The 128,986-nt window shown below is 45.2% G+C and overlaps 3 protein-coding genes and 1 long non-coding RNA gene across 4 annotated transcripts; 1 reads left to right on the top strand and 3 right to left on the bottom strand.

The window, feature by feature from the left end:
- Positions 1-488: 488 nt before the first annotated feature.
- STAR (steroidogenic acute regulatory protein) lies at positions 489-13,997 on the bottom strand. The gene is made up of 7 exons (XM_072149234.1): positions 13,668-13,997; positions 10,683-10,796; positions 10,455-10,582; positions 9,551-9,709; positions 5,441-5,625; positions 5,013-5,106; positions 489-4,437 (listed from the first exon to the last, which is right to left on the bottom strand). The coding sequence occupies exons 1-7, from the start codon at positions 13,729-13,731 to the stop codon at positions 4,324-4,326; spliced, it is 858 nt and encodes a 285-aa protein (XP_072005335.1). The 5' UTR covers positions 13,732-13,997; the 3' UTR covers positions 489-4,323.
- Positions 13,998-44,513: 30,516 nt separating this feature from the next.
- LOC140127961 (uncharacterized) lies at positions 44,514-50,284 on the top strand. The gene is made up of 2 exons (XR_011855089.1): positions 44,514-45,021; positions 47,927-50,284. It is a non-coding gene; the product is annotated as an uncharacterized lncRNA (long non-coding RNA).
- Positions 50,285-57,924: 7,640 nt separating this feature from the next.
- LOC140127960 (G protein-coupled receptor kinase 5-like) lies at positions 57,925-109,860 on the bottom strand. The gene is made up of 16 exons (XM_072149233.1): positions 109,268-109,860; positions 80,408-80,503; positions 73,980-74,092; positions 73,271-73,348; positions 71,169-71,269; positions 69,191-69,283; positions 68,425-68,488; positions 67,614-67,754; positions 66,913-67,103; positions 65,877-65,914; positions 64,392-64,481; positions 64,108-64,316; positions 62,126-62,263; positions 61,784-61,921; positions 60,725-60,856; positions 57,925-58,708 (listed from the first exon to the last, which is right to left on the bottom strand). The coding sequence occupies exons 1-16, from the start codon at positions 109,317-109,319 to the stop codon at positions 58,604-58,606; spliced, it is 1,779 nt and encodes a 592-aa protein (XP_072005334.1). The 5' UTR covers positions 109,320-109,860; the 3' UTR covers positions 57,925-58,603.
- A 15,135-nt stretch (positions 109,861-124,995) lies between these two features.
- LOC140128518 (uncharacterized) lies at positions 124,996-127,945 on the bottom strand. The gene is made up of 4 exons (XM_072150215.1): positions 127,901-127,945; positions 127,180-127,818; positions 125,714-127,117; positions 124,996-125,635 (listed from the first exon to the last, which is right to left on the bottom strand). Exons 1-4 carry the CDS (start codon positions 127,943-127,945, stop codon positions 125,339-125,341), a joined length of 2,385 nt encoding a protein of 794 aa, XP_072006316.1. The 3' UTR covers positions 124,996-125,338.
- Positions 127,946-128,986: the final 1,041 nt, after the last annotated feature.

Genomic DNA, 128,986 nt, shown 5'->3' with positions numbered 1-128,986 from the left:
AGGGCCTAACTTGTTATCACCAGACAACCCCTCTGTTTTGTAAAAAAAAAATCCTTTATTTATATGGCGCACACAGATTACGCAGCGCTGCACAGAGCTCGTCACATCAGTCCCTGTCCCCATGGGGCTCACAATCTAATCAACCTACCAGTATGTTTTGGAGTGTGGGAGGAAACCGGAGGACACCCACGCAAACATGGAGAGAACATACAAACTCTGCAGATGTTGACCCTGGAACCCTGAACCCCCGATCCCCAGCGCTGCAAGACTGTAATGCTAACCACTAACACACCGTGCTGCCCCACCGTGAGTTCCATCAATTGTAATATGTGATGGACATATTTTGACTTCCTTCATTGAATTATGGATCCGCTTATGTCCATCCATATGGGGACGTTATCCTGTCATTGGAGGTAATCTGCAGGTCCCGACAATTTTTTTTATTTTTTTACACTGTTTTGTGAGGTGATTGATGAGTAGATCCCTCATATTGGTGAATATATTTTGGAAACTTTCTTATTTATGTGAACACACGACATAAGAAGCAGGTGGATACGTTTATGCACTTTTATTTTAGAACAATGGTTGTACAGAATCTTATATCAGCCATTTTTAGCCAAGTCTGGGTACAGTGCAGAACATTATTACTATGGTCTCAATATCCGGACAAATCAGACATGTATTATGTTATAGCTGCTGACTCTGCATAATCCTTTCATTTATTAAATAAATATTGTATAGGCAGTCATTTTGGTATTGGTTTGAATTTAAAAAATGGAGTCCTTGCTTGGTCCAAATTTTGGGTTTCATTCTTCTAGGTACTTTATTATAACATTGCATTTTATCGAAGTTCCGCTTGGTTAATAAACAAATGAAAGCTCAACGGTAAAATTAAATATATAAATACTGCTTCATAAATATTAAATAAAATATAATATTAATGGGTAGCAATAAATAACAAATATATAAAAATAAAATGAGGGAGAAAAACAGTGTGCACAGTTTTTGCCTAATATTTGGCGGGACAGCATCCTCTACAAGAGCCACCTGTTCTAATAGAGTTATATGGGGATTGAGGGGTCGTCGGCGAATACGCACTTTTGTCTGTCTATTGTAGATCCGTAATTATACTCCAGTTGTAAACTTTCAACTTCTCATAGACTTAGGCCCGTTCCACACTTGTGAGTGTGATACGATGAACTCCCATCATACTCGCAGCCTGTGCTGCTGGGATCTCCCGGCCCGAATGCTGCAAATCGGGCCTGAACTGACATTCTGAGTTCAGTTCCGGTTTGCAGCATTCGGCAGCATGCACTGCGAGTGTGACGCGTGTTCATCGCATCACACTCGCAACTGTCGATCGGGCCTAAGTCAGCTGTGGTTTAGCTGAGGCCTATGCAATGCTCTGTCACATGGATGTATTCGTGACTGGAAATTTTGTGAATTGGTTTAAATTTTTGTAGGAATCTAAGTTTTTCTTCAAAAAAAATCTTGCTTTTACCTCAAAATTTGATCTGAAGGGTTATAAGGACTCAAAATTAAGGTTTAGGCTCATTTGCATAGTACTTTTATAGCTGTAATGTAATAGTGGTGCCATCGAGGTGCATGAGCCCTACATATGGGGCTTCTGCATACATTTATGTTATGCTCCACCTTTTGATATATACAGGGAGTTAGTCTTCTCTTGAAGCGTCTAGGATAGAGTATCTCTATATATATATATGCCCTACATAAACTGAAGGGCAGTGCGCAAGTGTTTGGTATGAAGAGAAATGGGCCTGTAAAGGTCCAAATATGGACTACAGCCTTCAAAATTTGTCTTTGTTGCCCAGATCAACCAATTGCTATAGGCAACATTATCAAAGTTTTAACTTTAGATTTTAACAGGGGACAAATCTATAAAATAAAAACTCTTGACATTACACTGATTACTGGCAGCAGTGACAATTGTACTGCACTGCTAAATAGCTTTACATATACACACCTCAAAATTGGCTTTGCTTCACATAATAACCAATCAGAGCACAGCTTTCTATATTCCAGAGCAAGTTAGGAAATGAAAGCTGGATGGTGATTGGTTGGTTAGGGCAAAGACACTTTTTATAAACCAGGCCCCTGTAATAAGCAGAAAAGTTACAAAAGCTTTCGGCAGACTTAAATAATTTTTTTTTTTTTTACTTATTGTGAGGTAAATGTCTTTGTGTTAGGGATATCAAAGGTTGCTAGAATACTTCTCTAGAAATATTGGTCCGGAATACAAAATGATGACCATCTTTGTTTCTTGAAACTGAGATATGGTTCTCTATTACATTAATGACCGTAGTGTCTGAAGTACACCCTTTACATCTCATATTATTTAATGGTTGTAGAAAACAAATTAAAAAGCACAATTGGAGAATACAACATAAAATACCCAAAGTTACAATACAATTCTACCAAACTATTGTACAAATATCTAAAAGGGATTTTTCTGTGTAAACCACCACTAGACAAGCAATCACAATAAAACACTTCATATTCGACATAACACATATTTTTATGTGGAACTTCACATGGCTCATAGGGTAACAAGTGGTTTCCCCTGTAGTTATGCAATGATATTTGTATTATTTTGAATGATTCACTTAATAGGAACTGATCTAGAAGCCATATTGCTTGTCACCCATCTTTAATAATAAGAATACAGGATGGTTTATGACAAAGGTGAATATAACATTGAGGTAAAACATCTGGCTCCTAGGGGGTGGAGCCAGCTCCTGCTGATCACATCTTCGCTCCTATTGGTTAGTAGGAAGTTAAGAAAGTTCTCCTCATTTTAGCAAATAAAGGGTAATGCTTCCCTTCTGTGCTATAGAGTGAAACATGTTGAAGACCAAACAAGGCGAGGGAACTGTATAAATCAAAAGGCGTAAACCTATATTACGTATATATTTTTTTGCACTGGATGAATGGTTTTTGAAAAGGCAGAATCAGCAGCTATACATTTTCCATTATGAAACTTCAAGCCCTTCATATACCACTGAAATATAGGGTACTAAAAACAAATTGTAAAAAATATACATTAAAATTTTACATTCATAATAATTATAACCACATTAAAACAGCAGTGAAAGCTTGTTCTTATATAGGTGTAGGGTCCTTTCCAGGGTATCAGAGTTCTTTATAGAACAGGACCTGCACTGTCATTACTAAAACTTGTCGTATAGATATCAGGTACATTCAGTGTAGTGCATTTTCAAAATGGCTGCCTCCACTGTTTATATTACATAAGAACATGACAAAATGGCCGCAAGAACCCTTTCCATTTAGTGGACGTTCTGTACCCAGTGTAGATAACTTCTAACCTTTATAGCTGAAGAAAAATGTTGTCAATATAGAAGAAAACATTACAGAGGACTCCTAAAAGGCAGCCATTTTGTATGAAAAGTATGACCAGTATTTTGTGACTATTAATTAGTCCATCAAATTATTAGGATTGTCCAAGATTAACAACGTGACTTTTTCCTGTCAAATACAGGGCAACGCTTGTCTGTAGGTTATGTGGGGTATTAAAGCCTAGTGCATTCAAAAGAGCTAAGCTCCACAGACAGGCCAGGGGTGACACTGTTTTTAGAATAAAGTCACTAGCTGTTTATTTCTGAACTTTTTTGGTCAGATATTATCAATAGATCCAAATTGATTCATTAGGATCTATCCACAATTTAGTATGTATGGGAGACATGAGAAAACAAGGTTCAACTTAAGCTATTGTTCTTCTGGAGATGAATGGTACCAGATGTGTCCTTTGCTCACAAGATGTAAGAGTTCTATCATATATCTCATGTTAAGAAGTGTGACTTATCTTCATAAAAATGTTTCCCACAAAATGGCTTCCTCCATAGTTTTTTTGAGGGACAGGATCTCTTTTAAGAGAGATTCTACATTAAGCTATATACTGTCATGTCATAAGGATTGATTAGAAGGTAACAATGATGGTGATCCCTGTGATGGGGTCTCCCTCTGATAAAGGAGACAACTCATGATAAAGGGACAATTTAGCAGAGGTCAGAAACTTCTGTACCCTCCTAAAATGGTTCTGCATTGAAGAATCACAATTTTTGGTACTTGAAGTTACACAAGTCTCTGACCAACAGAGGTTTAGATGTTCTTCAAAACGCTCAGGACTTCTGTCTAAAGATAACAGATCTGTCCTTCAAACACGGTGGAGGTTGAGGTCTTAAGGCCTGATATGTATCTATCATTACACTCAAAATACCATGGTGGCGTATAATACTTCATACATTGGCCACAATGTCAGCGATCAGGAGGAATAATGGTGAAGCATTAGCAGAGTGACAGGCTGCCAGAGGACATGGTCACTCTGTTGCGTAGATGTTTGGCAAAATCCACTTGCGTCTGGGACAAAACCTGGTTGATGATAGATTTTGGCAGCCATCCCTGGGAAGAAGATAGGAGAAAGTCGATTAGGAAATGAAACTGGAAAGTCTTCTGACTACTACGGCATGCTGCTGCTTTTTCCTCAAGTGATGATTGCTAGGCAGGAATGTTTGCTAGGTAGTATTTCTTGAAGTGTTGACCAAGGAATCAGGTGATCGGTTCTACAGATCAGTTATTTAAAGATATTTTAGCATTTGTCAAACAATGCAACTTTATCACTGTTTACCAAGCACAGCACCATACATTGTATAGTGGCTGTGTTTGGCATTACAGCCTGATTATTTACTTAAATGGGACTGCTCAGTCGTGGGACTGATGAAAATGACATTGTATACCAGTTGAAGAACCACTGCCATATAATACAGCCGATCAATGACGGTTCTGGGTGTTGAACCTCCACCATTGAAGGTTCAACCACACAATATTTGAGTCCAGGAAAATCCTTTTTAGTGAATCATTTATTGGAAAAGCTAATATCCTAATTCCTAAGGGTCGTGACAGTGTAAACTCAGGTTCTTGATATCAGACCCAGCACAAGAATGAACGTTTCTTACATTATCTACACAAATACATACCTTTAGGTCAATGCTGAGAAGCCAGGTTAATTTGGTTTTTGAGGGGTCTTCAAGCACCGGGTGCAGAACCATACATGTTGGGCCGTTCTCTGCCCTGAAAGAAGAACATGCACAAGTACTTTATATTCCTGTAACTGTATATGTAGGTGTGTAGTAGGTGAGGATTACCCCTATAATGTTCCCATGTTTATTCATCATAATGATAAAACTGGCGCTTTTGCATAATTATATATAACTCCACAGTCTACTACATGCTATGGCATAAGGAGCTCTGAAGTCAGCCATTTTGAATCTGCTATTACAATAAAGTACATATAAAGACACTCAGGTATAGACCCCTTTCACATGGCATTAAGTATGGCACAGCTTTTAGTTGCTATCTCTGTTACCAATCCCCCTCCCGCTGCAGCAGGTCTATAGTACAATACCTTACGTATCCTTTCTGTTCCGGCATTGCATTATAACGTGTTGACATTCCGGCCAAAATACAGGTGGATCCCCTCCGCTTGCTACATCGTACACTCACAAAATCCCGAGGTCCTACAATGTTACCGGGGGTTTCTGCCGCTTTTTCATGTGTTATCACTGTGTCCTTTCCAATCTTCTCTAGAATCTGCATTAAAGAGAGAAATTTTATGTAGATATCGAGCATTTTCTCCTCTATAGAATGAGTATAATTGTTTAGATCAGCCCATTCAGCAGGCTTTGCTTTCTAAGGGCTATGCCTGTTTAAGCTTTTCCTACGTTGCAATGAAGAGATCCAACCATGTTTAAACAACACTATCTACAGTAGGGAATCTGTTCCTTCTGAATTAGATATACTGTTTTGGCTTTAATCCCACATCATGTGAATAGGCTTCTTGAGCATCATGCTCTCAAGGGGGCTGCCTTACAAGGTAGCAAAAAGAGACATTGTTTTCCTTGTCCCATTCTTAAAAAGTGTATGTGCATATTTCTGAAAATGTCCTAGTAGAGCATAAATGGCTGTAAGTCTCAACACGCCTGCAAGGCAGACTTAATTGGCAAAGTCTCTGTAAGGAGAACTCTTACTTCCTGCCCCTCGCATTTCAACCACACTCGTTTGCAGGTTTTTACACAAAACTATGCCAGAACCACCCTTTTCCCAACGGCGCGGCCATCCAATGGGTACATCAAGAGGCCTCTGCCTCTTGATGTATCCTCCCTTATGGGGGGCATAGCCATTATCACATCCCATCACACATATTCTGATATCTCTCTGCGAGTGTATGTCTGTCTTGATAGCACGATGGTATTAAAGAAATTTCAGAGTGAGGCCTCATGCACACAACAGTATTTGGGGGCCATGAGCTAGCCACACAAATTGTGTCTTGCAAACAGCACACGGTCATGTGTATGGGGACTGAAAACACGATTAGAAGGAAAGAAAGGAGAATAATGAGAGACAAAGTGGAGAAGGAAGAAGGACTGTCCTCTGAAAAGATAGATGGCAATATTCTGATTTAGTGACCATTTAATGGGGTTGGTAACCTTAAGCAAAGTTGAACATGGTACGTGGGTGATCCTTATTAGAATTAACTCCCCTCCATCATAACAATTCCCCTATGACTGGTTGTAGGACATCCAAACGCCCCTTAAACAATTCATAGGGGTTATTATGGAGGGGGGGGGGGGCTTCCTGAATGCACAGCCCTAACAGGAAGGCCCTTCTTTCCTAGCCAGAGCCTCCCAACAACTCCCAAGAAGGGGTTAGCACTTAGTAATAGATAGGTGAGTTTTAGTTGTAGTTTGGGCACCATCACTAACCTATGCCGAGCTAATTTTAAAATACATTTGTCAGCATTCTAAAATCATTTTAGTACTATATATAAGCTTCATTTCAGAATGCTGCCAAAGACATTTTTAAAATAGGCATTGCATAGGCTATTGTAACCTGTCAGCAGCTAAAAATTACATTCCTGGTGACAGGTTCTCTTTGAATGGGTTTTTCCCTGAAACAAGTTAGGCCCTATCCCTCGGCAATTTCCGTAGACGCCATAGAGATGAACGAAGAAGTCCAAACATGCATGACCAGGTGCTCCGGACATCTCAGGGAGCGACCGAGGGGTCCGACTGGAGTACATAGTACCCGATCAGACCCCTGTTCTCGTGATCTCATGACTCCATTGTTTAGCAATCTATCCTATGTATAACTTGTTTGGTGAGAAAACCCCTTTAAGCCTTTCAACCCCTTTAATTTTTTGGGGTACAGATATTAATAAACAGCAAAAAAAATGTAAAATCTTGATACAAACACGGCTGGCTGAATACTCTTACATGGTTAGTTATATAGGACACCAACAAAATTCAGCAATGAAGCGCTGCACCCATACAAGTGGAAGGGGAGAGATAGCAGACAGCAGGAATGTGTTTTCACTGAGCACAGGGCAGACACAAGGCCAGTGTGATAACGGACCAAGGAAATGCATGATAGCGGACCTCTCCTTGATAATAACCAGCAACACTAATTTAAATAGATGGGGAGGTGGTAACACTCTGTAAGGCTTCATTTGCATAGGAAATCTACCACCAAGCAGAAGCAGGTGTGTGCTCTTCTGGCAGGATCTTATCTTCTGTTAGCACCTTGTGCCCTTGTTTTAAATAAAAAGCCCTAGGGGCTCCAGGCTCCGTCATCTGGTAATGATGAACACCTCCGAGCAGGCTTACTGTCCCCTCCTCAATCCTCTACACAACCAAAGAGCCGGTGATGTGGGAAGGGGTGCAAGGAGGAGGGTAGTAAACCCGATCGGAGCTGTGTATTATCAACAGATGTCAGAACCCAGAGCCCCTCAGGCTTATTTGCATAATTTAAAAAGCCTTTTTTGTAAATACAACGGCACAGGGAGCTAACAGAAGAGCAGATCCTGCCAGGGGGGGGGGGGGGCACACACCTTTATGTAAATGTACTTGATTTAAAATCCTTCATCCTAGTGGTTGATTTCCCTTAAAAAGTCCATGTAGACTTTTTGGGATGGATACAATTTACAATCTACTTCCATGTCTTATAGTTTTAACTAATAATTATATAACTGAATTTTCATGGGAGGTAGTAAAAAAGGGTCTATTATTTCTAGAAGTAGCACATGGGTTGGGTTTGGTACTGTCAGGGGCAGATTAAGACTGCCATGGGCCCTTGGAATCACTTCCTACATTGAAAGCAGGAACAGATGTATGAGGACCTTCTCAGTATAACATTTGGTGGGTGGTTTGGGTGGCCCTGGGCCCCCTAGAAGACTTGGGCCCCAGGCTACCTCCAAAATTGCATATATTATAATCCACTACTGGGTACTGTACATATTCACTTGCATATGGATTACAACAATTACAAGTACAACCGATGTACTCCTGAGATGTAGCAGGCCCAGCTACAACTTCCTTAGCTCCTCAGGTCATGGCTTTGCCTAGTCATCATATTACAAGCATTCCTGGGTTATGTGCAGGATAGGTTTGTCCTTAAGTTGAATTTCTTAAGTCATATCAGGTATATTTTTATAACTGTAGCTCTGGACAAAATTTTTTTGTCCCAGGAATATTAGATTTTTAACATTTTGTGCTGTCCTGGGAACAAGAATTATCAATAAAACTTCATTACAGACACCTTACAGCTGATTATTGCAGCCTGGGACTAAAGTAAAGCCTTCTGCGGTCAGAGAGGTCTGTCTGTTACTAGGGGTCGTCTGTAAGTCTAACTTGTTGTGAATGTCTTAGCCCACACTTCAGCTGCCAAGTTGCGAGAAGTGGCTGAAATAAGTATTTTTTCAAGTACAGGCAGTCCCCGGGTTACATACAAGATAGGGTCTGTAGGTTTGTTCTTAAGTTGAATTTGTATGTAAGTCGGAACTGTATATTTTATCATTGTAATCCCAGCCAGAACTGTTTTGGTCTCTGTGACAATTGGATTTTAAAAATGTTGGGTTGTCATAAGAATCAGGATTAACACTAAAGCTTCATTAGAGACACCTGTGATAACTGTTATAACTGATCAATGTAGCCTAGGACTAAAGCACAGTAAATTACCAATATCCAGTGGTCCGTTTGTAACTAGGGGTCGTATGTAAGTCGAGTGTTCTTAAGTAGGGGACCGCCTGTACATACAACCAAGGAGCTTGGGCTTCTGCAGGGACATCTGAAGGAGGTAGAAAGGAGAAAGAATGGGCAATAACCCCCAATTCCACCAACTTTAAATGAGCCTTATTGCTGTGGCTGTGTCACTGTAAACAAGAGGGACCTTTAAAACAATGATAAAAAATTAGGGTGGATACCAGTATGGGCCCTGTCCGTAATGGTGGTCCTGGTCTTAATGGTCTCCTTTAGTAGGAAGAACTGGGGTCACATCCTAGAACCTATTCCCAGCCTAAAGCAAGGTTCATTATTTCTAGTGGTCTGTTCCACTAAAGAAGCAAGCCAACAAAAATGAGTGCTGAGTCTATATGGTGTACACCAATGGTGGCCCGATGAAACTCAGCTATAGACAATAGTAAAAAAGTCCTCAATACACAGTAATAGAGGAATTTTCCTACCTTAATTTCTTTGACATTGGGGTTCCACTCCCCCATCTTCTCCATATTGTCCACCAGTTCTCCATAGACACTATCCAGCGGCCTCTCTACTACTGCTTCCAGCTTGAAGACCTTTCCGATATCTGGGAGGACTTTACTGAGAACTTTATCTCCATTTGCCTTTAAAGTGATAAAAATAAAAAAAGTCATTTTAGAATTTACTTCTTCAGTGTGACACTATATTGATACCTTAAAACTTGATTATATTTGAGAATCCTCCGAAAAATGACCCAACAGAGATTAGTTGGGGGATCGTGCCAAAGTTGGGACAAAGTTTCTTACTTCACCATCTAAATACATAAAAAGTGGTTTGTTGGATCAACCTTTCCCATCAACCAGAACTCAGGGCACATGCTCTGAATGATAGCTAATATGTCTTTACAACCATTGGTGGTCCAACCATAGTCTTAGCAATGTGTTAAGCCTTTACTGGTTCCAAATCTATTAGGGCCCTTGTGATATAGAGTCACAGTGACAAAGCATAAAACATAAATTGGAGTTCACAGGTCCACTCAGATTTTAAGCACACAAAGGTTTTTCTTGTTTATTCTCAAGATAGCCCATGTGGACCTGACGGAACCTTGCATGAAATGTATCTACCTTGTCTAAATTGTGTATAAAGCTTGAAAGAGAAAAAAGTGCACCAGGCTTTGGTTGGCTTCTATAAGTAACAGAATAAGGGGACCAGATGAGGCTTTATGTCCCACAAAAAAGGGGACCACATGAGGACCTATGTTCTACAAAAACCAAACAATGTTAGGATCGATGTTCCACGTGTCCAAAATATTTAGTATAGATTATAAATGTAAAATTCACTTGTAGGACAAGACCTCTAAAAAATCCAAAGGGTATAAGAAGATCTTACCGCCACAATTTCAACTTTCCATCCATCTTGTTCTTCCAAGATACTCATTGACTTCTTCAGGGCTTCTTCTCCCTGCTTGATATAAGACAGCTCAACTTCATTGTAGGGTTTCTCATCAAGCCTGGAACCTAAGGTCGAAGATTTGTGAATGAGAAACATTTATCATTCTTGAATTTGCCCATTGGATTGGGGTAGGACATTTGCCATGGCATCAAAGTGGTGACTTACTCAGTAGAGAGCTCCTTCTTCTAACTTGATTTATCCATCGGCTGGGTCCCGGCCCAACTAAAGCCAACTTTTCCAGTTCATGTGAAAGAGCTACTGCAGCCGTTCTCCTGAGACCTGTAAAATAAGTAGATATTCGTTATTGAATGTAAGCAATATGATCACTAAGAAGTGGATCAGCACAATGGAACTAAGACATGAAGAGGATGGAGGCCTATACCAACTGGTGGACGCAAAATTCTTTTGGAAGCCACAATGAAAGCTTATAAGTGTTTTGCCACTTCTAGTAAGAGTCTTTCTAGGAGTAGCATGGTCTGCTTCTATAGGGGGTACACCAATAGACACCACAGCATACAACTGCACAATGTGAATAAAGCCTTGACTCCTTAACACTGAATGCCCTACATTTAGAGCCATATATGGCTTCATGGAATTTTAGCGATATCCTATATAACTTGACAGCCAAATCCAAATTGTGATCAGGGATAACACAAATTAGCTGTTTAACACCCTAGATGCTGTTGTCAATATAGGGTTTGTACCCCTCTCTGCAGTGCCATCGAGGTCATCTTGGTCCACTTGTTCGGCTAGATGAACAGCCTTACAGGTTACCCCTGTCATGCTGATATTATAGCCTGCAATGCATACATATTATATGTAATAATGAGGTATCAATAAGCTATATGTACCATATAAAGATGCAAATTTAAAAAAACTTGGACTTTTTTGTACTATTTTTCAGCAAATTCTGAAGGTTTCATAGGCATACTGCAAAAAAACAAAAAAAATTATCTGTTTTTCATCGGAAACTAGTTGTAATGAGCACTAAGATGTTTTCAGCTGGGGATCTAGTAGAAAACCAATACATTTTTTTCATGTAAGATTCTGCATCTCAAAGCGAACCTGTCGCCAGGAAAGTCATTTTTAGCTAGTGTCAGGTTCCTATACCTATGCGATGCTGATTTTAAAAATGCCACTGTCAGTATTCTGAATCATTTCAGTACTTTATAAAACTTTATTTCACATTACCTGGCACCAAATGTGTGTCGAGTCCCAGGGGAAGGTGCATCTGCAGCAGCCTGTCTCCTCTCCACACTCCAGCTCCCTTCCTACTTCCTGTCATGTGCATTGAGCAGGCAGGAGCGAGAGGGGGAGTAGAGGTAGAATGCACAAGGAGATTGAGACTCAGACAGACACAGGCTGCAGCTGCTTCCCCCCTCCCCCGGGACTCACGACACACTGCTGGCAGGGAGATGGCAAGTAATGTGAAATAAAGTTTTATAAACTACTGAAATGATTCAGAATGCATTTTTAAAATCAGCACTGCATAGGCTATAAAAAACCTGTCACCAGCTAATATTGACATACCTGGTGACAAATTTACTTTAAAGTGCCATATGGCTCCTGCACCTGGTTATGACCATATCCTCTACACTCCCTTAGAGAGATATCCTCATCTGGACATTGACATTAAATTGGATTCCTCTGCCATGTATAAACATTAATTCAATGGCATGTTATTAAAAATGTACCTGTGTGCATTTAATTTCATATAAATGTCAAGATATCCCTTAGAAATTATATTGTTGTCCTTGGATACGACCATCTCTGCTGGAGTAATTGAACAAAGAAACAAATAGTTTTTCCATATGAAATATCTGGGAGTTAAGCTACATTCACACGAACATATGGCGGATTTATATACGGCCGACATATATACAGCGTATATACGTCCCCCATACACTTCTATGGCCTCTAGGCGCCAAACTGTTCCATAGCCAGTAGAAAGATAGGACATGTTGTGCCAGCAGCGCTCATTCCCTGCTCCTCTCCCCGGCGCCGATGTATGCCCGCCGTACTAGGTTTCGGCGGGCATACATTGTGTGAATGAGTATGTTCCACAGTGATCCTTAGGTATAATTTGCTGAATCAAGGTGATTGAGCTGTATCCAACGACTGCTTTTTGTTTTGTTTTTTTGCTCGGTGCACCATGCGTGCGACCGTGCGTGCATCTGAATAGGAAGTGGTAGCGCGGACCCCGGTGCGGGAAAGCCAGTAAGGATATAAACATTAATAAACTGTTAAAACACTTTAAAACTGTTTAAAAACATAACGGAGATAAGCGCCGGCACCAGCTCACCCTGAGCTGGTGCACGGCATGTCCAGCTTATAAGCCCTATCCCAAGTGGTAGGTTTCCTTTAAGTAATGCCCTGGGGGGGGGGGGGGGGTCGGCTGATATAGGGAGTCATCAAAATTAAGAGTGTGAACTGAGAGAAAAGTAAAAAAAATATTAAAAAATAATAAAACTTTGCAGAAAGGAGGATACAAGTGGACACCTGACTCTTGACCTTACAAAGTAAGTAAGTGTTTTAAGAAACATACATTCAGTATACAGAGTAGCAGTTTCATAATACGACGTGACTGGGTTTATATGGTGTCCCTCGTATAAACGGCGCATAGTCAATTTTGTTGGGCTCTGGAACTTCATAAAAAATATAATTGTTTATGTTCATCCTAAGGTCCTTCAATATTGAGACAGGAACAGTAGAATTTGTAAAACTATTATATAATGAGGATGATCACATGAGCAATCAAAGCTTTTCAGAAGACCAACACTTTATCAAGACCAGATTTTCATATATATCCATTTGATCTGTTTATGAGAGGACCAACCTTTAGAAGATAATCAAATTTTGAGTGTTTTTCTAGAAGAAGTTTCACGAGTCCATTGTCAACGAGTCTACTTTCAATGGGAATCTAAGGCTGAGATCTAGACCTATTTATCAAGGGTGACCTCTAAACCTACCTCACAGAACTAACTAACCACAAACAACACCATAAACCAGCAAAGACACTATAGTTGGCACCACCAAAAATCCATGTACAAAGCAATATTATTCACCACAATTAACGTACATGAAGAGAACCTCTTAAAACCATCTATAAAACCCAACAATGCCATCTTGTAGATTCCCATGATAGCTCACCTGTCATGTTACGAAGATGTCTGTAGGAAATCCCCGCGCAGAGTTTGAACGTGGCAGGTAACATGGCTGAGATAACAATTTGGTTACTTGCAGGTCAATATAGGTGCAGTGATTCTGTATTCCTTAAGATATGAAGCAGATGAGGTCTTCCGAGCTTGATATGGTCCGTTGATGGTCAAGATTTCCAAAGTCCAACTCTGTACGTAGGTTATTGGTGGTCAGGTTCTCTGTGTTACCAGTGATAAGTTAGGTGGACTGGATATGTTAGCTTGGGGTATATTAGATACGTATTGCTGGGCATAATCCAGAACTCTGTTTAAATCCTCTCGTCTGAAGGATGCGGTGCTGTAATGACTCAGATAAGAAGAAGATCATTTACTGGAGGCCAGCAGGAGCAAGGACGAGAGCTGACAAGTATGTCAGCGATGATTAAGCCCTGATACCACACATCAAGGCAAGGATGAAGAAATTACCGCTGGGCCATTAACCCCATGTGCTTGTTCGTCAAGAAACCCCCCTCAGATGACCACCCAAAAAGTTTTCCTGTAGCGTAGTGATCTTTTCAGATCTTTTCAGGGAAGATAGCAAAACATTTTGAAAAACCACTAATCTATCGATTTTGGCTCATCGTTTTTAGCCTGTTGAAATCTGGTAGCCCTTTGGGAGGACTTTCTAGCAGTAGATATTGAACCCTTTGGTAACAAAAACACTGTGGGCGCTAAGAACATGATCTGGGCCACCTAGAAGTTTAAGTTGGTCCGGATTAATGGAAAGGATCTTTTGTGGAGGTCTCATTTTATTGGGTTAAGTATGTTGCAAGATCTGTAGGCACTAAGAACCTTCTCTTGGCAAAATACAAAAACCCTTGAAGGGTCTGGTCCAATATTTCCTATCCTACTGGTCGGGACACAGGTCTCTTATGCATTCTGCTGCTCTTTTCATTCTCTATGGTACAAAAATAGGCAAGAGCTGTCCTTGGCTATTTTCAGCAACCCCATAGAAAGTAAATGGAAGAGCGGAGCACATGGTTATCTTACCATGGTTGACATCCACCAAACAGCTTGTTATCTCCATTCTTGAACATTTAATCTAGAATTGAATATAAATTCATATTTGGGTGTTACTCATACGTCAATAGGTCCTTTTGCATGGATCAGCTCTGTCAGGGATTTCTGGGCCCAATATAGCCAAATATTGTGCCACCCCATGCCACCGTACACATTACAGTTTACCATCCTGAACCATAGGACATCAATGTTGTGCACACTAGAAGCTTCAGTGACAACAAATATAATCAGGCACAGCATGTACAACTGTCATGGTGACTTCTCCTGACTTATCGCTTCTATATTTGCCCCTAAATCTCTTCAGCTCAGTGAAGCACCTGTCACCTGGATAACAACTGGTCACATACTATAAGTAGTATGTATGTAATATATAACCCCCCACACCACAACTGACCACATTGTTCCTCCCAGGTATATCATAAATAAATAAATCATAAAAAAAGCATGCGCACTTAACCAAAATCCAGCCACACACTAGTACCAATAAGAATTAGGGGGAGGTACACAACAGGAGGCAACGATTGGAGGAGCGATACACACGCACAGGGTGACGTCACAAATAAACCTCTTAAAAGGCGCACAGATGGCAACCGGGACTGCTATTGCCCCAAAACCCCTGAAGACGCCACATTAGGTGGCGAAACATGTCGGGGGGGCGACGTTAGGTTTTAATCCAGGGCACGAGACCAGCAGAGAGATAGATTAGAGTCATAGAGGATCGGGAAACCGACTCTAAAGCGAAAAGCAAGGGGGAAAAAAAGGTAGACTGGCGGAATGAATGCATGTATGATGTGAACTACCCTACCCCAATCCTAAAATTGTGCTGATTGTGTGTCTGAACGCTATCCAAGGCGATAGAGGACAATACAAACTAAAAAAGATAGCCTTATAGGAACTTGACCGGAGAAAGGGATATCCATAAATAGGCTGATCTCGAACCCCTGATAATTTTAAAACAACACAGTACTGAGTCACATTTTTTCGTTATTTTATTAACAGATAAGGAATTAAAAGTTAAATTTTAACAGGCACTTAAGGGTTAAAAATGGCCTAACTTTCATGCAACACAGATCGGGGCGTGTGGCCGTCGGACAACCCGACTGATTCGGATTCGGGATTTTAAAAAAAATTTGTGTTGCAAGAATAGCACTCACATACACCGGGACGAAGATGGTGAACTCCGGCGGACGTCAGCGCAGCAGCGACACCTAGTGGACATCGGGAGCACGACCTTAGTGAATCCCGGCAGAACCCGAATCAACGTTGGACAACGTGCCGCAGGATCGCAACTGGACCCGGTAAGTAAATGTGCCCCAATGGGTTTTCAGATGATGAAGGGAATTAGCACCAGGTGCCAGTTTAGCACCAATAACTTGCAGGTATCTAAAAGTGTTCTCTAATTTTGCTCAATGTATTTTACTATAATCTTATTTAAAACAAATTGTGTGTTCTCTAGTTTTGATCTCCAGTGTATACATACATATATATATATACAAACTTCTATAATATAGTACAGAGCAATTGAACAGTTTCTTGGAGGTTTTTGAAGGTCTCCTTTGTGGTTCATCTTGCAGCCTCAATGTATCCTCCTGGGTTTTGTGTTATTGTATTGTTCACTCTCTTGTGGGGTGTAATACGTTTTCCTGTTTGCTTTATGTCTCTAATTGTCTTAATGATTCATTTTCACGTTTCTTATTACCTTGTGGCTTTTATTGAAACTGAAAGAACTTGGATTTTTAGATAATTTTCAGAGCTTCATGTCTCCTGCGTCTGACACGTTTTTTTTCCTGTCTAATGTCAATTTCCAAAGCATCAGTAATAATGTATTTAATCAGAGAGTTCACGTGTTCTTCTCAATGACAGTACACAGTGGCTTGTATAACATGGGGGACACTCCACCCAAACCGCTCAGCCTAACCAAATCCATACTGTGGTTCTGACCAATAATGGCGCTTATTTACTAAGGGCACTTTCGTCGGGTTTCACAAATTTTTCAGTTTTGCGCCGAATTCTGCCGGGATTTTGACGCACGCGGTCGGATTTCGATGCCAGCTTTCACGTGAAGGGGGCGTGGCCATCGGACAACCCGACAGATTCGGAAAAAACGAAAAGTGTCAGAAGATCAATTACTCACATGCACTGGGAAGAAGCAGGTGAAATCCGGCGGACCTCGGTGCAGCAGCGACACCTGGTGGATATCGGGCGCACAACCTTAGTGAATCCCGACAGAACCCGAATCCTCGTCTGAGAACGCGCCGCTGGATCGTGACTGGACCGGGTAAGTAAATGAGCCCCAATGTGTTTCACCCAGGAGGCAGATAGCCGTAGGTCAGTATATAGCCTAGTGAGGCTATAGAGAAATATGCAGCTGAGAGGGTCTCAGTATTCTCCTTTACTCCATTCTCACTACATTCAGAAATATGCATATACAAGGAAACATTCAGAGAAGGAGGAGGTCATTGGATTTGACTGGAGTATGTTGTGTACAGCTAATATCTAATACATGTTATTGAGATCTACCATGCATAGTGTAGATCTCATGCATGAGTTGAGCTGCTGTATCTAAGCTGTTTTTAAACACCTTACATAGATCAGCTATGTAATCAGCTGTATCTAAGATGCTACTGTATAGACATCTAAGTGTTAGAGCGACATTTATGGATCATCCCTCCCACCAGGCACAATCCATGGCTCTACACGCTCCCCAAAGACCACTGTCTTAGAGTCATCTTTGACTCTGCCTTATCTTTTAAGCATCACATACAGGTCCTTACTACAACCTGCCGCCTCCATCTTAAGAATATTATAATAATCTTTATTCATATAGCGCCATAATATTCTGTTGAGTACACACAGTCATATGGAACAATAGGAGTGATGGCCCTGATCACAAGAGCTTACAGTCTATGAGGATGAGGGGGTGACACAAGAGCTTACAGTCTATGAGGATGAGGGGGTGACATAAGAGCTTACAGTCTATGACAGTGATGGCTAACCTATGGCACTGGTGCCAGAGGTGGCACTCGGAGCCCTTTCTGTGGGCACTCAGGGCATCACCAGAGATGACTCCAGGTATCTTCCTGCAGTCCCAGACAGCCCAGGACTTGCTGTGCACAGAGCTATTTTAAAGTGACAGCTCTACCTGGGACTATTTTCTGCTTTATTGGTGTCCTCAGAGTGCTGGTATCAATGAAAGATGTGACAGAGAATCACAAATTAAATTTCTGTGTTGGCACTTTGTGATAAATAAAAGTGGGTCTTTGTTGTAGTTTGGGCACTCGGTCTCTAAAAGGTTCGCCATCACTGGTCTATGAGGATGAGGGGGAGACACAAGAGCTTACAGTCTATGAGGATGAGGGGGTGACACAAGAGCTTACAGTCTATGAGGATGACGGGTCGGCACAAGAGCTTACAGTCTATGAGGATGGGAGGTCACACAAGAGCTTACAGTCTATGAGGATGAGGGGGCGACACAAGAGCTTATAGTCTATGAGAATGAGGGGGTGACACAAGAGCTTACAGTCTATGAGGATGAGGGGGTGACACAAGAGCTTACAGTCTATGAGGATGAGGGGGTGACACAAGAGCTTACAGTCTATGAGGATGAGGGGGTGACACAAGAGCTTACAGTCTATGAGGATGACGGGTCGGCACAAGAGCTTACAGTCTATGAGGATGGGAGGTCACACAAGAGCTTACAGTCTATGAGGATGAGGGGGCGACACAAGAGCTTATAGTCTATGAGAATGAGAGGGTGACACAGGAGCTTACAGTCTATGAGGATGAGGGGGCGACACAAGAACTTACAGTCTATGAGGAGGGGGTGACACAAGAGCTTACAGTCTATGGGGATGAGGGGGCGACACAAGAACTTACAGTCTATGAGGAGGGGGTGACACAAGAACTTACAGTCTATGAGGAGGGGGTGACACAAGAGCTTGTGTCTTGTGTAATATTCTGCAATACTTATCTATTGCAGGGTATAAGCTGTGTCAGCCTATGCACTTGCATAGGGTGGCACTCTGCCTTTAAGATGACGTCACAAACGGCATCTTGCAGGCAGTTCCTGCAGGTAACACTGGGGTCCAGATCGGACCCCAGTGATGCCATAGCAATGATCGGTGCCCCCCGAAAACTATTCAGGGGGGCGATCGTGGAGGAAAGACCCCCCCCCCCCCCGAGGCTTGTTAGATGCCGCGGTCGCGCTGACCACGGCATTTAACGGGTTAAGCTCCAATCGTGGGTGTTACACTGGGGTGCCGGCTATCAGTCACAGCCGGCACCCCTTGTTTCTCGATGCCGGTTCGGCTCAAATCTTGAGCTGAACCGGCATCGGCTCAGCGTCCGATATATCGGACGCTGAGTGCTAAGTGACTGAGCTCAGCGTCCGATATATCGGACGCTGAGCGTTAACAGGTTAAAATACTAACCATGATTTACAAAGTTATCCACAACCTGTCCCATCCATATATCTCCAAACTAATCAGCCAATACCGTCTCAAGATACATGGGCCCATCCATCCTCCCTTCAATACGGTGCAGACATCCTGTCCCCATTGTGGAAAAGCACCACTAAAGTATGATGTTTGCACCCGTATTCTTCACAGTTGGGGCGGTGTTCTTGGGGTTGTACTCATCCTTCTTCCTCCTCCAAGAAGTCCTATTTTGAACATACCTACATATATATATATAGGGGTACCAACAATTTTGTCTTTCTTCCGTCGATGGTGCTGTATGATGACACACATGTGTACTCGCCATACCGCGCATTGCACTTCTATGGCGGCTGGATTCCAGCTGCTGTTTGTAGGGCTAGCATATACCCGCCATATATGTTATGTGCATAAGACCGAAAACAGAGTCGTGAAAAAATAACAGTGAGGGCCCTGCTCACAAAAGTGTCTATGAGATAATCAATGAGATAATTTTGTCCCTGGTGTCCTTAGAAAACTCTTTGGTCTTGGTGATGAGATTGGAGTGTGTGGACAGGTGTCTTTTATATACCTAACAAGTTTAAAGAGGTCCAATTATACAGATAATGGGGCAGATTTACTTACCCGGTCCGTTCGCTATCCAGCGGCGCGTTCTCTGCGGTGGATTCGGGTCATGCCGGGATTCACTAAGGTAGTTCCTCCGCCGTCCACCAGGTGGCGCTTCTGCGCTGAAGTTCCTGGCGCTGGAATGCCCTGAAATTCACCGGACAATACCTAGTGAAGGTAAGTGTAATTTTCGCTACACATTTTTTGTTTTAAATGCAGAGGTTTTTCCAAATCCGTCGGGTTTTAGTTCGGCCACGCCCCCCGATTTCCGTCGAGTGCAGAGTAGGTGGAGCTACAGGTAATGAGTCCAGAGTAGGAGGAGCCACTGGTAATATGTGGAAAAATAGGAGGGGTTAAAGGTAATTAGTGCAGAGTAGGAGGAGCTTCTTAAAGAAAAACTAAAGTCTGAGAGAGACAGAATTTGGGCTGGTTGGTAAGTGATTAAATAAAATGCTAATTCATTTTTTCATAACCATGCAATGTTATTTTTAGGATTTATTTCAGATTCCGTCTCTCACAATTGAAGTGACTTACCATAAAAATGACAGACTTCCCTGTTCTTTGTAGTTGTGAAAACCTACACAATTGGCATTGTATCCGAAAATTATTATCAGCAGTTTCCTCTCTCCTTACCACATTTTAGAAGGCCACCATAAATGTAAAAGGCCGTTGCGTATATACCAAACTAGTATAGATGGATTCTTACATCAGGCAGATATGCCATACAGCAGGCACAATATTATACTCCCCCATTGTGGTATTAGAGATACAACTGATAGTAGTCGTCCTAGATATCAGAACTAAGTGACCTGTGCTACCATAGGATCAGATACCAAGCTAAAAGGAAGGGGAACCTTTTTGGATTTGATGGTTTTTATATATCAGGACATAATATTAAAAGAAACTCTGGTCCTGATGGGTCTTTAAATAAGTTAAATCCAAACTCAGATGAAGACCACCCAACAAATAACTACCTGTCATAATAGTAAAGCCATGTGTGGAAAACTAAGCGTTCTCCCATGGCTCCATTGCTTGTAGGACCAATTTTTCAGCAATGACTTGAAATGTATTTTATCAGTCTCTTACATTGTTCTGGAGGATTCTGGTCCATTCTTTCCAATTTTGCATTAGGCAAATGTGAAATCATCAGGAAGTGAAAATCTGTCTCCATGATAGACTTGGGTCTTACAAAGATATATATGTTTTCTGGCCATTTGTTACAATGTGCCAGTGCACAGTGGTCAGTAAAATCCACCTATACTATAGTATGGGATGAACAAGTCAGTTTGTCCCTCAAAAAATGACACCTTACAAAGCTCCGGACACCATAGAATGAAAATGTTACCAAAGTCAGAACACGGTGATGCAAATACTTTGTTGTTTGTAAGAATTTTAGTTATAAAAGGTATCTAGGCATAGGAAAACTGAATAGATTTGGTGTCACTATGCTGACATAAAGGGGCATATTTACTAAGGATCCGCGGACCGCATTTCCATCGGGTTTCCCGACTATTTCTGTTTTGCACCGCATTTAACAGGGGGTTTTGCCGCATGCGCCGACTTTCATGCGACACAAATAGGAGGGCGGGCCATCGGACAACCCAACTGATTCGGACTGAGCGCGGGATTTAAGATTCAAATTGTGTCGCAGGACAATGCACTTACATGCACCAGGAAGAAGAAGGTGAACTCCGGCGGACCTGAGCGGGGAAGCGACACATACAGGATATCGGGCACACGATCTTGTTGAAATGCGACAGACTTCATGCTCGTTAGACAACGCACCTCGGGGATCGCGCAGGGACAGGGTAAGTAAATGTGCCCCAAAGTGTTTAGGAGATTAGTCTTTTAATCCTGATCCACAATTAAACCAAATTCACAATTCTAGGTCCCTGCATTCCCCACAGAGTAAACCATATATAAAGAATAAGAGTAGTAGTACTGTGATGTGCTCATATATACAGTATAGGAGTAGTGCTGTGTCCACAGGGCCGGCCCCAGGATTCAGTGGGCCCCTGGGCGACAGAGCCTCAGTGGGCCCCTTAGCAGTAAACTCATGTGGCGGCATTGAAAAAATATAGAATTTAATGAATTAACCTCTTAGCGTTTTACACTGTACATGTACACATTGTAACGAATCCTATGTAAAAATGCCATATACTGCAATATAGTAGTATTGCAGTATATGGTAGGAGCGATCAGGCCCTCTAGGGTTAAATTACCCTAGGGGGTCTAAAAAACCTAAATTCAATAAGATTCATCCCTCTTTCCCTACAACTGATATACAACTAAATAAACAGTAAAAATCACAAAAACAGGCATCACAGCTTCTCAAACTGCCTGATCAAAATATAAAACTGGTTATTCCTGACGGTGAACCCCATAATGGAAGATAGCGCCTAATTAGCCAAAACGCCACCTTTACACCATTTTACATCACATAAAATTTTTTATAAAAAGTGATCAAAAAGTTGCAGTCCTCAAAATGGTAGCAATGAAAACGACAGCTCATATCACAAAAAATTATACCACACACAGCTCCATACACCATACTATGAAAAAATTTTCATTTTCGAAAATGTATTAAAATGCAATAAAACCTATATGGAAAAAACTGAGCCCACAATAAAGTGACACAAATGCTTTTTTTTTTCGCCAATCTTCCCACATTTGGAATGTTTTCCAGCTTCCCAGTACACGGCATGGAATAATAAATAGCGTCACTGAGAAGTAAAGTTTGTTATGCAGAATAAAGCCGTCACACAGCTCTGAACACGGGTAAATAGAAACACTATAGATTTTAGAAGGTGTGAAGCGAAAAAATGAATGTAAAAACACTGCGTCCTTAATGGGTTAATATACAGCACCTCAAATTAATATACAGCTCCTTTTACCTGTAACAGCCAGTCTCCATTAGTTAGGCACCATATAGTGGGCAGTAGAAAAATAATAAACGTTAACTCACCTTATGCAGGTCCAGGGCTCCATCCCGCGCTCCTCTTCACCTCTTCTGGGGCCACAATCTTCAGCACAGCGTCTTCTGTGCGGCAGCAGGAACGCTGGTGGCGTGAGGTCATGACGTCGCCGGCCAGCGTCCTGCACAGAGACGCTCTGCCTGTCACTTGCAGAGTCCTCGGAGGGTCCCGCTTGTGCCGCCGCACAAGGAAGCCGATGTAATTGAGTTTTAAGATCGGGCCAGCATGTGCCGTGGGCCCCTCTGGGAGCTCTGGGGCCCCGGCACTTGCCCGGGTAAGCCGGGTGCTGGCGCCAGCCATGTGTCCATATATACAGTTTAGGAGTAGTAGTACTGTGCTGTGCTCATATATACAGTATAGGAGTAGTAGTAATGTGCTGTGTCCATATATACAGGATAGGAGTAGTAGTACTGTGCTGTGCTCATATGTACAGTATAGGAGTAGTAGTACTGTGCTGTGCAAACATATACAGGATAGGAGTAGTAGTACTGTGCTGTGCTCATATATAAAGGATAGGAGTAGTAGTACTGTGCTGTGTCCATACATACAGGATAGGAGTAGTAGTACTGTGCTGCGCCCATATATACAGGATAGGAGTACTAGTATTGTGCTGTGCCCATATATGCAGGATAGGAGTAGTAGTACTGTTCTGTGCTCATATATACAGGATAGGAGTAGTAGTGCTGTGCTGTTCCCATATATACAGGATAGGAGTAGTAGTACTGTGCTGTGCCCATATACCATATATACAGTATAGGAGTAGTAGTACTGTTCTGTGCTCATATATACAGTATAGGAGTAGTAGTACTGTGCTGTGCCCATATATATAGGATAGGAGTAGTAGTACTGTGCTGTGCCCATATATACAGGATAGGAGTAGTAGTACTGTGCCCATATATACAGTATAGGAGGAGTAGTACTGTGCTGTGCTCATATATACAGGATAGGAGTAGTAGTACTGTGCCCATATATATAGGATAGGAGTAGTAGTACTGTGCTGTGCCCATATATACAGTATAGGAGTAGTAGTACTGTTCTGTGCTCATATATACAGGATAGGAGTAGTAGTACTGTGCTGTGCCCATATATACTGTATAGGAGTAGTAGTACTGTTCTGTGCTCATATATACAGGATAGGAGTAGTAGTACTGTGCTGTGCCCATATATATAGGATAGGAGTAGTAGTACTGAGCTGTGCCCATATATACAGGATAAGAGTAGTAGTTCTGTGCTGTGCCCATATATACAGGATAGGAGCAGTAGTACTGTGTTTTGCCCATATATACAGGATAGGAGTAGTAGTACTGTGCTGTGCCCATATATACAGGATAGGAGTAGTAGTACTGTGCTGTGCTCATATATACGGGATAGGAGCAGTAGTACTGTGCCCATATACAGGCAGTCCCCGGGTTACATACAAGATAGGGTCTGTAGGTTTGTTCTTAAGTTGAGTTTGTATGTAAGTCGGAACTGTATATTTTATCATTGTAATCCCAGCCAGAACTTTTTTGGTCTCTGTGACAATTGGATTTTAAAAATGTTGGGTTGTCATAAGAATCAATATTAACACTAAAGCTTCATTACAGACACCTGTGATAACTGTTATAGCTGATCATTGTAGCCTAGGACTAAAGTACAATAAATTACCAATATCCAGAGGTCCGTTTGTAACTAGGGGTCGTATGTAAGTCGAGTGTTCTTAAGTAGGGGACTGCCTGTATACAGGATAAAAGTAATAGTAACATGCTGGTGGATTTATACACCAGTCTTAATGAATTCCTGCCAGTGTCTATCCAGGCTGAAATAAATTCTGTAATATTAGCTAAAAATAATTTGGCTGATAACAAAAAAATTTACAAAAACAAATAGTTTTGTGCTGAAGGTCGACATATCAGCCTATATTTCTCCCATGGCTCGCAGTCATGCAGTTTTATATTTTCCTGGAAATATCGGTGGACACCTTCTCAGAAATATTCAGTGGTGTGATGTTCTGGCCCGAATAGTCCAGAGGGCATGGAAATATGTAGACATTGGCCTGGATATAGCAGAGAAGCAAAAGCCAGGCATATGAAAGACACGGATACATATACAAGACTACACCTACAAAATACTCCATAGACAAATGCTTTATGTGTAAGTCACAGGAAAACTATAAGGGTCTGCGGGGCTCTGGGTTCAATAGGTATAATTTTTAAAGCCTTTTATTCTTAAAAATAAGTGCATAAGAAGCTTATAAAAAGTGGATCCTGACAGAGGGGGCACACACCAGTATGTCAGTGTGCTTGGTTTACAATCCTTTATCCTGGTGGTAAATGTCCTATAAGGAATCCCCTAAAGGAAATAGAGGAGATAATTTTTTCATTTTTAACTAAAGCCTGAATTTTATTTCAGCCCACCCAGTGCATTGCACAGCATATTCAAAGGTGCTATTAGACTGTACAATGTCGCGATCCACAAAGTGCGTTGTCCGGAGCGATTCACTAATTTCGTGAGCCCGATATCCTGCATGTGACGCTTCCCCGCTGAGGTTCACTATCTTCTTCCCGGTGTATGTAAGTGCATGTCTTGTAACACAATTTGAATTGTAAATCCTGTGCTTAGTCTGAATCAGTCGGGTTGTCCGACGGCCACGGGCCCCGATTTGTGTGGCATGAAAGTCGCCAAAATCTGATCACGTGCGCCAAAAACCCCTATTAAATGCGACGCAAATCGGAAATATTCGGGAAACCCAATGGAAATGCGGTGTCCGGACCCTTAGTAAATGTGCCCCAACGTGTCCCACAAAAAATAAGTTCTCATGTGACAAATGGAAAAGCAGGTATTAAGTAGAAATACAGTATAGGAGAAGAAAAGAACGAAAACACAAAAGCGGAAGAAAGCTGGAGGGGGGGGGGGGGAATGTAAAGAAGTTAATAAGACGTATAAATGAATTGCAGTGTGAGGCTTCATTTCCTATAGACATTGCTAAATCCCCAAGTGAGGAAAGACAAACAGCACAAGTAACATTGTGTCACGGGATTCAAGGATAGAATAATATTTGTGCGATGAGTTATAGCTCACAGCGCACACGTACATCACCATCTATCTCCATGACGTCAGCGCTTACTCCGGCCTTAACTCCTCTCCGCTAGACTGGACAACGTCAATGCTCAGACAGCAAATTGGTTGTAGAATTCACTTTTATGACGCTGCATGTCATATTGGATGAATACACCCAACAGACAACCTGACTAATGACCCTTTTGCCTTGTGCCCCCGATCTTTTGTAAGTGGTAACACTGGAGGGCAACACAACACCTTATGTAAACCACCTGTAAGGGCACTTTAATAAATTACCCGTAACACAAATATCAGTAAACTTTAACCTGTAAAAGTAACTTCCAAAATATGACAGACACTTCTTGCTGGGTGCAAAATTAGGTCACACTTGTTATACTTAAAAATCAGGGGCTTGGGATAGAATCACACATGAGGTCTGGAAGATTTATGCTGAAGCTGGACTCCCAGCTGGCAAGTCAGCCAACCGAGCAACCACCATCTCAAATCTTCCACCATTCTGCATGCTGTGACTTGAAATACAAGCACAACATTACAAAAAAACATAACATCTCAATAAAATTGGGAGGGAGGGACAGCTTGAGTGTCGCCTGAAAAAAGGAGATAACATTGAGTCATTAGCCATTTAAACCCCCACGTCCTGTAGGAGGGGAGGGGGTCATGAGGTAAGCAACAGGGGTGGAGTGAGAACACATCTTGAAGGCACAGATCTCCGACCCTATTGAAAGTGCAATAGGGCCTAAAATTTTAACCCTTTTGCATATAACAACATCAGCCCCCAGTCTAGGGATACCTTCCTTAAACAGTCAGGTGTACCCCACAGAAATGCTGTTCTATGGAAGAGACAGAGTGTCACTATCAGCTATAGAAAAAAACACAGTTATGCACACAAAGACATTGGCAAACCAGTGCAGATGTAGCAGGCCAGAAGAACCCCATCCCAGATTATACCCAGGTATAGTTTGGCCTAGGTCATGGTAGGCTAGGCCAGAGTGGACAAAGTGGACAATATTAACCCCTTAAGGACCAGGCCCTTTTTCGTTTTTGCGTCTTTATTTTTCACACCCCACCTTCAAAAATCTATAACTTTTTTATTTTTCCATGTAGAGAGCTGTGTGATGGCTTGTTTTCTGCGTAACAAATTGCACTTCATAGTGATGGCATTTAATTGTCTATGCCATATACTGGGAAGCTGGAAAAAAATTCTGAATGCAGTGAAAATGGTGAAAAAACGCATTTGCGCCGTTTTCTTGCGGGCGTAGATGTTACGTCTTTCACTGTGCGCTCCAAATGACATGTCTAATTTATTCATTGGGTCAATACGATCACATGGATACCAAATTTGTATAGGTTGTATAATGTTTTCATACATTTACAAAAATTAAAACCTCCTGTACAAAAAAAAAATTCTTCATTTTGCCGTCTTCTTGCGCTAATAACTTTTTCATACTTTGGTGTATGGAGCTGTGGGTGGTGTCATTTTTTGCGACTTTTGATGACGTTTTTAATGCTTTTATTTTTAGAATTGTACGACCTTTTGATCACTTTTTATTGATTTTTTTATATTTTTCAAAATGGCAAAAAAATTTCATTTGCGACTTTGGGCACTATTTTCCGTTACGGGGTTAAACGCAGTAAAAAAACATTCTTATATTTTGATAGATCGGGCATTTTCGGACACGCTGATACCTAATGTGTTTATGATTTTTACTGTTTACTTATATTTATATCAGTTCTAGGGAAAGGGGGGTGATTTGAATTTTTAGGTTTTTTTAATATAATTTTTTATTTTTAATTTTTTTTTATAAAAATTTTTTACTATTTTTCAGACTCCCTAGGGTACTTTAACCCTAGGTTGTCTGATTGATCCTACCATATACTGCCATACTACAGTATGGCAGTATATAGGGATTTTGCACACCATCTATTACAATGTGCAGATCGCACATTGTAATAGATGGCCTAAAACATGATAGCCTCGGATCACACAGTGATCCGAGGCTGTCATGGCAACGGATCGCCGCTCCCCGGTGACGTCACGGGGAGCGGCGATCGGAGCCAAGATGGCGGCGCCCACGCGCCGCCGGCTCGTTAATGCCGCCCGCAGCTTTGCCGGCGGCAATGAAAGGGTTAACACCCGCGATCGGTACAAGCACCGATCGCGGGTGTTAGCGACGGGTGCTTGCTTCATTGTGAAGCAAGCACCCGGCGTGTATGAAGAGGGCTCAGCCCGTGAACCCTCTTCATACTACCCCATGCGCAATAAAACGTACAGGTACGTCTTATTGCGCTATGGGGTTAATGAGCAGAAGCCCAAGACACATTGGGGCTTATTTACTAAGGGTCTGAACGGCGCACTTTCGTCGAGTTTCCCGAATATTTCCGATTTGTGCCGAATTGCCCCGGGATTTTGTTGCACACGATCGGATTGAGTCGCATCGGCGCCGGCTTTCACGCCACAGTAATCAGGGGTGTGGCCGTTGGACAACCCAAACGCGGAATTTAAAAAAGAATTTGTGTCACAAGATCAGCACTTACATGCACCGGGACGAAGAAGGTGAACTCCGGCGGACCTTGGGGCAGCAGCAACACCTGCTGGATATCGGGCGCATGACCCTAGTGAATCTCGGCAGACCCAAATCAGCGTCGGACAACGCGCCGCGGGATCACGATTGGACCGGGCAAGTAAATGTGCCCCATTATTCCCAAAATGAAGCACTCGTATTATGTGGTGCGGAGGGGATCATCTCATATTGGGCACATATATATGTGGTAGGAGCACACTGTAAATATTTCCTGACCCTTATGCGGGTGCAGGGAGGCTATTAATGGGATAGAAGAAGGTGCAGAAATATCATACTACTGTCTGCAGGCACTATAAATGTAATGTGAGGTAAAAAGTAGACGGAAACAGACCAGGGGACATATGCAGAGCTTGGGTGCTGGACTAGTAAGGAGAAATATCAGCAGATAACACATATTTATTTGCATCATTTTATAAATATCTTAGGGTAGTTTTACCAAAAAAACTCTTTTTAAGGAATGTGTCTACATTCAGCAGCTGTGTCCTCCCCAGGCCGGAACCAGGATGTAGCACACAGCCGGAAGGAAGGAGGAGGGGTGAGTATATAGGGCATGAAGGGGTGCATCAGCCATGAAGCGAACTGAGCCTCTTGCCTCAGGCTGTGCCACCTACAGCAAGATGGGAAGCAGCATAAGGGACACGGTTATCTGCTATAGGATCTGCCACTTAAAAATAGAGTCTATGCACATCGGATGTCAGCATGGGTGTGAGACACTGCATGGAGAACCCACCGACTAAACAAATAACCTGATACATTACCATACCTCCCAACCGTCCCGTTTTGGGCGGGACAGTCCCGTTTTTTAACCCTTGTCCCGCCTGCACGGACCGTTAAGTGAAAGTCCCGGTTTTTTTGCGGTTTCACGGATTTTTCCGTTTTGTCCCGCCCCCGAGTCCCGCCCCCCCCCGCCCCCGAGTCCCGCCCCCGAGTCCCGCCCCCGTCCTGCTCAGGATACAGAGAAGCCAGGGGGCGGGGTACAGCGTCCTCCTCCTCTCCAGCTCCCGGGCTGTCTGCTGCAGAGCCGGCACCTCCCCCATCCCCTCCCCTGGGAGGCAGAGCCCTCCCTGTCCTCAGGCTGCCACTTGCAGGCACATGGATGGATGGATGGATGGAGCAGTGCAGAGTGTCATATTCTCTGCACTGCCCCTGCACAGCAGCCCCAGGGGATCATCCTCCGTGCAGGCAGGAACTCTCCAGCACTGCTACATCAATGGCTCCCTGCCCCCACCTCCTCCTGCTCCTCACTGAAGTTCGTCTGATGAAGCAGAGCCGAGTGTGTGCAGCTGCTGCAGTGTGATAACAGGTACTCTACAGTGACTGCAGGCAGCAGCTAAAGGGTTAAACACCTTCCTCCATAGACCCCCTGCCCCCATCCCTAACCCCCCCAGTGCCCTTCTATTCTGCTTTTATTGTACCATATACTTAATCCCTTAACCCCTTAAGGACGCAGGGTTTTTCTCTCATTTCTCGCTCTCCAACTTCAAAAATCCATAACTTTTTCATTTTTCCGTGTACAGAGCTGTGTGAGGGCTTATTTTGTGCGTAACAAATTTTACTTTCCCGTAATGTTATTTATTTTAACATGCCGTGTACTGCGAAGCTGCAAAAAATTCCAAATGTGGAAAAAATTTTTTAAAAAACCGCACATGTCACGTTCTTGTGGGCTCAGTTTTTTCGACTTTGACTGTGCACTCAAAATAACACCTCAGCTTTATTCTTTGGTTTGGTGCGATCGCGGTGATACCGGATTTATAGGTTTTATTGTGTTTTAATACATTTTCAAAAATTAAACGCATGTGTGCAAAAAAAAAAAAAATTTTTGCCATCTTCTGACGCTAATAACTTTTTCATATTTCGGTGCACGGAGCTGGGGGTGGGGTCATTTTTGGCGAAATGAGGCGACGTTTTCATTGCTACCATTTTGAGGTCTGTGCGACATTTTGATCATTTTTAATTTCATTTTTTATGTGATGTAAAAAGGTGTAAAAGTCGCATTTCGGACATTTGGGCGCCATTTCCCGCCTCGGAGGTCACCGCCGCCCGTAACCGTTTTTATATTTTGATAGATCGGGCATTTTGGGACGCGGCGATACCTAATATGTCTGTGATCTTTACTGTTTATTATGTTTTATATCCGTTCTAGGGAAAGGGAGGTGATTAGAATTTTTAATATTTTATAAATTTTTTTTATTTTTAAAACCTGTTTTTTCTTTTTTTTCCACTATTTCTTAGACTCTCTACGGTACATTAACCCTAGATGGTCAGATCGCTCCTACCATATACTGCAATACTTCTGGCTCATTGTAACGAACCTGCAGAAGCCATGTAGCCTCGTGTCAAAAGAAGACCCGAGGCTACCACGGCAAACGATCGCCGCCCCCCGATGACGTTCGGGGGCACAGCGATCGTAAAAAAGACTTTGCCGGCGACAATGACCGACTGCGGTTATTAGCGGTGGGGGTTTTCTGCAACATGCAAAACCCCCCACCTTGTATGAAGAAGACTCAGCCCGTGAGCCCTCTTCATACACTCCTTATACTCTCTGCGTCGTAGAGCTACGGCGCAGAGCGTTAAGGGGTTAAAGGGGTTTTCCCACAAATACAAGTTAGGCCCTATCCATAGGACAGGGCTTAACCTGCTGATGTGTGGGGGTTTCAGTGATGTGACCCCCATAGATCATGAAAACAAGGGGTCTGTTGGGGTCCACATAAGGTCCATGTCATCGCTCTGTGACAGTAATGGAGCAGAATGGTCATACACGGCCGCCTGCTCCATTACTCTGACGGAACAATTTTTGCGTTTCCATATTTCACTCCCCACTTTCAAAAATCAATAACTTTTTTATTTTTCCACGTACAGAGCTGTGTGCGGCCTGTTTCTGCGTAACAAATTATACTTCCTAGTGACAGTATTAAATATTCCAGGCCCTGTACTGGGAAGCGGGAAGGAAAATATCAAATGTGTTTTTTATGGCTTTCACTGCGCGCTCAATAGGACTCCTCCCCTTTACTGCGCTCCATAGGACCCCTCCCCTTTACTGCGCTCCATAGGACCCCTCCCCTTTACTGCGCTCCATAGGACCCCTCCCCTTTACTGCGCTCCATAGGACCCCTCCCCTTTACTGCGCTCCATAGGACCCCTCCCCTTTACTGCGCTCCATAGGACCCCTCCCCTTTACTGCGCTCCATAGGACCCCTCCCCTTTACTGCGACAACGAGCATGTCCCCCCCCTAGACAACGAGGATTTCCCCCCCTAGACAACGAGCATTTCCCCCTGCTAGACAACGAGCATGTCTCCCCCTGACCCCTAGACAACGAGCATGTCCCCCCCCAAGACAACGAGCATGCCCCCCCCCTAGACAACGAGCATGTCCCCCCCCCCCAGACAACGAGCATTCCCCCCCCTAGACAACGAGCATGTCTCCCCCCGACTCCTAGACAACGAGCATGTCCCCCCCCTAGACAACTAGCATTTCCCCCCCCCCTAGACAACGAGCATGTCTACCCCTGACCCCTAGACAACGAGCATGTCCTCCCCTGTGGCTGCGTGCCCTTTTTTGTGTGTTTGTGTTATTTTTGTCTTCCAGGACCGTGCCTGCTGTGGACTGCTTCGGATTCGAAGGATTACGTCTATGACCGACATTTCTAACAAATAAAATGGTCAACGAGGGTGTGTCTGCGTCTTTTGTTCAATAAAATTTTCTGAAAACGGTGTGATTATTTATTTTTTTGCGACACTCTTCATAGTTTGCCGTAGTAGTGGTGCCGGCTAGGTGACGGTGCTCATTACTAAGGGCTGGCCTTAGTGTTTGCCTTAATTTTTTTGGCAAATTTACACTAACGCCCATACCATTACCCCGGTACCCACCGCCACCAGGGGTGCCAGGAAGAGCCGGGTACAAACCAGTACCTGACCGTCTATAGATGGTCAGGTAGTGGGGCGGCTGCAGGCTGTTATTGTTGCGCTGGAATAGCCCCCTAACAGTGGCCTATCCCAGCGCAGTAATAGCAGGCTGCTGCTGCTTTTTTGTATCTGGCTGATTTGAACAATAGGGGGCACCCCATGCCGTTTTTCCCCCCCATTTTTTTGTAAAAATGGGGGAAACAGCCTGGGAGCCCCCTTTAAAGGGGGGACCCCACGCATATTTTTGTCAAAAATTTGAAGAAAAAACGGCATGGGGTGCCCCTATTTTTCAAATCAGCCTGATACAAAAAAGCAGCAGCAGCCTGCCATTACTGAGCTGGGATAGGTCACTGTTAGGGGGCTATTCCAGCGCAACAATAACAGCCTGCAGCCGCCCCACTACCTGACCATCTATAGACGGTCAGGTACTGGTTTGTACCCGGCTCTTCCCGGCACCCCTGGTGGCGGTGGGTACCGGGGTAATGGTATGGGCGTTAGTGTGAATTTGCCAAAAAAATTAAGGCAAACACTAAGGCCAGCCCTTAGTAATGAGCACCGTCACCTAGCCGGCACCACTACTACGGCAAACTATGAAGAGTGTCGCAAAAAAATAAATAATCACACCGTTTTCAGAAAATTTTATTGAACAAAAAACGCAGACACACCCTCGTTGACCATTTTATTTGTTAGAACTGTCGGTCATCGATGTAATCCTTCGAATCGGAAGCAGTCCACAGCATGCACGGTCCTGGAAGACAAAAATAACACAAACACACAAAAAAGGGCACGCAGCCACAGGGGGGGACAGGCTCGTTGTCTAGGTGGGGGACATGCTCGTTGTCTAGGGGGGGGGGACATGCTCGTTGTCTAGGGGGGGACATGGTCGTTGTCTAGGTGGGGGTACATTCTCGTTGTCTAGGTGGGGGTACATGCTCGTTGTCTAGGGGGGGGTACATGCTCGTTGTCTAGGGGGGGGCATGCTCGTTGTCTAGGGGACATGCTCGTTGTCTAGGGGGGGCATGCTTGTTGTCTAGGGGGGGCATGCTCGTTGTCTGGGGGGGACATGCTCGTTGTCTAGGGGGGGGCATGCTCGTTGTCTGGGGGCGGATATGCCCGTTGTCTGGGGGGGACATGCTCGTTGTCTGGGGGGGACATGCTCATTGTCTAGGGGGGGGCATGCTCGTTGTCTGGGGGCGGACATGCCCGTTGTCTGGGGGGGACATGCTCATTGTCTAGGGGGGGACATGCTCGTTGTCTAGGGGAGGACATGCTCGTTGTCTGGGGGGGGCATGCTCGTTGTCTAGGGGAGGACATGCTCGTTGTCTAGGAGGGCATGCTCGTTGTCTAGGGGGAGTGGAATATGCCCCCCAATTATATACATAAATATACATTGGTGCCAGTGGATGCGTTGAAGGTATGAGCAGTGGCGTGGCCAGGGGGTGTGGTTAGGGGGCGTGGCTAGGGTGTGGCTTCTGTGGGTAAAAAAATCGCCGCGGCGCGCTTCGCGCGCCGCCATTTTGTCCCTCTTTCTCCTCCACAAAAGTTGGGAGGTATGCATTACTACTGGATGGAGCACCATCCTATAGCTCGCCTCAGGCAGCAGAGAGTTTAGGTTCACCCCTGAGAGCATGTCCTATATCTTGTGGTGCGGCAGCCAGACTTGGTTGCGGTGCTCACTGCATGGTGACTGGGTGCCATAGGCCTCAATGGTGTCCATGTGATAGCACGGCTCTCGTTACAGTCATGTGAAGAACAATTTTTGTGAATGTATTCAACATAATAAAATATAAGCTGCGGCCACAGACTTTCTTCTTCACATTGACGACCGGCCGCGCTGCATTAACAGCAGCTATGGCCACGCCAGGCTTACACACAGTGCCGAATCGCGGAGAGCCGGCAGAGATTACACAATACATGTGATGCTGCCGGCTTCTCCTACAGGTCCCCGCAGACAGGGCCATGCTGGTTCTGTTTCATCTGCAGCACAATTTATCAGTGTCTCTTGTTCTCTGAATTTAATAACTGGAGACCCACAGGAATAAAGTCGAGAAATAATTTGTCTATATCTAGGTCTCAGGTTCTGGAAATTTCAAGGCAGCTAGCCAATAAACAGCCTGTAGCATCACCAGGTGATAAATATAAAACATTTACCATTTAGGAACAGAAGACATATTGCACACAATGCACAGACCTGCTGCTACCACTAGGTGGTGGTATTGTTAGACAGTGCAGCCTATCAGAAGGTATTTCTAGGGCAGTGATGGCGAACCTTTTAGAGGCCGAGTGCCCAATCTGCAATCCAAAATCCTGCTTATTTATCGCGAGGTGCCAACCAAAAATTAAAGCAGTAACTTATTGCTCCCTCTTCAACAACTTTCAATCATAATGGATGGAAAATTTTCATCATTTTAGCTTCTTTCCAGTTTCCCTCTGTACACAGAGAAACGTGGGGCCAACAGGAGGTCCTCCAAAAATAATTTGACCCAGTCTATTCATTCTCCCTCTTCCTACAGTCCCAAGTAGCGAAGTAAGTATCAAAATATGACTGGAAGCAGCATCTTTTAAGTTGCTTGGAACTGCAGGAAGATTTTTTGAGTCTTGTCTGGTGTGCTGGGGTGATGCCCCGGGTGCCCACAGAAAGGGCTCTGAGTGCCGTGCCATAGGTTCGCCACCACTGTTCTAGGGGAAGGAGCTTGAAAAAAACGGGTTACACTCCTAATAAGTTGGATCTCTGACTTACATAGCCCAGTAGGGTCCACAACAGCAAGAATGTCCGACTATTTGTAAAGCACAGTGGAAAATTGATTCATACAGCACTGATCTCACAATATAAATAAAAATATATTATTATCATAGTTTTGTAATGACCCAACTCCAGGACATTACATGTTGGTGTCATATTAAAGATAAGAATCTCATCTTTCAGATGGAATCAGACTTGTGATTTTCTGAACTACATCTCTGGATACTCTGGCTAATCTCAGACAAGACTCTTCTCTTGCATATGACTTTGGAAGTAATTTTTCTATAGGTAAAGGGGCGTGACTTAATATTAAAGAGATTTCTAGAAAGGACATTTCATACCCCACCTTAGGGTATTTGTAGTTTAGTGAGGGTAGAATCTGGTGAGAGGTTTAATCTGTTATAGTAAGTCATTAAAGGACATCAGCAGGTTGTTGGATTTTGTCCCATAGGTTTAAATAGAACGTATAGTCTGCGGGTCATTGAGTGGTCAATTTTTAGACAGTTCAGTAATAGAATAAATCCTGAAAATAAATTATGAGTTGGGTCCTGGGCAGGTGGTCCTCAGTGGTACCAGTTTCCATTGCCTCAGGTGGTGAGAGTCTTCTCGGTGCTCTCCACACATTTCCACCTGGCTGTAGGTGGCCATTACATGTATTTCTGAGCCTGGCACAGCTGCCCAGCAGGGAGCGGCTGCTATATGCCGCTGCCTCTATATTTGACCACCTGTCTATTAGGACCACATGGACATCCTACGACTACTTCATACAACAGCTGAGATGGAGCTAAGTTCTATCCAAACATTTTGGTTTCACTACAGGTTGGGTCATAGATACTTCCTGGTCTAAAATTAAGGTGTCAGTAGTGTAGTATTTTTAGAATACATTCTTCTTGTGGGAAATGAATTCCTTACTTACACATATGGATAGAAAGTTATACATACAATATAAATTACTAATTTCGATTTTAGATCCCCAAGAAAAGTTCCATCAAAATTGCACAACCTGAGAATTTACAATATCCAAGCTGAAGTAGTGTGCAGTTAGGAGTAGCACTGTGACCCCAATGTTAGCAATTACTGGGGGTCCATGGCTCATGAGAGAGATCTAGTACTGCTAGTACTATATGGAGGATACAACATGATGAGCCCTAGGCCTCAAGAATACAAACTCTGAGTAGCTGGTGGCACATTGTAAGAGAATATCAGTAAATTCACTATATACTGCAATATAGCTGTATACACCCTTTATCCTCATAAACTGTAAGCTCTTGTGTCACTCCCTCATCCTCATAGACTGTAAGCTCTTGTGTCCCCACTCATCCTCATAGATTGTAAGCTCTTGTGTCACCCCCTCATCCTCATAGACTGTAAGCTCTTGTGTCACCCCCTCATCCTCATAGACTGTAAGCTCTTGTGTCACCCCCTCATCCTCATAGACTGTAAGCTCTTGTGTCACCCCCTCATCCTCATAGACTGTAAGCTCTTGTGTCACCCCCTCATCCTCATAGACTGTAAGCTCTTGTGTCACCCTCTCTTCCTCATAGACTGTAAGCTCTTGTGTTACCCCCTCATCCTCATAGATTGTAAGCTCTTGTGTCACCTCCTCATCCTCATAGACTGTAAGCTCTTGTGTCACCCCCTCATCCTCATAGACTGTAAGCTCCTGTGTCACCCCCTCATCCTCATAGACTGTAAGCTCTTGTGTCACCCCCTCATCCTCATAGATTGTAAGCTCTTGTGTCACCTCCTCATCCTCAGACTGTAAGCTCTTGTGTCACCCCCTCATCCTCATAGACTGTAAGCTCTTGTGTCACCCCCTCATCCTCATAGACTGTAAGCTCTTGTGTCACCTCCTCATCCTCATAGACTGTAAGCTCTTGTGTCACCCCCTCATCCTCATAGACTGTAAGCTCTTGTGTCGCCCCCTCATCCTCATAGACTGTAAGCTCTTGTGTCACCCCCTCATCCTCATAGACTGTAAGCTCTTGTGTCACCCCCTCATCCTCATAGACTGTAAGCTCTTGTGTCACCCCCTCATCCTCATAGACTGTAAGCTCTTGTGTCGCCCCCTCATCCTCATAGACTGTAAGCTCTTGTGTCACCTCCTCATCCTCATAGACTGTAAGCTCTTGTGTCACCCCCTCATCCTCATAGACTGTAAGCTCTTGTGTCACCCCCTCATCCTCATAGACTGTAAGCTCTTGTGTCACCCTCTCATCCTCATAGACTGTAAGCTCTTGTGTCACCCCCTCATCCTCATAGACTGTAAGCTCTTGTGTCACCCCCTCATCCTCATAGACTGCAAGCTCTTGTGTCACCCCCTCATCCTCATAGACTGTAAGTTCTTGTGTCACCCCCTCATCCTCATAGACTGTAAGCTCTTGTGATCAGGGCCCTCGCTCCTACTGTTCCATATTACTATTTGTACTCTGCAATGTAATATTATATTTGTACAGGCGCTCCCCTACTTAAGGACACCCGACTTACAGACAACCCATAGTTACAGACAGACCCCTCTGCCCACTGTGACCTCTGGTGAAGCTCTCTGGATGCTTTACTATAGTCCCAGACTGCAATGATCAGCTGTAAGGTGTCTGTAATGAAGCATTGTTGATAATTCTTGGTCCAATTACACCAAAAATTTTGAAACTCCAATTGTCACTGGGGCAAAAGAAAAAAAATTGTCTAGAACTTCCATTATAAAATATACAGTTTCGACTTACATACAAATTCAACTTAAGAACAAACCTCCAGACCCTATCTTGTATGTAACCCGGGGACTGCCTCCTATGATTTGTAAAGCAATGCGGAATTTGATGGCGCTATCAATATAAAGATTACTATTATTATTATGGTAGAAACAATCAGACCCCCTATGGTTAAAGAACCCTAGGGGTCTACAAATAGAGTAAAAAAAAAGGAAAATAAAATGTCAAAAACCTAAAAATTCTTATCACCTCCTAGAACTAATATAAAAATAAAATCTTAAATATGTTAGATATCACCGCATCCTAAGAGTCCCGACCTAACAAAATATAAAAGTGGTTATTCCTGATGGTTAACCCTGTACTGGAAAATAGTGTCCAAATGTCCTAAACGCCAATTTTTTCCAACTTTGGAACACATAAAAGAATCTGCAAAGCGCCACGGAATATGATGGCGCTATATAAATAAAGATTATTATTATTACTATTATTATTACATAAAATTTGAAATTAAAAGCAACCAAAAGGTCATACAGCCTCAAAATGGTATGAAAGCGTAATCACGTCCCAAAAAAAATGACATCTAACATGACTCTTTATACAGAAGTTTGCAGAAGTCAGAATATAGCGAAAATATACATATTTTTTTGGACCAAAGGTTTTAATTTTTAAAAATTTATTAAAACATAATGGGGGTCATTTACTAAGGGCCCGATTCGCGTTTTCCCGACGTGTTACCCGAATATTTCCGATTTGCGCCGATTGTACCTGAATTGCCCCGGGATTTTGGCGCACGCGATCGGATTGTGGCGCATCGGCGCTGGCATGCACACGACGGAAAACGGGGGGCGTGGCCGAACGAAAACCCGACGGATTCGGAAAAACCACCGCATTTAAGACAAAAAATGTGTCGCGAAAATTACACTTACCTTCACCAGGTATAGGCCGGTGAATTTCAGGGCATTCCATCGCGCCTCCGGGGAACTTCAGCGCAGCAGCGCCACCTGGTGGACGGCGGAGGAACTACCTTAGTGAATCCCGGCCGGACCCGAATCCACCGCAGAGAATGCGCCGCTGGATCGTGAACGGACCGGGTAAGTAAATTTGCCCCAATAAATGTGGTGTCCTCATTATTGGACCAATGGAATGAATAAGGTATTAAAGCGTAAATAGAATGCAATAAAAACAGAGCCCACAAGAAAACGACGCAAATTTATTTATTCATCAATTTCACTGCATTTGTTATTTATTTCCAGCTTCCCAGTACGCGGCATGGAATATTAAATACCGTCACTGGGAAGTACAATTTGATATGCAGAAAACAAGCCCTCATATAGCTCAGCACATGAAAAAATAAAAAGTTATACATTTTTGAAGGTTGGATTAAGGGGTTAAAGGTCTCCAGACATGAGGATTAGAGCAGGAGGCGCTGTTAGGATGTGGATTGAGACTATTCAGACATGTGTTGTGACTCCAGGCCTGAGGCCTGGGCTTTGTTATTGTAGTCGGTTCATGTAGCAGTCAATCCACATTGTGCAGTTCTGTGAGGTCACAGTAGTGATAGCAGCCGGGACCCCCTCATCTGATCATCACATGAACATTGCATTATAATAATAATTCCTTTATTTATATAGCGCACACAGATTACGCAGCGCTGCACAGAGCTTGCCAGATCAGTCCCTGTCCCCAATGGTATGTTTTGGAGTGTGGGAGGAAACCAGAGGAAACCCACGCAAATACAGAGAGGACATACAAACACTTTGCAGATATTGACATGGATGGAACTTGAACCCAGGACCCCAGTGCTGCAAGGCTGTAGTGCTAACCACTGAGCCACCGTACTGCCCACTATATACTGTTCTGTGTGATGTACTGGTTATAGGTGCAGATCATAGATGTACATTCCGTAGGATTTCAAAAACACAGAGTGGAACATAGTTACCATAGTATCTATCATTAAAAGCCTGAAGAAGGTGTCACTGCAATGTGGAAACGTATTGTTCTTGTCACATGATTAGCAGTGATTGTCCTTCGCAATTGGAACAGCAAACTTTTTCCAGATTGTTCTACTAATTATATTAGTAAACTATTACTTTTAGGTAAGGGCAGCTAGATTCCATACATCTCTTCACTCATACACATATTTATACACACATAGGCACACATATTGGGGCACATTTACTTACCCGGTCCTGTCGCGATCCCCGCTGTGCGTTGTCCGACTATAATCGACTCGGGCGCGATTCACTAAGATCGTGTGCCCGATTTCCTGCATGTGTCGCTTCCCCGCCGGAAGGTGCGCCAGAGTTCACCTTCTTCTTCCCGGTGCATGTAAGTGCATGTCTTGGAACACAATTTAAAAGTTAAATCCCGCGCTCAGTCCGAATCCGTCGGATTGTCCAATGGCCCACCCACCACTTTAAGTCACATGGAAGCTGGTGCAATTATGCCAAAATCTGATTACGTGCGCTACCATAAGCATAATATGTATATAATTGTGCACATCCTCTATTCTTTTGTGTCAGGTTAGATGATGGTGCCCCCTGACACTGCGGGCCCCATATCAGCTGCTACCACTGTAGATACGCCCCTGCTGCTCCATCTCAAACCTCTGACTCCACACCACGCGATCATTATTTAGGTGGGTCATTCCATAGGAATTACTCTAGGAGCAAAACACAACCAACTTGACTGCAAGCTGTATCAGGAGTGCGCCAAGGACGCGGATGGAGGTGGCACAGCAGAAGCTGCCACCAAAGCAAAGGCAAAGTGCAAACAGGATATACACATAGTAAGGCTGGGTATATACACAGGAAGGCTCCCAGGATATACACTGAGCGTATACACCACTCCAACTCTACTTTCCATTCCGCTCCTGTTTTGGAAATCAAAAACTGCATCTGAAAACCTGACCGTGTGGATTCACCCTTAGGCTTTTGTGATCCTGTAGAGACCTCTAGTGGACAACTACCAGCAAATGGCTGATCACTACTGAATAAATGGCAGATGATACTCTCCCTATGGAAAGTATCATCCCCATTTAGAAGAAAATGAGACTGATTGGCTGATATTATTAAATTACTTTATTCTTTTTATGTGGTGTGGTAGTTTTTTACCTGCTGAATATAGGAGAGAGATCCAGGAAATTGCCAATATAGGGTTTAAAGACGTAATATAAAAGCTGCGTGTAAACATGACCTTACAGGGGTTGTAGGGGAGTAAAATATAATATACAGCTGGGGACTGTAAAAATAATAGTTTTCTTATATCCAATTCCGCTGGTGCTCAAATTCAACTGTAGCGGCAATGCCAGAGGCCAAGAGTGACATCACAACCACAGCCACGCGCCTCCTACAGCCTGCAACTCCTGATGTAGCATTTAGACCTAAACATATACCTGTTAGGGGAGGAGTTGTTTCTGGAACAATTGAATTGTGTTTCACTAAGGCCTCATGCACACAACTGTATGCTCAATACCACATGCCTACCCCAGTATATAGGCAGGCTTGGCTAGCACATGCTTCCCCTAATATATTGGTAGCCCAGGCCTGCACATGCCTACCCCAATAAAGAGGTAGCCCAGGCTAGCACATGCCTTCTCAGTATATAGGTAGCCCAGGCTACCACATGCCATCCTCGGTATATAGGTAGCTCAGGCTACCACATGCCTCTAGCACATGCCTCCCCCGGTATGTAGGTAGCCCAGGCTAGTACATGCCTCCCCCAATACATAGGTAGCCCTGGCCAGCATATGCCTCCCCCAGTACATAGGTAACCCAGGCTAGCACATTCCTTTACAGTGTATTTACTCTCATTGTGACTGTAACTTATTCAATCTGTGTCTATACATCATCAGTTTATTTTGTAAAAAATAATAAAATTGAAATTTGGGGGGGGGGATCAAGATTTTACTTTTTGAGGTAAAATTTCCCATTTCTTTGTTATTGTACATTATATATTATATCTTTCACAATCCCTATCTCTGTTATATCCATTCCCCTAGAGTCCAGGATGAGACAATTTGGGGCCCTCAATAGACAAGCAAAATTGTGCCCAGTACAGCACATGCCCCAAGTATATAGATAGGCCAGCACATGCCCCCTAGTATATAGGTAGGCACATGCCTCCCCCAGTATATAGGTAGCCCAGGCTAAGACATGCCTCCACCAGTATATAGGTAGCCAAGGTTAGCACATGCAACCCCCCAGTTTATATAGAAGGCCTGGCCAGCATGTGACTCCCCAGTACACAGGTAGCCCAGGCTACCACATGCCTTTAAAGTGTATTTACTCTCACAGCGACCGTAAATCATTCAATCTGTGTTCATACATCATCAGTTTATTTTTTTAGGTAAAATTTCCTATTTCTCTATTGTACATTATGTATTATATCTTTCACTATCCCTATCTCCTTTATATCCGGGATGAAATTGCGCTCAGGCCAGCACATGCATGTGCTGGTCTATCAATATACTAGGGGGCATATGGTGGCCTGGGCTATCTATATATGGGGGTCATGTGCTGGACTGGGCTACTTATATACTGGGAGGTATATAAGTAGCCCAGGCCACCACATGCCCCCTAGTAATTAGATAGACCAGCACATACCCCCTAGTATATAGGTAGGCTAGGCTGGCACATGCCTCCCCCAGTATATAGGTAGCCCAGGCTAGCACATGCCTCTAGCACATGCCTCCCCCAGTATATAGGTAGCCCAGGCTAGCACATGCCTCTAGCACATGCCTCCCCCAGTATAAAGGTAGCCCAGGCTGCCAAGCAGCTGTAAGGTGTCTGTGATGAAGTTTTATTGATCATCTTTGTTCTCAGGACAGCACAAAATTTTGTAAATCGAATCACTGGGACAAAAAAAACGGAAGACAGAAAGCAACAGCACGCGAGACATCGAAGGAATCTGCCAGTAAGTCAAGTGACCCAGAGAAATTTTATCACGGTGGGTATAATATGTGTGACCCTATTAGGGTCTTATAGGGTCTCTGATATAGTTTTGTATTAGTAGTTAACCCCTTTAATGGTCCTGTCCATACACATTATTATACATACATCATCCCACTGATAAAGAAACAGATTTATCTGTGATTAGAGATGAACTAAAATTCCAAGTTTTACTTGGGATATGATTCCGAATGTTTAATCCTTTAGATTTCACTGTCAATAGGGACTGCGGCGTCTAAGCGGCCAGGGGGTTGGGGGGGTCTTGACATCCGTACACAGATATCACAGAGTATTTACAGTTACCATGGCAGGCAGAGGCCACATAGAAGTCTCTGGGGCTCCCATTAATGACTGCCTAATAGGACGAGTCTAATTGGTTACATCTCTAACAATCTATAATGCATTCTTATACCCAAAATACTAACACAATACTAGCACATATAATTGACCAAAAAAAAGAAAACAATTCTATTAAAGATTAGTTTTATATTGTAAAAGTATCAACAAAAATAAAAAAGTGGAATTGTCATATACCTTAACGACATAAAATAATAATAAATAACATAAAAAATGTATGTAAAAATGTTACTGAACCCACATGTAGAACATTGTAAAAAAAAGATAAAAAAACTTTACAAAATTTGCCTTATTCTATTTACTCCACACAAAATTTTTTTTAAAATAGGTGATCAAGAAGACCCTTGTTCCATAGCATGGCGCTACTGTATCTTATTCTGCTACAAAACAAAAATAAACACAAAAAACATTTATGGCCCTTAACCCCTTCATGACTGTCCTATTGGCTTTTTACGGAGGTTATTAAGGGTACTTCTTCTGACAGGACGCCTTTCTACCGTGGTGCATCAGAATTAGATTTCGGGACATCAGGTCAGTCTGGTGCCGGTCTCGGGCTGTGACATCACAGCCCAGACCCGGCACTAACACTCAGGATCGGAAAAACTCTCATCCTGGGTGTTTAACCCCTTACATGCCCCGCGGTCAAGCATGACTGCTGTGTGTAAGTATGTCCACCGTGGATCAGACCCCCTGGTGAGCTTACCGGGGATCCGATCCCTCCTGCTGCAGTCGGGGTCCGGCGAGTGCCCCGAGGCTGCCATCTCCTCTTCGCGCCGGCTTCGGCCTCCTGGCAGGACCCGGCTGTATGTAACTGAGCAGTTACTCACTGTAAATGTAAATGCTATGGTAATTCCATAGTAGCCCCATAATCCATCTCCTAAAACATATACAGGCAGTCCCCGAGTTATGTACAAGATAGGGTCCGGAGGTTTGTTCTTAAGTTGAATTTGTCTGTAAGTCCAAACTTTATATTTTATAATTGTAGATCCAGACAAAAAAAATTTTGTCCCCAGTGACAATTGGAGTTTAAACATTTTTTGCTGTAATGGGACGAAGGATTATCAATAAAGCTTCATTACAGACACATTACAGCTGATCATTACAGTCTGGGACTATAGTAAAGCATTCAGAAAGCTTCACCAGAGGTCAGAGGGGTCTGTCTGTAACTATGGGTTGTCTGTAAGTCGGGTGTCCTTAAGTAGGGGACCGCCTGTACACTCTAGATAGTAATCCCACCATAGTAGCCCCGTAATCTGTACCCTTTAGCATATACATTCTAGATGATAATCCCACTATAGTAGCTGCATAAATTATCTCCTATAACATATACACTCCAGATGGTAATCCCATAGTAGCCTAGTAATTCCTCTCCTATATCATATACATTCTAGATGGTAACTCCCTCTATAGTAGCCCCATAATCCATCTCCTATAACATATACACTCTAGATGGTAATCCCACCGTAAAGTGTGTATATAAAATATCATTACACCATGAACATCCTCTTCAGCTTCCATCATCGAGGATCATTAATGGAGTTTTCCCTCAATGTGCGCGGTCACGCATAGCGACCAATCCCATTCCAGCTCTTTGCGGTCGTTGTTATAATACATCTTGTTATGTAATAATTTTTTTCACGCTCATCCCATCGTTGAGAGGCAGATTTGTTCTGCCGCCTATAAACCGGGGTCGTGATTTAGGGGAAAGTTTGTCTTTTAGATGGAAGAGGTGACTATAAAGAGTCGGAAACGTGGTGGGGCTCTCACATTCATTATTAGACGGTGCGAGGTTTTTAAAATGTGTTTTATTTTTTCACGTTGCGCTGTAGCCTGAGGTGCGTTACCAAAGCAACCACAATGATGAACGTCCCTCCTCTCCCTCTGCCTCTGTATATTCCTGGCAGACGCTGTATACAGATGCTGGAGATGCCGGAGAATCGTTCAACCCTTCCAGTCGTGACACTTTACAGGTAAAATCCAAAGTATAAGTCATTTTTGTATATCCGTCGTCATAGGTGACCATCCTTTGTGTATAGAGTGCAGCAGTCAAGTTGAATGTCATCTATTGTTCTCTGGTATCAGGCGTGCCATTGAACAATCAGCCTAGTTTACAGAGAAATCCCCTCACTCCGATCGCTACTTCATCTCCAGATACGCTTACGTCTATATTAGATCAGTAATCAGTAAATTAGACTAATGTAAGACTTGTAATGTTTCCTTGAAGATGATGATCTATCGGATCTTGCAAGAAGGCAGATGACAATCTATTGTTTGTATAATCCGAATCCTGAAAGAAAGACCAAAAAATAGTCCGTATCAGATCAGGGCAAAACGATATATTATTATGTTATTCCTCTTCCTATGTTCAGATCTGGAGATAAATGGTGATTTAAAGGGAACCCGTAAGCAGAAATGTAATAAATAACCATCAGTATGTTGTCAAGCAGATTCCCTCCTTCCAGATTGTGTGTCTTTTATGGTTGAGCGCGTTAGTATCATCCAGAAAATCTAGGTGTAAATTGGTTGTATAAAGTCATGGAGGTGGAGGGTTTTAATGCTGAAGTCAAGCTCTACCCACCTCTGCGATTGACATCATGCTCCCGACTTCAGAGAGAGCTATATACTGATAATCCCTGAGAAAGTCTACGCATAGCTCCCAAACTTGGTGGGACACTCACATTTGGGCACTTTCCCAGGTGGTTGGGAGAAGGTCCTGGCTTGTCCCGCCTCCTGGTCCCTGACTCACCAGAGCTGTATTCTATGGCAAAGTTGTGTGGAGGTAGCACATCCCCTTACTGGCCTTCCCCCCTACCCTGAAGCAGGACTATGGGGGAACGAGGCAAAGGTGAATTTTTGTTTAATACATAGTAAAAGGGAAGAACAGGGGGCTACACTATGAGGGAAGGGGCCACTATATAAGGGTAATGGAGGACAGGAGGCCACTACATGAAAGGAGATGGAGGAGGACAAGAGGCCACAATATGAGCGGAGATGGTGAACAGTAGACCACTATATGAGAGTAGTAGGAGGAGGACAGGAGGCCTAAATATGAGGAGGAATAGGGGAGGACAGGAGGCTACACTATGAGGTGAAATGGAGGAGGACAGGAGGTCACTATATGAGGGGAAAGGGTACTACATAAAAGGGGATGGAGGAGGACAGGAGACCACTATATGAGGGGAGATGGAGGACAGGAGACCACTATATGAAGGTAGAAGGAGGAGGACAGGGGGCCACACTATGGGGTGAAGTGGAGGAGGACAGGAGGCCACAATATAAGGAAAAGGGCACTACATAAAAGGAGATGGAGGAGGACAGAAAACATTTGCCTTCTGCCTGATACTACCTATTGACTCATTGCTAGTGTCCGCTTTGCTGCATTTTTAGGACAGGTGACAGGTTCCCTTTAAGCCTGGATTAATTCTCCATACAGCAGCCGGCCCATTCCTTTCCCATTTGTATGGCATCCAGCTGATTGCTGCAGGCGCTGCTATGTTTGTGCTCATAGTGCTGTGTTATACATAAAACGTAGCGGCGTCTGAGTGTATTGCTCCTTAGGGAGACACCATTTAGGAAAAGTATATTAGGGGACACAGCAAGAGGCTGCACGGAGCACAAAATGGAAAAGTACAGAGAATAGTAGTGTGGAGTCAGCACAGGTACGTCTCGACCAGAAGGTGCGTGCGCTTGTATGGGGAAGGGAATGTGGTGAAAGTGTAGATAAGAGAACATATCTTGGTGGATGGAATTAGACAGGGGATGCATCTGCTACACACAAAATCCCAAAAAATGCAATGAGGCAGCACTCCAGTAAGTATAAAGGTGATCTTTATTCACACATGGCAAAATAAGGTGCAACGTTTCAGCTCATCCATAGAGCCATTATAAAGCTGCCTCATTGCAATTTTTGGATATCTGACCTTACAAACCGGTGGATCGGGTTTGTCAGAGGCGTGCACCCACCATTGGACTTGATCCATTATACTCGCTGTGCTGCTCCACAATTGTACTGTTTGCTACACACGAGAGATGTAGGTAGATGTTCATGGAGGGCAGCTTGTGGGCTAGAGCTGGAGTGACCGGCTTAGATGTTTAGAGTTTAAAACTTGTCCTTAGGTAGGCCTTAGCCACCCCTGTCATGGACCAGCAGGGTGAAGAAAAGAGAAGTTTTCTTCACCCTCTGTGTGGCTCGTATCTGCATCCTTCTTGTGGAGGAGCTGGGTGAGCTCTGCTGCATGGGCAGCTGAACTTGGTGCAGGTTTCTGGGTGCCAGGGACTAGCCACTGGACACTTAGCAGGAGCCACATCCTGTCTCCTGTGAGGTAGTGACGGTTTGCTTGTGAACAAGCCGGCACTAAGAGCCGGCTCTTTCATGTGATGACATAAGTTGGCTCACTTAACCCCACCCCTAACTGGGTAACCACGCAACCTTTAAAAAAAATTGGGTTAAAGCAGTGTTTAGAGGGCTGACTGATGGACCTGTGGTTCCCGATTATACATTTATTAGAGAGCCATTCCAGAGCCAACTCTTTTTAGTGAGCAGAGCTTAATGCGCCGTTTCGCGCCCACCGGAGCTTTCTCAAACTGCATTTGAGATTTTGTGAAAGCGCCAGTGGGTGTGAAACAGGCAGTTACCCGGCTTTGGATTTCACGATGTGCTGCATCTTTCAATAAAGAAAACATTTGTTGGCGAGTGCCGCTTCATGCCTCCTTCCTTTGGATGGTTATTCTGGGTCTTTATTCGGAGCTGAGCACCACCGTATACAGCGCTACATATGGGATCCAACCCTTCGTTTGTTTTGCTGATCGGTCTCGGATATTTGGGATAAAGGTAGATAAATTTTTTTAACATTACTCTTCTTTCATCCCATCTAGGACACATCAATAATGACATAAATTTGCGATTTTGAGTTGCATCGGCAGCATGAGCATCCCTCCTGAGAATCAGGTGACCGGTGGGAACGCCACCCTCCTGCAGATGGAAGGCACCGTGGACCCTGATCTATGGGAGCCCCACACCACAATTGTGGTGGTGATTTTTGGACTTGTGTGTGTCCTCCACCTGACGGCCTTCCTGTACACAGTCTGCCTGCAGAGTTATGTCAGTGCTGGCGCCAACACCTTTTCACGCCAAGTCCACGACGGAAGACAAGACAAGAACGTGTTTTATGGATTAGTGTCCCCGTTATTAATTGGCCACAATGACCCCCAGCAAAAAGAGAGAACCCCAATAATGATTGATATGTGATAGCAAAATAAATGGGGGGATACATCCTAAAAAACACAGGGGTTGTGGGATCCAAATTTTGAATATCTCGTACATTATAGAATCATCCTCTATACTTAACTTTATATTGCTTGATATAATTGTTTAAAAGACAACATTAAGGAGTTACTTATAGGGATTGTCCACATTTATAAGATGACTGTGCCACAATTCTGGCATAATTTGAGCTTTTATCTTGGATTTGCCTTAAAAAAATGGAACCCCCATAAATTGGTGATAGAACCTGACTTCATGTGTTTAGCTGGACTAAAGCGCCTCTGCAGGTGAAATGAAGTATTGCGCACTTTTACCAATGAAATCAGTGGCCTTTCCATGTAATGAGTGAGATACCCAAGTCCTGCAGAGGGGTGGAAGGGTCCGGAATGATAGGACCCTTTATGTACTTGAAACTCCATGAGGGCCCAATCAGGAGGCATCTAAATGAAAAGCTCCTGGGCCCCAACTATAATTTATCTTTTATAGTAATGGTCTAATATGGGGAAGAGAGGGGTATCACCAATCCCTCTACTCCCCAGTTTTGTTAAAGAAACGTGTTTCCCATTCCCGATCCAGGTGCTTAACTCCAAAACACCAAATTTGACCTGTGTGCATATACCCCAATAAGCCCTAACCATAAGCTAAGAAAATCTACCATCAATATCCATCATGATAAACCAGGGACATTAATCATATATCCAGGCACCGGGACTGTGTCATCTCCTTATATTTCTTATCCATGGCTTCCTTCCTTCTAAAATCAACTTTTATAATTATGCTAATGAGCCTCAAGGGGCTTTTGGAGCATTACCTGAATCCCCCTGTGCTGTCACACTGTCTCCCCCTCTTCTCCCCCAGCACTTCCACCTCCCTTCTCACACAGCATGTGGGGGATGGAGACCATTTAAAAGCCTGTGAAGCTACAGCACCGAGGGGCTCTGGTTACAACCCCAGAGCACTTCTGGCTAAGCATCATTTTAGAAGGAAGGAGACCATGGATAAAAAAAAATATAAGAAGAAGAACATCACAGTCACTGTCCATGGTTCTACGAGTTAGGTTTATCATGATGGGTTGTGATGGTCAATTTCCTTTAAACTTTCCCATTTAGGTTGGGGCTAGAAAGATATTTTTAGACAGAAAAAAATAAAAAATAAAATAAATATATATGGATATATCACAGTTTGGGTGGGATCATTGTTACCACTTCCTAAATGCAAAAATAAAGGGTAGTCCACCAGCTGCCCGATTACACAACAGGCGCATCAGTAGACCCAGCTTCGCTCCTTATTTCCATATAGTTACAAAGTGAATCCTCAAGTATAAGCCGACCCAATTATAAGCCGAGGCACCTAATTTTACCACAAATAACTGGGAAAACTTATTGTCTTAGGTATAAGCCTAGGGGGGAGGGTGGAATGCAGCCACTACTCTGAAATAAAATGGCCCTGTAGTGGCCTCCCTTCAAAAAATAATAAAGGTATATACTTACCCTCTGAAGCTCCGCGCAGATCTCCTCCTTCACACCAATCCTCCCGGCAGTGTGGGAAGAAGCACACTATGACGCCAGCAGGTGGCGACAACGCTGCCTCATAATGTGTGCGCATGCAGAGAACATAGACTGCCTCTGACCGCATTACCGGGAGGAGGAGATCTGCGCGGAGCCTCGGAGGGTAAGTATATATTATTTTTATATACTCCAGTATAGTTTGAATGGGATATTTTCAGCACAGACTCAGTATATACTCTACCACATAACTGGGGAACAGGAAAGATTTGCCTGAAAATCTTATAAAAGTCCTGCTATTACTTGTGAGGAGATTTGGCAGCTGGTAAACGCTCTTTAAGGACAAAAATGTAATTTTTGTAAAAAAAAGAAAAAAAAAAATTGTTAACGTCTTTGCCATGTGACTGCTGACTGTTTGCTGTATTACTGATGACTGTATAAAAGGCACCAGAATTACTAACACAATTTGCTTTCATTTCCTTCTCCACTCAGACCCGGTTACACTCTCTCCAACATAACTGCTGAGGGCAGGTCACATACTGGTCCTAGTGGTGACCTCTATACCCATAGCAAATCACTGGAACCAGGTCATTAAAGGAGCTTTCAGGTTGACTTGACCCATCCCTTTAAGCCTGTACACCACAAAGAAATTATTTTATGTCCAAGCCACAATGTCCATCACTATGGTGTCATCATTGATCAGGATTATCCGAGCTGTGACTTCTCCATGCCAGACATGATGCCAGAGTTGTCCTCTGTAGTAGAGGTTGGAGTCCGAGCTGTACTGCACCATGAGAACATGAACATAGACATAATGGGGGACAATTATCAGGGCTTGTATGTCTGTTTTTGGCCCCCCAAGCCCAGAAATCATTGCAATGCCTGGATGTTGGCCCCTTTATACCACCTCAGCACCAAGTGGGCACGGCCAGCAGCAGAGTAGGCTGACAAAGGGCGCTCCTGCCCCGCACCTGTGCAGTCACTACAGCCAGTGAATACAATGGAGGGCTAGCATAGTGAATTACCAATTTCGGGGGGATTTATCAAAAGTGTTTGAGAGCAGAACTTTTCAAGTTGGCCATGGCAACCAATCGGAGATGAGCTTTCATATTATAAACAGCTGTGAGAAAATAAAAAATCTGAGCTCTAATAAAGACTCCGAGTACTCCCTGAAGAGATGCTGTACTCCGCCTTTCACCAAGTGTTGTAGAAATCAGTAGTTCAGAGTATGTACAGGAGGAGTAAAGGACCAAAAATCTTAATTTTCAACAGCTTTCACCAGTGCAGCCCCTGGATGGAGACCTAGCTGTTGTGACCCACTGCCAGCAGTGGATATTATACAGGCGGGTTTGGGCAGCAGCCCGTGGCTCAAGGCCAACCAAATCGCCCTCCTAAACTCAGAAGGACCTTCACCCATGAATTCCTCAAACATCGGTTCCTATTCTTGATACACATGTACACGGGAGCCATTACTCGAGGTAACCAGAGGAGGAGGACACGGGAGCCATTACTCGAGGTAACCAGAGGAGCCATTACTAGAGGTAACGAGGGGAGGACACGGGAGCCACTACTCCAGGTAACCATAGGAGGACACGGGAGCCACTACTCCAGGTAACGAGGGGAAGACAGAGGAGCCATTACTAGAGGTAACGAGGGGAGGACACGGGAGCCATTACTAGAGGTAACAAGGGGAGGACACGGGAGCCATTACTAGAGGTAACGAGGGGAGGACACGGGAGCCATTACTAGAGGTAACGAGGGGAGGACAGGAGAGCCATTACTAGAGGTAACGAGGGGAGGACAGGGGAGCCATTACTAGAGATAACGAGTGGAGGACACGGGAGCCATTACTAGAGATAACGAGTGGAGGACACGGGAGCCATTACTCCAGGTAACCAGAGGAGCCATTACTAGAGGTAACGAGGGGAGGACAGGGGAGCCATTACTCCAGGTAACCAGAGGAGCCATTACTAGAGGTAACGAGGGGAGGACAGGGGAGCCATTACTCCAGGTAACCAGAGGAGCCATTACTAGAGGTAACGAGGGGAGGACAGAGGAGCCATTACTAGAGGTAACGAGGGGAGGACACGGGAGCCATTACTAGAGATAACGAGGGGAGGACACTGGAGCCATTACTAGAGGTAACGAGTGGAGGACACGGGAGCCATTACTAGAGGTAACGAGGGGAGGACAGAGGAGCCATTACTAGAGGTAACGAGGGGAGGACAGGGGAGCCATTACTCCAGGTAAAGAGAGGAGGACACGGGAGCCATTACTCCAGGTAATGAGAGGAGGACACGGGAGCCATTACTCCAGGTAACCAGAGGAGCCATTACTAGAGGTAACGAGGGGAGAACACGGGAGCCATTACTAGAGGTAACGAGGGGAGGACAGAGGAGCCATTACTCCAGGTAATGAGAGGAGGACACGGGAGCCATTACTCCAGGTAATGAGAGGAGGACACGGGAGCCATTACTCCAGGTAACCAGAGGAGCCATTACTAGAGGTAACGAGGGGAGGACACGGGAGCCATTACTAGAGGTAACGAGGGGAGGACAGAGGAGCCATTACTCCAGGTAATAAGAGGAGGACACGGGAGCCATTACTCCAGGTGGACAGAGGAGCCATTACTCCAGGTAATAAGAGGAGGACACGGGAGCCATTACTCCAGGTAACCAGAGGAGCCATTACTAGAGGTAACGAGGGGAAGACACGGGAGCCATTACTAGAGGTAACGAGGGGAGGACAGAGGAGCCATTACTCCAGGTAATAAGAGGAGGACACGGGAGCCATTACTCCAGGTAACCAGAGGAGCCATTACTAGAGGTAACGAGGGGAGGACACGGGAGCCATTACTAGAGGTAACGAGGGGAGGACAGAGGAGCCATTACTAGAGGTAACGAGGGGAGGAGAGAGGAACCATTACTAGAGATAACGAGGGGAGGACAGAGGAGCCATTACTAGAGGTAACGAGGGGAGGAGAGAGGAACCATTACTAGAGATAACGAGGTGAGGACAGAGGAGCCATTACTAGAGGTAACGAGGGGAGGACACGGGAGCCATTACTAGAGGTAACGAGGGGAGGACAGAGGAGCCATTACTAGAGGTAACGAGGGGAGGAGAGAGGAACCATTACTAGAGGTAACGAGGTGAGGACAGAGGAGCCATTACTAGAGGTAACGAGGGGAGGACACGGGAGCCATTACTAGAGATAACGAGTGGAGGACACGGGAGCCATTACTAGAGATAACGAGTGGAGGACACGGGAGCCATTACTAGAGATAACGAGTGGAGGACACGGGAGCCATTACTAGAGATAACGAGGGGAGGACACGGGAGCCATTACTAGAGATAACGAGTGGAGGACACGGGAGCCATTACTAGAGATAACGAGTGGAGGACACGGGAGCCATTACTAGAGATAACGAGTGGAGGACACGGGAGCCATTACTAGAGATAACGAGTGGAGGACACGGGAGCCATTACTAGAGATAACGAGTGGAGGACACGGGAGCCATTACTAGAGATAACGAGTGGAGGACACGGGAGCCATTACTAGAGATAACGAGTGGAGGACACGGGAGCCATTACTAGAGATAACGAGTGGAGGACACGGGAGCCATTACTAGAGATAACGAGTGGAGGACACGGGAGCCATTACTAGAGATAACGAGTGGAGGACACGGGAGCCATTACTAGAGATAACGAGTGGAGGACACGGGAGCCATTACTAGAGATAACGAGTGGAGGACACGGGAGCCATTACTAGAGATAACGAGTGGAGGACACGGGAGCCATTACTAGAGATAACGAGTGGAGGACACGGGAGCCATTACTAGAGATAACGAGTGGAGGACACGGGAGCCATTACTAGAGATAACGAGTGGAGGACACGGGAGCCATTACTAGAGATAACGAGTGGAGGACACGGGAGCCATTACTAGAGATAACGAGTGGAGGACACGGGAGCCATTACTAGAGATAACGAGTGGAGGACACGGGAGCCATTACTAGAGATAACGAGTGGAGGACACGGGAGCCATTACTAGAGATAACGAGTGGAGGACACGGGAGCCATTACTAGAGATAACGAGTGGAGGACACGGGAGCCATTACTAGAGATAACGAGTGGAGGACACGGGAGCCATTACTAGAGATAACGAGTGGAGGACACGGGAGCCATTACTAGAGATAACGAGTGGAGGACACGGGAGCCATTACTAGAGATAACGAGTGGAGGACACGGGAGCCATTACTAGAGATAACGAGTGGAGGACACGGGAGCCATTACTAGAGATAACGAGTGGAGGACACGGGAGCCATTACTAGAGATAACGAGTGGAGGACACGGGAGCCATTACTAGAGATAACGAGTGGAGGACACGGGAGCCATTACTAGAGATAACGAGTGGAGGACACGGGAGCCATTACTAGAGGTAACGAGGGGAGGAGAGAGGAGCCATTACTAGAGGTAACGAGGGGAGGACAGAGGAGCCATTACTAGAGGTAACGAGGGGAGGAGAGAGGAGCCATTACTAGAGGTAACGAGGGGAGGAGAGAGGAACCATTACTAGAGATAACGAGGTGAGGACAGAGGAGCCATTACTAGAGGTAACGAGGGGAGGACAGAGGAGCCATTACTAGAGATAACGAGGTGAGGACAGAGGAGCCATTACTAGAGGTAACAAGGGGAGGACAGGGGAGCCATTACTCCAGGTAACCAGAGGAGGACACGGGAGCCATTACTCCAGGTAACCAGAGGAGCCATTACTAGAGGTAACGAGGGGAGGACAGGGGAGCCATTACTCCAGGTAATGAGAGGAGGACACGGGAGCCATTACTCCAGGTACCCAGAGGAGCCATTACTAGAGGTAACGAGGGGAGGACAGAGGAGCCATTACTAGAGGTAACGAGGGGAGGACACGGGAGCCATTACTAGAGATAACGAGAGGAGGACACGGGAGCCATTACTAGAGATAACGAGTGGAGGACACGGGAGCCATTACTAGAGATAACGAGTGGAGGACACGGGAGCCATTACTAGAGATAACGAGTGGAGGACACGGGAGCCATTACTAGAGGTAACGAGGGGAGGACAGAGGAGCCATTACTAGAGGTAACGAGGGGAGGACAGAGGAGCCATTACTAGAGGTAACGAGGGGAGGAGAGAGGAACCATTACTCCAGGTACCCAGAGGAGCCATTACTAGAGGTAACGAGGGGAGGACAGAGGAGCCATTACTAGAGGTAACGAGGGGAGGACACGGGAGCCATTACTAGAGATAACGAGAGGAGGACACGGGAGCCATTACTAGAGATAACGAGTGGAGGACACGGGAGCCATTACTAGAGATAACGAGTGGAGGACACGGGAGCCATTACTAGAGGTAACGAGGGGAGGACAGAGGAGCCATTACTAGAGGTAACGAGGGGAGGACAGAGGAGCCATTACTAGAGGTAACGAGGGGAGGAGAGAGGAACCATTACTCCAGGTAACCAGAGGAGCCATTACTAGAGGTAACGAGGGGAGGACAGGGGAGCCATTACTCCAGGTAACCAGAGGAGGACACGGGAGCCATTACTAGAGGTAACGAGGGGAGGACAGGGGAGCCATTACTCCAGGTAACCAGAGGAGGACACGGGAGCCATTACTCCAGGTAATGAGAGGACGACACGGGAGCCATTACTCCAGGTAACCAGAGGAGCCACTGCTAGAGGTAACGAGGGGAGGACAGGGGAGCCATTACTCCAGGTAACCAGAGGAGCCACTGCTAGAGGTAACGAGGGGAGGACAGGGGAGCCATTACTCCAGGTAATGAGAGGAGGACACGGGAGCCATTACTCCAGGTAACCAGAGGAGCCATTACTAGTGGTAACGAGGGGAGGACACGGGAGCCATTACTAGAGGTAACGAGGGGAGGACAGAGGAGCCATTACTAGAGGTAACGAGGGGAGGACAGAGGAGCCATTACTCCAGGTAATAAGAGGAGGACACAGGAGCCATTACTCCAGATAACCAGAGGAGCCATTACTAGAGGTAACGAGGGGAGGACAGGGGAGCCATTACTCCAGGTAATGAGAGGAGGACACGGGAGCCATTACTCCAGGTAATGAGAGGAGGACACGGGAGCCATTACTCCAGGTAACCAGAGGAGCCATTACTAGAGGTAACGAGGGGAGGACACGGGAGCCATTACTAGAGGTAATGAGGGGAGGACAGAGGAGCCATTACTAGAGGTAACGAGGGGAGGACAGAGGAGCCATTACTCCAGGTAATAAGAGGAGGACACAGGAGCCATTACTAGAGGTAATGAGGGGAGGACAGAGGAGCCATTACTAGAGGTAACGAGGGGAGGACAGAGGAGCCATTACTCCAGGTAATAAGAGGAGGACACGGGAGCCATTACTCCAGGTAATGAGAGGAGGACACGGGAGCCATTACTCCAGGTAATGAGAGGAGGACACGGGAGCCATTACTCCAGGTAATGAGAGGAGGACACGGGAGCCATTACTACAGGTAATGAGAGGAGGACACGGGAGCCATTACTACAGGTAATGAGAGGAGGACACGGGAGCCATTACTCCAGGTAACCAGAGGAGCCATTACTAGAGGTAACGAGGGGAGGACAGAGGAGCCATTACTCCAGGTAATAAGAGGAGGACACGGGAGCCATTACTCCAGGTAATGAGAGGAGGACCCAGGAGCCATTACTACAGGTAATGAGAGGAGGACACGGGAGCCATTACTCCAGGTAATGAGAGGAGGACACGGGAGCCATTACTCCAGGTAACCAGAGGAGCCATTACTAGAGGTAACGAGGGGAGGACAGGGGAGCCATTACTACAGGTAATGAGAGGAGGACACGGGAGCCATTACTCCAGGTAATGAGAGGAGGACAGATACAATACTTATTTTTCCACCATAATTTGCAAATAAATTCTTCCAAATCAGACAATGTGATTTTCTGGATTAGTTTTCTTTGTCTGAATGACCTACCTCATGTGATGGCCCCAGTTGTAACCGATCACTTTTCAAAATCACTTGAAAATCACTTTTCAATTCTTCAAAATCCATCTACCCGTTCAAAAGATATGTCCCCCGGAAGTGAATAAGCTAATTCTTTATACCAGCCAAGGGGGCGGTAACATGACATCTCCTCTGGGGTGTGCCCGTTACAGCCCCCTTGGCTATTATGTGCTTTTTGTGCCTTAACTGTTGAACAGGTGGGCACATTTGAAAGAAACAAACGCCAAATTGATCAGGAGCACAGTGGCCACCACATGAGGTAGGTCATTCACAATTTTGTATATGGTATAGCTGCTCACTTAAAGGGGACCTGCCACCCACCGATCTGGTACAGTGGACACATAGCCAAGTCTTTGTGGGTTAATATCCACAATTACTTCCCGGGATTCCTTATTCGTCACCAATATAATCCACCGCTGTTTGTAGGAAATATACTGCCCCCCACCCTCCCCCCGACATGGACTGAGGATGGGATGATCAATTATTTTCTTCAGATATAACTTTATCATGAAAACTTATTTAAAAAAAAAAAAAAAATTAATAAAAACACACAAAAAGCAGCAAAAACAGACACAGAATAGATACAGAAGTTATATAATAACATTTCTTATTTTTTTTTCCCCAATATTCCTTTCCGTCAGCATAACAGCAGAATAGAACAAAAACGGTTTCCAATATATCGTGTACGTCCAGCAATTGGTCATGTGCGCATGGTGGTGGTGGCGGGATGAGGGTCAGGAGAATGGCCTTCTGGGACGGTAACCACCGAAACCTCGAAAAGGCGTTTATGAATTTTAAAGGGGACATTATACTAAAAATTTCATGTAAAAGATCAAAAAGATCAACCAAAAAAAAATAAAAAAAAATTACAAGAAAATACAAAAAAAAAAAATAACTTACCAATTTGACAGTTTAAAAACATTCAGAACAGGTTTTCCGATCCTTCTTCTCGCGGGACTTAATAAGGGGGAGGGTTTTCTTGCCTAGACAGTACTGCCATATAAGGCTGTATGCAAATCTGAGCATCCTAGGCTCCTCCCCTTTATCATACCGTTGTTTTTTTTACATGCACTAGCATGGTAGGAGGGGGCAGGAGACAGAATAGTCATTTTTGCTTGTTTTTTTTTTGTTTTTTTCTTAACCTAAGCATCCCTTTTCGTATCCTGCACTGTGTGTAGGAGACGGGTTCTCACAAATAATAACCGACAATAAACACTGGCAAAGAGGCGACTGTAAAAGAATACATTATACATAATAACAGGGGGAAAAAACGCTCAAAACCTCAGCATCGGCTAACGGTTCTTCCTCTTCCGGAGAATATGACGGGATGAAACATAACGGCTTCCTATACAATGCATTACCCCCCCTCCCCTCAAAAAAAAAAAAAAAAAATTATAATAATAATACAGAACATAAAAAAAAATATTAAAAACACAGCTTGTATAATTTCCATGATCTTAGCATAAAACAGTTCAGCACCAGGGACCTGCCGACAATGAAAAGGAAGAGAGGAGTCCGAGATTTATCACCACTGCCGGACGCAGTCATAGAAATTTCCCATCTGGTCCGTTTGGTCTGAGAAGACCTAAAATATATATAATTTTATATATTTTTTTGTTTTTTTTATTCTTCTGTAAAAAGTTTTGCACAGAGTCCAAAGGCTAAACCTGAGAAAAAATGGGTTGGACGGAGGAGAAAAGAGGCTTGTCGGATGGCTTCCTGATAAAACCGGCTGGGGACGGGGCTCGGGTAAATCCGTCAAGACGACACGTTGGCCGTTGTGGGTCTGCTTTGGAAGTGGTGGTTTGTGGTGTTGACGTTGGAAAGGGACGAGTCATTGGGGGTGATACCATAGTCCGCCGGCTGAAAAACAATTCACATCACAAACATGGTCAGCACTTAATTATTCACTCACTATTCTGCTGCTGGTGCAGTCACTACATGACATTACTTATCCTGTACTGATCCTGAGTTACATCCTGTATTATACTCCAGAGCTGCACTCACTATTCTGCTGGTGGTGCAGTCACTGTGTACATACATGACATTACTTATCCTGTACTGATCCCGAGTTACATTCTGTATTATACTCCAGAGCTGCACTCACTATTCTGCTGCTGGTGCAGTCACTGTGTACATACATGACATTACTTATCCTGTACTGATCCTGAGTTACATCCTGTATTATACTCCAGAGCTGCACTCACTATTCTGCTGGTGGTGCAGTCACTGTGTACATACATGACATTACTTATCCTGTACTGATCCTGAGTTACATCCTGTATTATACTCCAGAGCTGCACTCACTATTCTGCTGGTGGTGCAGTCACTGTGTACATACATGACATTACTTATCCTGTACTGATCCTGAGTTACATCCTGTATTATACTCCAGAGCTGCACTCACTATTCTGCTGCTGGCGCAGTCACTGTGTACATACATGACATTACTTATCCTGCACTGATCCTGAGTTACATCCTGTATTATACACCAGAGCTGCACTCACTATTCTGCTGCTGGTGCAGTCACTGTGTACATACATGACATTACTTATCCTGTACTGATCCTGAGTTACATCCTGTATTATACTCCATAGCTGCACTCACTATTCTGCTGCTGGTGCAGTCACTGTGTACATACATGACATTACTTATCCTGTACTGATCCCGAGTTACATTCTGTATTATACACCAGAGCTGCACTCACTATTCTGCTGCTGGTGCAGTCACTGTGTACATACATGACATTACTTATCCTGTACTGATCCTGAGTTACATCCTGTATTATACTCCAGAGCTGCACTCACTATTCTGCTGCTGGTGCAGTCACTGTGTACATACATGACATTACTTATCCTGTACTGATCCCGAGTTACATTCTGTATTATACTCCAGAGCTGCACTCACTATTCTGCTGCTGGTGCAGTCACTGTGTACATACATGACATTACTTATCCTGTACTGATCCTGAGTTACATCCTGTATTATACTCCAGAGCTGCACTCACTATTCTGCTGCTGGTGCAGTCACTGTGTACATACATGACATTACTTATCCTGTACTGATCCTGAGTTACATCCTGTATTATACTCCAGAGCTGCACTCACTGTTTTAGATGCTGGTGCAGTCACTGTGTACATACATGACATTACTTATCCTGTACTGATCCTGAGTTACATCCTGCATTATACTCCAGAGCTGCACTCACTATTCTGCTGGTGGTGCAGTCACTGTGTACATACATGACATTACTTATCCTGTACTGATCCTGAGTTACATCCTGTATTATACTCCAGAGCCACAGTATTCTTTGAAGATGAAATATTTTGGAGTTTAGCTCTGAAGCTTGGAGAATTGTGAATGAAGCCCCTGACTGTAACACAGACTGTAGCGTAGGACCCATTTAAGTTTTGACAAATACAAATTAGGTCAGATTAACCTGTCCACCAGTGTTTGATAGACATAACATTGTAATATACCAATTTATATAATAAAAAGGTTATAAAATATTAATTTCAAAACTGGCATCATTGTCTTTTATGAAAACTTCTTGAAGGTCCTTGGCCTTTGGTTGAACATGCATTGATGACCTATGTTCATAAGATTTAAAGGGGTTGTCCAGTATTTGAACAACATGGCAGCCTTCTCCCATAAACAGCGCCACACCTGATCACAGGTAGAGGATGGTATTGCACATTAGCCGTAATAATTTCTAGGCAGCTGACTATGGTCAGGGCAGGCGCAGTTCATGAAAGAAATAATCCATGTTTTTCAAATCCGGGACAAGTCCTTTATGTGTCCAGATTGCAGCAAAATGACCGAGCACGGTACGACCGCTTGTCTTCCTACCGAGTGACGAGACTAACAGACTATACTTACATGTCTTCGGAAGATCCGTTGCAGCAGGCTACGTTTTGGCGGTTCTGGAAGTTGCCTCCAGTCAAGGTCCGGAGAGCGAGTCCCATTTGGTCCAAAGATGTTGAGATCCTTGAAGCATTCGGTCTCAATCATCTAAAGACACAAAACACAGAGATCAGAGACACTGTAATAAATGTGACCAGCTGCAACCTGAGGAGGAACCAGCCGAAAAATGCTTCATTCCCCAACAGCGCCACCACAGGAGAAAAGTAGCATTACACAATCCAATGGTAAATACATGGCTGCTGTGCTCATCCCAACACACTGGACTCCCCAAACCACCACCCCCGAGCCAATGTAGTGCCCGGCGGCCTCCCCCTGCCCCCCTTCTCCGCCAATGTAGTGCCCGGCTGCCTACCCCTGCGCCCCACCAATGTAGTGCCCAGCGCGCCCCCACACCAATGTAGTTCCCGGCTGCCTAATCCCAATGTAGTGGGGCTCAAGGTGCTAAAAGATTAACCAGAACCAAAGGCATAAAGAATCCATCCCTGTGACCCATGTGCACTGTATAGACTTCACAATGAACACCATGGGGCAGATTTACTTACCCGGTCCATTCGCCATCCAGCGGCGCGTTCTCTGTGGTGGATTCGGGTCCGGCCGGGATTCACTAAGGTAGTTCCTCCGCCGTCCACCAGGTGTCGCTGCTGTGCTGAAGACCATCGGAATGCACTGGAGTTCACCAATCACCAAGCTATCCTGGGTGCAGGTAAGCGAGTGTCGAGCAACACTTTTTTTTTTTTTTTTAATGCGGCGGTTTTTCCGAATCCGTCGGGTTTTCGTTCGGCCACGCCCCCCCCTGATTTCCGTCGCATGCATGACGGCGCCGATGTGCCACAATCCGATCTCGTGCACCAAAATCCCGGGGCAATTCAGAAAAAAAAAAAAAACGGCCCTTAGTAAATGACCCCCATTGAGCTTCTGCCCCTTATTTTACCAGCAATCCAGACCCTCATCAATAAAAAATAAAATTCAGACGTTTTGTTAAACTATAATCGTGGAAAGTGTAAAAATACTTGCCTCATTCTGCCAGGGGATTGGCACACAGCCAGTGGCGAACTTGGCGTAGAAATCATTGTCCGTTTTATCCAAGTTGACCCCTTTGACTGTTGAAAACTGCTCAATGTCCAGCACGTCCTTACAATACACGGCCCGGGGCTGGGGAGAGGGGGGATACATGGACAGATAAGACCTCATGCACACAAATAATCCATATATACTACAGAACATCAGTGGTGGTCTTATAGGGAGGACACAGGACATGCAATCCCTGGTTGTGAGCGAGGCTTCCTCCATATATTGCTATACTGCTATGGTCTATGAGACGTGCAGCCATTTAGAATTATCATACAAGCTACGTACATCCGGCACAAAAGGCGGCTTCATCATCCCAGCTTCCAGCCTCTTGAAATTGATATTCCTGAGAAATGGATGCTGCTTCACCTGGCCAGCACCCTGCTCGTTGCACCCCAGCCGCTGCTTTGGGTCTTTGGCTAATAGCTGTGAAGAATAAAAGAACATTAGGAGTGACAGGGCCCGGACAGAGATCCATATGGAAGATAAGATTTTCTCTACCTATAATCACCACTAGAGGGAGCTGAAGAGCTTCCTGCATACATTCATACAATATAATACCCTCTAGTGGCTGTAATGATAACTGCAAGTAAAACATTTACCGTAGCTTTTTTTCCCCCTCGGTACAAATTGTTATATAGCAATAATGCGTTTGCCTCCTTCCATTTCTTTTCGCTTTTTAAATAAGCAAGGCTTTAGTTTCGTGTCGTTCATATTTTATTAAAATATGAAAATGAATATTATTGATTATTTTAAAACAGCACAACATTACACAGATTTTTTTATGGTTTTTCCTCTATTGCACCTGTCAGATGTGCAGACTTTGGTTCAGCTTTTTAAAAGGGTTACAACAGATTCCCACTTATGACAGATTCCCATTCAGTTCTTCCTATAAATAATAGTAGCTCATATCTTTATTAAAAGAAACCTGTCACCACATTTGCACATATACAGCCAGTGACAGGTTCCTATAGAGCTCTAATAACTGACTGACACCCATCTTTTGTTTTGCTTACATGCACATAAATCACCTTTCATCTTATATTCCCTGGCATCAGAGGGGGCGTGTCCTGCTTGCCTGGCCCCTCCCATCTACTCCTCTCTATGCCTTATGCCTCCTTACTGGTCACAGTTCATGTCATGTGACCAGAGTGACATCATCTCAGGTCCTTTAGCGTTTTAATGATAGCAAACTGTACCCCATGCATATATCTGACCCCATTAAGTCACAGCAGTTCTCCATGGAATTCTACTCCTCTCCATCCTCTATGGAGGCTGCTGTGATCCCATGTAATCACATTCATGGTGTGCAGTTTGCCATTGTTAGAAAGCCGAGAGACCTGCAATGTCGTCACTGGTCACATGACAGGAATGTAACACAAGGCACTCTGTAAAAAAATTGACACAATATTTCCCATCTGTACATAGAGCTTTATATGTGTGTAGCAGACGGTCCCCAAGTACCAGGAGGCAGAACAGTGATCTAATGAGACACAGAGCTGTCAGTCAGAATAGTGGGGCGTGGCTACATGGTATCTCTGACTCTTCTCAGTTCTTTAAAATAATGTGTACAAATTTCTTTCGCCATCTTCTGACGCTTCTAACATTTTCATACTTCAGTGTACGGAGCTGTGTGAGGTGTCATTTGTTGCAAGATGAGCCGACGCTTGCATTTCTACCATTTCGAGGACTATGCGACCTTTGTAACACTTTTTACGTTATATAAAATGGTGTAAAAGTCACATTTCGGACATTTGGGCGCCATTTTCCATAATGCGGTTCACCGTCGGGAATAACCGTTTTTACATTTTTGATCGATCAAAATACATTTTGACAAGTTTGTGATTTTGACTGTTAATTTAGTTTTGTATCAGTTCTAGGGAAGATGAAGGGGGGGGGGGGAATATTTGGATTTTTAATATTTATTTTTGAAAAATTTTTAGACCCTTGAAAGTACTTTGACCCTAGATGGTCTGATCGCTCTTACCATATTACTACCATAGGATAGGTTATAGGATTCATTAAAATGAGCCACTGTCTTATTGTAACTAATCACCAGAAACCAGACGGCCTGGGGTCTGACGATCGCCGTTCCCTGATGACACCAGCGGCAATCTAAACCAAGATGGCGGCACCCATGCGCCGGCGTCTTTGCTGGCACCAATCAAAGGGTTAACATCCGCAATGAGTACTACCGTAGTACCGACCGCGGGTGTAAGTGATGGGAGTTTGCTGCAATATGCAGCAGATGCACACATCCGGTCACTTACCATCTTACATATAGACTTTGCGTCTTCTGTGAACTTATCAGAATACGACTCTTGTTCTTCTTGGACTCGTTTCTCCACCTCTTCCCTTTTCACCCGTTCCTTCCGGGCGCGGAATGGAGACTGTCCCCCTATCATCTCGTATATGATGCAGCCCAGCCCCCACCAGTCGGGGCTAAATGTATATCTCTCATTCTTAATGACTTCTGGAGCTGTAATGGAATAGAAGGCCATCAGTCACAGGCCTATCCGCCACAGCTAATACGAAGGCTGGGGAAGACACTTACCCATATATCCCACAGTTCCCACTCGTCCGCGAATACTCTCTCCATCTGGAATTTTGATGGCCAACCCCAAATCTGAGATCCGGATGTGACCTGTGTGGGGTTAGATGAAGAGGCAGCATAAATGTCTCCGTTTAGCTTAAAAATTCTAGATGAACCTTTTCATTAGTTTGACTATTGGGACCCTTCCATTACAATGGGGTCCCCAAATGAATAGAGAAGCAGGTCAAGTAGGTAGGTCAAGTATGGGGACCAACAAAGATGGCCAATGTGTGAATGACCAGACAATCATGTATTAGTGACTGCCACGACATCACCCCCTCGAGAACACAAGTGCAGCTCTAGAGAAGTCTCAGTCTACGTTTACTAGAGGACAATTGTAGTTTTACAGAGGATGCAACTCGTTTCCTATCAAGCCGTAATAATATAGATCCCTACATACTATTCTCACCGCCCTATAACTCTGATGTCACACAAGTGAATGAGATTCCTGCCCGAGACGCGGAGCTGATGATGGGTTTCGCTATTAAATTACAGAGACGCGAGACGACCGGCGTAAGCAAAACCAATTAGACATTGGCCGCCCTCAGAGATGATGACTACTCTCTTCCTACCCTTACGGGAATCGTTGTGATGTACACAAATTACCGCCGTCTGCAAACATCCTATGAACTTTTCCTACTTTTCCCACTTTTTGGAGATAAAAAAAAAAAACACTGTGCGAGTGGCTAATAAGATACATCTAAGAGATCACATCTAAGCAATTTTTTAAATATTCCAAGACAAAAACAGTTCTAAGACTTCACCACAAGATATAAGAAATATGTCCGAATCAGCAAATTTCTTAATAATTTAAAGGAAATCTATCATCAGGACCCATCATGATAAACCAGGGACATTACTCATAGATCCAGGCACCGGGATTGTGGTCATCTAATTATATTTATTAGCCATGGCCTCCTTCTAATATCAACTTTTATAATTATGCTAATGAGCCTGAAGGGCTCTGGGGGTTGTTACCAGAGCGCCTCAATGCTGTAGCTTTACAGGCCATTACACTGTGTTGGAGCATGTCCTATCCTGCCCCCTCAGCACTTCCCCTGGAGCTATGGGTTCAAGTCCCAGGGTGAACATCTGCAAAGAGTTTGTATGTTCTCTCCGTGTTTGCGAGGGTTTCCTCCGGGTCCTCTGGTTTCCTCCCACACTCCAAAACCTACTGGTAGGTAAATTAGATTGTGAGCCCCAATGGGGACAGGGACTGATTTGGCAAACTCTGTGCAGCGCTGCATAATCTGTGTGCGCTATATAAAGGAATTATTATAATGCTGCTAAAAATATGTACCCCATGTACATGAACCAGGGCCTGCTGCAACTGGCCCTGTCATAAATCAGAAAAAGGATCTAAGTTCCTGGAGGGTCTGGCAGGGCACAAAGGGTTAATACAGGGATGATCAACCTCCTCCTAGTATATTACTGCCTGTTACTCACCATCATCATCTAAGAGGATGTTTTCTGGTTTCAGGTCCCTAAGACACAAAATAAAAATATAAATATAGATATATATAATAATACAGAGGAGCCGACAACCTTTGCCGTCAGAACATTAAGAACATGAAAACAAAGGGTTTTTTAGCACCATGGGGTGACAGGAAAATGGATAAATGGTTAAATGGATGGAATAAGTTGGCAATTCCTGGCAGAGCCGCTGTTCTGAAGTTAATACTATCCATTACTTTAGACCAGTCACTAGATTTTATCCCATTAAACTAGCAGTCCCTCAGGAAGGGTAGGAAATGTCCCTTCTGCAATTCCCTTTTTAATGTAAAATCCTACCAGTTTACCTATAAACTGGTCATGTGAAAATGAGCAGAGAAGAGTCATATTTTGCCTTAGTTTATAGCAACTAGCGCTTTTGGTGCCATTTTAAAGACAAGAATCTCATCTTTCAGATCACATCCGGCGTGCGGTTAATTGATCTACAGAATGCAGAGTTGCAGTAAACACATAGTTGGACATGTGAACTCTAAATAAAGATCCATTTCCCAACTATGTCTTTACCTGTATATCTGCTTCCTTAGATCAAAGAACCACAAGCCTGAGGTGATCTGAAAGAGTAGATTCTTAACTGTAGTATGTCCCACTTTTCTAAGTTCTATATAACTGAAGATAGAGGTTTCTGAGAAGAAGCAGCCTCTAAACTTGACTCATCTCAGGCAAATATGACTGTTCTCTGCTCATTTTCGCATGACATTGGGGATTTTTTATAGGTAAACAAATAAGAGTTTTAATAAAAGAGGGAATTCTAGAAAGAGCATTTACATACCCCACTTGAAGGGGCTACTGGTTTCATGGGGTGATATGTGGGGACAGTGTACCTTTATATAGACAATCAGACCCTCACAGCATATAAAGTCAATACACCTGCAGCGTTCATGACAAGACCACATGGGGCTGTACTTTTAGGCCCATTTATCGTCCCACCAGTAAAGAAGACAGGACATTAGATGAGTAGGGGGCGCCTTACCTGTATACGATCCCTTCCTGGTGCAGGTGATCTAGCCCACAACAGATTTCAGCAGCATAGAAGACCACGCGTTCCTCCTCGAAGCCGGGATTGCCCATGTTGTATATGTGGAATTTGAGGTCTCCGCCATTCATGATGGTGAGCACCAGACACAGGGCGTCTTTAGTCTCATAGGCGTACGCCAAGCTGACCTGCACAAAGACAAGAACAAAGGGGCAACCTGTCAGGTCCAGAGGTTTTATATAATACTACAAGGGGATCTGTACCCTCCCACGTCCTCGAAAGAAAGCCTCTAATACTATGGTCAATGCTGAGCTGCAATACCAGACATAACCTGCTAACAAGGTCAGCGCTATCCTGAGAAGCTAAACTCTTAGGATGCAATTTACAAGATAACCACTAGGTGGCCTCCTACACACAGTATACAGGACGCATATCCTGTGACTAGCACAGATATGTGAAAGATGGTCGTCTGGTGACTACATAAGTGGAACACGTCCGGAAATATTACAACAGACGCGTCTGCAAACGTCTGACCAGATACAAAAGTAACTGACTGCAAATAAAAGATTCCAATTCATGGCGTCCATAAAGACAGAGCGGCTCTTTATATTCACAGGATGGTAAACTTTTTATTTTTTGCGCTATGATGTGGCGGAAGATCTATGATTTTTATAAGAATGATGAAGACTGGTCAGTACCACAAAGCGGCTGTTCACTTTCTCCAGGATCTGCTTCTCGTTCAGCGCCATGGATTCCCCTTTCCTCTTCTTGATCCGCTTCTTCTCCAGCTTTTTACAGGCGTACATCTTCCCTGTGGCACGGACCTGGCAGGCGCACACCTGGGGGCACAGACCACATTACTGTATACTGTATTACATGTCCTATCTTTCTTCTGGCTACAGAACTGTACGCTGCCGTGCACCCATTGCCGCCTATTGGGGGGGGGGGGGGGGTTTATATATGGCTTATATATGTCGGCCGTATATGTCCCCCATACGGCAGTGTGAATGTAGCCTTATATTGGTGAGGTCCAACACCCAATAACCCCCCCCACGGATCAATTGTTCTCAGTGACTGATACGTAGAGGATGGAACAGGGAGCAGACAGCGCCAGTCTATGTAAAAATAGAAAATGGCCACTTCTCAGGCTCATTTGCATAATTTTCAAAACATATTTTTGGGTAAAAACAAGGGCATAAAAAGAAAGAGTATAAAAGAAGAGGTGATCCTGCCAGAAGGGGCACACACCAGTAGGTAAGTGTGCTTGGTTTACAGTCCTTGATCATGGTGGTAGATGTCCTGCAATGGGAACCAAGCTGTAGTGACTTAGTTCAGCAACAACTCTAATACTGTGTATTCAGACGATAATCTGATCTACGGGGGTCTGACTGCTGTGAACCCACTAAAACTTGGGACAGCCCCTTGAATTTGCTGCTAAGTTCAGCTGATCTGTAGGGGCGCCATCAGTTGTACCACCAGAAAGCGGAGAATATAATATATGTCATTCACCTCTCCGAATCCTCCTTTTCCTAGCACCCGGTATTGCCGGAAAGTGTCCTTTGTCACGGCTTGTCTGGAAAATAGAAGCATAAAAGTTTTAAATAGTGTTCCACTTACATTCCAATTTTACACAAAATGGACAACCTTATTTAAAGAAAATCTACCATCAAAGTCAAGCATGGATAAACCAGGGACATTACTCATAGATCCGGGCACCGTGACTGTAGTAATCTTCATATATTTGTTATCCATGGCCTCCTTCCTTCTAAAATCAACTTGCAAAATTATGCAAATGAGTCTGAACGGTTCCTTGGGGTGTTACCATAGCCCCTCCGTGCTTTGGCTTCACAATCTGTAACACTGTGCAGATGATTTCTTCCCCCCACCATCCCACTGTGTGCTGAAACTTCCTCTGCTGTAGTGAGATTACATAGAGGGAAGGAGGGGGGGGGGCAGAGGTAAAGTGAGACAGTGTAATAGCCTGTGAAGCTGCATCAGAATAGTTATTAAAGTTGATTTTAGAAGGAAGGAGGCCACAGATAACAAATATAAGAAGATTATCCCTGGTTTATCATGATGGTGTATGAGGGTTGTCCATCATTAGTAAATACTTTACCGCTTTCAACCAGAATCAGCGCCACACACCGGTGCATTGGTTTCATTAGGTTTTACAGAATGGAAACGAGCTGCAATACCACACACCACCTGCAGACTGGGTGTGGCGCTGTTTATGAATGAAAATAGACACAACCACATTTATTGTCTTATATCTCACCTTTCAAGACTTTTCCACTGCAGGAAGCGGTCAAAGTACATGCTCTCCTGGTACTCTCTGAACGGTGACCCCCGCAGGAACTCCTGGAGAAGGCTGTGGGAACAATCACCGTATAAGGATTGTGTGTAATTGACGATCTCTCTCATCTACATGATCATGTTCACTACGGAAGACCACCAGACGATACAAGACCTTCACTCTCCTTTCATAGCGGTCCACATCAGCTGGAACACCCATTTAAAGGGATGTAACTAATATTTAAAGTGAACCTGTCGCTAGGAACTGGATACAGAAGCCCATTACAGCTGCAGTGCACATTTGCCTTTTGGCCTTCTCTAAGCATTTGCATTACAATAGAATTGTGTGTTATAACTTACCCTGCACCCTGACAGAATCCTCTGTGTAGTCCCAGGGGTTGGGCCTTGGTATGGATGCATTTGAAAAAACAACATGTGACTTGTCTGTGCTGCAGACTGCACAGCTCTTGGCTCCCACCTTTGTTTACAGCTCCTCCTGCTCCTTCACAGAGCTCATAGCCTGGTGAGCTGACATCAGTAGGGGAGGGAGATGTACAGGAGCACAAAGGCAGGGGCTGAAAGCGGAGGAGACTGCAACACAGACAAGTCACATGTTTTTTCAAATGCATCCAAACTAAAGCCCAACCCTGGGACTACACAGATGATTCTGTCAGAGTGCAAGGTAAGTTATAACACACAATTATATTGTAATGCAAATGCTTAGAGAAAGCAGAAAGGCATTTTTGCACTCCAGGTGTGATGGCGTGATGTAACCTGTCTTTAGTGAAAATGAGGTCCCTGGTGACAGTTTCCCTTTAAGGCTATTATTGTCTTCTGTTGCAGGAATTACAGATACATCTAAGTTCTCTGAGCAATACAGTTTCCCTTTTTTTTTTTTACCTCTACCTGGCTAATATAACCTACTTATAAGGTGCTTTAAAGGCATGTTTTTAGTGGCCTACGGGGTGAGGGGGAGACACAAGAGCTTACAGTCTAATTGGTGTGGAGTTGACACCCAACTACATCACTCAGCAGTTTCTAGATTTATCCTGTTGATAACATGACAAGGAACTGTTTTCTATGTTACACAGGGGCAAGGTTCGTTAACATACTCACGTTACCTTGTGGTCTGAGAATGCAAGCTCTTTGAACTTTATCATAGTGAATATATGGTCAATTTATCAATAAATGTGAATGTTTTACGACAAAATTATGAAGTAAAAGGAAGATTTTATCGAGGAAACTTGTGTGGTCAGTTTTGCTCTTGGACCCTATTCATTTGACACAGTTGGTTATATCCCTAGTCGGGATGTCACTCGGGGGCACAGCTTGTTCTAGTTCTGGTCATTTGAGGTCACACTGTGATGTTGCACAGCTCATTATAAACCCACAGCTCTGATTGCTCTTGTAGATATAATGTGCACCTGTGTGACATCGACATCACCTGTCCAGGGATATATAACGAGCAGTGCACCTGTGTGACATCACCTGTCCAGGGATATATAACGAGCAGTGCACCTTTGTGACATCACCTGTCCAGGGATATATAACGAGCAGTGCACCTGTGTGACATCACCTGTCCAGGGATATATAACGAGCAGTGCACCTTTGTGACATCACCTGTCCAGGGATATATAACGAGCAGTGCACCTGTGTGACATCACCTGTCCAGGGATATATAACGAGCAGTGCACCTGTGTGACATCACCTGTCCAGGGATATATAACGAGCAGTGCACCTGTGTGACATCACATGACCAGGTAGCATTGTTTATTCACAGAAAGTTAACTATAAATCTTCCTTTAGAATGACAGCAAGAGATTCTAAAAATTGATACAGAAAGTATATTGGAAAATTGTATAAAACTTTTCATTACACAAACGGTGAAATACATTTTTCGGAAGTGGACGACCCCTTTAAGGGCAATGTTGTAAGGCCTGAAGTTAGATAAATCCACTCACCTAATACAACTGCTGAAGATCTCCTTGCTGGGGTTCTTTTCAAAGTTCAATATACATTCCTCCATTAGAGAATCTGGGATTTCTGGCACATAGTCGCGAGACTGCAGAAGGGAAACCACGTCAGAGACAGGGAAGGAACGGAAGAGGATATTAGAGGAATTAATTACCCGTCCCAAATAAGCATCACATACTACAAGCTGATGAAAGCCCCTTTGTATCAGGAGGACGGCCCGGCCCGCTGGAGCGTCAGCTCAGTAAAATGACCCTCTGTGAGGGGAGACATGAACCCAAACAAGGCAAGGGTACACCATACCGCCAATCATTATTATTATAATAATAATTCTTTTTTTATATAGTGCACACAGATTACACAGCGCTGCACAAAGCTTATCAAATTGGTCCCTGTCCCCAACAGGGCTCACGATCTAAACAACCTAACAGTATGTTTTGGAGTGTGGGAGGAAACCGGAGGACCCGGAGGAAACCCACGCAAACATGGAAAAAACATTCAAACTCTTTGCAGATGTTGACCTGAGTCGGAATCAAACCCAGGATCCCAGTGCTGCAAGGCAGAAGCGCTACTCCCTCAGCCACCGTGCCACCCATAAGTGTGTACACCTATGAATTAGTCACATGACTATGGAGATACCCGAAAACCCAATACAGGACTGGCCTGTGTAAGGGACACAATAGAGGAGGATAGCGATATCCCCGTGCACAGTGTCCCACCTCCGGTATCTACTCACTATTCCATACAAGGCTGAGGAGAAACCTACACTACACTCCTTCATTCACAACAATGGGTCCCACACAACCAGGAATATCCCTTTAAATGCTGAATCAAGTTTAAGATTAATTTCACGTTGTTATTACGAATGTTTCCAGAAACCTTCTCATCCCGTCCCACGTCACTCAGATCTAAGACTGAAGTGACCTAAAATATCCACGGATGATGAATTTGTGAATCCGCATCCTCCATATGGCACCGGGAAAGTAGGCCACAGCCCCCCAGACGCGGCCGTACAGCGATGGAGGTCGGAGACTACATGACCGGTGTGTATTATCTGATTAGGAGACAAATTATCTAACACTATAAAGGCCTGTGTTGTCACTGGGCAAGGTTAGAGGAAGGGTAGTCACAGACCCGCCTCTTACCAGGATGTAACATGTAATAATGATTTTTCTATTTTGGTACATTTCCTTTACGGTCCCATCCCAAATTTTAGGCCACACCCTTATGTAGCAAGAGCCTTTCTTTTGATGCAAATTATTCCAGAATAACTTGGTAAAATCTGTCCCCACGGTGTATTTTGGTTTTATCCTTGTGGCACTTTGTATTGCAACTTAGGCCACTCCCCACCCTGGTAAGCCACGCCCCCTTAAAAGTAAAGGTCGTGCAAACGTCTAAAACGGGTTTAACACTTTATATCCATGGTCAAAACACAAATTAGAATTCTATCCCCTTACATCTCTGACCCAATACTGTATAAAACTTAAAGGACATCTACCATGAAAGATTGTATGCAAATGAGCCCGAGGGGCTCCGGGTTCCATAAACACCTATAGAGCCTGGAGCCCCTCAGGCTCATTTACATACAGTCATTCAATCTGGAAGTAGATGCCCTTTAATCTCTGATCCTCACACGATCTTCTGCTCTATTACCATCCGCTCTTCTCACAGCCATATCGAGGACTTCTCCTGCGCTTCCACCATGCTCTGGAGCCCTTTACCAAAACGTGTCAGACTGTCCCTCACCGTCCAAACGTAACTTGAAAGGTCACCTGAAAACCCAACGGTTACAGTAATCCCACAACTAGTCGCCTTCATCCGTGTCTCCATCTTACCTTCCCTCATAGACCGTGAGCCCTCATGGGCAGGGTCCATCCTATTTTGTTCTCGCCTTGATGTAATGTACGGTAGGTGAACCCCCTTATCACATTATTACCACTGCTCTCGTCATGGTTTATCAGTAGCTGCAACTTTATGGGATTGTACAATGATAAGGAAGGTTGAAATCCTTCAGACACAACAACATTGATAGTCAGGGAACCCCTTTATACATGACATATCCGTGATGCACAGTAAGTATATGACGACTTACCGTTGAGGTAAGGAACCTATTGATAATCTTCTCTCCCGTTTCTTTCCTCTTCTCGTCTGAGCACAATTCATAATTTGCCTATTGGGTGGGTGAAAAAATGTGAGATATTTGTGAATGGATGGAGTCTTTAGGTCTTGCCAACTACTACCTGTGCTACGTGTCCTCTGCTCAGTCACGACTCATGGTAAAACGGCGGTATGAGGGACACCAAAGCATTGGCAATAACCCGGTCATTGGAGGTCACGGTGTATCCCTTACCCAAGTCAAAATCCGGGATTACAACTCGACCCCGGTCGCTACAATGTAAATTGTCCAAGCTGGGATATTGCCACCGGTCACCAGGCTGTGGACTCTATGGATCTCTGGCACTAGGACATTACACACAGATGCGTGGTTGAGACGTGGCCTCCATGGAAATATATTTCCAGCACATGCCACGGATACTCGGCATCATCCAGATTTTATGGATTTTGATATGTTCCTCAGATCACTCCTGATCAAACCATCAATGGACAACCCTGGAATGAAGGACGGTGCCAGGACGCAAGGTTCTCCAGAAAAACATGGACTAAATCTTGGTGCCATCTTCCCATTAAGTCGTCTTATCCCATTACTCACAAAAGGCGCCCTGAACAGTATGGCCGATTATGGTGTATACTAATGATGGATAAAGGGGGCGATACAATAATCAGCAATGGCGCCTACTTACCACTGCATCCAGGAAGAGGATTATTTTGAAAAGATGTTTTCTCGTTTCACAGAATTGGCGAAAAAGTTGGCATCCTATTGGCTGTTTTTCACAGATGCTGGGGTAGTCCCTGTCTATAAGAAAAGTGGGAGGAAAAAAAAAAAATTAAAAAAAAAATTGTTCAGGGTTCAACTGTGGTTGGAGTTAATAGTAGTAGAATTACTGGAATATAAAGTGTCCAAAATATTTTTTAAAAAATGAGAATATGGTCTATAAATGTATACTTAAAAATGTGATTTTTTTTGTTATAATTTTATAAGTTTGAAAGGGGTAAGAAACCAGTTAAAGAAATGTTCCAATAGTTCATGGATGCATATATGTATTTCCACTAATTACATGTCACACAGAGAAGGGAGCCCCCCCTAGCGCGACTGCAAGACTAGCGGCTGCAGCGGGAGCCCCCTAGCGCGACTGCAAGACTACCGGCTGCAGCGGGAGCCCCCCCTAGCGCGACTGCAAGACTACCGGCTGCAGCGGGAGCCCCCCTAGCGCGACTGCAATACTACCGGCTGCAGCGGGAGCCCCCCTAGCGCGACTGCAAGACTACCGGCTGCAGCGGGAGCCCCCCTAGCGCGACTGCAAGACTACCGGCTGCAGCGGGAGCCCCCCTAGCGCGACTGCAAGACTACCGGCTGCAGCGGGAGCCCCCCTAGCGCGACTGCAAGACTACCGGCTGCAGCGGGAGCCCCCCTAGCGCGACTGCAAGACTACCGGCTGCAGCGGGAGCCCCCCTAGCGTGACTGCAGCGGGAGCCCCCTAGCGCAACTGCAAGACTACCGGCTGCAGCGGGAGCCTCCTAGCGCGACTGCAAGACTACCGGCTGCAGCAGGAGCCTCCTACACTCTGCCTTTTCTAAAGCAGCACCCAATAAAGATTAAGCTCCACACTTTGGGCTAACCCAGACACTCATCTATCCACTCCTGAAAATAGATCAGCAGAAGATTAACTCACCAAAACTGCCACTGGCCAATAGCATTTCCCCCTTCTATCTCCTGTTTGCTGGGCTGTGACTTGGCTGAGTGTGCATGTGTGTACAGTGGGAAGGGGATAGCTATAGGAATGAATTGGACCCCTTTCCGCAACATCTGCCATGGTTAGAATCAGAACTATCCCATGCACCAATCTTGCCAAAACTGTCCGGTCCATTCGACTTTCATGTAATGTGATTGTCTTATATCAATCATGCAAGTTGCATATCGAAAAATGTTTTTTCCCAAATCTTAAAAGGACTGAGAGTTTCTTGTAGGTCTCATGGTTTTCGGACAGCGCCACTATAATGATACAGTGGGCTAATGGACAAAGTTACGACCCAATATATGACCCCGTCCCATCTGTATCATCTAGACAGCCAAAACCAGTTCCATTAATCACAGTAATTGTCAATGTCATTTCCTATGAAAAGCCGGACGAACCGGTGACTTATACGCTGTGATGTTCCAGTTTTTCCAGCATGAATGAACTCCAAGCCCTGGGTGACCAATTATCCATAGATGGAGGCCTGAAATAGAGGATGGGTGTAGAGGAAGCACGTAATACGGTGATGAAAATTAAAGGGGTTGGCCAGGAACTACACCAGGGATAGGCCGGAACCTCAGGCGTACCCAGGGCAAACCAATGATTGTAAGCCGGTGCTCAGAACTGATCCCCTATGTGACTATAAAGGATGAGAGGGAAGGGGATAAGCCACCGATTACACTGGTGTTTGGCCTGTATAAATCTTGATGGCCTGATACAAAAACAAAATTTCGGAACTTTATTAAACTTGGAGGAGATGCTGAAGTGCTAGATTTGCCTAGGGCAAAGGGTAAATGTTCCACCTCTCCGATAGTCGCCATATTCTCATCCACAAATGACATTTGTAGTGTATGCACCTTTGTATGCAAATTTGGCAAATCAGTCCCGCCCCCAGAGCACTTACAGGTTGGTTTCCATTAAAAAAAAAGCACCTCTTTGTTGGCATGTGGGCACGCAGGTATATTTCTCTCCCTGTAACAGGGATCAGGCACGTTATACTCTTTATACCCTACAGAGCGGGGCAGACAAGACCTGTTTCTTCCCTGCTCTGAATGATATGGAGGTCCCAGGCAGTGTGTGATGACAGACAGCCAAGTATGAATTTTATTATTATTTTATTAATTGCCACATGCATAGAATTAGGGAGTTCACTGTATATAGTTGGGGAAGACGTATATATACATTTTGAGTGTGGTGGTAGTCATATGATGCATTTCTATTGTGTTTTGAAACACATTGAGAGAAATGCATATTAGTAGGAACATGTGCTTTACATTGCTAATCCATATTATTATTGTTAACGCATTGTTAGATAAATAATTTACACCTATGCGTGATTGTCGCACATATGCATGCAGGTGATTTGTGTTGCCTTATTTTTATTAATTATAGTTCGTGTATGTAAGCTCTGTTACCTAGGAGACATTATACTGGAAGTGACTGTGGTATTTTTAGGGACGCAGTGTGGAGATGTGCTGGACAGAGCTGAGGACATCTGGCAATGATATCAGCAGTGATAAGTCATGGCTGGGAGAAGTGGTGATTAAGTCCTCTTCCTGATGGAGCAGATCGTCACCTGTAAGGTAGCAGATGCCACTAATGTCTGGTGCCACTGATACTGATACTAGTGTAAGAGACGTCAGTCTGTGTAGTATCAGGGAGTGGGCGCCATTTAAAGATTGGTCTGTGGATTCAGTGGGACAAATATAGCACAGGATCAAGTGTGGGGGGCTGTATATGTCTGCTTATGTCATATCCATCTAATAAAAACGCAGCACTCCAGTCCAGGCATCAGGTGAAATAAGCCGGAACGTTTCGTCCGAGTAGCCTTTTTCACTCTTGAGACGTTGCAGCTTATTTCACCCGATACCTGGACGCTTTATAAAATAGTTTCATTTTGGGGCCTCACTTTTAGCTTTGCCCAGGGCCCCACTTTGTCCAAAACCAGCCCTGGCCAACCCCACTGTAAATAATACGATCATCCAAATTCTAATACGTAGGACCTCTTGAAGGTCATCACAAAAGTACATTTTCAGCATTTATTATGATGTACGCTGCATTCAGAACCGTTTCAGTCATCCATATAACCAGTCCTGATTGGATGGATGGAAAATGAATATAACCATACGATTGGCTGGGATTGTTTGGGAGTTTGTTTTTTTTTAATTATTTATATTTTGGATAACTGTACAACACACACACAGAAAGGAAACTTGGCAGCGAGACAACAGAAGGCAAATAGTGTTCAAGTCTACAAATAGTTTCCCAAAGAATTAGCACTCGACCCTATTTAATAAAAGTTTTTTTGTTTTGTTTAAAAAGTCATCTAACTATAGCGACCGGGCCTCACGCCAGCAACCAACACAACAAGGGAACGTCTAAGAAGAGCAGATAATCAAAAACATTCGGGCCACGGATTCCCAGGAACATAGTGATGATCAGTGTCTCCCCGGAGCACGACAAGGACCTCTGCAGCCTAAAAGGTCATCGGACTGACCCTCGTCCAGAGATTATTATGCAGAATTTAGCTATAAAGCTTATTTATCCATAAGGGTGAAGTATGGAGACATTCTGTTCTATCTGCTTTTGATTTATTTTAAATGTTTTGCTACAAACTAATGACATAATTTGGGGAGAATTTTTTTTTTTTGAGGATTTTCAATATGCAAATCAGCCTTTAAGTGCCCAGGGGGCGGGCCTAAGTCATTAGTCTTGCCTGCAGCATATAAAATTGCTCTGGCTCTTCTCCAGAATCACTATCCATCTAACCACAATCAACTTTTTCACCCTCTGCCAATTACTCGGCTGCCCAAACAAGCCAATTAGCCCCGCCCCCATTGCACATGCAGATACATTTATACACCAGTTAAAATATATAATCCCATACAATGCATGTAGCACCCAATCACCCAGCTGTAGTATGCAGTAACACAATCCCATACAATGCATGTAGCACCCAATCACCCAGCTGTAGTATGCAGTAACACAATCCCATACAATGCATGTAGCACCCGCACTCACCCAGCTGTAGTATGCAGTAACACAATCCCATACAATGCATGTAGCACCCAATCACCCAGCTGTAGTATGCAGTAACATAATCCCATACAATGCATGTAGCACCCGCACTCACCCAGCTGTAGTATGCAGTAACACAATCCCATACAATGCATGTAGCACCCAATCACCCAGCTGTAGTATGCAGTAACATAATCCCATACAATGCATGTAGCACCTGCACTCACCCAGCTGTAGTATGCAGTAACATACTCCCATACAATGCATGTAGCACCCAATCACCCAGCTGTAGTATGCAGTAACATAATCCCATACAATGCATGTAGCACCCGCACTCACCCAGCTGTAGTATGCAGTAACACAATCCCATACAATGCATGTAGCACCTGCACTCACCCAGCTGTAGTATGCAGTAACACAATCCCATACAATGTATGTAGCACCCGCACTCACCCAGCTGTAGTATGCAGTAACATAATCCCATACAATGCATGTAGCACCCGCACTCACCCAGCTGTAGTATGCAGTAACATACTCCCATACAATGCATGTAGCACCCGCACTCACCCAGCTGTAGTATGCAGTAACATACTCCCATACAATGCATGTAGCACCCGCACTCACCCAGCTGTAGTATGCAGTAACACAATCCCATATAATGCATGTAGCACCCGCACTCACCCAGCTGTAGTATGCAGTAACATAATCCCATACAATGCATGTAGCACCCAATCACCCAGCTGTAGTATGCAGTAACATAATCCCATACAATGCATGTAGCACCCGCACTCACCCAGCTGTAGTATGCAGTAACACAATCCCATACAATGCATGTAGCACCCAATCACCCAGCTGTAGTATGCAGTAACACAATCCCATACAATGCATGTAGCACCCAATCACCCAGCTGTAGTATGCAGTAACACAATCCCATACAATGCATGTAGCACCCGCACTCACCCAGCTGTAGTATGCAGTAACACAATCCCATATAATGCATGTAGCACCCGCACTCACCCAGCTGTAGTATGCAGTAACATAATCCCATACAATGCATGTAGCACCCAATCACCCAGCTGTAGTATGCAGTAACATACTCCCATACAATGCATGTAGCACCCGCACTCACCCAGCTGTAGTATGCAGTAACATACTCCCATACAATGCATGTAGCACCCGCACTCACCCAGCTGTAGTATGCAGTAACACAATCCCATACAATGCATGTAGCACCTGCACTCACCCAGCTGTAGTATGCAGTAACACAATCCCATACAATGCATGTAGCACCTGCACTCACCCAGCTGTAGTATGCAGTAACACAATCCCATATAATGCATGTAGCACCTGCACTCACCCAGCTGTAGTATGCAGTAACACAATCCCATATAATGCATGTAGCACCCAATCACCCAGCTGTAGTATGCAGTAACATAATCCCATACAATGCATGTAGCACCCAATCACCCAGCTGTAGTATGCAGTAACACAATCCCATACAATGCATGTAGCACCCAATCACCCAGCTGTAGTATGCAGTAACATAATCCCATACAATGCATGTAGCACCCAATCACCCAGCTGTAGTATGCAGTAACACAATCCCATACAATGCATGTCGCACCCAATCACCCAGCTGTAGTATGCAGTAACACAATCCCATATAATGCATGTAGCACCCGCACTCACCCAGCTGTAGTATGCAGTAACACAATCCCATATAATGCATGTAGCACCCGCACTCACCCAGCTGTAGCATGCAGTAACATACTCCCATACAATGCATGTAGCACCCGCACTCACCCAGCTGTAGTATGCAGTAACATACTCCCATACAATGCATGTAGCACCCAATCACCCAGCTGTAGTATGCAGTAACACAATCCCATACAATGCATGTAGCACCCAATCACCCAGCTGTAGTATGCAGTAACACAATCCCATACAATGCATGTAGCACCCAATCACCCAGCTGTAGTATGCAGTAACACAATCCCATACAATGCATGTAGCACCCACACTCACCCAGCTGTAGTATGCCGTAACATAATCCCATACAATGCATGTAGCACCCAATCACCCAGCTGTAGTATGCAGTAACACAATCCCATACAATGCATGTAGCACCCAATCACCCAGCTGTAGTATGCAGTAACATAATCCCATACAATGCATGTAGCACCCAATCACCCAGCTGTAGTATGCAGTAACACAATCCCATACAATGCATGTAGCACCCAATCACCCAGCTGTAGTATGCAGTAACATAATCCCATACAATGCATGTAGCACCCAATCACCCAGCTGTAGTATGCAGTAACATAATGCCATACAATGCATGTAGCACCCGCACTCACCCAGCTGTTTGCGTAATTCTTCACACTGGCTGATATGTGGAAACTTTAGGATTTCCCTCCATTTTTTACTTCGCCCTTTCCTTTTACCGCCTCCACCTGAGAAGGAAAAACAGAAGGTTTTAAGGCTCATAAATAATATGCCAATTATAAAGAGGTACAGGAATCATCTGGCTTCTCTCTCTCAGTTCATTTGCATATTGCTAAAATAAAGTTTTTAACCAGTTGGGTTATGTTCCAGGATTATTAAATGACAGATTAGGGCAGAGACAGGCAGGAGGGATCTACCATCACATCTACTTCTGGTGGTAGATTCCCCATGGTAGGTTTCCTTTAAGTTTTAATGTCACCATTTGCTGCTCCCTTGTATACGTTAGTAAACTCCAAATAGTGGAATTATATTCCATTATTGTAACTTCAGGACTGGGGGGCATGACACTGCTGTTCTCTTAGCTCTCTGCACTTAGGGAGTTGTACCAAGTTTGCATATCATTCCCTAACCAACTCCATAGACCGCCATAGATCATAAGAATGGACCCACAGCGATCCGGAGTTCTGTTTAGTGTGGGTAATCAGGCATGTGACACCATCTGTTCTCCGGACCACCGGGGGTCTCTGTAGTCAGGCCTTCACCCATCAGTTTTTTTTTTTATCCTAATGACTAGCAAACTTGGTACAACCCCTTTAACTGCCCCATAGCTCCTGCCCTCTACTACAAGTGACCAGTAGTTAGCTACAGCTTTTACTTTGAGCAGAGGAAATTACAGTAGAGTAGTTCAATGCAGAGAACCTAGAGGACAGCAGTGAGAGTACAACATTTCTGTGCACTTGAAGCTACATTCCTGGATTAATCTTTCACAGTCCTGCTTCTACTAACAACACACTTAGGCTACATGCACGCCTAATGGGTTGCAAACATGGTGAAGTTTGCGGCCCGTTTCGAACGTGTGGAGATGTGGGCAGGCGGAGAGCTCCACCCCCACCTGTCTCCATAGGAAGCTGGGCGGTCCGGGTCACCTCAATGGCGGCTGTGAGCAAGCGGATGGCTGCCTTTTAGAGTTATGTACATGAGGCCTTACAAAAGGTTTGGTTACACAGATCTCTAGGGCCAATACCCTGGTGACAATACCTTAGAAGTTAGACAAATGCTTTAAACTTTTTACTTCTTTATTCTCATCTGATCAAAAGCTTTAGAATTTTTGGATATGCCAGAACTACTGCGGGTGCAAAGATCTACCAATTACATAAAGTATTTCATAAAGCATTGGTTTTGCATGGACTGCCTACAGTTTCCTGCCTCCCCCTGGACCCTGCCGTCTAAAAAAGACCCTGCAGAAAGCTCGGTAACAAGCACATCCTGGGAAGTCAAGACCATGAAGATTTGGCAAAGCTCTGCAGCGATCAAAGTTATCTTGAGGAAACACGCTGAATATAGACTTCTGACGAAAGAGGAGTGGAATTTGCCTTATGAAATTCGGAATAATAATCTTTGGAGGAAAAAAAAAAAAAGAAGTCCTTGGAATGGAGGAAACATACCACTTTTTTTCCCAAAATGCAGACATTTTACTAGTTCATACAGGACAACACTTGCAGGTAAGTGACCTTACTGCTTTAGCGTCAAGGTTTCTCTTCCAGAATCAAGTTTTGTAGACAATGGGGCAGATTTAATTACCCGGTCCATTCGCGATCCAGCGGTGCGTTCTCTACGGGGGATTCGGGTCCGGCCGGGATGTATTAAGGCAGTTCCTCCGACATCCACCAGGTGGCGCTGCTGCGCTGAAGTTCCCCGGAACGCCCTAGAATACACCGAGCCGGGCTGAGTGAAGGTAAATGCAAGCTCCGCGACACATTTTTTTTAAAAAAATGCGGCGGTTTTTCCGAATCAGTCGGGTTTTCGTTCGGCCATGCCCCCGATTTCCGTTGCGTGCATGCCAGCGTCGATGCGCCACAATCCGATCGTGTGCACCAAAATCCCGGGGCAATTCAGGGGAAATCGGTGCAAATCGGAAATATTCGGGTAACACGTCGGGAAAACGCGAATCGGGCCCTTAGTAAATGACCCCCAATGGGATTTAATCAAGTTCAAATTCAACATCTTGACAGGACTGGACCACCATCATTATCTCAACAAGGTTCTGACCATTAGTGTAGAAGTCATCTATGACACAGGGAGTGGCCGAGCAGAGGGTTCATAATCTCAAACTTCTTGGTAGAGAACTGGTTCAACAAGCCACAAGTGGTTAGTCTTCCTCTCCAATGAACAATGTCGTGACCAAATGGCCACATCTACTCAAAAAATTAGGAAAATTGAGAAACTATTGTCTAAGCTAAACATCTCCGAAGAACCGGTCTGCTGTAGTATATAGCTGGTGTCTACATAAAGTCTAGGAGGTGGTAGACCCCAGGGACTACCACTTTACAACTTAAGGTGCACATTAGTTGAATATCAATCAACCTGTACACTTGGCAGGACTTGAACACCTGCTGTATATGCTGGTGGTACAACTTTTCCTGGAGAAGGATCAGGAGTTAGGAGTCATGTACGAAACATTTAAGAGGGACTAATGTAGTATATAACTGGGTTCCACATAAAGCCTTGGAGATGGTAGACCCCATAGAACCTTCACTCTACAACTTGTACATTTGTATCAAGCAAATCTTTATAAATGGCAGGACCGGAAGACCACCTGATGTATATGCTGGTGGGCCAACTTTTCCTGGTGGAAGATACTGTATAAGAAATATAGAATTTTAAAAAGTCCTATGCCAAGTTCTCATGGAATACAAGCAACCACCAGAGGTCTACACCACATGTACTGGGAGAGAAGATGGAACAACAAGTATAGACTGGACAACTAAGATGTGTGGACAATCAGGAGCAAGGAACTCCAAAACATCTTAAATTACCGAGATTCGAGGACTGGTGCATTGTTTGGCATGAATATGGGTGACCACCACTATCCTCGTTTCAACTATCAGCACAATATCAGGTACCCCAACCAAAACCACCAAGAGGAGACTAAAAAGGAAAGTTATCTGTACATTGACATTCGGAGATGATGATCAAATGTGGAGCAGATCTGGCTGAAATCTAGAGGACGTTAACCTACAACTCTAACAACAATTGGATCATAACTCTGACAGGCGGATGATGGTAAATTGTAGGTGAAGTTTCCACCTCATTAGCAGATATCGTTACCAGTAACAGCCTCCTTTGTTTCATGTAGGTAAACGTCATGTAAAAGAAATGATCGAGATCTATAAATGCAAATGTGGGGCCATAAAACAAGTATTGGAAGTCGGTAGACAAAGTAATAATACGTAACGGGGACAGTCCAATAATCTACTGATAAGGGAACCAGACTGAATTTCATCTATCCCCCGGTTCTCAGAAGAGTTGTAAGTTCCTCGCTTTTACCAGAAAGGTATAGTATGCACAATATTCAGCTAAGCCATACAGTACTGATTAAGGCTACATCCAGACGAACGTATGGGGGACGTATATACAGTATATAACATGGTGGTAGTGACCACTCCCTCCAGGATAACGAGAAAACAAATTATTTAGTTGGGGGGGGGGTCGGCTGCTAGGACCCCCATCGATAAGACAAAATGTCTTACAGCTGCCAATGAAAGGGGCCACCGTTCCCGTGAATACGGATAGCATTATCACTTGTGCCCACCCCATTAAATCAGATTTTCCCAGAGAAAGGACTGTCAATGATGAAATTCAATGGTGTTGATCGCGATCTAATCAAAATTGGATCCACAGTGAATTGTAGCGCTGGTGTGAAAACATGCCAAGGCATGAGAAACCGCATGAGACAATATCTATACATGACGTGGATGTGAACCATATGCACAATGTATGGTGACCTCTACTGCAACACAACTACAAATCTCTAAGAAGAGCACTTCCACGTACCCAACCGCAACGAATAACAAAGGCTGAGCCTAAAGACTGGACCTGCATGGTCGTCAGACTGGTTAGACAGAGTTTACTACCCTGACACAGAAATTTCACTTTCAGGTCCTGTAAGTCTTACAATCAGGTTTACACGTCAGTCCCCGGAGGTGTATATACAACAATCTGACGTGTACAAACTGCATACGAAGGAATACTTTCAAGATCCTCCACTGATTTCATTTAATCCCCAAATTGTCTCCTTTACAACTAAAACTAAAAAACATTTAAAGTAATCTTCCGATGTGCCACAGAAGCTCAGCCATGTCCCGTGTCTGGCTGCAAGACAACTGGCTGCAGCGGGAGCCTTCCCTCCTCTACTGTGTCTGCACTAGAGAAGGCTTAGCCTGGTGCCTTCATCTGAGAAAAAAAAAAAAAAAAAATCAGATCCCTAAATTAAAGGGAACCTGTCACCAGCGAACCCCCCCCCCCCCCCCCAAACACCACCTTCTCAGGGCTGTGGAGTCAGAGTCGTGGATTCAGAGTTGGAATAAAATGCAACTAAATATTTAATAAAATAATATGTGCCGAATTATTTTTTTTCATATGAATTTGGGGAATTTATGAAATGTCTGGTCTATTGCTGATTCAAGGATGCAGGCTTTAAGTTGAGATGAATGTGGATGCACTTTTTACTCAGTAGTGAAGCTCCTCCGCTATAGAACACAGTAAACAGGCACTAGGAATGTTTTCCCTCATCTACAGTGACCAGAAAATCGTGATCAAGGTACATACTTAGCATATATTGTCCAGTGTATATTCTCTACTTATGCTGCATTATATTTGGGTTTTTTTTCCCCTCGGAGCTCATGTTTGTGGGATTAAGTTGAGATTAATGTGACTGCACATTATGTACATGCTCAGTAGTAAAGCTCCTCCCGTACAGATCAGAGGGAAAGGAACTGAAAGGATCTGCTAGAGCAGGGGTCAGGAACCTTTTTGGCCGAGAGAGCCATGAACGCCACATATTTTAAAATGTTATTCCGTAAGAGCCGTACAATATGCACATGCCCCCCAGTAGATAGGTAGTCTCGGATCTCAGGCACACCCGTGCCCCTCTAAGTGGTGGCACCTCAGTGCTCACTCACCTCTCCACATTCCTGCTCCCGTCTCGGCTGGCCAGTGCGCACACCGGCACTCACAGATTTAAAGGGCCAACACGCTGCTGATTGCCGCTACCCACTTCCAGGGTTCCTATAAAGACTGGCGGCTCCCAGCATTCCTACCCGGATCTTAGTGCTTCATGCCTATGAGGACGCTTTCCACAGTGTTTCCTTCTCAAGTGTTGACCTCCTGTTGTGACCTCGGACCTGTTCCTGATTCTGCTCCTTTGCTGCCAGCCCTGACCTCTTGCTCTGTCCCTGACCTCGCATTATTACCGCCTGCCTTGACCGTCTGCCTGTTCCTGACTACGAGACTGCCTAGTTATCCTGTACCTCGACCTTGGCTGCCACCGTGGACAAGTTGCGCCTGTGGAATGACCTGGTGGTACCACGCTGCAGCAAGACCATCCTGCTTTGCGGCGGGCTCTGGTGAAGACCGGGTGCCACTTAGATTCCTTTCCAGAATCTACCCCCAGTAGATAGATAGCCACAGCACATGCCCCCAAGTAGATAGGTAGCCCCAGCACATACTCCCAGTAGATAGGTAGTCACAGCAAAAGAAAAATTGAATATTCACTTACCAGCGCTCCCTGCAGTCAACTCCTCATCGCTCCCACACTCTTCTCTTTGACCAGGCTTATGCGATGGCGCCTGGGTCTTACAAAGGACGTAGACAGCGGTGACATAGATGCCTGTGTCCAGTGATCAGTCTAAGACTCACACAGCAGCCATCACTATTTATTAAAGATCTGTCTGAGAGCCAGATACAGCCAACAAAAGAGCCATATCTGGCTCCCGAGCCATAGGTTCCCTACCCCTGTGCTAGAGTGATCAGGAAAACTAGATTAATGCAGGATTGTCCACTGCATGTTCTCTCTGTATACTGCTTTATGTTTTAGTTTGCTCTTCCTCCAAGTTCCAGTTCGTAGAGCTTATTATGTTCTACCAAAATAACTTGTACCGTAATGGAGATAAAAAGCTTTATTAATGTATATTAATCACTTAAACATGCCCCATGTTGTATGAATCGTAGTTAGTAAGCTAAACCTCTGACTCCTCAATTTCCCCTATTCCACAGCCCTGCAAAGTACCTTTTATATGTCTTTATACAGGTTTCACTGATTCCTCTATTCATGGGATTAGAGTCACCGCTCTTTTATTGAAGCCCTCTGTTACTATAGATCTAGTCACAGAAACAGGGGTAACTCAGTCACACTCAGGAATGAGGGAGTTGAGAGACACTAGCTGTGTTGTGCGAGACTCGCTGAGACGGTTAGCAATAAGGGCACAGATTTCTCTTCAGCAAGTCACACACAGCCAGCTTCTTTCAACCCCACAACTTGAATTAGTCACATCTACAGTTTCTAGGCCTATAATAATGGTCATACGTGTGTTCTTCAGATTTTCCTTCTGCACTCTCCATACTGTGGTCAACAGTGGTCATGTGTTTTCAACATGGAGAGTGGTATAAGCTGGGAGTGGTCCATCTTTCTGGAAACATACAAGACCCTTCTTTTCCTAAAGAAGTGGTCTTAGGAGTATGGCTAACTTTAAAGGGGTTGGCCACTTTACCTCATGGTTTTTTTAATGTGTGCAAGTGTGAGGGGCAGAATATGAGGTAATTTACCAATATACATCTAGTAATAGTTCTGCTCCGCTTTCTTGATATGTAAAGTGAAGCCTCCTGTCTTTTACCTCATCATTTTACCTCATGTCTTTTACCTCATCAGCCAGATAAGATCACATGACCCTCCATCTGCGGCCATTTTATGGTCAGGAATCTCTGGCTGATGAGTGGATAAAACTCAGGAGGCTTCACTTTACATATCAAGAAAGCGGAGAACTATTAATAGATGTATATTGGTAAATTACCTCAGATCATGTCCCCACACTTACACACACAGGGGGAGAGTTATCATAAGTCTCTTAGAGCACAACTGTTCTAGTTGCCCATGTCAACCAATCAGAGCTCAGCTTTCATTTTCCAACAGCTGTTTATACAATGGAAGCTGAGCTCTGATTGGTTTCCATGAGCACATAGCACAGTTTTACCTCAGAAACTTGATGATAAATCTCCCCCACATTACACAAAACATGAGGTAAAGTGGCCAACCCCTTTAACTAGCATGGTCCATTCTGCATAGGGAGGAAAGTTTCTGAACAGCAAGCTACCTCCCAGCTAAATACATAATGATGTAGGCCTTAACCTCATAAAGTGTTTCCCAAGAACTGAGTAACACACATAGGGCAGTATGGGAGTATCACACATGTGCTGCCAATATTGTAACCTTAATTTTTTTTTTTTTAAATTGGATTTTATTACTTAAACTTAACGACAATAGTCAAATATCTTACATTCCGTCGCAAAATCCAGCCAAGCAAAAGTTCATGCTGACCTAATGCTTAGGGAAGGGCACCCATCCAGGGCTTATGTATGCACAGGGCACCCTTCGCGGTAACCTTGGCACAGCGTACGGCGGCACTGTTTACCCGGATTTAATTGCCCTACCAAAAAGTAAATATTCAATAATGCAATCAAATTAAACAGCAGGTTAAAAAATAAAATAAAAAAAAAATCTGATTGTCTTATCACAACACAAACGTTTCCTCCTGGAATGAAGTCAGCGCTCACGACACAAAATTGGGGCGCGGTGCCAAAGTCATCAGCTCTTGTAGGAGCAGGACATAACACAGCAGAGCGGAGTCTACCACAATAACACCGCGCAGGCCACGGGATGGGGCCACGGACCGCAGGGTGTAATAAAGGTCAGAACATGGGTGACAAAGGCCGGGGGGGATACACCGCAATCTGTAATAGACGCCACTACACGGAAAGCATCGGGGGAGGATTTACCACAGGGTGTACTCCAAGTTACCACATTGTAAGACAGGGGGAGGGGGAGCTGATACTTTTCTGATGTTTTATGTAAAACTTCCTTAAAGAAAATCTACCCTCAAAATCCATCATGATAAACCAGGGGCACTTACTCATAGATCCAGGCACCGGGACTGTGGTAATAAAAATAATCATCTTTATTCATATAGCGCCATCTTATTCTGTAGCTTTACAAATCATAGGGGACATCTACAAATATAATATTACACTACTGAGTACACAAAGTCACATGGAACAATAGGACTGAGGGCCCTAATCACAAGAGCTTACAGTCTATGAGGAGGAGGGGTGACACAAAAGCTTACAGTCTATGGGGGGGGTGACGCAAGAGCTTACAGTCTATGGGGGGGGGGGTGACACAAGAGCTTACAGTCTATGGGGGGGGGCGGGTGACACAAGAGCTTACAGTCTATGAGGATGAGGGGTGACACAAGAGCTTACAGTCTATGAGGATGAGGAGGTGACACAAGAGCTTACAGTCTATGAGGAGGAGGGGTGACACAAAAGCTTACAGTCTATGGGGGGGGTGACGCAAGAGCTTACAGTCTATGGGGGGGGGGGTGACACAAGAGCTTACAGTCTATGGGGGGGGGCGGGTGACACAAGAGCTTACAGTCTATGGGGGGGGGCGGGTGACACAAGAGCTTACAGTCTATGGGGGGGGGGGCGGGTGACACAAGAGCTTACAGTCTATGGGGGGGGTGACACAAGAGCTTACAGTCTATGGGGGGGGGTGACACAAGAGCTTACAGTCTATGGGGGGGGGGGGGACACAAGAGCTTACAGTCTATGGGGGGGGGCGGGTGACACAAGAGCTTACAGTCTATGGGGGGGGGGCGGGTGACACAAGAGCTTACAGTCTATGGGGGGGGGGGCGGGTGACACAAGAGCTTACAGTCTATGGGGGGGGGGGTGACACAAGAGCTTACAGTCTATGGGGGGGGGCGGGTGACACAAGAGCTTACAGTCTATGGGGGGGGGTGACACAAGAGCTTACAGTCTATGGGGGGGGGGTGACACAAGAGCTTACAGTCTATGGGGGGGGGGGGTGACACAAGAGCTTACAGTCTATGGGGGGGGGGCGGGTGACACAAGAGCTTACAGTCTATGGGGGGGGGGTGACACAAGAGCTTACAGTCTATGGGGGGGGGGTGACACAAGAGCTTACAGTCTATGGGGGGGGGGGTGACACAAGAGCTTACAGTCTATGGGGGGGGGTGACACAAGAGCTTACAGTCTATGGGGGGGGGGTGACACAAGAGCTTACAGTCTATGGGGGGGGGGGTGACACAAGAGCTTACAGTCTATGAGAATGAATCTTCTTATAGGTGTTCACCATGGCCTCCATCCTTCTAAAATCAACTTTTATAAAAATGCTAATGAGCCTGAAATGCTCTAGGGGCTATATTATAGCCCCCTCTGTGCTGTAGCTTCATAGGTCTCCCTCTCCCGCAGCACTTCCCCATCCCTCTGCCTGATGTAATCTCACTGCAGCAGAGGATGTTTCAGTGGACAGTGGGGAGAGTGTAACAGCCTGTAACTCTGCAGTACAGAGGGGCTCTGCTAATGCACTCCAGAGCCTTTCTGGCATAAATTCAGAAGGCAATGGATAACAAATATGGAAATAAGTAAATATGATGAGTTTATCATGATGGATTATTATAGTAGATTTCCTATAAAAGGTTTGATTATTTGATGGTAAATTAATTGTAACCCCCCAAAAAGTTCATCTGCCATTTACACAGCATCCTGCACTAGTTGAAGTGCCTATACAGGAGTTTCATCCAATATACATTGCACCAGACCCATTGTGGTCATAAGTATCCATCAATTAATCCATCTCTCCACCGATGACTCACCAAATTTTATAGTGAGCAGGACCTTCCACCATGAAATACACATCTATCTGTTCCTGCTCTCAATACACATGTAGACAAGAGTCATTCCAGAGCCATTCCCGAAACCACAGATTGATCAGTCTGCCCCTGGTCAGTCCAACATCCTATGAATGGTCAACCAGGAACACAAGCTCTTTCAATAGACATTAAGTATTGGTCATAGGACACCCATTAAACTGTATGTGATTGACCCCTATAGATGGTAAGCAGGCGACTCTGAAGTAGATAGCAATAACACCAATTCCTGCAGTAGTGAAGGAGGACACTTGGGGCCTGGTGGGCACCTCCTTACATTGTACCTTTGAACATGGCGGCCACTGGTGATTTGCATGGGATTTAGTATCATCAGAAGCTCTTAGCAGGTTCACAAATCCTGAGGTTACTCTTAGGTTTAACAGTGCCGATTCATGACAGATTGATGGTCTGGACACGTTATTGTTCCTCGATCAAGATTATGGATAATTTACATACATCCAAATTCTCTAAACACTACTCATTGCCCTTGTTTCCTGTGAGGGTTTCTCCAAGCCTTTGTATGAGGTTTACAGGAGTACAGGCAGTCCCCGGGTTACATACAAGATAGGGACTGTAGGTTTGTTCTTAAGTTGAATTTGTATGTAAGTCGGAACTGTATATTTTATCATAGTAACCCCAGCCAGAACTTTTTTGGTCTCTGTGACAATTGGATTTTAAAAGTGTTGGGTTGTCATAAGAATCAGGATTAACACTAAAGCTTCATTACAGACACCTGTGATATCTGTTACAGCTGATTATTGTAGCCTAGGACTAAAGTACAATAAATTACCAATATCCAGAGGTGCGTTTGTAACTAGGGGTCATATGTAAGTCGAGTGTTCTTAAGTAGGGGACCGCCTGTATTCAAAATGATGGAGATGTGAGGCCCTGACACATACACAGGCCGTGTACACCAACTAAAAACCTCATGTAGACGCTAGGCCATCACTGTCAGATCAATGGGACCCTCAGGATTACATACCAGTGATACCACAGCTCAAACCATCATCTGTAGTGCAACATGCTCCTATTGTTCAGAAAAGTGGGGGACGAAATAGAAGCATTGCCCACCTATGAGATAAGGGGTCTGGTCTAGAACGTGAATGTGTTTAATGGTTTGGCCTGGATTGAGAGTAAGATTAGAAGTTTGTAGTTCAGTGGTCTGGGGTCTGACTGCTGGAAACTTCTTTCCAGGACGTCACACTTCATTGCTATCCCTTCTCCCATGAAGCCTACATTCTAAGGAATCTACCTCAGAACAGACACCCACCACCAACTATCCCAACAATAATAACCTAAATTGGTCCACAGATGCAGCGTGGTACTTGAACAATCCACATAATGCCATATCTTTACGTTTGGTGGTCTTGGACCTTCTCTATACCCTAATATGTGTACGTGTTAGTATCTAATTAGACAGATTTGTTACTTCCATAGAAGTCGCAACTCCTGTCTAGCTTTGCCTAGTAACCTCAATATCTAAAATTTGGGCTTATCCACCATATCTGCAGTGACACAACGGGTGGTTTTGCTCCAAGTCTTCGTCTTACCAAGACACGTCTCATTCCATGATATTTGAACTCATCGAATAGGAAGGACAGGCCAACCCCAGAACCATAAAACATGACTTCTATACATACGTCACGTTTGGCATCAATATGCGGTCACAAAATTAAGCATTCTTATCTTTTATCCAATCAGGAGCACCCACCCCATCACCGTGACCAGAGGATTCCAGATGGAACCACAGATGTTACACAAGTAAAGAAGCTTCACATAAAACCAGTAAGCCCCACGTAAGAAGCCAGAGACGGGATTAAGATGCAGAACATTTCTCTATGGGTTCTCACTTACATCCCCTGCCAGAGTCAAAACCATCTGTATTACTATTCCTAAAATGACAAAATAACTAGCCTCCGCTGTATCACAAGTCAATGGCTCAGTTTGAGAAGATCAGTAGAGTCCAAATCTCTGAAGAACAATGGTCCAGGAAGTTAGAAAGTTTCCAATGACATGATGTCCAAAGAGGTTATGGAGATCCCCAGCTCCATCATGCCATACCCATAACAAGGGCAGCACCCATGGGAGATCACAGGTCCATACACACACCCGCCATCACTGCTTCATGATAGGGAACCCCCACCCTCTGCACAAGTCTTCTCTCGACAATGTCGAGATCCAAGGAGACAAAGTACTACAGTACTACAAAGTACTAAGCACCACCTTGAAAAAAGTTTTGCCTTGGCCCAAGACATCAAGCATTTGAGTAAGAGGCCATCATTTTCTTTTGACTAAACTTATATTCCTAATTTTATATTCATCTCTTTTGTGATCATCTTACATATAAAGATTAGCAGGCCCATCACAAAATATTGCTTAAAGGAGGTAGAATCCAAAAATTACAGTGTGTGGAATGCGCGAGCGATAACTGAAACAATGAATTAATGGTGTAATAATATTCATAATCGACAAATAGCACCTGATCACATTTAGTTTGATATCCGCTGAGCCACAGAACCGTGACAAAATCTGCTCGAAAGTTGTCCTTTAAGCTTATACAGAAGTCTAAGCCTGCGCACACACACGACTAAAGTCCCCATTACCCCGCCCACAAGCACACACAGCAAGAGTCGCGATTACCCCGCCCACAAGCACACACAGCAAGAGTCGCGATTACCCCGCCCACAAGCACACACAGCAAGAGTCGCGATTACCCCGCCCACAAGCACACACAGCAAGAGTCGCGATTACCCCGCCCACAAGCACACACAGCAAGAGTCGCGATTACCCCGCCCACAAGCACACACAGCAAGAGTCGCGATTACCCCGCCCACAATCACACACAGCAAGAGTCGCGATTACCCCGCCCACAATCACACACAGCAAGAGTCGCGATTACCCCGTCCACAAGCACACACAGCAAGAGTCGCGATTACCCCGTCCACAAGCACACACAGCAAGAGTCGCGATTACCCCGCCCACAAGCACACACAGCAAGAGTCGCGATTACCCCGCCCACAAGCACACAGCAAAAGTCCCGATTACCCCGCCCACAAGCACACAGCAAAAGTCCCAATTACCCCGCCCACAAGCACACAGCAAGAGTCCCAATTACCCCGCCCACAAGCACACAGCAAGAGTCCCAATTACCCCGCCCACAAGCACACAGCAAGAGTCCCAATTACCCCGCCCACAAGCACACAGCAAGAGTCCCAATTACCCCGCCCACAAGCACACAGCAAGAGTCCCAATTACCCCGCCCACAAGCACACAGCAAGAGTCCCCATTACCCCGCCCACAAGCACACAGCAAGAGTCCCCATTACCCCGCCCACAAGCACACAGCAAGAGTCCCAATTACCCCGCCCACAAGCACACAGCAAAAGTCCCAATTACCCCGCCCACAAGCACACAGCAAAAGTCCCAATTACCCCGCCCACAAGCACACAGCAAGAGTCCCAATTACCCCGCCCACAAGCACACAGCAAGAGTCCCAATTACCCCGCCCACAAGCACACAGCAAGAGTCCCCATTACCCCGCCCACAAGCACACAGCAAAAGTCCCAATTACCCCGCCCACAAGCACACAGCAAAAGTCCCAATTACCCCGCCCACAAGCACACAGCAAAAGTCCCAATTACCCCGCCCACAAGCACACAGCAAGAGTCCCAATTACCCCGCCCACAAGCACACAGCAAGAGTCCCAATTACCCCGCCCACAAGCACAAAGCAAGAGTCCCAATTACCCCGCCCACAAGCACACAGCAAGAGTCCCAATTACCCCGCCCACAAGCACACAGCAAGAGTCCCAATTACCCCGCCCACAAGCACACAGCAAGAGTCCCAATTACCCCGCCCACAAGCACACAGCAAGAGTCCCCATTACCCCGCCCACAAGCACACAGCAAGAGTCCCCATTACCCTGCCCACAAGCACACAGCAAGAGTCCCCATTACCCCGCCCACAAGCACACAGCAAAAGTTCCAATTACCCCGCCCACAAGCACACAGCAAGAGTCCTGATTACCCCACCCGCATACAGTAATTGGCAGCGAGAGTCCTGGTTATCCCGCCCACATACAGTGACTGACAGTGAGAGTAGTGATTCACTTTATATGGGTGTAGCAGGTTCCTGATTACTCCACCCAGACACACAGTGATTGCGGGCGGGGTAAGGGGAATTCTTACAGCCAATCACTGTGTGGTGCTGAGAGTCCTAGATACCCTGCCCTCACACAGTGATTGGCTATGAGAGTCCCGCTTACCCCGCCCACAATCACTGTGTGTGTGGGTGGAGTAATCAGTGACCTACCAGTGAATCAGGACTCTGTTTATTTAACCCTGACCCAAACCCAAATCACATAATTCAGCTCCCTGTATAAAATATCCTCAGGCACATTATTATTTTTGGGCTGCATACATCTTCCACGAGTAATACTTTATCAGAGTTCAATATTCAAGAAGCAGCTCCTTAGTGAGGAGATGGGAGGTGGTCAGGGTCTTATAATGCAGGTCTATGGACATGAAGAAGATTCAGAGCTCAAGAAAACAACAACAACCAAAAAAATTTTGGATCCCGATGAATAGAATAAATCAACATAAACCAAGAGAAATAAGCAGCTTTTTATGGTTGAAATAACAGAGTGATGAGATTAGATGGAGATGGGACAAGTGAATTTAGAGGGATAAACTGCGGCTGGGAGAAATCACTTGGCAGGAGACGTGATGCCAGATGGTGCCGAACCCACCAGCGAGCAGCACGAAAACCTGGACCGAGGAGGGGGGGGGAGAACAACCACCACCTCTGATATCAGAGGGTCCTGGCTTATCTCTTAAAATTTCTTTCAAAAATTGGTAAAAAAAAATATTTATCCAATAGTTGAAAAACTGCATCCAAATCCATGTCCAAAGATTAAAGAGGAATCTGATATAAAGGGTGGATCTTAGACTGTAAGCTCTTGTGAGCAGGTCCCTCGCTCTGACTATGCTCTGTAATGCTTTATAGTGTTTGTATCTCTCCCCCTATGATCTATACAGCGCTGTGGAATAGGATGGCGCTATACATAGCTATACTTGTATCATTGATTAAGGGTCCATTGCCCAATAAGCAAAATCCAGAATTTCTTGATTTGAAAGGTTTTTGTTTTTTGTTTTTTTGCACCACATCAACAAGGATAGCAGGGTCTGACAGCTGCTCGGACCAGAGCCCAATTTACTTGGGAAACTCCATTTAAAAAAGAAAAAAAAAAAAAAAAAAAAAAACACTATAATTCCCATTAATGTCATTGATGTAGTAGCTCTTCCCTACTGTGGTCAGAACCTAATGCTCAGGCAGTTACCCCCTATCCCAAGAAGGAGTGTTTTTACCAAACGTAACTACTTCATGCAGAAAAATAAAAATTAAATAAAATTAAAAATTAATTAAATATTATTAATATTTTAAATATTTTATTATAAAAATGAATATTGCAATCATTGTATTATTTTTTTTATTATAGTAACAAAAATATTTTATTAATATTTTTTTTAATGAAAATTATATAGGATATAAAATTATATTTATTATTTTGCATTGTTTTGTTAATTAGTTCTTAATAAATTATATTATTAATATTTTATTTTTAAAGATCAATAACATATTAAGTATTTAATTATATTATTACACACAAGTCCATGAACTATGACCCGCCACTGCTGAGATCACATTGTATGCGTGGGCGGAGTTTATGGACACGTCTCTGTTCGTCATGGGGGGGCTGCTGCTATAGAACATTTCATTACTGTGGGGGAGGCTGTAGCATGGGTCAGATTATTACAAGGGGGAGGCTGCAGCATGGGTCAGATTATTACAAGGGGGAGGCTGCAGCATGGGTCAGATTATTACCGGGGGGAGGCGGTGACCAATGCATTTTCCACCCTAGGCTTATACTTGAGTCACAGTATTTCCCAAATTAGCTAGCAATTACAAACCATCTCTAATTTTATGCGCCTCAAACATAAGAAGAAAATCCGGCGAGGGGAGGTTTATTCTTATATGAAAAGGGAGCAAGGCGAATTAGCATAACATGTATATAGAATACACAATTACATAAATCCTAAAATACTTTCAAATCTGGTGATAGAGCTAGTCCTGCACTAGAAAATCGTGTGTCACACAGATAGAAAAATTTTTAAAAAATTGCACATCCTTTTTACCACATGTACATGACAGGTTATCGTATACAGCCCTCACTATTCTGCAAAGGGGGAACCTACAATCATCTTAATCAGAGTCAGACAGTTACCATTCACTGGCGCTACTGCACTCCCACAGGGGAAATGAAGAATTACATGCTATGGTTCCTCCAAAGCTAGACAGGATGCATTCCTCTACAGCACTCCTACAGGAGAAAATCGGAATTACGTGCTATGCTTCCACCTGAGATGAAGCAGTTGCATTTGACTCCCCTATAGGATGTTGCCTCTTATTACACAGTGACATTAAAGCAGTCACTTTTGGGAATTCGGGCACCAGCTTTGGACTACTATTTACTTCCCCTGAAGTTTGCATCTGAACCGTAGAGTTTTGTGTTTCTGAACATATAAACAGTTTTGACAACGAGTCTAATCCTTTGTCTTTTAATGACTTCTATGGGAAAACATGTTTAAAGTGCAAGTATCTGACTCATAGACAACTCACATGGATGGAGGAAATAGGTAGACAAGTTGCAGGAAACAGAATATCAGAGGAACGTTCCCAACAAGAACACTGGAATTTTGGAAGCTTCTGGGCACCTCCAACAGTATAACAATGAGGCTGCGGATAAAAGAAACCTACACCACAAGCTAAGGAACGAAATGTCCTCTCTCTTCCGTTAATACTCTTATATACATACAAAAAAAAAAAAAAAATTCTCCTCCGTGCGACATTGAGCAGAGAAGAGTTATAAAAGTGACTGATTTCAGGCAAAATCTAAGGCTGAAAGAGAAGACAAATTGAAAGAGAAATTTCTCATCTTTACAATGACACCAGAACCAAGACAGAACAAGTTTGGCTGCTCGTTGCACACTGTTACAGCAGGTGAATTAGCAGCATGGAGGGTCTCTGGTAACACCCCTCGCAGCATTTCTGGCTCATTAGTATAATTTTAAAAGTCGATTTTAGAAGGAAGGTGGCCATGGATAACAAATATGAGAAGATTATCACAGTCTTGGTGCAATGGGGTTTGTGAGTAAGTGCCCCTGGTTTATCCATGCTACATTTCCTTTAATATAGGGGGGAATATTTAGCTCAATGCTATAATGAATGACCCGATATAACGTCACCAGTGTAATAAATCCCTGCTCCGTCTCTTCCGAGAAGGAAAGTGACACCAGTTCTGGGAGGTGACAAGGTGGCTGTTTATACAATAGACTCTGGAGTTCAATCTTATCTCCAGAGATTGGGGACACAGTCCAAGCACCAGACGGGTCTAAATATAACTATACTGACGGCATAAATCATATTGCAACTTAAAATGAAATGATCCACCCAATGCAGTGAATACACACATGTGGGGATCCAGCAGAGTCCTGGAGACCCCCTTACTGAGCGGTCTGCCTAGTCATCCATGATAGATTTGCCGCCCACATGTGAACATCGCCCTAACATCACACCACATAACTGAGAACATGTTCAGCCGATGGTTATTGCTCCGGACCAGGGAGGCTGAGCATGCATGTATTCTCTGTGCTATCCAAGCATTGGGAGCTTATGGTATAACAGAAGATCATACAACTTAAATTGACTGCACAGGGTCATATTCATCTCCGAATCCGACCGAGCGATACCTACAGGGTCAGCCAATTTCTCTACTTAAAGGGGATGAAAAATATGTCCGACTAGCGAGGAACGCAGAGGAGGCCAGAGAGGGACCAAAGAGTGTCAGCGGCAAATACTGAGGGGGGCCAAGGAGTGCCAGCGACTACCAAGGGATGCAGAGGGGTCCAGGTAGCAGCGGCGCCGACTACTGAGGGACACACAGGGGACATCAAGGAGCAGTGTCAGCAGCAACTACCGAGGACCACAGAGCAGGGCACCAAGGAGCGGCAGCGGCTACCGGGGACCACAGAGCAGGGCACCAAGGAGCGGCAGCGGCTACCGGGGACCACAGAGCGGGGCACCAAGGAGCAGCGTCAGCAGCAACTACCGGGGACCACAGAGCAGGGCACCAAGGAGCGGCAGCGGCTACCAGGGACCACAGAGCAGGGCACCAAGGAGCAGCGTCAGCAGCAACTACCGGGGACCACAGAGCAGGGCACCAAGGAGCGGCAGCAGCTACCAGGGACCACAGAGCAGGGCACCAAGGAGCAGCGTCAGCAGCAACTACCGGGGACCACAGAGCAGGGCACCAAGGAGCGGCAGCGGCTACCGGGGACCACAGAGCGGGGCACCAAGGAGCAGCGTCAGCAGCAACTACCGGGGACCACAGAGCAGGGCACCAAGGAGCGGCAGCGGCTACCGGGGACCACAGAGCAGGGCACCAAGGAGCAGCGTCAGCAGCAACTACCGGGGACCACAGAGCAGGGCACCAAGGAGCGGCAGCAGCTACCAGGGACCACAGAGCAGGGCACCAAGGAGCAGCGTCAGCAGCAACTACCGGGGACCACAGAACAGGGCACCAAGGAGCGGCAGCGGCTACCAGGGACCACAGAGCAGGGCACCAAGGAGCAGCGTCAGCAGCAACTACCGGGGACCACAGAGCAGGGCACCAAGGAGCAGCGTCAGCAGCAACTACCGGGGACCACAGAGCAGGGCACCAAGGAGCGGCAGCGGCTACCAGGGACCACAGAGCAGGGCACCAAGGAGCAGCGTCAGCAGCAACTACCGGGGACCACAGAGCAGGGCACCAAGGAGCAGCGTCAGCAGCAACTACCGGGGACCATAGAGCAGGGCACCAAGGAGCGGCAGCGGCTACCAGGGACCACAGAGCAGGGCACCAAGGAGCAGCGTCAGCTGCAACTACCGGGGACCACAGAGCAGGGCACCAAGGAGCGGCAGCGGCTACCAGAGACCACAGAGCAGGGCACCAAGGAGCAGCGTCAGCAGCAACTACCGGGGACCACAGAGCAGGGCACCAAGGAGCGGCAGCGGCTACCAGGGACCACAGAGCAGGGCACCAAGGAGCAGCGTCAGCAGCAACTACCGGGGACCACAGAGTAGGGCACCAAGGAGCGGCAGCAGCTACCAGGGACCACAGAGCAGGGCACCAAGGAGCAGCGGCAGCAGCAACTACCGGGGACCACAGAGCAGGGCACCAAGGAGCGGCAGCGGCTACCAGGGACCACAGAGCAGGGCACCAAGGAGCGGCATCAGCAGCAACTACGGGGGACCACAGAGCAGGGCACCAAGGAGCGGCAGCGGCTACCAGGGACCACAGAGCAGGGCACCAAGGAGCAGCGTCAGCAGCAACTACCGGGGACCACAGAGCAGGGCACCAAGGAGCGGCAGCGGCTACCGGGGACCACAGAGCAGGGCACCAAGGAGCGGCAGCGGCTACCGGGGACCACAGAGCGGGGCACCAAGGAGCGGCATCAGCAGCAACTACCAAGGACCGCAGGGCACCAAGGAGCGGCAGCGGCTACCAGGGACCACAGAGCGGGGCACCAAGGAGCGGCGTCAGCAGCAACTACCGGGGACCACAGAGCAGGGCACCAAGGAGCGGCAGCGGCTACCAGGGACCACAGAGCAGGGCACCAAGGAGCAGCGTCAGCAGCAACTACCGGGGACCACAGAGCAGGGTACCAAGGAGCGGCAGCGGCTAGCGGGGACCACAGAGCAGGGCACCAAGGAGCAGCGTCAGCAGCAACTACCGGGGACCACAGAGCAGGGCACCAAGGAGCGGCAGCGGCTACCGGGGACCACAGAGCAGGGCACCAAGGAGCGGCAGCGGCTACCGGGGACCACAGAGCGGGGCACCAAGGAGCGGCATCAGCAGCAACTACCAAGGACCGCAGGGCACCAAGGAGCGGCAGCGGCTACCGGGGACCACAGAGCGGGCACCAAGGAGCGGCGTCAGCAGCAACTACCGGGGACCACAGAGCAGGGCACCAAGGAGCAGCGTCAGCAGCAACTACCGGGGACCACAGAGCAGGGCACCAAGGAGCAGCGTCAGCAGCAACTACCGGGGACCACAGAGCAGGGCACCAAGGAGCGGCAGCGGCTACCGGGGACCACAGAGCAGGGCACCAAGGAGCGGCAGCAGCTACCAGGGACCACAAAGCAGGGCACCAAGGAGCAGCGTCAGCAGCAACTACCGGGGACCACAGAGCAGGGCACCAAGGAGCGGCAGCGGCTACCGGGGACCACAGAGCAGGGCACCAAGGAGCGGCAGCGGCTACCAAGGACCGCAGGGCACCAAGGAGCCGCAGCGGCTACCGGGGACCACAGAGCGGGGCACCAAGGAGCGGCGTCAGCAGCAACTACCGGGGACCACAGAGCAGGGCACCAAGGAGCGGCAGCGGCTACCGGGGACCACAGAGCAGGGTACCAAGGAGCGGCAGCGGCTACCGGGGACCACAGAGCGGGGCACCAAGGAGCGGCATCAGCAGCAACTACCAAGGACCACAGGGCACCAAGGAGCGGCAGCGGCTACCGGGGACCACAGAGCGGGGCACCAAGGAGCGACAGCGGCTACCGGGGACCACAGAGCTGGGCACCAAGGAGCGACAGCGGCTACTGGGGACCACAGAGCTGGGCACCAAGGAGCGGCATCAGCAGCAATTACCAAGGACCACAGAGGAGCAGCTACCTAGGACGCAGAGAGGGGGGGGGGGCGAGTGGCTTAGTTTGAATTCCACACACTACCCATTATCCGTAGAGGAGATGTTTTTCAATGTTTTAAAGTTTAAACTCTACTGCAGAGGTGTCTGGCAGCGCCTGATGGGGGGAATTGAGGCCAAAATCTGCAGTAAAAAAATCTTTTTGACCCCCTATATAAATAACATAAAATCCTGCAGAAATAAACAGTTTAATCAGATGTGTCTGGAGATAGTGGGAGGGAAGGAGCCCTCCGGACTACGTCATGTATCCAGCCCTCCCTGAGGGCACAGGAAACACAGCGCTCTAGTTGTATTATTATCCTCTATAGGAATGTTATTAAGTACTGTATATACTGGCGTATAAGACTACTTTTTAACCCCTTAAAATAATGGCTACAGTGGGGGGTCGTCTTATACGCCGGATATACGGGGGCCGCACTGTGTGAGGTGTTTTTTTTCCCTGTCAGGGCGCAGAGAGCCGCTTCCTGGGACCGCCGCGCATGCGCGGCAGCCCGCCTCTCACAGTCATTAGCAGAGGCTTAGTACACGCTGACGGGGCGGCGCGCTGTATGCTAATGCAGCCGCCCTGTCACAGCGGTCGGCGTCACAGAGCTGGGGGTCACAGGCGGCACTTACAGAAGCATGTCGGATCTTCATTAATATCGCAGCTTACAGTTATGATCACCAGGCACTTGCTCTCTTGTTTGTTATGCAAAGTTTTAAGCAGACTTTTTTTCATTTGGGAGAGGGGTAGTCTTATACAGTGAGTATATGCCAAATTCTATATTTTTAGGGCAGAAGTTGGGGGTCGTCTTATACGCCCAGTCGTCTTATACGCCGGCATATACGGTATATAAAAGAGACAGGGCACAGCTGTAGTGCACAGAGCTCAGAGCACAGCAGGGCCATGCACTATTACCCCCATTACACTGCCTCCGCTGCTGCATAGGATAAAAGGGCGCATGCATCTGTATTTGGTCCGAGGCTTTGCTTTTGTGCTAGTTTTTCCGCTCTTTCTTCGCACAGAATGTGATACATGCGCCTATTTTGTCTCTCTCTTTGTGCCTTCATGTGTATTTTTTGGCGGCTAGTGATTGTGCAAAGTAAATATCTGAGTATGGGGGAGGTAGGACATTGCGCCTCTAAAGTCACTAAGGTGAAGAAGGCCCAAATTAAACAAAACACGATACATTAGGAACACTACAACGCAGACACTTCAGGAAAATGTACAAATACTCCCAAAGAGGCGCAGAAAGGTCCCCCAGTGAATGAAAAAGAAAATTGGTCTTTATGTTAAAGAGGTTCTGCAAAGCTGGATTGTACTGCAGTTTAGGCAAAAAAGCAAATCAGTTACCAGTCAGATTACCTTCAAAGAGGATATCCAGGATTAATAAATAAGGAGGCTCGCTTTTATACCATCCTACAGATAGGACACTATGTACAATCTGTGCATCTCCTGCTGCTCTATAACATACTACCTGTAGATACAACACTATGTACAATCTGCTTAGCTCTTTCTGCTCTATAACATGCTACATGTACATACGACACTAAGTACACTGTGCTCAGCTCCTCCTGCTCTATAACATACTGCCTGCAGATAGGACACCATGTACAACCTGTGCATCTGCTGCTGCTCTATAACATGCTACCTGTAGATACAACACTTTGTACACTCTGCTTAGCTCCTCATGTTCTACACCAGTGATGGCGAACCTTTTAGAGCCTGAGTGCCCAAACTTTATCCAAAAGCCACTTATTTATTGCAAAGTGCCAGCACAGCAATATAAGCAGTAATTTATTTCTCCTTGTTCTTTGATAACTTTCAATTTTTCAGCCTCTTAAGGACAACAATGCAGTTGAAAGGAGGAGGGCAAATTCATTTTAGGAAGATTCTGTAGGAAGATTCTTTGAGTCCTGTCTGGTGAACTCCATGCTGGGGTGATGGCCTGGGTGCCCACAGAGAGGACTCCGAGTGCCACCTCTGGCACCAGTGCCATAGGTTCGCCACCACTGCTCTATGACATGCTACCTGTAGATAGGACACCATGTACAACTTGCAGGCAGTATATTATAGTGCAGAAGGGGTGAGCAGCCTCCACAAGCGCTCCACTCATGTCTAAGACATCACTTGAGGTCCCACAGATGTGAATGATGTGATGGACAATACACACAATCCCTCATGATGTGAATGACATTGTTGTCCTGACTTCGCCTGTCACATAATTACTATAATACTTATAATCACTCCACGTGTCACCATGCAGCAGTAACGTTCTGATAAGCCTCTCCGGTGTATACATTACACAGGATTTCTTCTTATAATTATACGTCTTGGGTTAGGGCTCCTCCTTTCCCATCATATTGGGGCAGCTTCACCTCCACAGGTTATAATCTACATAATAATGTGAATTTATACCCAATGCATTTATCTCAGATATGGATAAAACCATGGGCACCAAGACTATCCTCATATAGTATACTGCTGTGACCTCTAGGGCAGTGTACCCCAAGCTTTTTGTATCTGGGGACCGGGTGCACCCAAAAAAATGTTTTTACCAGGGACCGGGCCGAGTAACCCTTTAACTATGGTCCCTGGAAAATAAAACTGTGTGCCCCGCGAATAGTCCATATCTAACCCATATAATGTTCCATTGCCTGAAGCCCCTGGTCTAAAATACCCCCTTTCCTGCAGCTGCCCTTTTTTCTGTATCCCCCCTTTTAATGTTTTGATAAGAAGACATTATAATAACCCCCCCACACACCTATAATGTCCCCTTGTCTTTAGGTCCCCGCTCCAACCACCGAGGGCGCAGAAAGGGGGGGTGGGTCCCGCTCCAACCAAGGGCGCACAGAAATGGAGGTCCACTACAACCACCGAGGGCGAGGAGATCCGGTCCGGCACCGGGTGTTCCAGGCCCAGAGGTTGAAGAACGCTGCTCTAGGGGACAGAGCTGCATTGACCACCGAGGACACAGAGAGGGGGACCCTCTACGACCACCAAGGGCGCAGAAAGGATTCCCAAATAAATAGAGGGGTGAGACTCTGGACTAAAATGCAGGCGGTAACTCGACATCAGTACAATTAAGCAATGTTATTCTACTTGGCCGTACACATGACAGAGCCTTCCATAGAACATTTGTTTGGCAACATCTACAGTATCTCACCCGAGCCCAGTAAACAGCAATGTCTTACTAATCTCATGTAATCCCTTTAATAAACCACCTAAAAGGAAGTTTACTTCCAAGAAGTCCAAGTCTATTCTTTAAGGAAGTCTTCTATATCCTCAACTACCGGTACAAACGAGAGTATATGTCATTACAGCTGTAATATACAATTATCCGGCCTCGGAGACGTAACCCTCAATTTCTACCTGGAATGAGACTACTACAAGACGCACAGGCCTCCTCGTGCCAGCTGCCTCCCTGCCAACAGCAACATTCCACAGAACTGGAGGATTTCTTGCAAAAAAGGTCAAATTATTAATATTTCACAAAAAGAGAAAACATAACTACTTACAGAACGCAGCGACAGGGGCCTTAAAGGGAACTGGGATGTTCAATAACGTCTGTTGTCTTGTGCAAAGATGTTCTTCATTTTTTTAAGTAACCAATTCAAGTAGTGAAAATGAACTTTTTGAGTATGGAAATGAGCTGTAAACGGTCAGGAGGGAGGAGCTTCTGGATAAAGTCAAGCTCTGCTAGTCTTCTCTGCTGCCTGGAGGCGTGTAACATCGCCCTGTACACCTCCCTCTGTCTGTTTGGAGTTGCTTTAGATGGGTCACACTGGGCTCTGGCGCATGCGCGTGGGAAATATGCTCCCAGCTTCAGAGCTCATGTGCGGCAGCTCGATTTACATGGCTCTAGTATGTGTGTGCACTGAAGCCAAGAGTCTATCCCCCACTTTATCTCTACAGTACGCAGGTACCAGAGAGTAGTTGCCTAAGGTCTAACTTGCTGCTCAGTGATGGAACCCCTAAGGATCAGGAGGACCGGGGTCCTAGGTACCCATGCTGCACTCAAGATGACCAGAGCAGCCAGTCTCGCATACAACAGCTGCTCCATCCATCTCTATGGCGCCAATGGATATAGCCGAGCGCCACACTTGTCCATCTGTCCACTCCGTAGAGATGAATGCAAACTGCTCTGTTCCTCTTGGGTGGAATGGGTCTATGAACACCCTTTCTCGTGATCCATCTGGGTCCCATCACAGAGAAACCCACCGATCAGTTTAGCTAGTCAGCAAGGGTTTCTTATGACTGGAGAAACCCTCTAATTTTACCATCAGGAAGCTCAGACCCCTTCAGGGCAGATGCTTTCACCTATTTTCCAATTTGGCGCCATTCTAATGATTAAAGGGCAAAGTGTGACTTTATACATAAGCTCACCACCCCCTGACATTATTCACTTCAAAATACACATTCAAAAAGAAAAAGCAGCAGCCACCTACTAAATAGTCGACGTGTAATACTCCATTTTACCTATAGTGGCCACTGCAGTAAAAATGCATTGCTTAGAGTTACCTCCCTTGGCGGCGATCACAACCGATTTCAGATATTTCTAAAGCCGGAACCACTTGTTGAAATCACAAAAATTACAGCATTCAACTTTTCTATAAACCATTTTTGATCAAATCTGTAGACAATCCTGTAGACTGGCATATTATTCGGAGATATATATATACATACATACATACATACACACACACACACCTCTATACACTCACCGGCGACTTTATTAGGTACACCTGTCCAACTGATCATTAACACTTAATTTCTAATCAGCCAATCACATGACGGCAACTCAGTGCATTTAGGCATGTAGACATGGTCAAGACAATCTCCTGCAGTTCACACCGAGCATCAGTATGGGGAAGAAAGGTGATTTGAGGCCTTTGAACGTGGCATGGTTGTTGGTGCCAGAAGGGCTGGTCTGAGTATTTCAGAAACTGCTGATCTACTGGGATTTTCACGCACAACCATCTCTAGAGTTTACAGAGAATGGTCCGAAAAAGAAAAAACATCCAGTGAGCGGCAGTTCTGTGGGCGGAAATGCCTTGTTGATGCCAGAGGTCAGAGGAGAATGGGCAGACTGGTTCGAGCTGATAGAAAGGCAACCGTGATTCAAATCGCCACCCGTTACAACCAAGGTAGGCAGAAGAGCATCTTTGAACGCACAGTACGTCGAACTTTGAGGCAGATGGGCTACAGCAGCAGAGGACCACACTGGGTGCCACTCCTTTCAGCTGAGAACAGGAAACCGAGGCTACAATTTGCACAGTAGAAGATTGGAAAAACGTTGCCTGGTCTGATGAGTCTCGATTTCTGCTGCGACATTCGGATGGTAGGGTCAGAATTTGGCATCAACAACATGAAAGCATGGATCCATCCTGCCTTGTATCAACGGCTCAGGCTGGTGGTGGTGGTGTCATGGTGTGGGGAATATTTTCTTGGCACTCTTTGGGCCCCTTGGTACAACGCCACAGCCTACCTGAGTATTGTTGCTGACCATGTCCATCCCTTTATGACCACAATGTACCCTGTAACATCTGATGGCTACTTTCAGCAGGATAATGCGCCATGTCATAAAGCTGGAATCATCTCAGACTGGTTTCTTGAACATGACAATGAGGTCACTGGACACAAATGGCCTCCAGTCACCAGATCTCAATTCAATAGAGCATCTTTGGGATGTGGTGGAACGGGAGATTCGCATCATGGATGTGCAGCCGACAAATCTGCGGCAACTGTGTGATGCCATCATGTCAATATGGACCAAAATCTCTGAGGAGCTTCCAGCACCTTGTTGTATCTATGCCACGAAGAATTGAGGAAGTTCTGAAGGCAAAAGGGGGTCCAACCCGTTACTAGCATGGTGTACCTAATAAAGTGGCCGGTGAGTGTAGATCTATATATATCTATCTATATTATCAGGGGGTCAAGGTTGACCATTCAGACCTACGAACAGTAACCGATCATCAAATTATCTTGTATCCGGTAGGGAAGGGATAACTTTTATGCTTCACAAATCTCCTATAAGACCCTGGGTAATTCCTCCATTGATCTCTTAAGACTGTGTGATTAAACATAAGCTGTAAATTGTCTGTGACTGCAGAGTACATGGTAATGACTCCCCTTTGGCAGGTAAGTGTCTATCCCCCAAGAAGGAAGGTTCCTGGGGCAGCGCCTTATCATTTATGTAACAGAGATCCCAATAACGTATAGAAAGCTCTGCTCTAACCAACATTCTTCCTGTAATGAAATGATAAATAATACACCAGGATCGACTGGATTTAAAAAATAAAAATTGATTGGCTTTCCCCAGGATAGGTAATCAATTTGAGAATGACACCTCCACTGATTGGCTGCCATGGAGAAGTGGTGTCACACGTGCAATACCGTGCACAGCCATTATACATTGTGCAGCGCTGTGCTTGGAAGGAGTGCTGCCATCTCGCCCTTTATGTATTACAAAAAAAAACTGATCACATATACAATACACAAGTAGAATCTTTTATTGTTATATTAATTACTTCTTGATTAGATTCCCTTAGTTGTTAGAGGAATTTTTCCAGCTCTTTACGCAGAATGTTTTAGAAAATATTTTATAACCAACATCACTTACGTTTCATGACCACGATTATCAATTTATCATTATTAACAAAAAGGCCTCGAAACAATATAGCATTTTGAAACCGACTTTTTGGCGTGGGGGGGGGCGCATAAAACACATCGACCAGCTGTCCGTCACAGCACCAGATGATACCACAGTGTAACTTGTACTGTGACTGGCTACCAGAGATCAGGCTGCAGTAATGTACGGCACAGTTCACACCTGCGTTCGGACTTCTGTTATTATCTCCCATCACTGGAAGTATAAAAATGGAAGTCGTTACAATGTCCATTGTAGATTTCAGCATTTTAACGGATTGGTTAGACTTCTGTTATTATAGTAATGGATAAACGCAGGTGTGAACTGGGACGTATTATACACAACAGCTGGTATAATACGTCCAACTCGCATCACACTTACAGGGTGTACTGGCTGGTACTGGCCCACATGGTGACAACCGCAACAGAACTGACACGCTGCGAGTGTGATGTGAATTGGACGTATCACATCCTGCAGTGAGTAAGGGCCTTACTTGAAAAACCAGGTTAAAATCCAATATTGTTCTTTTAACCCACATGCCCTTTGTTTTGATGACTTCCACTCAGGATGTGGGGCATGGAATTTATTTTTCCCTCACTTTTTAATGGGAAAGTTAATTTGCTACCGATTTCCAGGCAAGTTTGCATGAAGAGCATGAATGGCATTAAAGGGTTTTTTTTTTCCCACTTTCCTAGAGGATAGGGCCGAAGTTGTTTATCATGGGGGTCTCAGTGATGGGAGCACCATAGTGACGATTTGGCAAGTTCTGTGCAGTGCTGCGTAATCTGTAGGCGCTATACAAATAAAGATTTATTATTATTATTAACACGAGAACATGGATCCGATGTGGTCTGATGTACCGCAATCGGATCCCCCATCACTCCCAGAGATGACTGAAGCAGCCAGTCACACATGGCCGGACTGCCCTGTTCATTTCTGTCGAGTGGATGGACATTGACGAAGGGTCCCGAATCTCCCTATTACATCTCTGTAGACATAAAATAAGCACTTACCTAGAGTGGAATCCGATATGTCACATCGGACTCACCTCTGGTACTCCCATCTCTATCAAGGGGAGTATAAAACTTATTTTGTTGCGGGCCTGGAGGAAAAAAACTACAGGGCGAAAATAGGAAACTAAACCTCCGGTCCATAAGACCCTGTTGGTGGTTTTGTGTCCTAAATTGCCCTCCCATATCCACGGTATCTAATGGGGGGGGGGGGGGGGGGGTTGTGTCTGACTCCTGGGATCAAACTGAACTTCAGAAGATGCCCATTAAATTAGTTAATAGGGGCTTATAAACTACATTTTGACAGTGACCCAATCTCTAGTAATCAGACGCATAAAAATGTACTTTTAAGAACAAAAATATTTAAAAAGAACCTTAAAAATAGATGAAAATAAATAATATAAAAATGTTATAGTGACAATTACGACTTAATAAATACAAAATTAAGATAAAAACAAAATAGAATTAGGAACAATTGCAACATTTTATATGAAATAATATAGAAGCACAGTTACTATTATGATAAATAATAAGATCCGGTGCTCCTCACCTTCCCGGGCTTTCAGCAGGACAGTGTTGGCCACGATATTTTCCAGTTCCATGATAATCGGCGACTCATACACCGGACGCAGCAACGACCATTGGGATCACGGTAAAAGAAACGCTGCGTCGTCCGAGTACGTAATCCAGGGGGTCCCACAGATCCAGGGAATCCACCCCCAGATTGGGAATCTTAAATCTATGGAAAAATGATCCAGATATTGTGCTGGTGAGAATGATGGAGGTGCTGGAGGGGGAGCAGGGGCTCCTGGGGTCACAGATGATACGAGTCTCCACTATGTACAGAGGAAAATACAAAAAAATAACAAAGTATAAAGAATCTCTCAGGAGAAGGAGCAGAGGGGAGAGCGAGGAGGTACCCTCTGCCCCGCACAGGATGGGGGTCCGGGCAGTGTAACTTGGAGGGTAGGGGGAGCCCCTCACACACAGGTAGTGGCGGCAGCGGATGGCGGATCCTCCCCACTGCTGCTCCCTGACCGGGGGGTGACGAGCCCCGGGGCAGCAGGAAGTAACATGGAACTGGAGGCGGCCAATGTACGGGCAGCAGCCGAGCGGCTAAAGGACCTGCGCTGACGTCACGCCCCGTGTGACCGGTCACGTGTCGGGGGAGGGGCCTGTGGCGGCTTGTGCTGGAGAAGTGAGTGGCGGGAGGTGTGAGCACTCCCAGAGAGCGTGATAGTAACGGACGTGAGTGAGTGTGGTAATGTGTATAGTATGATACGGAGCTGTGTATGAGGTATGTAGTGTGTATGGGGCAGAGCTGTGTATGAGGTGTGTAGTGTGTATGGGGCAGAGCTGTGTATGAGGTGTGTAGTGTGTATGGGGCAGAGCTGTGTATGAGGTGTGTAGTGTGTATGGGGCAGAGCTGTGTATGAGGTATGTAGTGTGTATGGGGCAGAGCTGTGTATGAGGTGTGTAGTGTGTATGGGGCAGAGCTGTGTATGAGGTATGTAGTGTGTATGGGGCAGAGCTGTGTATGAGGTATGTAGTGTGTATGGGGCAGAGCTGTGTATGTAACGTATGTAGTGTGTATGGGGCAGAGCTGTGTGTATGAGGTATGTAGTGTGTATGGGGCAGAGCTGTGTATGAGGTGTGTAGTGTGTATGGGGCAGAGCTGTGTGTATGAGGTATGTAGTGTGTATGGGGCAGAGCTGTGTATGAGGTGTGTAGTGTGTATGGGGCAGAGCTGTGTATGAGGTGTGTAGTGTGTATGGGGCAGAGCTGTGTATGAGGTGTGTAGTGTGTATGGGGCAGAGCTGTGTATGAGGTGTGTAGTGTGTATGGGGCAGAGCTGTGTATGAGGTGTGTAGTGTGTATGGGGCAGAGCTGTGTATGAGGTGTGTAGTGTGTATGGGGCAGAGCTGTGTATGAGGTGTGTAGTGTGTATGGGGCAGAGCTGTGTATGTAACGTATGTAGTGTGTATGGGGCAGAGCTGTGTATGAGGTATGTAGTGTGTATGGGGCAGAGCTGTGTATGAGGTATGTAGTGTGTATGGGGCAGAGCTGTGTATGAGGTGTGTAGTGTGTATGGGGCAGAGCTGTGTATGAGGTGTGTAGTGTGTATGGGGCAGAGCTGTGTATGAGGTGTGTAGTGTGTATGGGGCAGAGCTGTGTATGAGGTATGTAGTATGTATGAGGCAGAGCTATGTATGAGGTATGTGCTGTGTATGGGGCAGAGCTGTGTGTATGAGGTATGTAGTGTGTATGGGGCAGAGCTGTGTATGAGGTGTGTAGTGTGTATGGGGCAGAGCTGTGTATGAGGTATGTAGTGTGTATGGGGCAGAGCTGTGTATGAGGTATGTAGTGTGTATGGGGCAGAGCTGTGTATGAGGTGTGTAGTGTGTATGGGGCAGAGCTGTGTATGAGGTATGTAGTGTGTATGGGGCAGAGCTGTGTATGAGGTGTGTAGTGTGTATGGGGCAGAGCTGTGTATGAGGTGTGTAGTGTGTATGGGGCAGAGCTGTGTATGTAACGTATGTAGTGTGTATGGGGCAGAGCTGTGTATGGGGCAGAGCTGTGTGTATGAGGTATGTAGTGTGTATGGGGCAGAGCTGTGTATGTAGTGTGTATGGGGCAGAGCTGTGTATTAGGTATGTAGTGTGTATGGGGCAGAGGTGTGTATGAGGTATGTAGTGTGTATGGGGCAGAGCTGTGTATGTAACGTATGTAGTGTGTATGGGGCAGAGCTGTGTATGTAACGTATGTAGTGTGTATGGGGCAGAGCTGTGTATGGGGCAGAGCTGTGTGTATGAGGTATGTAGTGTGTATGGGGCAGAGCTGTGTATGAGGTGTGTAGTGTGTATGGGGCAGAGCTGTGTATGGGGCAGAGCTGTGTATGAGGTATGTAGTGTGTATGGGGCAGAGCTGTGTATGAGGTATGTAGTGTGTATGGGGCAGAGCTGTGTATGAGGTATGTAGTGTGTATGGGGCAGAGCTGTGTATGAGGTATGTAGTGTGTATGGGGCAGAGCTGTGTATGAGGTATGTAGTGTGTATGGGGCAGAGCTGTGTATGAGGTATGTAGTGTGTATGGGGCAGAGCTGTGTGTATGAGGTATGTAGTGTGTATGGGGCAGAGCTGTGTATGGGGCAGAGCTGTGTGTATGAGGTATGTAGTGTGTATGGGGCAGAGCTGTGTATGAGGTGTGTAGTGTGTATGGGGCAGAGCTGTGTATGTAACGTATGTAGTGTGTATGGGGCAGAGCTGTGTATGAGGTATGTAGTGTGTATGGGGCAGAGCTGTGTATGAGGTATGTAGTGTGTATGGGGCAGAGCTGTGTATGAGGTATGTAGTGTGTATGGGGCAGAGCTGTGTATGAGGTATGTAGTGTGTATGGGGCAGAGCTGTGTATGAGGTATGTAGTGTGTATGGGGCAGAGCTGTGTATGAGGTATGTAGTGTGTATGGGGCAGAGCTGTGTGTATGAGGTATGTAGTGTGTATGGGGCAGAGCTGTGTGTATGAGGTATGTAGTGTGTATGGGGCAGAGCTGTGTATGAGGTGTGTAGTGTGTATGGGGCAGAGCTGTGTATGAGGTGTGTAGCGTGTATGGGGCAGAGCTGTGTATGTAACGTATGTAGCGTGTATGGGGCAGAGATGTGTATGAGGTATGTAGCGTGTATGGGGCAGAGCTGTGTATGTAACGTATGTAGTGTGTATGGGGCAGAGCTGTGTATGGGGCAGAGCTCTGTATGAGGTATGTAGTGTGTATGGGGCAGAGCTGTGTATGGGGCAGAGCTGTGTGTATGAGGTATGTAGTGTGTATGGGGCAGAGCTGTGTATGTAACGTATGTAGTGTGTATGGGGCAGAGCTGTGTATGAGGTATGTAGCGTGTATGGGGCAGAGCTGTGTATGTAACGTATGTAGCGTGTATGGGGCAGAGATGTGTATGAGGCACTTCACTTCATAGTGACGGTATTTAATTTTCCATGCCGTGTACTGGGAAGTGGGAAAAAAAATTCCAAATGCAGTGAAAATGGTGAAAAAACGCATTTGCGTCGTTTTCTCGTGGGCTCGGAATTTACGGCTTTCATTGTATGCCCCAAATAACATGTCTACTTTATTCTTTGGGTCGGTGCGATCACAGGGATACCACATTTATATAGCTTTTATAATGTTTTCATACATCTACAAAAATAAATACCTCCTGTACAAAATTTTTTTTTTTATTATTTTGCCTTCTGGCGCCAATAACTTTTTCATACTTCGGTGGGTGGTGTCATTTTTTGCGACTTTTGATGTTTTTATTGCGATCATTTTTAGGACTGTGCTACCTTTTGATCACTCAGATTTTTTTTTATATTTTTCAAAATGGCACAAAAGTGCCATTTTTTACCTTGGGCACTATTTTCCGTTACGGGGTTAAACGCAGTGGCTAGTACAGGTGGAGGGTGGGGGCACCATCATACTGAGGTACTTGCCATATGATAAATGGGCTCCTATGTTTTTTCAGGACTAGAGGGGGTTTATATACCAATTTGCAGAACAATGGAAGCAACAAAAGTTTGGGCCAAATTTTTTTTAAAATTTGATGAAACTTCAGCAGATTGTGCTGTGGTCCACATATAAGAAATTGGCGCAGGCATTCCAATTTATTTCAAGTGGACCGCACGTCTGTCAAAAATAGCGGACAAGTAGAGAACCACATCAGAAACAATGGCGGGATAGTAATAACAACCTTCATTTATATATAGCGCCATCAAATTCCGTAAGTTCCGTATCGCTTTACAAATCGATTTATCATATGCTGGCGCATTGATGTATCCAGTGTCAGGCTGCACTGTCATTGCGCTATAACTTACACCAGAACATGGTCCCCTGTCCAGTTGCGATCTCCTGACAACCAGTTCTTTAATAGCATATTTTGATATCCTAGTTGACTAGACATTAACCTCAAGGTTGAATTTGCATTGATCTAATAAATATATATATATATCTCCCACCCTGGAGCCCCCAATAAGCTGAAATGTCCTGTTTTGTACAGCTCGGTTGTAAGCTTTACTGTATATACCAGGACAGAGTCGGCAAAGCAATTTGGATAGGGCTGTTAGGGGATAGCTCGCTCTCACTACTGAATGTGGTATGAGGGATACACTATATGGTATGTAGTTCCCTGATCAGAAAGGTGAGTAAATATACGGTAAATACTCAACTACAATGCTGGAACAGTGAGTGTAACAGGGTAAATCATCCCAATGAATCCATGAAAGATATAGGGTCAAGCAATTTCAAATAGATGTCATGTATGGTAACCCTTTTTACGCTAACCTGAACAATTGGTTAGGGTAATCTGGAAAGAGGAGGTTCTAGTTACGTTGTTCAGGACTCCTATTGATTCTTGATATGGATGTTGTTCAGAGTTCAGAAAAGTGGCCATTATTATTATGGTCTTCTCAGGTACTGGCATCAAAGAAGAAATATACATTTCCAGTCATTGTTACCTGTAAAATGTGTCACAATGGTCACCCTAGTAATATGATGATACTCTCCGGCCTAGTAATATGATGATGCTCTCCGGCCGGCCTAGCGATGGGCAGATGCTCTCCGGCCGGCCTAGCGATGGGCAGATGCTCTCCGGCCGGCCTAGCGATGGGCAGATGCTCTCCGGCCGGCCTAGCGATGGGCAGATGCTCTCCGGCCGGCCTAGCGATGGGCAGATGCTCTCCGGCCGGCCTAGCGATGGGCAGATGCTCTCCGGCCGGCCTAGCGATGGGCAGATGCTCTCCGGCCGGCCTAGCGATGGGCAGATGCTCTCCGGCCGGCCTAGCGATGGGCCGATGCTCTCCGGCCGGCCTAGCGATGGGCCGATGCTCTCCGGCCGGCCTAGTAATACAAGTTAAAGAGGTTTTCCAGGAATCTGGCAAATCCCTAGGAGGAAATTAATTGAGTGAAGATGAACCCAAATACTGGAAGGTCTCAGACTGTAACTATAAGTAGCAGAGGAACGCAGGAAGTGGGAGCTTGGGTAAGGTAAGTATGTGTTTTTTAGTACCCACCTGGTCCCCTATGGATTTTCCGGAGTCCAATAAAATCCCTAAGTAGGTTGCATCTCAAAATCCACAAAAAACAAACCCTGAATTGGCCATCACCTCTCTTGACTTCTCTCCATATATATTATTTAATGGAAAATACACGTATTTATTACAACAGACATGTCAGTAGCGGTAACAGGTCTTCAAGGGGTTAATGCACAGCAGCGGCCACACTATAGTATGGAAACTCGTAAAGAAGGAGCTGTAAAGGTAACAAATGGGTCTTATGTATTTCCATAATGCAAAAGAGGACGCTATGGTATGTCACAGAAATAGCTCAGGCAAAACAGCTCCTCGTACAAGTCATTGTCCCCATATGGAGGCACAGGCAATCCTGGGTGATGTGTACAACATGCTGGAGTGCGGGAAGTCAACCCCAGTGCCCGGAGGGGAACTTACTGATCCATGAAGACGTTGTCCATGGACAACCACAGCTGTGTGACCAACTACCTAAGGAGAACCTTATAGTTACGGTGGTCAACCTATCATCTATGGTAACCACTGAGCCAGCAGTAGACAAATGCATTGAGTACCGGTTCTCATCACATCCTATGACACCCCTCTAGAGGTAATACATCACACAATAAGATGCCACAAATCAGACACCTACAGCACAATCATATCTACTCAAAAAGAATTACTAGCCTTAAATCTGCTATCGGGGAGAAACGGGAGGCCCCAATCTACTAGTTTGGTCCATACATACAGCGTGTTGAGCACAATGGGGACGATTTCCTTACCTGGTCCATTCGTGATTCACTAAGGTAGTTCCCCCGATGTCCACTAGGTGCCGCTGCTGCGCTGAATTCCGTCGGAGTTCACTGAAGTTCACCAGGCCGGGTGCAGGTAAGCGCGTGTCAAGCGACACATTTTTTTAAAAATACGGCGGTTTCTCCAAATCCGACGTGTTTTTCGACAGCCACGCCCCACGATTTCTGTTGCGTGCATGCCGGCGTTGATGCGCCACAATCCGATCGCGTGCGCCAAAATCCCAGGCCAATTCAGGGAAAAACGGCGCAAAGCGGTAAAATTCGTGTAACCCGCCGTAAAACCGCGATTCGGGCCCTTAGTAAATGACCCCCAATGTGTTTCACTGCATCTTCCATGAGGCAGGTTGAGCCTCTCGCCTCAGGCAGCACCATCTGCAGCAAGATGAGGGGTGGAGTCAACTGCTAGAGGACTTGACAGCTAAAAATATTGCCTCTTCACACCTGATATCTCATCTAAAAATATACCTCATATATCACTACTGGAAGGCGTGGAGGGGAATGTAATCTATAACTCACCTCAGGCAGCAGAAAGCTCAGGTTCACTGCTGCTCACTGCACTGTGCAGCAGCACTGATCATAATAAAGCAGGTCCTACTCCTGATTGTATTGTGGTGCAGCAGCCCATCTCCCCCCAATGGGCCATGGACATTCATTCCCTTGGTTTGCAGCCCGTTTCAGCACAAGGTTGTGTAAATGAGGCCGAGGATAAAGAGATGTACTAATTAGAAAGAAGTAAGGACCCCGTATTGAATAGGTCTTCTGAAAGCATAGTCATGGTGGGTACAAGAGATAGGAACCCCACATCAGTCCATGTCACAGACCTGTCCTATTTCAGTCTTCAGTCTGACACTGCCAGTGTCCCAGGTAGCAAGTTTCCAATCCTACGATTTTAATCAGGTTTCATTCAGATTGTAGTCCTAGTTGGATTTGACCCCCTATTTCTGTAGTCAGATCTTAGTTGTGTCAGAATTTCAAATCCCATTTTCACAGCTCAGAGCTACTTCTTTGAAACATGAAACATCAAAGTTCTATCCGTTTTTTTTTTCATGCACCCATTGACTTCAATGGGTGAGTTTCACGCATGACGCACATCGGAGTAGTGCATGCTGCATTCAGACCATTACATAAATTCTGACCTTAATTCATCTTCAATTAGATGTGATTAAAAAATATGCTCCTGTATGAAGATAATTTCCTATAAATGAAGCCATGTTGAACCTTAGAAATTAGATGGCTGACCTTGGATACGACCACATATGCTGTAGGGATTGGACAAAGAAACAAATTGTTTTTGTCTATAATAATAATAATCTTTATTTATATAGTGCCTTCATATTCTGTAGCACTTTACAAATCATAGGGGACAAATACAAATATAATATTACATTATAGAGTACAAACATATAAACAATAGGAGTGAGAGCCCTGAGCACAAGAGCTTACAGTCTATGAGGATGAGGGGGTGACACAAGAGCTTACAGTCTATGAGGATGAGGGATTACACAAGAGCTTACAGTCTATGACAGTGGTGGCGAACCTATGGCACGGGTGCCAGAGGTGGCACTCAGAGCCCTCGATATGGGCACCCTTGCCATCACCCCAAGGCAGGGTTCGCCATACAGGACTCAAGGCCTCTTGCAGTCCCAGTACCCTAGAAGGAAGCTACAATGATAATCCAAACTTCTTCTCCTTCTTTCTACTGTATTGGTGTCCTCAGGTGCCTATACAATTTAAGCCTGTGAAAGTGCAGGGAGTAATAAGTTACTGCTTAAACTGTCGCATTGGCACTTTGCGAAAAATATGTGGGTTTTGGTTGTAGTTTGGGCACTCGGTGTCTAAAAGGTTTGCCATCACTGGTCTATGAGGATGAGGGGGTGAGACAAGAGCTTACAGTCTATGAGGATGAGGGGGTGAGACAAGAGCTTACAGTCTATGAGGATGAGGGGGTGACACAAGAGCTTACAGTCTATGAGGATGAGGGGGTGAGACAAGAGCTTACAGTCTTTCAGGATGAGGGTGTGACACGAGAGCTCTTGTGTCACCCCCTCATCCTCATAGACTGTAAGCTCTTGTGATCAGGGTCCTCACTCCTATTGTTTCATAAGACTGTTATTACTCTGTAATGTAATTTTATATTTGTATATGGTCCCCAGAATCTGTAAAGCGCTACAGAATTTGATGACGCTATATAAATAAAGATTATCATCACTTAATTATTTACAAAGCGTCTATCCAGCAGAAAACTTTTCATGAGGCCCGCCACTGTACAGCTACATGTAAATATTACCTGGCATACATTTGCAATTTCCTAAAATTTAGCTGACCCATAGCTTACTTTCTGGCCCTTACCTTAGGTTGTTATGGTACTGGGAAACCTGTCATTAACTTACTGTATGAGCTTTGGCTTTAATTTAGGCCAGAAATACGAGTCCATAAAGTAGCAGGCCTCAGGCGGTAGAAAGATGCTGCAATGTTATGAAGAAGGTTCTGGAAGGAAGGATACTAGTTGGCTAGACATATGTTTATGTCACCTTAGTCATCCAATACATCTACAGTATATAAAAATAATCTAGTGAGTTTGCTAGATAATCTACCCATATAATTATATGGCTTTTAAAAATTTCTTTGCCGAATAACATCTGTATTACGCACTTTCAGGGTTCTGTACAACTCATGAAGTGGCTTGGGCCTACCAGTATATACACTACTGGCCCAGCCTGATCTTGTATATGGCTGTGGAAATTTGTGAACAACTGGTGCTCAGCAATACAGTCAGTCTCACTATCAATGTTCCACTTTATCCAAAAGGTCTTAAAGGGTTTGGCCACTTCATGTTTTTTGTAATGTGTGTGTAAGTGTTGGGGGCAGGATATTAGGTAATTTACCAATTTACATCTATTAATAATTTTGCTCTGCTTTCTTGATATGTAAAGGGACTCCTGTCTTTTACCTCATCGGTCAGACATTCCTGTCATGAAATGGCCGCAGATTGCTCATGTTAAGCTAGAGATCACATGACCCTCCATTTGCCGCCATTTTATGGACAGGATTGATGAGGTAAAAGACAAGAGGCTACATTTATATATCAAGAAAGTGGAGCAGAACTATTAATAGATGTATATTGGTAAATTACCTCATATCCTGCTCCTCACACACGTTACAAAAAACATGAGGTAAATTGGCAAACCACTTTAAGCACATACAGGTTGCTCATGCATAGGTAAAAGATGGATACCGATAAAGATGGATAAGCATGATCCAAATAAGTTATGTTATAATCAAGAACAAACACAATGCACCTATGCCCTGCCACCACCCCGGGGTGCCAGCCATGTCGCCAAGCAGGAGATTGAGAAGCAGCGGTGAATGACCATTCAAGTCACATTTCCCATGCTGTGTGAAATTTCGTCTCCTTTTTCCTCAGAATGAATATCCACTTATCTACTGTAAGGAGGCGCCTGGCCAGATGTGGTCTTCATGAAGGAATTGCAGTCAAAAAGCCACGTCTTCAATGTGGAAACAAGGCCCAGAGAGCAACATGGGGACTGGGGCTGGTGGGTCAAAATTTAAAAATTTGGCAGTGATAGAAGGAAGTTTGTTTGCTGAAAACCTAAAGAGCAGTAAAATGATGAGTTCCGAATAATGGAGGGTTTTGGAAGTTTTAGGCTTCATTTTATCAAGAAGATTGAGGATTTGGTTAGTAATAATAGTGTCCTCAATGTTGAGAAATACAAATAGATATTTTTCCTTTATCGGGGAGGAGTGTAGCTCCAAATTAATTCTGTAGCAGGACCCCCAACATAGATCCAACGTCATAAGCAAGGAGTCCTGATGATACTGCCCCCAATTACATCTAGGGGTTACCTGTAGAATCAAAGGGATCTGTGCTAAGTTTTCCAAGATGTCTGGAACAACCTTCCTGCTGTAGTTCCATAAAACTGGTGTGTATCTAGAGGAACAATTTGCTTAACCCCTTAAGGTCGCAGGATTTTTTCGCTCATTTCTCGCTCTCCACCTTCAAAAATCCATAACTTTTCACTTTTTTGTGTACAGAGCTGTGTGAGGGCTTATTTTGTGCGTAACAAATTTTACTTTCCCGTGATGTTACTTATTGTAACATGCCGTGTACTGGGAAGCAGGAAAAAATTTCCAAATGTGGAAAAATTGAAAAAAAAAAACAAAAAAAACCGTGTCACGTTCTTTTTAGGACTTTCACTCTGCGCTCCAAATAACACCTCTTTATTCTTTGGTTCGGTACGATCGCGGTGATACCAAATTTATACAGGTTTTATTGCGTTTTAATAAATTTTCAAAAATTAAACGAATGAGTACAAAAAAGAAAACAAATTTTTGCCATCTTCTGACACTTAAAACTTTTTTCATATTTTGGTGTACGAAGCTGTGTGATAGAATTTTTAATAATTTATTAATTTTTTTAAACTTTTTTTTTTCTTTTTTCACAATTTCTTAGGCCCTCTAGGGTACATTAACCCTAGAGGGTCAGATCGTTCCTACCATATACTGCAATACTTCTGTATTGCAGTATATGGCGTTTTTGCATGTGATTCATGACAATGAGCCAATGGCTCATTGTAACGAATCTTCTGAAACCATTCTAATGAAGACCCAAGGCTGTCATGACAACCGATCGCCGCCACGCCCCCGCCCCCCAAAATGACGATAGCGATGCGTCTTTGGTGCAATATGCAGCAAAGCCCATCTCTGTATGAAGAGAGCTCAGCCCGTGAGCCCCCTTCATACATCCTTCATAGCTCTGCGGCGGATATATCCGTCGCAGAGCGTGAAGGGGTTAAGTGTCTTTTCTGTCTCCCTTTGACGCAATTTCTACTGTGTGTGAAGAAATGTATCGACTATAATGGGTCCGTATCCAATGCGATTCCCATGCGTCACAGCTTCACGGTGTGAAAGTGTCTGAACACTTAACTTTTTGTTCACACTTTTTCACAGCACTGTATATATACAGTAGAGTTACAAGAATGTTATGTTAGCTTCAGCTCTATTTATAGAAGACTTGGAGAACCTCTTCAAGAGTGACAAGTCTTCTTAAGAGTGTGACTACAAATCCATCATCCATGCAGAGCAACAGAAACCTACTAAAAAAGCTCCTTTTGTAAAACATGTAAACCTCTGGCCGTGTGAATTTCCATAATAGGACAATGCGAGTCCCTGCAGAACCAGCCGAGCCAGTCCTTACTATAGCACAGCATTCCAGCCTCACATCACATACACAATAAACCTTCCGGCACTGCTATATATAGCACCCGAAGATGGTCAAACTGGTCTTACCAATCCCGGGTATCCGATAGCAGGTAAGATACGGGCCCATCTGATAGCACTCACCGCATACTTGTCTACATTGACCTCACGGCTGTGGCGCTCGCAAGATAAGTCTTGCGTAAAATAACAATCGTGTCGTTATTTCTCCACAAGGAGAATTTCCTCGAAAGTCTTATTGGGTTTTCTCATGCATGACCAGGGTTATGGGCTGGGGAAGTCATTGGAGACTATTAATCCAAACACTAGGTCATAGGATGGTCTAGGATAACCGATTACTGTAGGGGGGAGATGGAACAATAGCTAAGGGCCCCCATGATAACTACGTGCTGGAGGCTGTGATCTGTATCACAGGTTACTTTTTGTGGTGCCTTGTATAGTAGCAGAACATATTCTTATGCCGGGCCTGATGACAGATGACTATTAAGCTGCAGGACATTCTTGAGGTGTCTAGTCTTTGCCTCCTTCAAATCCCATAGAAAATGCATTATACATATATATGTGAGTAAAATCCTTATTTTTTGGCTGACAGCTCCCCCTATACTCTCTGCACCAGATATTTTAGAGTTGCATCTGAAAAATTCAATCTGGGCACATGCATTATTTTCTGGACTGCCATATGGAACAGGGAGAATTTATCATGGCTTATACACCTTTTTCTGGCCAGTAATGGAGACTTTATTCCCTTACATCCATGTGGACAGGATACTCCAGCCTAGTATATTTTCTATAGAAGAACCCTATGCCAGACCTGCCAGGGGTGTAGCATCATGACATGCCTAGTAGTGATTAAAGGTTGGCCACTATTTAATATATCTGTTCCATTATATCTGTATGTATATGTACCTGTGTCTCCTTTGATAGCTGTTCTTTTCACAGTTTTTACCATGCTACCCTCTGCGCCGCCCCTTGCAGCTTCCTCTATCAGTCCACATGACATCTCCCGCAGCATCTCTCTTCGCACAGACCATCATCACTAGGAGATGGGCAAGCAGGATGAGGCATACGACTCCTGCCACAGCTCCTTCTATTATTCAGTGCTCAGACATGTAAACAAAAATCCACAGAGAGTTTGCAGACCCCACTAAAGGAAGGAATGCTGAATCACTTGATAATCATACTCCCTGAATGTTCAAGGCAGAAAGGGCACATGGGTAACATTTAAGCAATGACAACCCCTTTATTTCCCCTATGACAGTGATGGCAAACCTATGGCACTGGTGCCAGAGGTGGCACTCAGAGCCCTTTCTGTGGGCACTCAGGCCATCAACCTAGGACAGAGTTCACTAAACAGGATCAAATCCATTAAATCTTCCTGCAGTCCTAGGCAACTTATGAGATGCTGCGCTCGGTACTATTTTACAGTGACACTTCATTGACTGTTTGGAACTGCTTGAAAAGTGAGGTGTTAAAAGAAGTGCATTATCTTTGTAGTCCTCCTGCTGGACCCGACCATTCTTCCTAAACAGAGACCCTGGAGAGAAGCTACAATGATAGTCTGAATTTGCCCACCTTCTTTCAACCATATTGGTGGCCGATACAATTAAAAGATGTGGAAAAACAGGTAGCAATAAGTTACTGCTTAATATGGCACATCAGGGTAAAAAGTAGGTTATGGTTGTAGTTTGGGAACTCAGTCTCTAAATCAAGGTAAGGGAGGAGGAACTCCGGCTTAAAAGTAAACTTCAATCCAGGTAGGTAAAATCGAAGAGAGTTTTATTGAAGATATACAAACAACATGATAAAACGGGTTGGCATGGGTAGCGGGAAGGGTCCCTGGAATTCCTACGCGTTTCGGATAAACTCTGTATCCTTATTCATGGCTAGTGAAGGTCAGAATGAACGAACGAGCACACACACACGCGCGCGAACACACACACGCGCGCGCGCGCGAACACGCACGCGCGCGCGCGCGAACACGCACGCGCGCGCGCGCGAACACGCACGCGCGCGCGCGCGAACATGCACGCGCGCGCGCGCGAACACGCACGCGCGCGAACACGCACGCGCGCGCGCGCGAACACGCACACACGCGCGCGCGCGCGAACACGCACACACGCGCGCGCGCGCGAACACGCACACACGCGCGCGCGCGCGAACACGCACACACGCGCGCGCGCGCGAACACGCACACACGCGCGCGCGCGCGAACACGCACACACGCGCGCGCGCGCGAACACGCACACACACACACACACGCACGCGCGCGAACACACACACACACGCGCGCGCGAACACGCACACACACACACACACGCGCGCGAACACACACGCGCGCGCGAACACACACGCGCGCGCGAACACACACGCGCGAACACACACGCGCGCGCGAACACACACGCGCGCGCGCGAACACACACGCGCGCGCGCGAACACACACGCGCGCGCGCGAACACACACGCGCGCGCGCGAACACACACGCGCGCGCGCGAACACACACGCGCGCGCGCGAACACACACGCGCGCGCGCGAACACACACGCGCGCGCGCGAACACACACGCGCGCGCGCGAACACACACGCGCGCGCACACACACACACACGCGCGCGCGAACACACACACGCGCGCGCGAACACACACACGCGCGCGCGAACACACACACACGCGCGCGCGAACACGCACACACGCGCGCGCGTGCGCACACACGCGCGCACACACGCACACGCGCGAACACACACACGCGCGCGCGAACACGCACGCGCACACGCACACGCACACGCACACGCACACGCACCCGCACACTAAAACTTGTTTACAAACCATCACATAATTTTTTAAGATAAGAACATAGTTATGCATCATATTGTAAAGAGCGCAAAATACATGTTGATTACATGATGATAAATTCATTGCAGTTTATATCTGACAGATTACATCCAAACGTTTGTTTAAACCATTGGGAACCCGAGTTTCCAGACAAAAAAATCCAGTATGTTTCCCTGTTGAACATCTTTTTCCGGTCACCTCCACGCGGCGAACTGGAGATCCTTTCTATGCCCAGGCACGAAAAGGAACTGCAGTCACCACCATGGACGGTGCGAAAATGTTTTGATGCCATGGAAACGTTAACTATATCTTTGTTCTTAGCGTCAGAGAGATGTCTCCTGATGCGTGTTTTTAGGGCACCGCTCGTACAGCCTACGTATTGGACTCTGCAGGTTTCACAGTATATAATGTATACAACATATTTCGTATTACAGTTTATGTAACTATGAATATTGTACTCCTGCTGTGTGCACATAGACTGAAAAGACCGTGCCGGAGTAGCAAGATTACAACAAGTGCATTTATTATGGCCACATTTGAAAAAACCTGTTGTGGAAAACCAGTGGTTCCTTTTGATGTCATTTTTTGAAGTAAATAGGCTAGGTGACAGAATATTCCCTAATGTAGGTGCCTTTTTGGAAACAAATCGAATACTGTTGCAGGAAAAACTGGGGATAGAATCATCTGTCTGTAATAGGGGTAAGTATTTTTTAATGATCTTTACAATTTGTGGATATTGGTCACTGTACGAGGTGGAGAAGGTAATGTGGGCATCAGATTTAGTGATATTATGACTCTTATTTTTTCTTTTTTTACTGGTCTGTAACAGATCAGTTCTGGGAATGTTATCAACTACGTTAGACGCCCTATGAAGCATCCATGATGGATAACCTCGTTGCTGTAAGTCTTTTTATACTCGCTGACTGGTAGTCAAAAAATGACATCAAAAGGAACCACTGGTTTTCCACAACAGGTTTTTTCAAATGTGGCCATAATAAATGCACTTGTTGTAATCTTGCTACTCTGGCACGGTTTTTTCAGTCTATGTGCACACAGCAGAAGAACAATATTCATAGTTACATAAACTGTAATACGAAATATGTTGTATACATTATATACTGTGAAACCTGCAGAGTCCAATACGTAGGTTGTACGAGCGGTGCCCTAAAAACACGCATCAGGAGACATCTCTCTGACGCTAAAAACAAAGATATAGTTAACGTTTCCATGGCATCAAAACATTTTCGCACCGTCCATGGTGGTGACTGCAGTTCCTTTTCGTGCCTGGGCATAGAAAGGATCTCCAGTTCGCCGCGTGGAGGTGACCGGAAAAGAATGAATTAGTTACTCACCGGTAATTCCATTTCCATTAGTCCACCATGACGGCCCACCTGGAGGATGCCCCTTGACCTCTGTAGGGACAGGAAGAAGAGAGGTTAAATTCCCCTCCCCGCATCCTCCCACCAGTGACTTCAAAATAACCACACTGAGGAAGATGCAACAATGATTTATTTATATGTTTCGATCACATACAGTTTTATCATTGTGAATACCACATAATCTTGAACAAGCAAGGGAGGGAAACTATAGGCCGTCATGGTGGACTAATGGAAATGGAATTACCGGTGAGTAACTAATTCATTCTTTCCACTTCGTCCCCCATGACGGCCCACCTGGAGACTTACAATATGAGTAGTCTTTTAGGGAGGGATCACTGCTTGAAGCACCTTTCTCCCGAAGGACAGATCCTTCGAGGAGGGCAAGTCAAGTCTATAGTGTTTAGAGAAGGTAGAGGAGGAAGTCCAAGTTGCTGCTTTGCAGATTTGTTCTAGGGAGGCCCCTCTTTTCTCTGCCCAGGAGGTGGATACGGCTCTTGTGGAATGTGCCCTTATCCCTGATGGTACTGGAATCTCTTGGATGTCATAACAGGAAGATATCGCCATCCTTAGCCATCTAGCGATGGTTGCCTTGGACGCCTTCCTCCCCTTATTTTTCCCCTGAAATTGGAGAAATAGGTTAGAATCAATACGCCAGGATTCAGTTATTTCCAAGTATTTAACGACAGAACGTCTTACATCTAGAGTGTGCCATTCGCGTTCTCTCTCTGAGGACGGATTCTTGCAGAAAGAAGGTAATATGATCTCCTGACCTCTGTGAAATTCCGAGACCACCTTTGGGATGAAATTTGGGTCCAGCATAAGAATAATTCGATCATCAAGAACCCTCATATAGGGTTCCTTAATAGAAATTGCCTGAAGTTCACCTAGTCTCCTTGCTGAGGTGATTGCTACCAGGAATACCGTTTTTAGTGTCAGGTTTTTTACACTAGCAGAAGAAATTGGTTCAAAAGGCTCTTTAATTAAAGCATTTAAGACCAAAGAGAGATCCCATGAAGAAGTCCTTTTAAGGACCTGGGGTTTTAATCTAGAGGCTGCTAGAATGAATCTTTTCACCCACCTGTGCTCGATGAGGGGTTGATCGAAGAAATCACTTAGGGCTGATACTTGGACCTTAAGAGTACTTGTGGAAAGTCCCAACTCCAAACCCTTTTGAAGGAAGTCAAGAACCTGCAAGACATTGGGGTTAGATTGACATGGTGGTTTATCTGCACAAAAAGAAGAAAATTTTTTCCAAATCTTGTGGTAAATGGCAAAAGTGACAGGTTTTCTACTTGCCTTCAGGGTGTTTATAACAGCAGGGGAGAGTCCTTGGGACTTCATATAGTCCGATTCAGGATCCATGCTGATAACTGGAGTCTTCCTGGATTTGGATGGGATATTGGACCCTGTACCAGGAGATCTTCTGATACTGGTAGCATGACTGGATCCTGAGTGGTCATCCGCTTCAGAATCGGGTACCAGCTCTTTTTGGGCCAATTTGGGCACACAAATATGGTCTGCGTCTTCTCTAGATAAATTTTCTCTAACACTCTGGCGATCAGGGGAATAGGGGGGAAGGCGTAGGCGAGAGTGGTGTTCCAAGAGTGGGAGAATGCATCCAGACGATCTCTTGTCTCTCCTTTTTCCAAGGAAAAAAAGTGTTGACACTTGGTGTTTTTTCTTGTTGCGAATAAATCTATTTGAGGTTTCCCCCAAAGAGAAGACAGGTACTGGAATATCTCTTCTTTTATGCACCACTCGTTGGGAAGTATTTTCCTTCGGCTGAGGAAATCCGCCGTTGTGTTCTCTGTTCCCTTTAGATGGGTAGCCGAGATTGATAGGACATGGTCCTCTGCCCACAAAAATATTTGTCTTGTTAAGGACATCAGTAATGGGGATCTGGTTCCCCCTTGCCTCTTCAGGTAGGATACTGTTGTGGTATTGTCGGACAGTATCAACAGGTGGTGTCCTGCTAGTTGAGCAGTGTTTGAGCTGAGTACCTCCCAAACCGCCCTCAGTTCTCGGTAGTTGGACGACCTTCTGGAAATCTCCTCTGTCCAGGAACCCTGCGTCAACTTTTGAGGAAGCACTGCTCCCCAACTAACCTGCACGTCCACTTTAGGACAGGAATCCCATAGTTTAGAGTCTTCAGGCTCAAAGACTAATCTCTTCCTAAAGTTTTTTGATATAAGGATCCTTTTTTCCGGTTCCTTCCATTCTTCAGACACTAATTCTTTGAGAGTGTCATTTAAGGGAAACACCCTCTGGCGTTTTGCTTTTAACCCACCAAACAGCTCGTCCTCTTTAGATTGGGGTACGACCACATCCTCAATTTCTAAGGTCTGTCTGATGGCCTTCAGTAAATTATCCAATTCGTCTATTGGGAAAAGATGTCTGGATTCAGCAGATTTTATAAAATCCTGAGGGTTTAAGGAGTCTTCCGTCTCTATTATAGAACAAGAAGGAGTCTCCGAATCACTTCCTGCCTCAGATGGTGATGACCCAGGTTCTAATCTGGGCTTTTTATATGGGGGAGCCCTAGATGTAGCTGCGGCAATAGATGAGACCACTTTCTCTTCTATGAACCCTTTTAGCTCGTCTAGGAAGGATGTTTTCTCCTCTCGCATGAAGTTATCAATACACACTTTACAGATTGGCTTTTTATACGAATCTGGCATAGAGTGGTTACACATGTTACATTTCCTGGTCCTGGTTTTATCCGATTTCTCGGGTCTTTCAGGCCTGCTAGCCTTATCCCCCTTCTCCTCCTTGCCTTTCCCCTTAGACCCCAGGTCTTTTTCCTAAAAGGCAAATATAGGAGACTAGTAACCCACTAACATTGCATACACAGTGGCAATATCCCCTGCAATTAGCCCCACTTACGGATACTGGAGGGTGCAGGAAGATTGGGTTAACTTCATCAGTCATAGTAGACAGCAGAAGATTTAGACGCAGAAACTGGAGCCGTCGTCACATAGACAACTAGACCTCAGATCATAGTGATCTACCTGCTTTAAATACCTTAATGGGGAGCCCATCCCCCTTAGAAGTGGCTGTGGTCCGCGTCCCACGGCTCCCAGTGATGCTTTGCGGTTTTTCGCGTCACTTCCGGTCGCGGCCGGAAGTCGTCACCAGACTACGGGCTGCTGGGAAATGTAGTTTTCTTCGGCCGCGCGCGCGTGTAATCGGTATTGCAGCGTGGCGGCCAGTCAAACGGACCCCTGGACGGCTACAAGGAGGACCCCTGGATCGACCGAGAGCCGGGGCCGCCGGGATTTCGCCGTGGACGGCATACCCGTAAGTAACGCTTCGTCCCCCCCCCCCCACCTGGAGGAGAGAGGGCACCTCTCTTTGACCTGCCTCGGTAGGGACAGGAAGAACACTGGTGGGAGGATGCGGGGAGGGGAATTTAACCTCTCTTCTTCCTGTCCCTACAGAGGTCAAGGGGCATCCTCCAGGTGGGCCGTCATGGGGGACGAAGTGGAAAAGATGTTCTACAGGGAAACATACTGGATTTTTTGTCTGGAAACTCGGGTTCCCAATGGTTTAAACAAACGTTTGGATGTAATCTGTCAGATATAAACTGCAATGAATTTATCATCATGTAATCAACATGTATTTTGCTCTCTTTACAATATGATGCATAACTATGTTCTTATCTTAAAAAATTATGTGATGGTTTGTAAACAAGTTTTAATGTTTCCGGATCACTCCCTCACCTCCGAGCTGATTGGCCCTCGGTGCGGGTGTGACCCTTCTGATGTCCATATATATAGTTAGTCATTCTGACCTTCACTAGCCATGAATAAGGATACAGAGTTTATCCGAAACGCGTAGGCATTCCAAGGACCCTTCCCGCTACCCATGCCAATCCGTTTTATCATGTTTGTATATCTTCAATAAAAGTCTCTTCGATTTTACCTACCTGGATTGAAGTTTACTTTTGAGCCGGAGTTCCTCCTCCCTTTC

This window comes from Engystomops pustulosus, chromosome 4, assembly GCF_040894005.1.
Source record: "Engystomops pustulosus chromosome 4, aEngPut4.maternal, whole genome shotgun sequence".
Taxonomy (NCBI): Eukaryota; Metazoa; Chordata; class Amphibia; order Anura; family Leptodactylidae; genus Engystomops; species Engystomops pustulosus.
The sequence above is the reverse complement of the archived record's forward strand: the minus strand, read 5'-3'. Positions and strand labels throughout refer to the sequence as shown.

What these genes read in the sequence shown, in the direction of transcription:
- STAR (XM_072149234.1), bottom strand. Translation starts at nt 13,731, where the DNA reads ATGTTACCTGCCACGTTCAAACTCTGCGCGGGGATTTCCTACAGACAT. An exon ending in AAGAAGGAGCTCTCTACTGA is followed by an intron (nt 10,583 to 10,682) that starts GTAAGTCACCAC and finishes CTTCGACCTTAG; the next exon opens with GTTCCAGGCTTGATGAGAAA. An exon ending in TTCTCAGCATTGACCTAAAG is followed by an intron (nt 4,438 to 5,012) that starts GTATGTATTTGT and finishes TCTTCTTCCCAG; the next exon opens with GGATGGCTGCCAAAATCTAT.
- LOC140127960 (XM_072149233.1), bottom strand. Translation starts at nt 109,319, where the DNA reads ATGGAACTGGAAAATATCGTGGCCAACACTGTCCTGCTGAAAGCCCGG. An exon ending in TCCTCTTCCTGGATGCAGTG is followed by an intron (nt 73,349 to 73,979) that starts GTAAGTAGGCGC and finishes CCCACCCAATAG; the next exon opens with GCAAATTATGAATTGTGCTC. An exon ending in AACGGATCTTCCGAAGACAT is followed by an intron (nt 58,709 to 60,724) that starts GTAAGTATAGTC and finishes ATTGTTTTTCAG; the next exon opens with CCGGCGGACTATGGTATCAC.
- LOC140128518 (XM_072150215.1), bottom strand. Translation starts at nt 127,945, where the DNA reads ATGACTGATGAAGTTAACCCAATCTTCCTGCACCCTCCAGTATCC. An exon ending in TCCTGCACCCTCCAGTATCC is followed by an intron (nt 127,819 to 127,900) that starts GTAAGTGGGGCT and finishes TTTGCCTTTTAG; the next exon opens with GAAAAAGACCTGGGGTCTAA. An exon ending in AAAACTTTAGGAAGAGATTA is followed by an intron (nt 127,118 to 127,179) that starts GTCTTTGAGCCT and finishes CGTGCAGGTTAG; the next exon opens with TTGGGGAGCAGTGCTTCCTC.